General features: G+C 46.6%; 1 protein-coding gene across 3 annotated transcripts; it reads left to right on the forward strand.

Moving 5' to 3' along the window:
* The first annotated feature begins 32,816 nt into the window (after positions 1 to 32,816).
* On the forward strand, positions 32,817 to 80,739 carry Rgs8 (regulator of G protein signaling 8). 3 transcript variants are annotated; one of them, XM_045142454.1, is made up of 8 exons: positions 32,817 to 32,991; positions 34,359 to 34,507; positions 47,019 to 47,092; positions 49,020 to 49,148; positions 51,690 to 51,791; positions 52,676 to 52,740; positions 74,512 to 74,678; positions 75,974 to 80,739. In XM_045142454.1, exons 4-8 carry the CDS (start codon positions 49,123 to 49,125, stop codon positions 76,154 to 76,156), a joined length of 543 nt encoding a protein of 180 aa, XP_044998389.1. In that variant the 5' UTR covers positions 32,817 to 32,991; positions 34,359 to 34,507; positions 47,019 to 47,092; positions 49,020 to 49,122; the 3' UTR covers positions 76,157 to 80,739. The 3 variants fall into 3 exon arrangements, with proteins under 3 accessions (XP_044998389.1, XP_044998390.1, XP_044998388.1); XM_045142455.1 differs by lacking the exon at positions 34,359 to 34,507; XM_045142453.1 differs by lacking the exons at positions 32,817 to 32,991; positions 34,359 to 34,507 and adding an exon at positions 46,399 to 46,641.
* Positions 80,740 to 128,002: the final 47,263 nt, after the last annotated feature.

Genomic DNA, 128,002 nt, shown 5'->3' on the forward strand with positions numbered 1-128,002 from the left:
GAGCCCCTTGCAGCAGCTGTCTTTGGCAGTATTTCTGGGCTTCTTGCACTGTGCTCTATGCCTTAGAGATGCCTCCGGCTTCCTGACGTCTGTTGCTGTGCACCACCATGAAGACGGCAGGGGAAGGCTGCAGGGCAGGGGACGGGGTGTAGAAACTCGGTAAACACAGGAGGTGCTATAGTAGAGGCATCTTTTCAGAGACTTCAGATTTCTATGGCAGTGTAGAAATAATCCTACTATTAAATAACACTTCTTTTTGAGGCAGGGTCTCACTCTATCCCAGGCTTACCAGGAATTCCCTATGTAGCCTAGGGTGGCATGAAACTCAGGGAAACCTTACTTCAGAGTGCTGGGATTATAGACACCATGCATGACTTCTATCTACCGTTTATTTTTAAGTCCCCCCCCCCTCAAAAATAAAGATTCTAATCACAAATGCCACTTTTAGATAGGTCTAGTGGTTTAGGTCTGCAATCCCAGCACTTTGGAGGCAGAGGCAGGAAGACTGAATGTTTAAGGTCAGTCTGGGCTATACAACGAGACCCTATCTTAAAAAAATGAAGAGTAACTTTCTATTTCTGAGGCCCTCTGGGAAGCATGTCCCACGATGCGTTGGAGACTGGCTGTGTTGGCTTGTCCTTTGTTCCTTCTGATCATCTGGTAAGACCAATTTATTTTCCTTTAGGGGTCTTCAGATCTCTCAGCACATGTAATTCTTTGGTGTGTGTGGGGGGATACTTTTATTTCACTCAATTGATGAGAGAGCAATCCCTTTTTATGGCTTGGGATAGCTAGCCGGACCCTGACACCTGACTTAGGAGAGATGAAATTGCCAATATTTTATTAGTCACCCTCACCCATATATTTACAGCTTAGGGCCATGGGGGATGGGTGGGAGGGAGCTGCATTGGGGAATAACGTGAACACACAGAGTTTGCTGGAGCCCCTGTCACATGAGGATGTGATTGGGTTATGTGAATTACGTCACAGGCCATCAGGGAATGGGAACACGCCCGGGTAAGCAGGATTGTACTTCTTCACTTGATGAGAAGGGGTATTTACAGGAGCTTGGGCAGTGGTGAGAAGTCAAGGTTAGGTCATTTGAGAACTTTTTTTTTGTTTTTTTGAGGTAGGGTTTCACTTTAGTCCAGGCTGACCTGGAATTCACTCTGTAACCTCAGGGGGGCCTCGAACTCATGGTGATCCTCCTACCTCTGCCTCCAGAGTGCTGGGATTAAAGGAATGCGCCAGTATGCTGGGCCATTTGGGACCTTTTAAAAATTTATTTATTTATTTATTTGAGAGTGAGAACAAGGCAGAAAATGAGAGTGAGAGCGAGACAGTAAGAAAGCAAGAGAGGGAAAGAGAGAGAGAGAGAGAGAGGGAGGGAGGGAGAGGGCTGGAGAGATGACTTAGTGGTTAAGTGCTTGCCTATGAAGCCTAAGGACCCTGGTTCGAGGCTCAATTCCCCAGGACCCACGTTAGCCAGATGTGCACAAGGGGGCGCACGCGTCTGGAGTTTGTTTGCAGTGGCACACCCATTCTCTCTTTCTCATCCTCTTTTTCTCTCTGTCTGTCACTCTCAAATAAATAAATAAATAATAAACAAAAGAATTAAAGAGAGAGAGAGAGAGAGAGGATGGGCACACCATGGCCTCTAGACACTGCAAATGAACGTGAGTACTGGGAAATCCAACCTGGGTTCTTTAGCTTTGCAGGCAAGCATCTTAAGCCATCTCTCTAGCCGGAGACATTTTTTTTTTTCTTAGATGTCAAGTCACAGATAATATTGGGCTGTTGCAGTCAGGTTTGCATTGCTGGTAGAAATTACCCAACCAAGAGCATCTTGTGGGGGAAAAAAGAAGTTTATTTTGGCTTACAGGCTCAAAGGGGAAGCTCCATGATGGCAGTGGAAAATGATGAGCAGAGGGTGGATGTCACCTCCTGGCCAACATCAGGTAGACAACCGCAACAGGAGAATGTGCCAAACCCTGGCAAGGGGACACTGGCTCTAACACCCATAAACCAGCCCCCAACAACACACTGCCTCCAAGAGGCGTTGATAACCAAATCTCCATCAGCTGGGAACCTAGCATTCAGAACATCTAAGTTTATGGGGGACACCTGAATCAAACCACCACATGGGCCTTATTTTTAGTCCCTCTCTTATAATGTGGTTGAAAGTTCTGTGTCCCCCACAGATAAAGAAGTTCTATGCTAAATAAGCCAGGCGTGGTGGCGCATGCCTTTAATCCCAGCACTCGGGAGGCAGAGGTAGGAGGATCTCCGAGAGTTCGAGGCCACCCTGAGACTACATAGTGAATTCCAGGTCACCCTGAGCCAGAGTGAGACCCTACCTCGAAAAACCAAAAAAAAAAAAAAAAGAAGTTCTATGCTAAACCAACCAAACTGTCTTCTCTTGGAAATAAGAAACTTAAGTAAAACAAGGACAGGAAAACAACTGGAATCTATTCATCTTGACAAGTCTGCCCTGAAGAAACTGTCCATTCCTGTGACCCAGAATCTTGGTCCTTCCCTTTTCTGGGGCCTGGTCACTCACGTTTTTTTCGCTTGGATGTGAGAACTGTCTCCTTGGTTAAGTTGACTAGAGTTGGATTCTGTTTCTTGCAGCAGAAAATGAATGGCTGCAAATTTATTTGATGTGATGACTAATTCTAGATAATTTTTGTGTGTATATGTACAATGTGTGTGGGTTCATATGTGTGCCACTGTGTGTGTGGGAAAAAGACAACTTTTTTTTCAGGCAGGGTCTTTTGTTTACTGTTTCATTTTTGGGCTATCTGGTTCTTGAACTTCTAGAAAATTCTCCCATTTTCATCTCCCATCTCATCATAGATGTGCTGCCATAGCTTCCAGCTTTTATGGGTCAAGGGATCCAAGCTCAACATTCACACAGCAAGTGCTTTATCCAGGGAGTCCTGAGATAGTAATTTTAATTATTCCTATAAGGAACAACATAATAGTCATATAATAACGAGGTGAGGAAGCTTAGACAAAAAGATGCCAATGCTGTACAAGTTCACAAAACAAGTGAGTAACAACAGAGGGAGCTGAAAATAAGAGTCAGCTTTATAATAGTTTATGACTTTGCATCTTGCTCTTAAAGTCAGGATGTGGAGATAATTTGTGAGAATTCTGAATGCCACTGAGACAGAGGACTAGCACTGAGATAAATTGTCATCAGTTGGTAATACTTGGTTTGCCCTTCAGTCATCTGTGGCCCTATGGAGTCACTTAAACTTCACCGAGAGCTAAGGTCCAGAGTTCTCTATTTTTATTTTTATTTTTATTTATTTATTGTTTTTTGAGGTGGGGTCTCACTATAGCCCAGACTGACCCAGAATTTACTCTGTATGCTCAGGGTGGTCTTGAACTCACTGCGATCCTCCTACCTCTGTCTCCTGAGTGCTGGGATTAAAGGCATGTGCCACCATGCCCCCACACCCAGCATTTTTTTTTATTTGAGAGAGAGAGAGGATGGGTGCACCTGGGCCTCTAGCCACTGCAAACAGACTCCAGATGCATGTGTCACCTTGTGCATCTGGCTTACATGGGACCTGGAGAATCAAACCTGGGTCCTTAGGCTTTGCAGGCAAGAGCCTTAACCACTAAGTCTTCTCTCCTGCCCAGGCCCAGATTATTTGGCCTGAGGGATCATATTGATGTGGAGGCCAGAACTAGAGCAAGGAGCATTGTCTTCATTGGCTGTGGTGAGTTTGAGGAGGAATATTCTGGTCTGGGTGGGAAGGGTGTATGTGTATATTCAGAGTTTAGATTCTTGAATTTTCCCTGTCAGGAATCACATAGGCCTGGACTTGGGTGAACAGACAGCAGGACTGATGAGAGCAAAAGGGGTGAGAGTGGATAGGTTTTGAGAAAGTGAGAGAAAGGTAGATAATGACCCAAAGAAGTATTGGAAAAAAAATCTCTCCACACTTAAATAAAAGTACAGCTATAGAAGGAAGAAAAAAAAAATTTAGGAAACAGAAGAGCCACTAAAACCAAAGAAGGAAGTGAAGACAAAAAGGTGTGAGGTGTCTGGAGTGGTGGCGCATGTCTTTAATCCCAGCAGAGGTAGGAGGATCACTGTGAGTTCGAGGCCACCCTGAGGCTCCATAGTGAATTCCAGGTCAGCCTGGGTGAGAGTGAGACACTATCTCAAAAACAAAACAAAGCAAAACAAAACAACAACAAAAAGATGTGAGAAGACAGAAAAGGCACTTTGGTGACGTGCCTTCTGCAGGTCCAAGGGTGCCATCCCTAGGCATTACACACAGAACATCCACTGTCTTTCCCTGTTTTGTGCCTGATCCGAGCTCAGAGCTCCTCTGGGACAGAACGTCACTGAGCAGATATTAGAACCAGCTGTCTTTTCAGATGCTCAGGAGTCACTAGCTCATGTCACTTCCCTGCATCATGGGGCAGGAGCTGGTGGCAGCCTTGAGACCTGTTTCCCAGGAGGCCCAAACTCATTCTCTGAATTGCAAAAGTCTGTGGCCCTTGGCAGGGTCTAAGAACTTCAACATAGAGAGGGACATAATTGGCTTCTATCTGGGAGCTGGCCTGGCGGCAGAAGAGAGATGGAGTTGTGCTAAGACACGTAGATGGAAAATTATTCTGCTCTTATTTCCGCAGCTGATAGACACACTGTGGAAGTCAGGGGCATTATGATGTCAGCATACTGACGGCCTCAAACCCCTTGTCAAAACCATTATTTCGTCTTCTGGGTGGCCAGAACCCAGACACGCCTCTGCAGAGGAGCAGCATTGCAAGCACAGGGCTTGAAAGTGGCTGCGAGCCAGGTCGTCTGTCCTTCATGCATCTCCTTCAAGGACACCATGGGGCCCAGGCTAGTTTCTTTCCCATGGCTGTCTCAGAGGCAGCAGGGAGGAAAATGCTTGTGTCAGATCACATTTTCAGAGACGAGGTCGAGCGGAAGCTGCAGAGGGAAGCAGATGTTTTCCCGCTGCCTGGCCAGCTTTTCCATGGGTCACTACTGCCTGGTCTATTGGTTAAGAGCCCAGACTGCCCTGGTTAAATTCCAGCAGACTATTTCAAGCCATGTGGTTATGCCCATTATTTAACTTCTTTGTGCCTTATTTTATCATCCACATAATGATGAACTTAGCTCAGGGAGTTGTAATAATTGGGAAATATAATACAGGCTGGAGAGATGGCTCCACAGTTAAGGCTTTTTGTCTGCAAAGCCTAAGACCCCAGTTTGATTCCCCAGTACCCATGTAAAGCCAGATACACAAGGAGGCACATGCATCTGGAGTTCATTTGCAGTGGCTAGAGGCCCTGGTGTGCCCATTCTCAATCTCTCTCTCTCTCACACACACACTATCTTCCTCTCTGCCTCCTCTCACAAATAAAATAAAATAAAATAAAAATATAAAAAAGAGAAATATAATATGTGAAAAAGGCCAAGCACCACATGGCCATATGGAAACAACCTAATACATGTCATTTATTTTTTATTTTTTTAAAATATATTTCATTTATTTGGGAGAGAGAAAGAGACAAAGAGAGAGAGAAAGAGGCAAAGAGAGAGAGAGGAAAGAGAGGGAGGGGGAGAATGGGCGTGCCAGGGCCTCCAGCCACTGCAAATGAACTCCAGACGCATGCGCCCCCTAGTGCATCTGGCTTACGTGGGTCCTGGAGAGTCGAACAGGGATCCTCTGGCTTTGCAGCAAACGCCTTAATGACTCAGCCATCTCTCCAGCTCCTACATGTCATTTCTTGATCATGTTAACTAAATGGATTTCATTGCCTTTGCCCATGAACTTTTCTTGGTCACTCCATAGAAATCATTTGGCCTCTTGTTAGGAGATGGGAATAATTCTTCAGTGGTGCCAGGGTTGTGGGAGGGCAGGAGAAACGACTCGGATGGCCTGACAACTGTGAGCATAAAACCTTGACTCCGCGGGCACACTCTACCCTGCTTTGTACTTGGATTATATTCAAAGCCAAGTTCAAATGGCCAGTGTTCTTAGAAAGCTGGCTCTAACCACAGTTGGCTCCAACTTTGCCAGTGGGCAAGAGGCCACAGTCCTCAGCTGGGTCTATCTTTGAGCAAAGCAGAGTCACAAAGGCTGTCTTTGCCCCTCCAGCTGCCTTCCTCAAGCCCCCTGGATAATCATGGCACCCTTTCACCTCTCAGTGTGTCTTGTCCTTACCAATATCTCGCTCTAGAACAGGATCTGAAGGGCTAAGCAGATGGCTCAGTCGGTCAAGTGTTTGCCTCCTAAGCACAACTTGAGTTTGATTCCCAGGATGCATGTTAACGTTCTGGAGTGGTCACACTTGTAGTTACTGCACTGGTGAGGTGTGGTCAGCTGGCGCTGAGAGGTGTAGTCAGGGGAAGCTCTGGAGTTCAGTAGCTAGCCAGGGTAGCCTCATTAGTGAGCTCCAAGCCAATGAGAGACCCTATTAAAAAAAAAAAAAAAAAAAAAAAAAAAGGTAGACATGGGCTGGAGAGATTACTCAGTGGCTAAAGGAGCTTGCTTTCAAAATCCCTGTGGCCAGGGTTCAATAATTCCCCAGTACTCACATTAGGCCAGATGCACAAAGTGGCACATGCAGCTAGGGTTTCTTTGCAGTGGCAAGAGACCCTGGTGTATCCATTCGCTCTCTCTCTCTCTCTCTCTTACTCCTTGTTTCTTTCAAGTAAATCAATAAATAAAGTATTTTGATAAGGGGCTGCAATGATGGCTGTGGGTAGGCGTATTTGCAGGCATGCAAACCCGAGTTTGATTCCCAGAACGCACATCTAAAGCTAATCTGGAGGAGGGGCACAGACAGGACAATCTCTGGGCTAGCTGGCCAACCCGTCTGGCTGAAGGTGGCAGCCCCAGGTTCAGTGAGAAACAAAGTGGAAGAGTGATAGAGGTGGACGCCTGTCATTCAAGCCCTCCGGCCTCCACACGTGTGCACAGTGGCACACACACACACACACACACACACACACACACACACACACACCCCATTCCTTAGGAGTGATACCTGAGGGTGTCCACATACATTGGGAAAGAAAAGAATCTGAAATGAGTTCATCCTAAGATGCAAACCTCGGGCTGGAGAGGTGGCTTAGCGGTTAAGCGCTTGCCTGTGAAGCCTAAGGACCCTGGTTCGAGGCTCGGTTCCCCAGGTCCCATGTTAGCCAGATGCACAAGGGGGCGCACGCGTCTGGAGTTCGTTTGCAGAGGCTGGAAGCCCTGGCGCGCCCATTCTCTCTCTCTCCTTCTATCTGTCTTTCTCTCTGTGTCTGTCGCTCTCAAATAAATAAATTAATTAATTAAAAAAAAAAAAAAGATGCAAACCTCTGGTGACCGGAAGTGCTACCTCTTCTGGGGAATTTAGATTTTGCCATAATCTAATAGACTCCCACATGAATTGTCTGGGTTATCCCTGGGTGGGAAAGGTATTCTTGGTTGATTGGGAATTCTAGGGTTCCCTACTTAGGTGGCTAATTATCTGCTGTATTCTGGTCTTCAAATCTCTCCTCTGTGGCTCACACCTAGCTCTAGCTAATGGCACCAGTTGAATAAGACAGTTAATTATTATCTAGATTTGTGACATATCTCCAAAAACCTTCTCAAGGATATTGGGGAACTGAATCTGGCACTAAGGAGAGGCCCTGTTTCCTGTGTCTTTCTACCTCATTCTCTACTTATTCCCTATACAGGAAGCTACTGGAATAGGAGGCTGCTGGTTCCCTTGCTGAGTTGGGGAGGTGACAGGCATGTGAAACCCACTATAAGAAGGGTCTTGGGCTAGAGAGATGGCTTAGCGGTTAAGCGCTTGCCTGTGAAGCCTAAGGACCCCGGTTCGAGGCTCAGTTCCCCAGGCCCCACGTTAGCCAGATGCACAAGGGGGCACACGCGTCTGGAGTTCGTTTGCAGAGGCTGGAAGCCCTGGCGTGCCCATTCTCTCTCTCTCCCTCTACCTGTCTTTCTCTCTGTGTCTGTCGCTCTCAAATAAATAAATAAAAAATTTTTTTTAAAAAAGAAGGGTCTTGCAGTTCTTCTGTACACAGCCTTCTTTCAAAAGGAACTTTCCAGGCTGGAGGGATGGCTTAGTGCTTAAGGTGTTTGCCTGCAAAGCTAAAGGACCCAGGTTCAATTCCCCAGGACCCACATCAGCCAGATGCACAAGGGGGCACACGTGTCTGGAGTTCATTTGCAATGGCTAGAGTCCCTGGCACGCCCATTCTCTCTCTCTCTCTCCTTTTTTTCTCTGTCAAATAAATAAATAAATAAAAGTAAAATATTAAAAAATAAATAAATAAAAGGAACTTCCTCCTACATAGTTCATTGCCTTTTTGATCTATGTGGTGATTTGCCAACATGCACTGTAAATATTTTCTCTTATCTTACAGTTGATTCAGTGACTATTATGGGATCACCCCTAAGGCTTCCCATTTCATGCTCATCCACTTCAATGCTGTATGTTCTAGAAAAAGTAGCTTTTGCTTTAATAAAAACAAACAAACAAAAACAGTTAAAACGGTTGATTTTCTTGTCAATTTAGCTGGGCTAAGGAATATCCAGGTACTCTGTATCGGTTAATTTTTTTGTTTCTGTGAGCAAACACCCGACACGAATCAAGTTAGGGAGGAAAGATTTATTCTGATTCACAGTTTGAGGGTACCAGCCGTCATGGTGGGCAGGCATGGCAGCAGAAGTGCCTGGGGCTGTGGTGGTAGAAGTTTTCTTACATATGAATGAATTAGGAGCAGGGAATGGGCAGGAAGCAGGGCCTGGCTATAAACTTCCAATGCTGTCTCCCAGTGAACCACTTCCTCTAGCTACAGGCCATTCCTTCTAAAGATTTCACAGCCTTCCTAAACAGTGTTACTGGCTAGAGACCAAAGGTTCAAACACATGAGCCTCTGGTGGGGATTTAATATTCAGACCATAGCAGGTAATGATGTTCTAGATGAGATTAAGATGTGGACTGGGAGACTGAGGAGAGATAGCCCTCATTGTATCTGTCCATCTATCTGTCTATCATATGTTTGTTATCTATCATCTGAGATAGGGTTTCACTCTCTAGCTCAGGCTGGCCTCAAACTCACAGTGATTTTCCTGCCTGAGCCTCCCCAGCGCTGGGATTACAGATGTGAGCCACTGTATCTGGCTTTAGCATGCTGTCATGTGGGTGGACAGCATCCGATTTGTGGAGAGCCTGCATAGAACAAAAGGACAGAGGAAGGACAACTTTTTTTCTTGTTGCTAGGGCTGAGATGTCCCTTTTCTGACTTCTAACAGAAATGCTCCTGGTTCTCAGGCCTTTGGATAGGATCACAGCTCTCATTCACCATGGGGTTCTTTGGTCCTCAGAGTTTCAGGTTTGGATTGAAACTACACCATTGACTTTCTTGGGACACTAACTTGCAGACAGAAGATTTTGAGCTTTGAATGAGTGAATGATGTGACATCTATCTATCTGTCTTTCTTCTAAAAATATTTTTTTTTAGCTGGGCATGGTGGTTGGTGCACACTTTTAATCCCAGCACTCGGAAGGCAGAGATAAGAGGACTGCCCTGAGTTTGAGGCCATCCTGAGACTACATAGTAAATTCCAGGTCAGCCTGGACCAGAGTGAGACCCTACCTCGAAACCCCCCATCCCTGCCCAATTTTTTTTTTTTTTTTAAGCTGGACGTGGTGGTGCACGCCTTCAATCCCAGCCCTTGGGAGACAGAGGTAGGAGGATTGCCGTGAGTTTGAGGCCACCCTGAGACTACGTAGTGAATTCCAGGTCAGCCTGGGCTAGACCAAAGCTTTTCCTTGAAAAAAAATTATTCATTAATTTGTAAGCAGAGAGAGAGGTAGAGAGATAGAATGGGCACTCCAGTCTCTGCAAACAAACTCCAGATGCATATGTCACTTTGTACATCTGACTTGTCTATCTTGATAGTTTTGTTGCTCTGGGTAACTCTAAGAGTGTCCATACTGCATACATTGTGTTCACAGCCATGGTCACCCTTTCTATATGGCAAAAGTGCTATTGCTATTGGCTTCTGAAACTGATTCCATAGCTCTCCACCTGCAGTCAGGAGGATGTCTTAGTTCCGACTTGGTCATGCCATGAGTTAGGGAGTGAGGGTAGGTCTGGGGTTCACACTTGGCAAGTGGCAGATAGATAACAGAAAAGGCCAGTTCCTCTTTTTCTCAGTGGAAATGTCAGAGAGAAGAGGAGAATCTGTTTGAGACAAGATAGTCTGGGTGAAGGGTCAGGACTGGGCAGTCTCAGTCTCACTCTGGGGTTTGGCCCAAATTGGCTCTGCTCCTGCACCTGTTTTCTTTCTCCAAGTTGGCATATTTTTCTTCTGTGGGAGACTGCACTGGGGGTGCTTCTTTCCCATGGGCTTATGGAATGCAGGTGCCAGGCATGAAGGTAACCAAAGGAAAGACTAGAGGGCTTGCCTGAGGCTGACTAACAAAGGACTTGTGAGATAACCACTGCTGATTACCCCGATTAACCCCATCACGCATTCAGAATGCCACCTCAAAGGGAGATTCCTTCCAGTGCATTACTAATGCTCTCATAGCCTGGCAATTCATTCTTCTGTTATATGTACGCAGAGAAACTTCTATTTTAATTCAGCAGAAAAGCACAGAAAATTATAGTTTTGATGCCACAGTTTTAGGACAAAAGTCCTGGTTTAGAAAGCCCCAACATACTAAGTCTGGTCACCTATTCAAACTTGCTAAGGAAACAAGTGACTAAGGGTCCAAGGCAGTGACAGGAGATGTGATCAACCTGGCCATCCTGGGAGGAGGATGAGATAAGGAGATTTGGTGACTGCAAGTCTATCTTCAGGGCACTAACACGAGTTTTCTGTTAAACTAGAGGAAGCACTGGGACAGGGCAAGAGGTTGCAGAATTAAGCAGTCCTGGTCAAGTGGAGGTGTGGCCTGGCTGATTGTTATCTCAGTTCTGGTTCTGCCAGGTGGCTCGAAGTTGTCCTTGTCATCATTTGTGGGGAGCAATCTGGGGCACCAACTCACCATCATAGAGAATTGTTCTCATCCAGTGGGTTGGGGGTTGGGGCTCTGTTTGATCACCAGTGACCGCGGTACTTTCATCCCCTCTTCATAAAGATCTTTATCCATTTTTCTTGTTGTTTCAGAAATCCATGGTGATAGCTTGGAAAGGTGACAGTAAACTGTCTATAGGAGGCAGAGATACCAAATATTTTCAGTTACCTTGAGGACGGGGGTGGGGGGAGGGGATGCTGGACAAGTGAGTCAGAAGCAGTTTGTTTTCTCTCTTCATTTTTCACTGTCTCTTTTTCCTCCTTCTCTATCCTTTCTTCTTTTTAAAATATCTTATTTATTTACTTACTTGAAAGAAAGAGAAAGAAAGGGGGAGATAGACAGAGAATGGGTGTACCAGGGCCTCTAGTCTCTCTAAACGAACTCCAGATGCATGCACTACCTTGTGCATCTGGGTTATGTGGGTACTGGAGAATCAAACCTTCGTTTTTAGGCTTCACAGCAAATGCCCTAACCATTAAGCCATCTCTACAGCCCCCTTTCTTCTTGAGAGTGTCTCAAATAGGCCAGGCTGGTCTGGAACATACTATGTAGCCAAGGCTGGCCTGGAATACCTAATCCTCCTCTCTCCATCTCCCAAGTGCTAGGATTACAGGCAAACATTACCATGCCTGGTGGCAAAAGTGGTCTCTGAATACATGTTACTGTTATTGGAAGAATGGGTCCCATGAAATCAGAAACTGTAACAGGGTGCTCAGGGTTCGGGAAAGTCCCTGAACCCAATCCTAAATTCGTTTCTAATTTTAATCAAAGAGTTGAATAAAAAAGACTGAGAAGGGTAATTAATAAGTGATTAGATAGATAGATATAGATATAGTTTTTTTTTTTTTTTTTTTTTTGGTTTTTTGAGGTAGGGTCTCACTCTGGCCCAGGCTGACCTGGAATTCACTGTGTAGTCTCAAGGTGGCCTTGAACTCATGGTGATCCTCCTACCTCTGCCTCCCAAGTGCTGGGATTAAAGGCGTGTGCACCACCACGCCCGGCTTAATAAATGATTATACTTATTGAGGGAAGTTCAGAGCTAAGAAAAGGCACCCATGTGGCTAGAGAACCCACGTGGAGGGCTTGGGAAAACTGTGGAAAGAAAAGAGAGGGGAAAAAAAGAAAGGTCAAGGAGCTCCTTCCATGTGCGGAGCCAGAGGAGATAAAGAGCCCATGTGTAGACTGAGGGTTAGCCCAGATGGGCCAGCCCAGGGGATCAGCTGGAAGTTCCCAAGTGGTCCGGCAGCTCATTGAGCATGCCCTCCCCTTGCAGGATATTGATAGTCTTATGGCCGTGGGCCTTGCCTCCAGCTCAGGTGAACCGGAGGGACCGCTGCTTGGTTGGGCTAGGGGCTGTCTCAGGAGGAGGCTAGCCCTGCCTTCAAGTTCTGGTGAGGGGGCTGAGCTTGACCAGCCACAATGTTTCCTAGGAAAGACCTCTCTCCCAGGAGGAGGCACAGGTTGAGGAAAAACAGGTCCAGGCAAGAGATAAGGTGTCTGATCATCTTTGATTTCTGCCAGGTGCAGACTTCCCTGCCTTTTTTACTTTCAGGGGCCCCGTCACCCTAACTGCCTACTCTCTCTCCAAACCGCCCAGATCCTGGGGTGTTTGGGTTACACAGTGCTACTGTGGCACCTAGTTCAAGTGATTGTGAAGCTCCAATTGTATAAAGATCAAGGCTGGATACTCTCCTCCTAAGAAGATGGAAAGATCCTTCATGTAAAGTCAGTCTCACTCCTGTTGATATCTCCTGCGAAACCAAGGGCCTTTCCATTTGTTGATGTTCAATAAATATTTGTTAAGTGATGATTCAATTTGTGGTTTAACTCCTACAAAGTTTGATTTCAAACCAGCCTTTCTCAACACTGAGCCCACTCGACATTACCCTCCCTGACTCTCTAGTCAGTGGCGCAGAGTACAAACACAAAGTTAATTAGGAAGGCGAGTCGTCTTTGAAATGCACTCACATAAACAGATGTAGGCCAAAGGCAAATTTAAATGATTCTCAGAATTGTCTGAGGTTATTATCCATGACCCTATGCTGGCCCAATTTTTTCAGATAATCAGGTTATAGTTGATATTGGTTTTGTATTTCTATTTTAGAACACAGGGGAGCAGTGGGAGATATTGGGAACATGGAGCAGGAGAAAGTATAGTCATAAAGACCCAGAGATTATAGCGAGTTGACACCAAAACAAAGGGATCTGATTTTTTTTAATTAATTAATTTATTTATTTGAGAGCGACAGACACACAGAGAAAGACAGATAGAGGAAGAGAGAGAGAATGGGCGCGCCAGGGCTTCCAGCCTCTGCAAACGAACTCCAGACGCGTGTGCCCCCTTGTGCATCTGGCTAACGTGGGGCCTGGGGAACTGAGCCTCGAACCGGGGTCCTTAGGCTTCACAGGCAAGTGTTTTAACCGCTAAGCCATCTCTCCAGCCCGGGATCTGATTTTTGTTGGCTGTAGTCTGTGCAAAGACACTTGCAGCCCTCCCTCCAGAACAGAGCAGAGTTAGCTAGGAGCAAGCAGTTCTGTTTGCTATCTCATGGGGTGAGCTCAGACGGGTTTGTCATGAGTGTGGACTATTGGTGGGATTTGTGGGACCCCAGCAGTTTGTTCTTTAGAGTAGTGAAATCTTCTGTTGAGATGATTTTGTTTTTCCATGGTCCCCTGCCTGCCCCCTAGTCTCCCCCGCCCCCAGGGAAGGTTCTGGTTTACAGCTTTTGTTACTAAACAAGCATCTTGCCCATATTTGTGTTGTAGGGAAAATGTTTCTTTCCCTTCAGAGGGAATTTGAAGAGGATAAGGGGTCTTTGCACAATTTAAGTTAGGACACAGGTCAGATTCACATTACCAGTCTGGGCCGTTCAGAACATCCCTGTCTTGCCCAGGTGCCAGGAAGTACCACGCAGACAGGAATTGAAAGGGTCAAAGGTAACTCGTTGGAGGTATAAGTGAATACATAGGTGAGTGCATGAAGCAAAGTACTCCTGCCCTTCTGTCAGTTCTCGCATATTCCAATGACCTATTGTACTCCCATTCACAGGCAGTGGCTCACTGGGCCTTTTGTCTGTGGTAAGGTGGTCTGTAAAGAAAGTATAGGAGGTGGGTACTTATTTGATCTAAGTCAAAGAGCCAAAGTTTTATTTATTTACTTATTGTTTTTCGAGGCAGGGTCTCACTCTAGTCCAGGCTGACCTGGAATTCACTATGTAGTCTCAGGGTGGCCTCGAACTCACAGTGATCCTCCTACCTCTGCCTCTTGAGTGCTGGGATTAAAGGCGTGTGCCACCACAATCTGTTAAATCGTGAGCTTCCAAGGTTTAAATCTTATTTTTAAAATTTATTTATTTGAGAGAGAGGTGGGGGGGTAGAGAATGGGCACACCAGGACCTCCAGCTGCTGCAAATGAACTCCAGCTGCATGTGCCACTTTGTGCATCTGGTTTACGTGGGTCCTGGGGAACTGAACAGTGGTTCATTGGCTTTGCAGGCAAGCACCTTAAACGCAAAGTCATTTCTCCAGATCGTGAAGTTTTAATCTTTTAACATGTTGAATTATCTCTCAGTGACCTATAGCTTTGGTTTGCATTGAAATTCCCACCATTATTATCACTTGGAGGTTAAACACACAGAACTGAATGTTTGAAGCCAGTCGCCTTTAATCCCAGCATTCAGGAGGCGGAGGTAGGAGGATCACTGTAAGTTTGAGGGCACCCTGAGACTACCTAGTGAATTCCAGGTCAGCTTGAGCTACAGTGAGACCCTACCTCGAAAAAAAAAAAAAAGAGGGGCTGGAGGGGTGGCTTAGTGGTTAAGGCACTTGCCTGCAAAGCCAAAGGACCAGGTTTAATTCCTCAGGACCCACGTAAGCCAGATGCACAAGGTGGCACATGAATCTGGAGTTTGTTTGCAATGGGACTGTAGGACCTGGCACACCCACTCTCTTTCCCTGCCTCTTTCTGTCAAATAGATAAAAATAAAATATTTTTTAAAAGAAGAATGGAATGTTTTGGCCCATTGAAGTGGTAAATGTCTGATATCCCAACACGTGAGAGAGTGAGGCAGGAGGATCACAGTTCAAGTTCATCCTGGGCTACAGGATAAGTTTAAGGCTAACCTGGGCTATATGAGGGCTTGTCTCAAAAACAAAACAAAACAAAACAAAACAAAACAAAACAAAAACAGAATTCCTTTAGGAAGTTTTGCGTAAATGTATTTATTTAGGAAATCACAAAAATTATAAATATTTTACTTAAGATTGTATCGTTAACAAGTTCCTGTTAGCTTGTCAGTTTAGCTGGTTGGTCCCATCGTCCTTTAAGATACTAAGACAATTATTTTTCTTTTTAGCAAGAACCCCAAAGAGAAGGAGGGAAGGTCTGAGGTAGATGACAACTCAAGCATTTCAGCTCAAGACTGTTTAGACTCTTTTTTTTTTTTTTTTTTTCTGAGGTAGGGTCTCACTCTAGCCCAGGCTGACCTGGAATTCACTATGGAGTCTCAGGGTGGCCTTGAACTTACAGTGATCCTCCTACCTCTGCCTCCCGAATGCTGGGATTAAAGGCGTACGCTACCACGGCTGGCCAGTTTAGACTCTTTAAGGCCGGCTCCTCTTGCCTGTCTGTGCATCTGTGCAGCCTGTTACCTTTTGTGCGTGTCTGTCTCACGTGGTACATTCTGCAACGCTAGAAAAGATAAAGGCTTTCTGGATGGTTCCAGCTGACTGAGTTTACCATCTCAAGCCCAGTGCCTTGACCTAACCCTTGCAAAGACCCCGTTACCTCTGCCTATTTATTTATTTGTTTATTCATTTGTTTACATACTAACCCAGACTGTCCTGGAACTCACTCTGTAGCCCCAGGCTGGCCTTGAACTCAAGGCGATCCTCCTACCTTAGCCTCTCAAGTGCTGGGATTAGAAACATGCACCACCTACCCTACTTCCCCACCTCACTCAAGCCTGCTCAACCCTGTCATCTTGACTGCTCCCAGCAGTGGCTCCCTTTGTGTAAGCACTGTAGGAACTTCCTTTGTGGTAGAGGGTTCACTTTAAGTGATTAAAAAGATGCATTTGGGCTGGGGAGGTGGCTCAGTGGTTAAAGGCACTTACTTGCAAAGCCTGCTAAGCCCTGGTTCAGTTACACAATATCCATGTAAAGCCAGATGCATAAAGTGGCACATGAGTCTGGAGTTTATTTGCAGTGGCAAGAAGCCCTGGTGCACTCATTCTCTTTCTATTTCTCTGCTTGCAACAAACAAATGAAAGCTGCATTTGTCTTAAAGAAACTGAACTGGACATGGACACGAATCAGTGAGTCAGTAACTCCTCTGTATCGGATGCTTTGTTGCCCAATGAGGTTTCTTTTTTTTTTTTTTGTATATATAATTTAAATTTTTTAAAAATTTATTTGCAAGGAGAGAGAAAAAAAATGCACATGCCAAGGCCTGTAGCTACTGCAAACTCCAGATGCATGTGCTTCTTGTGCAACCAGCTTATGTGGGTCCTAGGGAATTGAACCTAGGTCTTTTGGCTTTGCAGGCAAATGCCTTTACCATTAAGCCATCTCTCCAGCCCCCAATAAAGTTTCTTAAAATGCTTTTGATGTGATGTCCATGATTCCGTTCGAAGATAAATAATGCTTGTCTCTTGTCCATCAGTTCAATTCTCATTGTTTGACCTTTTGTTGCCTCATTTGGACAAGGCTACATGCAGGTGAAGAGGACTTACATGCCACATGTGAGACATTGAGCTTCTTCCCAAGAAAACATGGCCAACACATCAGGTAAACTTATATGATGGCTCTGTTTCCATGATTTACAATTCATTCGTCAGAATTGAGGAGTTAGAGCTGCCACAAGTTCAAGGCCATCCTGGGCCATATAGTGAATTCCAGCCCAGACTGAGCTACAGTGTGACTGTCTCAACAAAGAAATCAACAACTGTTTCAAATTTTGAAAATTGAGAATCTTGCAAAGAATATTGGCCTTCAGTCTGGAAAGCTTGAGCCTGAATCCCACTTGCATATTATTCAGTATAAGCTAACTTAGGTGATTTTTTTTTTCCCTGGTGTTTCAAGTTTCCCCAGTCAGTAGTTGGCTGGTAGTTGTGATGATCAAATTAGGTAAGTGTGAAACAGTCCTTTTGAATGCAACATGTGAAATTCAGATCGCTTCAAGCACAACATTTCACCTGGTAATAACAAACACGAGGGACGGCATCAGTTTTTGAGCACAGCATTTCAGTTTTGTGCGTTTGCTAAAATGTGAAATCAGTGTCCGCTCATTCCAAAAGGACTTGGGCACCTCTATTTCACGAAGGCTCTGGAGATCAGAAGGTGGGTGACCCATCCTGCACCTCCTGCGGCCAGGGTCTCTTCTGGAGCCCAGCCCGGCCCACGCCCCACGCCACCCCATTGCCTTGAGCCAAGAAGAACGTTCTTCGTTTCATTTAGGGCAGGGATATTTAGGCCCCAGGGATTGTTGTACTCATTGAAACATACTAGGACAAAGTAACCCACTCAGCTGAAGGGGGTAAGGGGAGGGTTGTTGGGGGACCGTCAGGTTGGAGTGAATAGTCACACCTGCTTCCTTCCATTTTTCAGGCTTCAGCTGCCACCCAGCAACAGCCGTTTCATAAAAGCCTTTGAAAATGTGTCAGCCAATGGCCTGGCGGGGCGGCCAAACAGCTGAGGGCCCCTCCCCCTCGCTGGAGCGGGGGAGCCGGGGAGGAGCAGATGGAGGTCTTCCCCCTCGGCCTGCGGGCTCCCAGGGCCACGTGCGGTGCCCGGGGGACCCAGGAGCTGGGGCAGGCAGACCTGTCCCAGGTTTTGCCCTTGCCGGGGATCTCTCGAAGGAGCCTCCTTTGCAATCTCCTTGGTGGGGGTGTGAACCACCGGATTGCATTCAGGGCAGACAGGCTTGAATGCTGCATGTGCCCAGAGTCTTCTCCTGTGTCATTAATCAAACAGCTGAACCAAGCTGGCACCGCGGGAGCACCGCATTCGTTATCGTCCCCAAGGGACCCCTGTTCTTTCGCTCTCAGAACTTTCGGCTCCAGGGATGGAGATACCCGTCCTGCCAGGAAGGCCGAGGGGCTTGTGCCGCGCTGTGGGCCCCTCGTGGGCTTCCCCTGCTGCGATCCGAAACCTGAAAGCCCCCCTTTGCAATTCCCGAGGGGTGGGGGTTGGCCCCGAAGCGACCAAGCGGGCTTTGGGGGGCCGCGGCGCGGGGGTCTGCGCGGGAGGGTCTGGGGACGCCGCCATATGGCGCGTGTCTAGACTGCTGCGTCAAACGTTCCCCACTTTCCCTCCGACAAGTGCCGCTCCCCGCGGGCAGGGAGGAGGGTCCTCGGGCCGGCTTCCCTGGGCTTTCCGCCACCGAGGCCACGGGCCGATCTCGGCTCCCGGGAAGGAAGGGGGAGCTGTCTATTTGCGGAAGCGCACGTTCTCGCCCCGCCTCGCCCCCTTCCCGCACAGGCGGTGAGAGCGCGGTCCCTGGATCCCGCATACAGAGCCCTGCTGAGCAAAGCAAAGCCGGTCCTCCCCGCAGCCCCGATGAAGCGCACGAAGGCCTCAGCCACAAGACAGGCGGCCTCGGAACCCAAAGATGGATCAAAACGCGCACGTTACAACCCCTCTGTCATATCCTGTCTTCTGCCTTAACCTTTTCAAAAAAATTTTGTTTTAAAGCCTAATTTTTTTCAAACCATTTCTTATCTTTTCTGGGGCTCTGCTTTTCAGACATACAGTAAGTCTGAGCACTTGCCAGACATTTGAATATATGTAACTATTCGTTACAAGGAAATGTGCATGGCTATGCACGCATTGCTGTAATTCATCCATGACCCCTGCTTTACGCATGCAAAAAGTGAGGCACAACAGCATTAAATCACTTGCCTAAAGTCATACAATTTTATTTTAATTGTTTTTTGTTTTTTTTTTTTCGAGGTAGGATCTCACTCTAGCTCAGGCTGACCTGGAATTCATTATGTAGTCTCAGGGTGGCCTTGAACTCATGGCGATGACGCTCCTACTTCTGCCTCCCAAATGTGGGGATTAAAGGCATGCACCACCATGCCCTGCTGTTTTGTGGGTTTTTTTTTGGGGGGGGGCGGGTGTTTTATATAGCATGGGCTAGCCTCTAACTTGATAGGTAACTGAGGATGACCTTGAACTTCCCATTCTTCTGTACCTTCTTAGAGCTACTGCTTTTAAAGGATGGCGCTGGGATTCACATCAAGACAGTCTGAGTTCAGAGTTAACTTTTATGCAAACCATACAACTGCCAAACCAAGAAACAAGCCAGATGATGTCAGATCATGCCAGCTCCTCTTGTGTTGTTTGGTTTTTGAGACAGGCTCTCTCCCTCTGTAGCCCAGGCTGGCCTGGAACTCACAATGATCCTTCTGTCTCAGCCTCCTGAGTGATGGAATTCCAAGTGTGAGCCACCACACCTCATGCCCACTCATCGTTCAAAGGCTGCCAATCACCTTGTGGGTTTTGTATGATTCTGGCTTCTCTCTTCTTGGTTTTATAATTTTCCTCTATCCTGTTTGCCAGTTGCACTTGTGACAGATAGCAGGGGAGGCAGAGACAGGACTCAAATCTATTAAATGAGTCTCCGCCATCCTAGTAAATGTCAAGTGGGGACAATGACCGGTCATCTGTTTCATCCTTCCTGGGGTTGCCAGTGTGTCACCTCTGGGCCTCTGGATCAGTGACAGTAGCACACCAAAGCCCCGAGAAGCTCAGTTCTCCTGGCCTCACTTTTCCCTACTTCCGTTTGGATCATTCTAATAAGCACTCAATTGATATTTGGCAATAAAGAGAGGTGGCTCACTTCAGTTACAATGCTCTGACATTTGAGGGATGAAATATGTTTTTAATATAGCTTTAACTTCTAGGGGCGTCACCAACCTTACCATGTTATAGGTGCAAAAAGACTGTAAGACACGTTGGCTATATAAATGTTAGAATGTGTGTCGGGGGAGTGTTTCAGGATTGACAGGACACAGTATTTTATTTCTGTTATTCCACAAGGATGGAACCTTGTTTCAGAAGCACTTTGTAATGTAGGGACTCTTCTTATGTGGTCTGCCCTCCCTGGGTATTGGAATTTTGATTACACTTGTCAGCTGGAGTTCAGCCTGGTTCAGATATCTATTTTTAATAATAGCTGAAGGGGATCTATCTTTGCAAGACTAGAGAGATTATTTAGTGAGGAAACTGGCTCCTGGATAGGCTCTAAAATTCCTTCTTGAAAGACAGGGCTGGCTTAGAGGACTGCCCCCTAACAGGCTAAAAATTGAGTAGAGAGTCTTACCTGGTGGAAAAGTCGGAGTAGAGTCAGGTTTGACACCACCTGGGAGAGCTGAAAGATTCAAGATTCTAGAAATAAATTCAAGATTATGGTAGTGAGGTACTGATCTATGGGGGACATAGACTCAGGTGTTTTATTAAAGCTTATAACTTGGGCCTAAAACCCCCTGGCTGGGAGAGTAGAATCACTGGGAGTGGATCTGGAGGTCAGATCTGATTCCCAGCCTAAAGGTATGTGGGAGTGCTTGAGCTCTGCCTGGGTTCCCTGCTGTTTGGCTGCCCATTTGTGTGCTAGAGTGTGGAGCTGGCTGTCTGGTGGTGTCTCTCTGCTTGGATCTGTGAAAGGAAGCCAGCTTCTTCCACCATTAGTGGAAATTCCTCTGGATCTGCAAGCTTCAAATAAATTCCTTCCTCCCATAAATAAACTGTGTCTGGTTTGAAAGTTCATCCCAGCAGTGTGGAGCTGACTACAACAGATGGGTTCTGACAGAGAGACAGAAATAAGGTTGGGCAAATGAGAACCAGAGAAGGAACCAACTTCATTCATGGACGTTGTCCTAGCAATGGCTTCCTTAGCACAATGCCTGGCTCATACTAGGTGCTAAATAAACACAAGCTTATTAAATAAATTCTCTCCTAAGATGAAGGTTAGTCATTTATCCGCTCTTTTTTTATTTTTATTTTTCCGAGGTAAGGTATCACTCTAGCCCAGGCTGGCCTGGAATTCACTATGTAGTATCAGGATGGTCTTGAACTCCCGGCCATCCTCCTACCTCTGTCTCCCAAGTGCTGGGATTAAAGACGTGTGCCACATGGCCGGCTCATCCATTCTTCTAACACATGTTTTTATTGAGCAATATATTTTGGTACTGATGTTTGTAAGCCAGTAGACATAAGTGCAGGATTCTGTGATAGTTTTGAAATTCCACATGTACCAGACTTACCATTTACATAACTAAATGTTTATCTCAGGGATGTGTTTCAACCCTTGTGTATTCTGACATCTACACCTGGTCCCTGCTATCCAGAACAGTGAATGAGCCACCTGCTATGGACTAGAAAATGTCTCTTTTGGGCTGGAGAGATGGCTTAGGGGTTAAGGGGTTAAGGTGTTTGCCTGTGAAGCCAAAGGACCTTGGTTCAATTCCCTAGGACCCACGTAAGCCAGATACACAAGGGGGGACATGCGTCTGGAATTCATTTGCAGTGGCTATAGGCCCTGGTGTGCCCATTTTCCCTCTCTCTCTCTCTCTGCCTCTTTCTTTCTCTCTCAAATAAAAATAAATAAATAAAGTTAAAAAAAAAAGAAAATGTCTCTTTTGTTCTGAAAGGCAAGTTCTTTTTCTTTTTTTTTCTGCCTTATCTGTGGACCGCTTCTGCATCCCAGGTCATTCCTATTTGATATTAGTCTGGGTTGGTGGAAATGTTCTTGTAAGTGAGTGATTCTTGATTTTAGACTTCACAACTGTATCCTCTTCCATGGCATTCCTGAACTGTAATAGCTGCCCAGTTTTCAGTGTGCTCAATGGAGGCCAGGCATGGTGGCACACACCTGTGATCCCAGCTCTTGGGATTAAAAAAGCAAACCCCGTCAATAGATGGATGATTAGGTGATGAGAAACGCATTGCCCTGCCCAACCCCCAAACAAGCTGACACAAGATCAGCAAGAGCCTAAGGGAGCCTGAGCTACAGAGAGAGACCCTGCCTCAAAGAAACAAAACACAAGAAAGAAAACAATAATGGAGGAGGGTCATTGTCCTTCAGAGTGCTCCGCTTTTGTGGCTCTTTCATTCAACATGTCTACTTTTTGCAGTGCTGCAAATTTCATTCACCATTTACCTGTTGTGGTGGTTTGATTCAGGTGTCCCCCATAAACTTAGGTGTTGCGAATGTAGCCTAGCTGGAGGGGTGGAATTGGAATGCCAGAGACTTGTTGCTGGTTAGAATTATCGGACTTGGAGATTTGTCACTGGCTAGAGTTGCTGGACTTGAAGCTACAGAGTTTGATATTTTCCCTGGTTGTTTTAAATCTTGTATTGGATGAATGTTTCTTTGCTATGCCCAGTGCCATCTTTTGCACTGAGAATATTTATTCTGTGCCATTATGGGTCTTTTGAGGTTATTTTTTTGGTATTATGGCTCAGTTAAAAGATCTTGGACTATGGAGATGTATGAACATCATTGAAATTGATAAAAACTATGGGACTTTCAATGATAGGTGAATGCATTACATTTTACATCATGTATGGTTATCAGTTTATGGGGGCCAGGTGCAGAATGTGGTGGTTTGAGTCAGGTGTCCCCCATAAACTTAGGTGTTGCGAATGCTTGGTCCCCAGCTGATGGATATTTGGGAATTAATGCCTCCTGGAGGGAGTGTATTGTTGGGGGCGGGCTTATGGGTATTATAACCAGTTTCCCCATGCCAGTGTTTGGCACACCCTCCTGTTGCTGTGGTCCACCTTATGTTGGCCAGGGGGTGATGTCCACCCTCTGCTCATGCCATCGTTTTCCCCTGCCATCGTGGAGCTTCCCCTCAAGCCTGTAAGCCAAAATAAATCTCTTTTTCCCAGAAACTGCTCTTGGCTGGGTGATTTCTACCAGCAATGAGAACCGGGCTGCAACACCTGTGAAGCTCAAAGCTTGCTCCACTGTGTATTTCCAGAGATAACAAAGACTATGAGTGCTGCTGGGCATGGTGGCTTATGCCTGTAATCCCCGCACTTGGGAAGCTGAGGCGGGTGAATCATCATGAGTTCAAGGTCAGCCTAGACTATTACAAAGTGAGGACAAGACAGCCTGGGGGTCATGAAACTGTTTCAACCAAACAAAGCCGGGTGTGGTAGTGCACACCTTTAATCCCAGCCCTTAGGAGGCAGAGGTAGGAGCATCACCATGAGTTCAAGGCTGAGAATACATACATAGTGAATCCCAGGTCAGCCTGGGCGAGGGCGAGACCCTACCTCCAACCAAACAATCAAGCCAAACCAAAGAATGTGAATGCTAAGCTGCTCCTTAAGATGTTCTTTTTTTTTTTTTTAAATTATACATATATATTTACATATTTTATTTAATTGAGAGAGAGAGAGAGAAAGAGATAATGGGCATGCCAGGGCCTCTAGCCTCTGTAAATGAACTCCAGACACATACACCCTCTTGTGCATCTGGTTTACGTGGTCCTGGGGAACCGAACCGGGGTCCTTACGCTTCACAGGCAAATGCCTTAACTGCTAGGCCATTTCCCCAGCCCCTTAGATATTCTTATCAATACAATTTTTGATTGTGGTCCTTTGGCATTGTGTGTAATTATTTCACATATGCAATGATGTGGGTAAGGTTGTCACTGACCACAGAAAAACGAGAGGAAGAAATACACACCCCACTGCAGTGTACGGTCTCATCAGTAGAAAGAAGGATACTATAGCTAATGGTCAAAGGAACAATAACAACAAGGAAAAGCTGCCGAAGTCCATGGTATGGATCGATTTATGTACAATGGAATGTTTCCTTTCTTAGTGACCATTAGTGACCATTGCTCCTTTGTGCTGTTTCTGTGCACATATGTTCCAAGACTAGGAGAGAGGGGTCATCCAGCCTGGACTGGTTTTAGGTACATGAATGGTGAGGCACACTGCGTCCTCTGAATAAACTTTTAGGGGAAAATCCCCTATTTACTTTCTTATGCCTATGCATGAATTGGGCATATATGTATGAAGAAAATCAGGTGCAACATGGGAAGGGACATGTGCAGCAGAGATAAAGTGATATAACCCTAATTTGTCAAATGGGAGAACCACCCTAACTCTGCCCCTAGCAACCAGCTTCTTCCCCGGAAGCCCCTAAAGACAAGACCCAAGCGACACCCTGTGGCTCTCGAGGGCTTTCTCGCGTAGGTGACCTGCTGCCCCTCTTGGCAGGGTCTTCACACTTGCACTATCACTTTGCTCTTAATAAAGTCTCTGGTTGCTTTCCCTTTTGTGTGTGTCTTTTCTAGTTCATTTGAAAAGTATTTTAGTTATTTATTTCCAGGGAGAAAGAGCGAGAGACAGAGAATGGGTAAGCCAAGGGCTTCCACTGCAAATGAACTCCAGATGCACTCTCCACTTTGTGCATTTGGCTTTATGTGGGTGCTGGAGAACTGAATCCAGGTCATTAGGCTCTTAGGCAAGCCCGTTAACCACTGAGCCATCTCTCCAGCCCCTTTTCTAGTTCTTTGAATAAGACAACAAGAACCTAAAATGCCCAGACACAGATCACTGAGAACACTGGCAAAGAACGTGGCCTCCTCTCTACTTTTCTCCTCTTAATCCTTAACCGTTGATTATGTTCCCTATCACAGACAATATTATGAGGGAGAGCAAACCATCCCTGAGAGTGACTAACCAATCAGAGAGAGAAAGAGAAAAAGAGCGCCTTTTTTTTTGGCTGGAAGAAAGATCTACATGGGAAAGGAAAGGAGCCTAACACATTATTTAAGACTGAGCTCAGACCCTTACGTTTGAGTGTATGTGTGAGTATGAGAGAGTCTATGAGTATGGGTGTTGGGGGATTAAACCTTACTCAGGAGCAGAGGCCATTAAATTTCCGGATCTCTACATTGCCAATACTCATTATCTTTTGCTTTTTGTTCCTGTCTAAACACGGGAATGCTTTTACTACATTCAAGAACAGCTCCAGTGTATTAGTTTACTATAGCTGCCATAACAAATTGCTACACGCGTAGTGATTCATGTAGTTCAGACTTGCTGTCTTACAGTCTGTGAGCTGCAAATCTCACTGTGTCACTGGAGCTCACACGAAGGGCTGGCTTCTTTCTGAAGGTGGCAGGAGAGCTTGGTTCCCTGCCCTTTTGGCTCCTCTCCTGGGGTGCATTCAACTCCTGTGATTGCAGGACTGACACCCTGTGTCCCTAATGGCTGTTGGCTGAGGGGATTCTCCATCTTCTAGTGGTAACCGCACTCCTTGGCTACAGCCTTCTTCCTCCACGCCAAAGCCAGTGAGTCCAGATCAAGTCCTGGTCCTGCTTTGAATCTCCCCCACTCCTATCTTGTCTCTACCCTCTTGTCTGTCCTCCTCTTCCACTTTTTTTTTTTAAATTTATTTATTTATTTATTTGAGAGCGACAGACACAGAGAGAAAGACAGATAGAGGGGGAGAGAGAGAATGGGCGCGCCAGGGCTTCCAGCCTCTGCAAACGAACTCCAGACGTGTGCGCCCCCTTGTGCATCTGGCTAACGTGGGACCTGGGGAACCGAGCCTCGAACCGGGGTCCTTAGGCTTCACAGGCAAGCGCTTAACTGCTAAGCCATCTCTCCAGCCCCCTCTTCCACTTTTAAGGACACATGCTATTATAATGGGCCTGGTCAGACAACCCAGGCCAGTCTTCCTATCTCAAGGTTTTTTCACCTTAAACAAACCTGCAGTGTCTTTTGCCATATTAGGTATGACATTCACAGTCTCAGGGGCCATCTTTTGTTTACTGCACCAGCTAAGTATGTGCTCTCTTGTTTTCCCCAGTCTTTTTATATCTTGCTTTGACCTTGTCCTCTGCCTTTCTTGCTCTTTCTTTCTTCCTCAAAAATAAAGATTTCTTTTTGATTTTTTTGAGATAGAGTCTCATTCTAGTCCAGGCTGACCTGGGATTCACTATGTAGTCTCAGGTGGCCTTGAATTCACGGCCATCCTCTTACCGCTGCCCAAGTGCTGGGATTAAAAGCGTGCGCCGCTATGCTCGGCTCCTCAAAAATAAAGATTTCTTTTGGGAGGACCACTTGCTATCTGACAAGCACGGCTGTAGACATTAGGGATAAAAAGAGCTACGGCTTCTGCTCAAATAGCTCTCAATTGAATGGGAGAATTCACTTCATTTAAAAGAAGAAAACAAGTAGGGTATTTAGTGTAAGTTTCTCATGGCTCCAGTCTTTTTTAAAGTTAATTAATAATTTATTTGAGGGCTACAGAGAGAGAAAGAGGCAGACAGAAAGAAAGAATGGGTGTTCCAGGGCCTCTAGCCACTGCAAATGAACTCCAGATGCATGTGCCACCTTATGCATTTGGCTTATGTGGGTCCTGGGGTTGCTTGGCTTTGCAGGCAAGTGCCTTAACCACTAAACCATCTCTCCAGCCCATGGCCCCAATCTTTATTGGTCCGTTTATTCTTTTTGAGACAGGGCCTCACTAAATAGCTGTGGCATGTCTGGAACTCACTATGTAGATCAGCCCTCAAACTTGCAATTCTCCTGCTTCTGCCTCTTGAGTGTTAGGATGTGCACAAGTCTGTGCCAACAGGCCTGGCTATCTCTCCCTTGTCACACCTAAATTCTCCAATCCTAAAAAGGAACATTTTTTTAAATTACTTAGAAATTCGTCAGGCATGGTGGCGCACATCTTTAATCCCAGCACTTGTAAGGCTGAGGTAGAAGGATCACCATGAATTCAAGGCCACCCTGAGACTACATAGTGAATTCCAGGTCAGCCTGGGCTAGAGTGAGACCCTACTTTAAAAGAATATATATGTGTACATTTTTGGGTCTCGAACTCACAATGAATGAGTACCATATGCTGCAGTGTGGTCTGCTTTTTTTTTTTTTTTTTTTTTAAACTCCCTCTTCACCAAGAAGGTGGAGAATTTCTTGACCAAAGATAAGTAAAGAAATGTTTATGCAGTCTCAAACCCAAATTCTTCTCTTCTGGAAACACTGACATTTTTGTAGTTTCTGCAGGCAACAATTTCTTCTCCTTCACTGTTCAAAAACCACTTCAGGCTAGAGAGATGACTTAGCAGCTAAGGTCTTTGCCTGCGAAGCCTAAGGACCCAGGTTCAATTTCCTAGTATCCACATAAGGCAGATGCACAAGGTGGAGCATGCATCTGGAAAATTGTTTGCAGCAGCTAGAGGCCCTGGCACATCCATTCTCTCTTTTTTTCTGTCTCTCTCTAATAAATAAATAAATGTATCTCAAAAAAAAAATTACAAAAGAAAAAACCCAACATCTAAGCCCTTTTCCTTCCCAGACCAAGTTATCCATTCAGTTCATTCTGATAAACAGAACCCTTCTTTGTGCTAGGTCCTTACTTGGTGCTGGAGATACAAAATGAAGGATAGTTTCTATTCTTTTTTTTTTTTTTTTTTTGATTTTTCGAGGGAGGGTCTTACTCTTGCCCAGGCTGACCTGAAATTCACTATGTAGTCTCAGGGTGGCCTAGAACTCACGGTGATCCTCCTACTTCTGCATCTCGAGTGCTGGGATTAAAGGTGTGCGCCACCACTCCCGGCTTCAGTTTCTACTCTTTAATGCAAGATTCATTTTTGTGGCTTTGAAAGCCTGATCACATTTTGCTGTTTGACTCTGTTTTTCATTTCATTCCTTTGAGCCAAACCTTCCCAACGCAGGAACTTAGCATCCCCTTCCATATACTGTGGTATTCCTTCCCTCAGTCTTGGGGAAGCCTGGCGGGGCCCTGGGTTTCATTTACTCTATTGTCCCTTACAAAAGCAATATTCTTTTGTGAGCGTGTGAAGATCCAAGATGTGATACTCTCCTCTTGATCTGAACCAAACGGCTGAGAAGTGACCAAGATGTAAATACCCTAATCCTGCCAGCCCTATGTGCAACCCGAGACCAGCGACATGAACATCCCTGTGACTCTGTTGGCGATGCAAATTCTTAGACTCTGTCCTCCACCTGAAGTGGAAATGCTGGGGAGTGGGATCCCAAAATTAGCATTAAAAATATTTCTATTTACTTATTTGCAAGGAGAGAGAGACAGAAGAGAGACGGAGAAAATGGGGGCGCACCAGGGCTTCCAGCTTCTGCCAATGAACTCCAGATGCATGTGTCACCTTGTGCATCTGGATTTATGTGGGACCTGGGGAATTGAACCTGGGTTGTTAGGCTTTCCAGGCAAGCGTCTTAACCACTTAGCCATCTCTCCAGGCTCCAAAATAGTATTTTAATAAGCTTTCTAGAGGACAGACCATATCTGTATTAAGCTTGAGACCCACTACTGTTAAGCTGTGTTCCAGTGCTCACCAGAGAATGAAATCCAAGGCTGCCATCTTCCTCTGTGCCTTCACACACACCATCTTCTCTGTAGTTTTTGACTCTTCTCAGAAGCTCACCTTTCCTAAGTTCCACGCCACTTCATTCCTGTGGTTCTCCTACTCTCCATCACCAGACAAGTGTCCTTCCTCCCTCCCTCCCTTCCTTCCTTCCGTTAGGTCAAGATGGGCTCCCCAAAATGGAGTCACCAAAGGCAGCAGAATGGCAACAAACACAAGGAAGTGGGCCATCCACATTCTTCAAGGAGCCAGTTGTGGTGGCGCAGGCCGGTAGGGTATTGCTGAGGAGGCAGAGGCAGGAGGGTCAGGAGTTCAAGGCCAGCCATATTCTTCAAGGAACCACCAGCCATTATCCCTTCCTTGCCTAATACTGCCCCCCAGGTCATGATTTCCTGCCCTCTTATCTTGTAAGTCACCTGATCACTGTTCTGGTGTCACACCCTGGCTATCTTCGATCTCCCCTAAAGAAACCTTTTTAAAAAAATTTTCCCTGCCTCACCTTCCCCCAACTGAAGAGCTCTATACAGCCCACTGTCTGGACTCTCAGGGTGACTGTGCCCTGCTCTTGAGAGTCAGTCCTGGCAGCCTTTGCTTTTCCTGAATAAAAGCTTCCATCTTTGCCTCAGAGTGGTCTCTGTGGTCTTGGTCACTCCCGAACTTTACACCTTCCTTCCTTCTTTTCTTCCTTCCTTCTCTCCCTTCCCTTCCTCCTTCCCTCCCTCCCTTTTTCCTTCCTCTTCCTCCCTCCCTCCCTCCCTCTCTTCCTTCTTTCCTTCCTTCTTTCCTTCCTTCCTTCCCTCCTTTCTTCCTCTCTTTCTTTCTTTCGACTTTGTTTGGCTCTTCTTTCCTTTAAATGTAGTCACTTCTTCAGGACCTGCCCCAGGACCATTTCTTCTCTCACTCTCCTTGAGTGGTTCCTTCTACTACCACCATCTCTTGGCTTCTTTCTTTCTTTTTGCATGAGTGTTAGATATTTTTAGCATTTTTTAAAAAATTGACAACTTCCATACTTACAGAAAATAAGCCATGATAATTCCCTCCCCTCCCCCACTTTCCCCTTCACACAACTCCACTCTCCATCATGTCCCCTCCCTCTTTCCGTTAGTCTCTCTTTTATTTTTTTTAAAATATTTTTTGTTCAGTTTTTATTTATTTATTTGAGAGCGACAGACACAGGGAGAAAGACGGATAGAGGGAGAGAGAGAGGATGGGCGCGCCAGGGCTTCCAGCCTCTGCAAACGAACTCCAGACGCGTGCGCCCCCTTGTGCATCTGGCTAACGTGGGACCTGGGGAACCGAGCCTCGAACCGGGGTCCTTAGGCTTCACAGGCAAGCGCTTAACTGCTAAGCCATCTCTCCAGCCCTCTCTTTTATTTTGATGTCATCATCTTTTCCTCCTATTATGAGGGTCTTGTGTAGGTGGTGCTAGGCACTGTGAGGTCATGGTTATCCAGGCAAGAGAAACCTGTATTTGTATCTCCTCTTCATTCTGTCCTGGGCTAGCAACAGAGCCCAAACCAAGAACACTGCAGGCTTTACCAGGCCAAAGCTGCTCTTCCTCCTAAGTGTGTGCTTATTCACCACTGGTGCTCACAGGACAGGCTAGTCTCAACGCCTCCCCCTGCGCGCTCCTCCCGGCCTTCCTACCAAGTCAAGGCCTTTCCAAGTCTCTGCACTTTGTCCCTTCCTCTCACGTCCATTGTCTTAGTTTGGCTCTCATCCTCTTTCACCTTGGAATTTGTCATGATTTTTTTTTGTTTTTATTTTTTTTAAATTTTTTAATTTTTATTTGCATTTTCCATGATTATAAAAAAAAATCCCATGGTAATTCCCTCCCTCCCCACCCCCTACACTTTCCCCTTTGAAATTCCATTCTCCATCATATTACCTCCCCATCACAATCATTGTACTTACATATATACAATATCAACCTATTAAGTACCCTCCTCCCTTCCTTTCTCTTCCCTTTATGTCTACTTTTTAACTTACTGGCCTCTGCTACTAAGTATTTTCATTCTCACGCAGAAGCCCAGTCATCTGTAGCTAGGATCCACATATGAGAGAGAACATGTGGTGCTTGGCTTTCTGGGCCTGGGTTACCTCACTTAGTATAATCCTTCCCAGGTCCATCCATTTTTCTGCAAATTTCATAACTTCATTTTTCTTTACCGCTGAGTAGAACTCCATTGTATAAATGTGCCACATCTTCATTATCCACTCATCAGTTGAGGGACATTTAGGCTGGCTCCATTTCCGGAATTTGTCATGATTTTTGATCAGCTTCACTTTCCTCCTCCAACTCTTCCCTATGCAATGTCTTCTAAAAACATAGATCTGAGGCTGAAAATGATCTCAGCAACACTGAATCCTCCACCATGGCCTCTTGCCATACTCAACTTTCTATTCCAGCTGCCCTAGGAAGATATCCCTCCATACCCCAGACACCTCTGGGCTCTGTATTTTGTACAGGCTGTTTCCTTAGCCATGAGTTTTCCATCTTGGTCAGTGTTGTTTGTCAAAACCCACCTGCAGCTGATAGTGTGCGGGGCAGGTGTTTTTTTTTTTTTTTTTTTTGGTGGGGGGGGGTGTCTTTTTTTGGTGTTTCGAGGTAGGATCTTGCTGTAGCCCAGGCTGACCTGGAATTTACTATGTAGTCTCAGGATGGCCTTGAACTCACAACAATCCTCCTACCTCTGCCTCTTGAGTGCTGGGATTAAAGACATGCACCACCATGCCCAGCCCTCCCCTTGTTTTTGAATACTTAGCTTGTTTATGCGTGTGTTCAGTCAGCTGCTTGAATGTCTTTTGTTAAAGCTATCCATTTGCACACTTGTCTACATGTGTGTAATTCTGGGTGTGTCAGAGTCTCTTGCTGCTATAAACAAACTCCACACGCATGTGCCATGCCACTTTGTGTTGGGCTTGACTTGGGTGCTGGGGAATCAAAATCTGTCTAAGGCTTTGCAAGCAAGTACCTTTAACCACGGAGCCATCTCCCCAGCCCCAGCTACCTGAATCTCTGTCCCTTCCTCTGGATCGTCTGGTATGACAAGGATGTCTGTCACCTGGCATCCCTTACAGGGCACAGTAGGCTTTCAACAGTGGTTTGCTACAGTGACCTGATTGTGTCAAACTGGAGCAGCAAAATGGTGACATGAACATCTACAGAGGCAGAGTGACCTCCTCCCCCCCCCCCCACAGTTGTGGGAGCATCCATTCCTTGAAGGCTCATCTCTGGGGTCTGCTGCACCAGTTCTAGTGAAAGAGGCTGGGCCAGTACAGCCAGCTTGTAGTGGGGAAGGACCATTCCCTGGAATTTTGCCCATCAGGCTCACTCTTTACCCTGGACACACTGTTGTCTCCCTTCTAAGACAGCTCTCCTTTGGGATCTCCTTTCCCTTCATTAGCTGTGCTTGATGAGCGGGGCTGCAGCTTCCTTCCGACTTTTCTGGCTTCCACTGTTTGTTTATTTTTCTGTCAGCCTCTCTCTTGCTGTGGATGTAAACAGTGCCGGTAACTGCCAGCCCCCGGGGCCCTGCGCAATGAACCCGCCACATGTACGCTCTAGACTTGATGCGAAGGGCCTTCCCTGGTGCTCAAAAGCAGTCTGGGCACTGGCCCAAGCTGGCCAGAAGGTTTTGCTTCTGACCATCCAAATGGAACCTCACTGACAGAAACGTCACATGGCACACTCTCTCCACCCCCTCCTGAGCCTCTGGCCTGTTCCTGATCGGCCTTTGCCGCTGACCCCTGGTCATGGCTTGGGCGCGCTGCAGAGTCAGTCTTGCTGCCACACAGAGCGACAAAGGACGCGGAATATTTGCTGCTTAATACTCACTCATGTGTAATATTTTTCCCCTCTTTGCAAAAAGTTGAAAGCGGAGCTTGCCTACATTGCCTGGCTAGTCCAAATCCTAAACCCCAATGGCTCTGTTGATTATGGAAAGTGAGAGAGACCACCTTGAATTCAGCCAGGCCTGCGGGCTTGGGGTGAGGTGGGGTGATCCTTCCCCCTTTTCCCCAGCTTTCCTTCTTCCCCAATTCATGCAACCAAGGTTCCTGCTCTGGTGTGTGATATTCTGGGACAAAAGCAGGTCACCTCCTTGTGCCTAGTTGATCTCTTCTGTCCCCTCTCTGGTGATCCCTTTGCCCTCGCTCTTCTTCCCGAACTCCAAAGAGCCACCAGCAGCTGTGGGCAGGAGAGCCACACAGGCGGTGCCATCCTGCTGGAGCCCGGCGGTCCTCCCCCGGCTGCGTGGCAGCGCATCATCTGTCAGAGTGCCCCTCTCCCCTCCCTCCGCCTCCCGCCCCCTCCCCTCCCTCCCCTCCCCGCGCTCTTTCAGCTCGTTCCCTTTTCATGAGATGCAAAGCCCGGCGAGGAAGCAGACGCTTTTCTAGGGTGGGGGGCTCGGGGTGAGGCGGCCACCCTCGCCCATGTGCCAGGAGGTGGCTGACTGTCGCTCGGGGCCTCACCGAGCCATGCTCAGCTGGGGCCCACACCAGCCACATCTTGCCAGCTGCGCTGCCCACCACCAGACAGGTAAGGGAAAGCGGCTGCTCCCAGCGGGGCCTGCAGGGTCCCTGGACCAGCTGAGCCAAGAGTGTTGGGAGGTGCGGGGCACCTCCGGGCACATAGGGCACCTGTGCTCCTGTCAAATTCCCTACTTATCCTCTGCCAGAGCTCCTTGGAGCCGGGAAGGCTTCTGCCACCCTGGTTCAGAGCAAGGGTGCAGGAATACTCAGTCTGTTGCTCCTAGTTGGAGCGGAGCTGCGAATGCCCTTTTTTTGTTTGATTTTTTTTTTGTTTTCTATCTTCCTCAACCTCAACACCTCAAATCCCCCGAAGTCTGTTTGCTGGTGGAAAAGGACCCTGTTTCTACCTCCTAAGGGGCTCTGAAAAATATGGCCAGTTGAGAGCTATCTGCAGGACACCACAGGCTCCTTATTTTTAGTTCCATTCATGGCTCCATTCAGCTGTTATTTGAACTGTGCGGCTGCACACAGCATCTGTCTTGTTTCCAGCCAGCAAGCGCGCAGGTCTCCCAGTGCTGCTGGCTGCCAGTGAGGAAAAGCCGTGACACATTCCAATGCAGAAGGACTCACAATGACAATGAGTTAGTTGGAGGGAGATTAAAATGCACTGGAAGTCACCAATTTCTAAGGGCAAATTGAGAGCACAGATGCCACCTACAGGAGGTGATAACACCCCCCCCCCATTGTCTGATTAGTGACTTTTTGGAGGGTGTGGGGAGAGAGTAAGGGAGGTGGGTCCTCTTTCTGTGTTAGAGCTATTTGACTTTAATCTATTGTTTGACCATGTACTGAAAACTTGGCTTTAAGGTCCTGGTAAATTTGGGCTTTGGAATTCCATTTAATTAAAATAAAAAATATTTAACTTATCTTGTAAGTTAGGTTAATTTTGCCCACTTGTTCTTACACATTGAGAAAAGTTAAAACTTTAGAGGTGGTTTTTTTTTTTTTTTTTGAGGATGAAGGACTTGTAGAAACAGGGACAATTATATTTGTGGGATCTTATTAATGCTTGGGAAAAGTGAAAACGCTCAATAAGTGACATGGCATCATGCTGCCCTTGGTTGTCATTCTTCGTTAAAAAAATGATAGCCGTGTGGCTGGAGAGCTGGCTTAACGGTTAAGGCGTTTGCCTGTGAGTCCTAAGGACCCAGGTTCAATTCTCCAGGACCCACGTAAGCCAGATGCACGAAGGGGGGGGGCACATGCATCTGGAGTTCATCTGCAGTGGCTCTGGCAGCCCATTCTCTCTCAAATAAATAAATAAATAAAATATATTTTAAAAAATGACAGCTGTGTGAACAGTCTGTCCAGCAATCTCATCTTTATTAACTGTTTGCTCTCTGCTTATTTTCTTCTTATTATTTTTGTTTTGAGAGAGCTAGAGAGAAGGAGAGAATGGGCATGCCAGGACCATCGGCCTGCTGGGAATGAACTCCAGAAGCAGGCGCCCCCTTGTGTGCACGTGCAACACTGTGTGCTTGTGTCGCTGTGAGCCTGGTTACCTGGGACCTGGAGATTTGAACGTGAGTTCTTAGGCTTCACAAACAAGTGCCTTAACTGCTAAGCTATCTTTGCAGCCTGTCTCTGCTTATTTTTACAGTAGGTTTTCTGGCAGAAGTGTGAGTGTCTGGGTTGGAAGGCCAGTGAGAGTGGATGACTGGGGAGGAGAGCGTGTCAGGGCCCACATCTCACATGGCCAGGTCAAGGTGAGCAGCCCCTGACTATCGGAGTTTTGGCTTGATGTTATTATTTTTTTTTTAAAGTTCTCACAGGGCCTGTTAGTCACTTTTCTTATCACTATGATGAAACACCAGACAAAAGCAATTGAAGGAAGGAAGGGTTGATTTAGGCTCGTGGTTTGAGGGTGTAGTCCATCATAGCAGGGAAACCTGGTAACAGGAGGACAAAGCAGCTGGTTACGTTCAGTCCATAGTGAGGAAGCAGACAGGAAGATGAATGCTCGTGCTCAGCTCACTTTTTCTTTTTTATTCAGTCCAGGGCCTCTGCCCGTGGAAGGGCCCTGTCCACTTTTAGGGTGGGTTTTCCCATATCAACCCAATCTAGAAACTTCCTCACAGACCCAACGGATTGTCTTCTAGGTGATTCTAGATCCAATCAAGCTGACAACCAGTATTAACCATCACAGTGACTAAAGAGAAGAACTTGCAAACTTGCTCACACCCCGTACCTAATTGGATTAAACTTGATAATGGCATCAAGGTCTTTCTCCCATAAGTCAATGAACTGTGGTCTGGAGGACTTGGGTCCTTAGCCACAGTAGCTAGCCGTCCGAGAGAATGTGGCTGGCTGGCTGAGCAGAACATATTCTACTTGCCTTAAGAACTCCCTTCCTCTCCCAAATGTGGATCTTGGTGGATGAGACTATGAGGAAACCTCACTTAGCACCACTGGGCAACTGCACTTTAGTAATCTGGAAGATGGAAGCTCGAAAGTCTACACTTATATTCAAAGGTATTTGTGAGGGTTAACTTAAAGGAGTAAGATAGACTGCTGTGGCCAACACATGCCGAGAAACTTCGCCAGGCGCTTTTCCTTTGGTATATGGTTTAATCTCCTAACTTCTCAGGATACACTGAGGCTCAAGGCGGTAAAAACCTACAATCTAGTTCAGCTTGAGAAGTGAAAAACCTTTATGCATTGTGACTGGGACATACACATGGAAATTTGCTATATGTAATCACTTCATGGTTTGGAGCATTTTCCTGTCAATCCTATCCCAGACTCTGTGTTTTATACTTTCTCGTTCTTTCTTCATCTCCTCACTCGCTCACATCTTCAGACATGTTAACAAGGCTCCCTTGCTTTCTCCCCATTACTTGTGGGTTAGGGTATTTTTCACTGTCTAGAAATATCAGTATTCTCTTCAGGACCTTTGTTCGTGTTCTCTGGATGCAGTTTCCAAGAAGCTTTTTGAATTTTTTAATAAATCGTCGTCCTAGGAGGAAGAATATCTCAGAAAATCTGAGTGGCTTAAGGTAGATTCCTTACCAGGGCCTTGTCTGTCAAAGAAAAGTGTCAGGGAGAATTCGCTCAGCCTCTCTGTGCATCATCAGAGCGCACCCACACGGCCCTCATCCCTCCCACCCTCAGCGCAGACATTAACGTGCACCCGGCACATGCCCAGAAGCAAGGCGTCTCAGGGAGAGCTCTCGTTTCCCAAAGGACTCTCAATTTAGGAGCGACAGTTCCCAGAGTCCCAGGCTGAGCGGCATTATCTCCTGTTGCTGTGGCTAACCCCCATCCCTGGGCCTGATGCTGTGGATTCCCCTGATTCAGGTGGCTGGCTAGAAGGAAAAGCCACTGTCTGAAGTCACTTAAAAAAAATGGCAGATTAGTAAAAGCTTCTTTTATATTCAGAGGAGGGGGAGCATGCTGAAGCTGCTTTTTGCCCACAGCTGTGGACCCTGATGGCAAATGGTGGAGCTTTTGTCACTACAAAGAGGAAGAGATGGATAACCTAGCACTGTGACAGCGCCCTCTGCTTCCATCTCCTCCCCCAGGCCTCAAACGCTTAGTCCCTCTGTTTTCTTCCTCTCTGGCCCCAGTCGCACTTCCCACAGCTGCAGCCTTCACCTCTGTCCCCATCTGGTGTTGGGCCACTGTTGTGTCTGACTCTGTTGCTCTCCATGGCACTTCGTGGGATTCTGAGGATGAATAATTCACAGCCCGTATTTGCTCCTATTGTCTCCGTGAATTCTTGCACAGTGACCCAGGAAGTTGGTCTTGCCTTAGTGATTTTGATTTCAGAGAATAAAAAAGAAAACAAGGTCCCAGGCTGAAGAGGATGACTTAGCAATTAAGGCATTTGCCTGCAAAACCTAAGGACCCAGATTCAATTCCCTGTACACACATAAGCAAGATGCACATGGTGGTGCATGCGTCTGGAGTTCCTCTGCAGTGGCTACAGGCCCTGGTGCAACCATTCTCTCTCTCTCTCTCTCTCCCTCTATATCTGCCACTCTCTCTCAAATAAATAAATAAATAAATAAATAAATAAATAAATAAATAAATAAGAAAGATATATTTTTAAAAAGAGCAAGGTCCCCAGCCAAGGTGAGCCTGACATGAATTGACAGAATTGGAATGTGAACCCTTATCACTGACCCCAGAGAGCCTAAGCCATTCCTATGGCTAGGATCCTGCTCCAACCCCAAGCTTGATCTCCTTACCCTACTGCTGGCTTATTCCGATTGATTCAACCAACATTTATAGAGCATCTTCTTAGTGTCTTGGAGATGTAGAGCTGGAAAATGCATTCTTTGCCTATCTAATACACCTAGGAGATATAATGTACCCATGTCTGACACATTATTTGGCTCACAAAAATTCTTAAATGATGGTTGAATGAATAAATAAGTGAATAAATATGCTTCTGTTCCCTTGATGAAGTTAGGGTTCAGTAAGGCAAAGAGAGTTGCAGACACCTCCCTGTAGCATTCAGGGGGTACACAGGGTGAACAGTGGGGATGGGGCTTCTTGAAGGAAATAATCCTGAAGTGTAGAATGAGGAGACTGTATTCAGGTCAAGGGCATTCTAGGCAGACAGAATGGAATAATGGAGGCTCAGAGACACAAAACCCTGTATTATGTGCTCAAGATGGTGAGTGTAATGGGGGTGCTAGAGTCTGAAATTCAAGACGGGCGTGGTGGACAACTTTCAAGGGAGGTGAGACCCAAGCCTTAGGCAGTTTATATATGAGGATTTTGTTTTTGCTTTTGAGGTAGGGTTTCACTCTAGCTCAGGCTGACCTGGAATTCATTATGAAGTCTCAGGGTGGCCTCGAACTTATGGTGATCCTCCTACCTCTGCCTTCTGAATGCTGGGACTAAAAGCATGCTCCACCATGCCTGGCTATATCAGGATTTCAATATATTGAAATATATATATAAAAAATATATATATATATTGAAATATATAAAAATATATATTGAAATATATTTTACATATATATGTGTATATATATATATATATATATATATATATATGTTTTATTTGAGAGAGAAAGAGGCAGAGACAGAAGAGAGAGAACAAACTCCAGACACAAGCATTACCTTGTGCATCTGGCTTTCGTGGGTCCTGGGTAATTGAAACTGGGTCCTTTGGCTTTGCAGGCAAGTGCCTTAACCACTAAGCAATCTCTCCAGCCCCCTTAAAAAATACATTATTTAGAAAGAGGGGGTGGGGAGAGAGAGAGAATGAGAATGGGCGTGCCAGGGCCTCCAGCCACTGCAAATGAACTCCAGATGAGTGTGCCCCATGGTGCATCTGGCTTACGTGGGTCCTGGAGAATCAAACTGGGATCCTTTGGCTTGGCAGGCAAATGCCTTAACCACTAAGCCATCTCTCCAGCCCTATGTCAGGATTTTCATGAGCTTGAACTTCCTAGTTAGGCCAGGGGGACTTGTAAGGTGTGAAGAGAGGGAGCTGAATGCCTATGACTGAGAGGTGATTATGGCTGCAGAGAAGAGCTGAGCTTAAGGCCATAGCCTGGGTTGCAGGGATCAGAAGCCAGGGGGACATTAACTACTACCATGAGGTCATGAGCTAGGATTGTGGTTTAGGGATGGAGAGGAGGAGATAGATTTTAAAACTCTGAGAGAAATCCAATCAGTGTGATTTGATAATTGGTTGAAAATCAGAGGTGAGAGAAAAGGAGTTACCTCTAATTGCTTCTCTATTTTTGGCTTGAGTTATTCAGTGGATGGTGGTGTCTTAAACTGATAGCAGTGTTAGAGGGAGCCAAGGTCTGTGTGGGCGTGTGGGTGGAAGATGGAGTGGGGACGGAGGATAAAATGAGTCAGGAAAAGGAGACATGTTATGCTTTGTTTGTTGGGAAGACATGATCAGTGTACTCAATGTAGTTAGGATTCTGGGCAAGGGTGACTGCCAGGCAGCTTGCAAGGGCACAAGGACAGGAAGCCATGGTTAAAGAGGAAGAGAGATGCCAGCATTTATAGGGTGGGCAAAGGAAGAGGAGCCAGCCAAGGGGAAGGGTCATTGTAGGATTTTAAAGTATCCAATCATGGCTAGAGAGATGGCTTAATGGTTAAGGCGCTTGCCTGTAAAACCTAAGGACCCAGGTTCGATTCCCCAGTACCCATGTAAAGCCAGATGCAATGTGGCACATGTGTTTGGAGTTCATTTGCAGTGGCTAGTCCCCTGGTGTGTCCATTCTCTCTCTGTTTCTATCTGCCTCATTCTCTCTCTCAAATAAATAAGTAAAATATATTTTTTAAAGTTTTAAAATATCCAATCAATATTCAGAATTTCCCACATGTCTCATCAAATTTTTTAACCTTTAATTCGAATCAAGACCCCAAGTAAGATCCATATATTGTATTTGTTTGATAAAAAACAAACAAACCTGATAGTCACTGTCCAAGAGATAGTATGGTATAATCCTATGTTTCCCAATTTTGTATCATTTTTCTCAGTGTTGCTATACCATTCCATTTTAGGAGCCTGAAGAAAAAATTGCAAGTTTAGGTACCAAATCATGCACGGTTTTCAATTCCTTCTAAGCACAGTTAGCAAGGGGAGCGCAAAGCTAAGTGAATAAAGAATGAGAGCTTGCAGAAAGGGGCAGAGAGACTAATGAAGGCCCTGGAGGAACAAGGACCAGCCAGGAAGGCAACAGAGGCGGGACACTGTAAAATCTTACAAATGCGTCAGATTTAAAATCTTCTACATTTTTGTATTACCTCCATGAATAGATGGTAAGAGACAAATCTTTCAATAATAACATTCTATTTATATAGCACTTTCCCCCAAATAGCTTCTCAAGAGCTGAGCAGATACCATGTAGGTAATTCCTCTTTGTCAGGTAAGGAAGTGGTAGGAATCTAAATCCATTTTACAGAGGATGAACCATTGTTGATGAGGCCAAACATCTCAGAAAAGTGGTTCTGAGTTAGGACTCACTTGCCTCTTGTCAAGCATTGTGGCAAACTACCCTATGGCAGCATCTCATTGAATCCTTGTAACAAGCCAAGGACATTGACACAGTAATTATCTTCATTTTCCCCATGATAAAGGTGATGCACAGAGGAAGAACTTGCCCGCAGTCTGGAAAGTTGTAATACTTAGATTGAAACCTGGGCCTGTTACACTCACTGGACTGTTCCCTAGTTCTAACTACTCACTAAATCAGCACTTTTTTTTTTTTTTTTTGGATTTTTGAGGTAGGGTATCCACTCTAGACCAGGCTGACCTGGAATTCATTATGAAGTCTCAGGGCGGCCTGGAACTCATGTGATCCTCCTACCTCTGCCTCCCTTGTGCTGGGATTAAAGGCATGTGCCATAATGCCTGGCTCTTAAATCGGCAATCTTTAAAAAAAAAATGTGTGTGTTTTTTGCATGCTCTTATGAAATAGCAAATTTTATTTAATGGGGAGCTAAGATTATCTCCAAATATAATAATAGTGGGCAGTGTGCTGGAATCTACAAAGCATCCATCATTCCTCATTTTTTTAAAAAATTTTTTTTTTGGTTTATTTTTATTTATTTATTTGAGAGCAACAGACAGAGAAGGAGGCAGAGAGAGAGAGAGAGAGAGAGAATGGGCGCGCCAGGGCTACCAGCCACTGCAAACGAACTCCAGACACGTGCGCCCCCTTGTGCATCTGGCTAATGTGGGACCTGGGGAACCGAGCCTCGAACCGGGGTCCTTAGGCTTCACAGGCAAGCGCTTAACCGCTAAGCCATCTCTCCAGCCCTCCTCATTTCTTTTTTATATTCATCCTAGAAAGTAGACATGGCAAGTATATCAGTTTGAAATTTACAGATGAGATTTTTTTTTTTTTTTTTTGGTCTGTTTGTTTTAGGGAGGGGAAATTTGAGACAAGGCCTTATGTACCTAGGCTGGCCTTGGATTCCCTATGTAGCCAAAGATGGCCCTGAAGTCCCAACCCTCCTGCCTCTCCTTCCCTAACACTGGCGTTACAGATTTGTACTACCATACCTGGCTCAGCAAGGGAAAACTAAAGCCCCAGGTCTCTCGATCTTGTTAGTTGGTGACCACAGAGCTCATACGGGTAGTTAGTGCCACAGAGCTAGTTAAAGAGAGTTATAGCCAATGTCCCCTTGTTCTATGCTTCTCCTGTTTTCTTGGCAAACCTCATGGGCTCTCAGCTTGAGCTGGTGACCCCTGGCCCTGCCCCCTCTGATGTCCCTTAAGAGGAGTCCCGGACAACAATTACAAATTAAATATCTGAGCACTTAACTGATGATCAGGAAATGGGGCTGCTAATGCTCAGAGGAATGAAAGTGAGATGCATTTTTTTTTTAAAGTAGAATTTTGGGCCAAGTGGCCTCTTTCTGTCCTGCCCTTCCCTGTGTCCTTCCAGTCTCCATGGAAACCCCAAATCAATGCTGCATATGTTGATTCATGTCTCTACTGTTCCTAGGAAGCTGCAAAGTGGAAATTGCTTTTAGAAGATTTGGGGAAGAGCCTCAGCATGCTGACCAGAATTCAAAATCTAACATCCAAATGACTTTTATTAAAGGCTTTTAATGTGCTACTATCTTTGGTGGCATGTTGATTAAATAAACACACAGGGGGCATTTAGTAATAAACCTCCTCTTCGGCAATCATGGCTTTAAAAATAAAATAGTGCAGATTTTAATGCCTTTAATCTTCAATTTCATTTCATTACCGTGGCCTATGTGGCAATGCCAGGTGACCCCTTTTGCTCTTGATTAATCTACCCTGTCTGGAGCAGGCTGTTGGGGTAGTTTATAAAAGCCTCTCTACCTGTGCTGTTGTTCCCTGAAAGCCATTAGCATCCTGTCATTCAGTCCTGGCTAGCAGACTGCAGAAGTCTTAACATGTTTCTGCCATTAGGAAGGCTTGGTGATGTTTCAGAAAAAAAAAAATTTTTTTTCATGAACTCAAAATCAAATTTAGCAGGCTTATTAAACACCTGCTCCACATGAGGCGATGAGGATTGGGAGCAAGGGGAGTGCATCCTAGAGGCTGTCTTTTAGGAGTGGACAGTTTGGGAGGATTGGAAACCAGAAACCAAAAGGATGAACCACGACTGGGATGTGTCTATCAGAATCAGACAGCGAGCTGATGTGCAAGTGTGGGATAGAGGGCTCCCCTGATTGAAGGTCTTCTGAAAGAGATATAAGGAGAATTTTTAGCTTGGAGGTAATGGGATTGGACAAGCAACTAGGAGTTAACAGGCAGATGCAGGCAGGGACATCCTGAGCAGAGGAATCAAGTGTGTGGGTGTGCATGTGTGTGGTTAAGGGAGCAATGGGCTGTAAAACTAGATAGGGAAACGGGACCAGTTTACTGTCAGGTGAGGAGGGAAGCCGCAGAGGAGCCCATTGACAATTATCGTACAGATGATCTGCTGTAAAGCAACTGTTTAGTGAGCAACTGAGGGCTGGGCCACGTGTGAGGTTTGCAAGTGGGCAGGAAAGACTGGGGCAAGGAGACCCATTGTGGGTGGGTGTGCACTATGCTCCAACAAGCAGCACCAATGTTTGGAAGGAGAGGAAACTAAGGAATAGCTCAGAGATATATCTGAAGCACCAATTGAGCAAGAAGACTGAGCAAAAGATGCCAGAAATATCTGCATTTGTTGCCCTGAGGGACTAGGATGAAGTGATGCCCTGAGCAAACAGAGGGAAGGAGGGCAGGATGGGGAGAGAAGGCGGGGGTGGGGTGGACAGGGGTGACAGTGGAGCCTGTGGGGGTCAGAGGTGTGTGGAGCTGTCCAGCAGAAGAGCGGCCTGGGGCTCTCTGGAGAAGCAAGACTGTGGTCTGCACCTGCTCCTAAGAGAAGGGCTGCAAAAGCTGGGGAAAATGGAGGGGTGCTTGATCCACAGTGGGGCTGGTCATCAAAGCCTTTCTGGGATAAAACCAGGCGTGGGAAGCTGTCCTGAGCCCGCTCTCCATCCTGAAAGTCGGGAGCAGTTGCTGTGAAAGCTGGAGGCTCCTGGCCGCAGGCTTGTAAACCTGGGCAGCGCAGAGGCCACGTGGATGAGTTCTGGCCTCGCGGGACTCAAACTCTCTTGTCCTCTCCTGTTTCTTTCAGGAAAGAAGGTCTTGCTAGAATGCTTTGATTTTTACTCTGAAGGGGTTGTCGGGTTTTTTTTTTTTTTTTTGTGGTTGTTTGTTTGTTTTGTTTTTTGAGGTAGGGTCTTACTCTAACTCAGGCTGACCTGGAATTCACTGTGTAGTCTGGGATTAAAGGCGTGTGCCACTGTTTTGAGACTGGCCTTGAATTTGTAATCCTCTTGTCTCGAGCACCATCACACCCCACACCCCTACCTGGACATCTTTGTGCACCTGTCTCTTTGAAAGCTTGCATTTAGAGTTCTTCCTCAGCCGGGTGTGGTGGCACACACCTTTAATCCCAGCACTCGGGAGGCATAGGTAGGAGGATCACTGTGAGTTCGAGGCCAGCCTGAGACTACAGAGTGAGTTCTGGCTCAGCCTGGGCTAAAGTGAGACCTTAACACAAAAAAACTACCATACAATAGAGTTCTTCCTCAAACAGGACCTGCATTAGGTCTTTTACTTCTCAGACTGGACTGTTGTGCGGTTCTATGTGACTGCTTAGGAATGTTTTTGTAGAAACTTTTAAATTATCTCCTTTCCTTCATGCTCTATATGCCCATGCATTCTTGCCATTCTCTTTATTTTGAAACGTTATTAATTACTATGTCTTTCCTTAAACATGTGATGTATTGACTTCCCATGACTATATTATCTCTCTGAAGGCTAATTGAAGGCTCTGATGCCTGTTTCATATTGATCGGCTCCCACCTGAGCCCTGGGCTCATTTGCATCCCCACACTCTTTCCCAAATGTCTTTCCATCCCGGGTATCAGACAGCAAGAGGCTCCGAGAGTCTGTGTCCCACCATGTGAGCTCTGGTGGAAAGGAATCCGCTAGTGACACCACCTTTATGTTAGAGTGAGGGGCACCAAGGCTCTGAGTTTGATATCCGACACTCGCTCTGCTTACAAATGACTCGGCTCTGCTTTTTCCACCTGATCAAAGTGCTGACTTTGTAAATTGGTTGTGAGGATTAAATAACTCAAGTGCAATGTCAAGCACAGTGTCTGGCATAGACTAAACGCTCATTGAACATTAGCTGTGTGGAGCCGCCTTTGGGTATAAACATATTTTGGATAGGAGAAGTATCTGTTGGGGGGCTTTTGTTTCATATGGCACAGTGTGCCAGGAAAACTTCCAGAAAGTGAAAGATTCTCTTTTGGCTTCAACTCCAAATTCTAGCTAGCATCACATTTTCAAGACATCTTATTTGCTAGTAAGAAGTTTCCTTTGCTTGAGAGAAGGGCGCTGTGGACAATACCAGAGAGATGATGAGTCACTTTGGAGGTAGCATTAGGATTTCTGTTTTATCCCATCATCAAGCAATAGCTACAGCAGATTAATTTCATTGTCAGAGTACAGGTTATGCACCAGTAGATCTGCTCAGAAAGGCTGGGTCCGGGTGTGACCTACTAGAAAAAGCTTTCCTGTTAGAGTCACAAGACCAAATTCTGGTCCTTATTCTGCCTCTTGTGTGCAGTGCCGCCTTAGAAAAGACACTTTATCATATCTAGCCTCAATTTTATTGTCTTTAATACGAGTTTAATAGTCTCGTTGTGGTATGGGATTGTTGAGTGACAATACGTGAAAATTGGTTAGACTTGTGTTTTGGGAGTGGGGATTGAGACGGGATCTTGCTATGTAGACCAGGCTGGCCGTGAACTCCTGATCCTACTGCCTTAGCCTCTCAAGTGCTGGGATTACAGGCCTGGGCCACCAGGCTTGGCTTGGCTTTATACATTTTAGAATGTATAATGTACTGTGCTTGGTGGCACAAGCCTTTAATTCTAGCTACTCAGGAGGCTGTCACAGATGGACAGCAAGTTTAAAGCTTGCCTGGCCTACAGAGTGAGTTTGAAAAGCTGGGTGTGGTGGCGCACGCCTTAACTCCCAGCACTCGAGAGGCAGAGGTAGAAGGATCAACCTGAGTTCGAGGCCAGCCTGAGACTATATAGTGAATTCCATGTTGGCCTGGGCTAGGGTAAGACCCTACCATAAAAAAGAAAACAAAAACAACAACAACAACAACAACAAAACAACCCAAAACCAAAACAAAACAAAACAAAAAAACAAACAAAAAACCCAGGGGAATAAGAGAGCTGGGGAATATTATAGCTCTGGTGGTAGAGCACTCACCTAGCATGCGTGAGGCCCTGGGGTCAATTTATAATACTCTCCCACCCCCCCAAAAAAGTAAAATGAAAAGAATATATTACCTTTATTATAAAGCTACGACATTAGGGCTTAGCGGTTAAGCGCTTGCCTGTGAAGCCTAAGGACCCTGGTTCGAGGCTCGGTTCCCCAGGTCCCACGTTAGCCAGATGCACAAGGGGGCGCACGCATCTGGAGTTCGCTTGCAGTGGCTGGAAGCCCTGGCGCGCCCATTCTCTCTCTCTCCCTCTACCTGTCTTTCTCTCTGTGTCTGTCGCTCTCAAATAAATAAATAAAAAATTTTAAAAAAAATAAATAAAGCTACGACATTCTAGGGAGATTTCTGCTACCTTCTGGGGTTCTGAAACAACGTGATGCAAATTAAAATGTATTTGAAGCTGGTTTCCAAGCCTAAATGGAGACAGCCCTGCAGATTCCCAGTGTCATGAAGAGAAGACACGCTTTAATCCCAGAACCATTTGCAAACTTTAGCACGTGTTAGAATGACCTGGAAGGCCAGGCCCCACCTGCAGAGTTCCTGCTGCTGTAGGTTAGTGTGGGACCCAATCCAGTCCCGGGTGATGGTAAGGCTGCTGGTCCCAGCACCACTTTTGGAGAACTAGGACAAAGAGGGGGGAAAAAAATCTTCCTTCTAGAACAGAGCAGGCAGTGTGAAGATCTATGCAGGTAAAGAGGTTTGGAGATAAAACAGCAAGAGGCAGAAACATAGAGACGACAAGGCAGAACAAAGGGAAAAGTCTCACTCCATCACAAATGCAAGTAGGGGGAAGTTGCTAGGTGATAGATGAGGGAGAGAGGTGAGTTTCTACTGTAGGAAAAACCAGGTGAGGCAGGAGGAGCACAGGGTTGGAAACCTGCATGTTTGGGGAGGTGGAGGAGGAGGTGGAAATTTCTTATTAAGAAGTGGGGAACAGTGTGGTTGGCCCTGGTGAGGATGGGGATAGAAATGGGCTGGGAATGGAATTGAAGCCTCTACTGAGTGAGGGGATAGCAGCAGTGAGGGGTAATTTCAGGGCTGTGTGCTTTGGCTTGGGAGTGCAGTGCAATAGAATTGGGAGAAAGGGGGTGGAATTTAGATGTGCGACCTGCCCCGTAGCTTTCTCATTCTCTGCATTTATCACATCACATCACACCCAGCAAGACAGCCCCCCTCCTCCTGGCTCATTAGGAGATTTGATTCGGCTCCTGCTGTCAGCAGCTGTCTGGGGCAAGATCTTTATGCTTCCTGTTCTCCGTGTAGCCACTAGCCAGCCAGCCGAGCTCATTAGAAGAGCCCCCTCCACCCCAATTTTCAGCTCAATGGTGGCCTGAAAGAGTTAATATCTACTCTTCTTGGCTGTGGGCTGTAGGGGACTTCTCCCCGAGCTGTAGCCAAAGGAGCTGCTGCAGGTTAGTGAGGCCGAGGAGGAAGGTGTGGGCAGCGTGCCAGGTCAGCTCTGCTGGGGGGGCGGGGGGGCTAGCATCTCCTGTGTCCTGCCAATGAGGATGGGTGTGCAGACTGTGCCCGGGAGGGGAGCTGAGCCGCTGCCTGCTGGGTGTAGGCTGTTTCAGAATTTACTGGATGTGACAAGCAGAGAGAAGAGCTTTCAGTGGAGCGGCTTGCTGCCTGGCTCAAGTGGTGGGAGGTGTGTTGTGCATGCATGCTTGTGTATATATATATATATATATATATGTGTGTGTGTGTGTGAGAGCCCGCGTGTTCATGCACACATGCCCTTCTCTGCCAGCGATTTCACTGCTAAAAGCGAGATGTACTCTTTCCTCAGAGCTCCGTAAGGCGCAGCCTCTCTGACCATCGGGTTGGCAAAGACCTGCAGACCATGAGGACTGGTCAACGGCAGTGAGTAGTAGAGCTTTTGCTTTTCTCCTTCCTCGCCAGGGTGTCCGCGCGCCGATTGCATGATCCCTATTTAATTAACCTACCTCCTCATGCATACTGATTGCTTTCTCCCCGCTGAGGATCTTCACTTCTCTCCTCTTCTTTAAAAATCTTTGCTTTTATCTCTTAACCATTTTTGCCCCTTGAGTATGATCTTTATTCCCCTGGTGTCCCGTCGTGTCTGCCCCCAGAGTCAACTGACTTAGTGCTTACTTCCATGGGTACATGAACTGTGGGTACAGTCACACCTACCGTTCTCAGGCTGGGTAACCCCTTACTCATAAGTCAGTCTAAGGCCAAATGGGGTAAGAGCCCCGGAGTCCAGGGATCCTGGAATGGGCAAGGCAGCTGGGCCTGAGTGTCTAGCTGGTTCCCATCTAGTGGAGTCCAGGACTGAACTCATCAAAGGGGAAACTTGGGCAGATCTGGATTTGTAGGCGAGAGAGAAGGGAGGTATCTGCGTAGTACTGGCAACCTAGTACAGGCTGGCAGCAGGAAGGGGACCTCTGTCCTTGCTGAGTGGTCCCCTACCCTAAATGACCTTGCTTGCAGTGTATGTGGGTGGCACTTTCGGCTTCATTCAGCTCGAGGGAAATGAAGCCCTTTCCCCTCAGGGTCTTCTCTCTCCCCCTGGGGACATATTCCACAAGCAAGAGGAAATGAGGCATAGGAGCCTCAGACATGGTTTCCTGGGACCCTTATAGTGGTCAAGGGCTTTTATTTCTAAACTTCTGGCAAGCAGGCGCAAACCCAGTTAGGAAAATAATTGGGGAAATGCCCCTGTTGTCAGAGAACCCAATGTACTACAGTGAGCCTTTATGCAAAATCTGTTTTTTAAAAAATTTTTTCTTTAGTTTTAACAACAAAATAACCTTTGATTTAATTAGTGACAGTAGTCTTCGGGAAACAATTTTTTAAAGTATTTGGGAAATGTTCAGGGTAATAGCAAAATCATTTAAATGGCATGGCTCACGCAGGATTGGTATCTATCTAAATTAGGTTTCCTTTAAAATGGATTCTATGTTTGGTGTCAGGGTTCCCCTGGGGAACCCTTTATGCATAGACAGGCTGCTGTCTGCACATGCTTCTTCCTATCAGTTCTTTTCTGTGGGAACAATGAGTCTGAAGCACTTAGAATGGCACCCTTGGTGGGGGGAGACTAAGCCAATCAGCCTTCAACCTCTATGTCCCCTTCCCCCACCCCCACATCTTCCCTGCTTAGGGTCAAGAATAGGCCAGTCCCTAGGCTGAAAAAGGTCAACCTCCCCCATATGGGTAAGAAAGAGTGGGAGAAAGAGTGGCTTGTGTATTCATTTCTTCATCCTGTGTTTGTGAGCCCTGCCAGGGAGCACATCCAGCGAGGATGGTGTTTGGTGGGCTCTCTCGAAGTTCCTCCAACCTCCTGCCCACTCATACCTTTCCTGGTCTGCTTACCCTCCTACCTGGGACAGATGCCCTTGGAAGGAGGCAAGAACCAGAGCAGCATCCAAATTATGTTGGAGCAAGTGCTGGCCTCCCTGTTCCCCCCCCCCCCCCCCCCGGGCTCTCTCCGCCTCCCTCACTGGTCACTTGAGCCTCACTCTAGTAAAAGAAAGAGAACAGTAATTTTTGGTTTGTCAAGCCCATGCCTCCCTAGGGGGCACATGTCCCAATTTTGGTTGATGGCCAGTGGTTGGGGAAGTAGGAAGTCCTCATCAACAGTATGAAGCCACCCAACAATTTGTCCCTGTGCAGCTCTGATTGACTACCCTTGCTAAGGACAGGCTGATGTTTGTGGGGGCTGCGGTACTTGTGTGGGGGGCGGTATTCTGTTGACGGAGGGTCATCAGAGGGCATATCATGTAGTCAGAGCGGCTGGCCCCTCTTACAGCAGATTCTTTGATTTTAGGTGAAAGGACGTGAGAGGGTAAATCCCTGAGCCCTGCAGTTTTATTTCCTGCCCTGACGTCCCTGCAAACCAGCCCAAGGGGTAACTGTGAGCGGATGCCTGTATGGCTGCCTTACTGATGCCACGCAGGTAATGGATGGATGACCTCTCTTTTTGTCCCTGTCCCTCTTCTCTTCTCCACCTTCCCATGTCTGCTGCTGCTTGAGTCTGGCCCAAGCCTTTAAGCCCTGGATGGTCCCCCTAGGTTCCCAGTGTGTACTGTACTGTTCTTGCCTTTGTGCTTGTTGCAAAGTTGTGGCCTTGAAAGCAAGACCTGCCTCAGCTCCCAAGCCCTGCAGTTGACTTGGTAGGACCTCCTGGTGGTGACTTCTAGGGTGGGATAAGGAGCTGGGCAGGAGCTCGTGTGAAACCATTTAGGGTTTCTGTGAGTTACTGGGACAAGGGACTGCAGAGAAATGCAGATGAGGAAACTCTTCCTTTCTTCCCTTCCTGCCTTCTTTCTCCCTTTTCTTTCCCTTTTATTTTTTTTAAAAAAGAAAATATTTGTATTTATTTTTTTGTAAGGGGAGAGAAAGAGAGAAAAAGAGAGAGAGATAGAGAGAGAAGAAGGGGTGTGTCAGGGCCTCCTGCCACTATAAATGAACTCCAGGTGCCGGCACAACGGGCTTGGCATGGGCCCTGGGGAATGGAACTCCGGCCTTTAGGCTTTGTCAGCAATCCCCTCAACCACTGAGCCGTCTCCCCAGCCCCTTCCTTTCCCTCTTATTGCTCTCATTATTTGAGACCTAACCAAGAAGATTATAATTCAAATCTCAGCTTGAAAGATTGGAAAATAAAAACCATTTTGTCCCAAAGCAAATTTGTTGATGGCTTTTGCCCGCTGTTTGAGAGGCTCATGGCATTTGGGTCTCTTCACTCAGGCTCTGCCCAACCCCGGTTTACAAATGAGCTGTGTGCATGCTTTACTTGCTGAGAGCGGTCTTAGTCGCTCTTTGGAGGCAGTGGCCTGTCTGTTTTCTGACCGATGATCTGAAGACACTAGGAGATGAATCAGCTCACTGGAGGTTGGGGCCTGGCCTGTGGTACAGCCTGGGCAGGACCTTTGCTTGAATTCACCCTATGTGGTGACTCAAGGACCTTTAATCAGTTGCTCTCATGGCCTACTGTGAGGCATCCTCTGACTTGTAAGAGTGAGGGGACACAGGACAGTAAATAGCTGCCTCAAATGTTTCAAAATGTTCCCAAATACATGGCTTCATAGTGCAGTCTGGGTGAGAGGAGAGGAGAGGTAGGAGCAGAGAGACCTGCTGGGCCAATTTTCTGCAGGAGAGGATATTTCTGGAAACTTGGATGCTCTAGCTCTACCAGGCTCTGTGGAGGTATGCTGTAGAATACAAATGGTGTCCATGACTGCCAAACACAATGGCATCCCGGTAGGCGTTTGTTGGAGAAGATTTCTGTGGACAAAGGCAATGAGCCGGTCCGGGATGGAAATCCATTTGAAGTACAAGGAGGTGATTGAATTGGATGGCACCTCAGCTCCTGCCCAGCCCCAGAATTTGTGGAGGAAAAAGAAGGCAAAGAAAGTCAGGCCAGCAGAAGTTGCTTTCAACACAAAGATCAGCACCTCCTAGGACTGTTTTCATGGCCAATGTCTACCAGGGTGTGTGTGGCAGTCCCTTTTCTAAATCAGAATGAAGTCCTGGTCTGATTGTAATGAACCTTTTCCACTTACCTTTACTCTCAACATGAGGAATCACCGTAGTTCAAGGTCAAGGGGTGGGGTCAGCAGCTTACACTGTCAAGAAGCAGAGAGCAACTATTTTCAGTTTTGAGGGCCATAGGCACCATGGTGCAATGACTTACCTTTGCCCTTGGCATGGGAGGCATCTTTAGACAGTATGTGAACAAATGGGGTTGATGTGTTCCAGTGAAATCTTATGTACCTAGGCACTTTGTAGGGCTGTGGTCTGCCAACCCCTGGTCAACAGTAAATAGGGCCATTTAAGCCGGTGTGAGGCCTGGAAAGGGGGTGCTGGCTCTCGACTGGGGATGTGTCTAGCATTCTTCTCACCTGCAGGTTTCGCTCCTCATGGGTCTGTAGCCATTTGTGTATAAAAACCCAGTTGGTGGGATGAATGGAGAGAAGCTGACTGATAACTGGCTTGCCTTGAAGCCCCGCCCTTAGTCTGAGCTCTGACTCTCTGTTGTGCATTGTAGGAGCACCCCACTTCTCTTGGTAACTGCTTCTGTGGCTTTGTGATCAGGAGCCCCCCTCCCACACACACCAGTTATATATTTCCCGAGTGGGAAAGCCAAATGTGGACTGTTACCTTATCATGCTGGGTTTTCTTTCCCTACAGAGAATCTTGTTAGAAATCCTTCCAAGCTAATGATCTTCATCAACTTGCCATCAACTTGTCATGTCAGCTTTCTAAAGCCTTTAGCCTGTAGGGGTGAGGTAGGGCACCCATCACTACCCCACTGGTCAAGGTAGGGAGTGAGCCCAGCCCTGCCTCTCTGGGTGTTCTCTTCTTGCTCATCACATCTTCAGGGGTCACTTGGTCATGGGACACTGCTGGCTCCTGTCCCGGAGTTCCAGGGGCCCTTTATAGATCTGGCAGCTGAGATTGTGACCGTCTCCTTCCTTCTGCCCTGTGTTTCCTGCAGGAACAAAGGGATGAGAACTCGGCTGGGATGCCTGTCACACAAGTCAGATTCGTGTAGCGATTTCACAGCTATTCTTCCCGACAAACCAAACCGTGCCCTCAAGTGAGTACTATGCCCACATAGCATTCCTGGGGTACCCACACTGCGGGAGGCTGATGGGACATTTTTTTTCTCTAGTGAGTTGCTGACCACATAAGCCATAGAGCAATCCATTCTTGCCTCTGAGCAGCCCCTGTCCTATCCCTGGAGACATAGCTGAGTGATGTCAGGATGGGAACCCCCACTTTTCTTCCTAAGAAAGCTGCTTGATCCCTCATGCCTGGAGCTGTGGGTGGGGAAGGATACTTCTCGGTTCTACTTAGTTGTCAATCTGTGCTCTCGATTTGGAAATAAACACTCAAACTTACTCTAAAAATATGCGATTCACATGATCTGGAATCAGCACCTATTCTGTGCAGGCACTATTCAGTGATGTCACAGACCTTACCTCGATTCACCTTCACCTGCTTCTGTAAGGGACATTGCTGTCTCTGCTTTGGGGTGAAGAAATCAAGGTGACAGAAATGATGTCATGAGCTGAGCCTGTCTCCTCTATCTCCAAGATCAGTTTTTTCCACTTACCTCGAGATCTTGAAATCATGTGGAACAAAGAGAAAGGCTTGCAATTCTCTGAATTTCCACCCAGAGGTTTTTGCAGAACTGGGACTCAAACCCAGGATGTTGTACATGCCAGACAAGTTCTTTACCACTGAGCTATAGCCTCACACCCTACCCAGAGGTGTTTCCCCAACCATTACTTAAGAATGTACAAATTGACAGCAATCGAATTGCAGGAATCCAGTCTGTATTTGCTTCCCTTTGTTCCAGTTTGTTCTCCTGGGAAAGCCTGAGCAAGGTTGGGAGAGAGGATACCGTTTTTTTGTTTTGTTTTGTTTTGTTTTTTTTGTTTTTAAGAGATACTCAAGAGAGCTCTCATTCCTTCCTAGGAGATTATCCACAGAAGAAGCGACGAGGTGGGCAGATTCCTTTGATGTGCTTCTCTCTCACAAGTGTAAGTAGAATTCAGGTTGCATCATGTAAAAACACATTCCAAATGCCCCCCAGGCTCTGTACTGTGCTACGAGTCCCAGCCCCCCAAGTCCTGCTTACACAGAGCCTCCTGCGTAGAGAAGCGAGAGTAGGAAGACAGATGCTATGTGAGTGAAATGGAATAATGAATGGTTTTCTTTCCCATGTTCTGAATTCAAAGTATGGTCCTAGGAAGCCTTCAGGTTCATGTCAGTTGTTTTTTTTTTTTTGGTTTATTTTTATTTATTTATTTGAGAGCAACAGGCAGAGAGAGAAAGAGGCAGAGAAAGAGAGAGAGAGAGAGAATGGGTGCGCCAGGGCTTCCAGCTACTGCAAACGAACTCCAGATGCGTGCGCCCCCTTGTTCATCTGGCTAACGTGGGTCCTGGGGAATCGAGCCTCGAACCGGGGTCCTTAGGCTTCACAGGCAAGCGCTTAACTGCTAAGCCATCTCTTCAGCCCCCGTTTTTTTTTAAATTAAAAAATTAAATATTTTATTTATCTATTTTATTTATTTGAGACAGAGAGAGGGAGAGAGAGATAGAAAGAGAGTGAGAATGGGCACACCAGGGCCTCCAGCCACTGCAAACAAACTCCAGATGCGTGTGCCACCTTGTGCATCTGGCTTACGGGGGACGTGGAGAATTGAACCTGGGTCCGTAGGCTTCTCAGGCATGTGCCTTAACTGCTAAGCCATCTCTCCAGCCCAGGTTCCTGTCAGTTTTATTTGAATGAACTAAATTTGTTTTTTGAGACAAGCCCAGGCTGGCCTCGAACCACAGATCCTCTTGCCTCTGCCTCCTGAACACTGCGATTGCAGGCATATCTAACCTCTCGGCACTTTTAGCTAGAGGGAGACTATAGTTTAGAAAATTGGAGTGATGGCTCAACTGGAAATGAGAGGATTTAGATTCGGGCCAGATCTTGTTTATAAAACTAGATGACCTCCCTGCAAGTTGTTGGAGAGTCTAAAGTTTAGTTAAATGAATATTCTGTGCATTTTAGCATTCTCTCAAGTTGACAGAGTTTTGAATTCTCTTGTTGCTTTTTGTCTGGAAGGATGACTGTCTCAGCTGCGTTGTGTCCCCCCCTCCCCCCCCCCCCGCACACTGGCTCGACCACCACTCTGCACCCCACTTCTCTTCTATTCTCTCTGTCCTCAGCTGTTGAGTCTTTTGTTTCCTACAAAGGCAGGAAGAGCTGTGCATATTGCAGTGTGCGGAGGGCAATTTATCACTCGTCAAACTTTTCAGCTCTTCACTTTTTTCTCATCATGAGCAAGTCCGAATCTGTTGGTCTTTGAAATCCCCATGGCATTCGATACAGAGAAGTGTCGGAGCAGGGGCGGGAAGGAGGGAGGGGCTGCGCGAGGAGACTTCAGACAGACATTCGGTGTTCCTTCTAAATGCGTCATGTCAGTATTAGATCTGGGAGCAAGAAGGCTGCTTGCAAATTATGATGTTGACCCCAGTTAATCGTGGAAGGCTCTGGTGGGATTCAGAGCTGTGCTTGCAACGCTGACTTTGCCCGGTTGGAGAGTGGCGTGAGCTCGATGAAGTCCCTTGGTCTTCGTCTTCCCGACTTTGCTTTTGAGGCTGTGGACTTAGCTCAGTGGCTGAGCTGTTATCTAGCATGTTGAAGCCCTGCAAAAAAAAAAAAAAAAAAAAAAAAAGTAAAGACATTATTTTGCTTTAATTTGATAGACAGTTCCTTTTGACTCTGTCCCCTGACTCTTGATAAATGAATTAAATGCTATTTTTTTTTATTAGATTTTGAAATAAGCCACAAAAATCCAAGAATAAGCACAGATTAAAATAAATTCATGAAGCAATAGTGATTTTAATGTCCTTTAGGAAAATAAAGCAACATGGAGACCCCACATAACATATGGCCATACTGCAAACCACAGATGCAATGTGATGAATTTTCCAAAGTCATGGCATAGGTATGATAATATTTAGAATTAGACAGTAATGCTTTTTGTTGGGGGGGTTAGGGTCTCACTTTAGCCCAGGTGACCTGGAACTCACTCTGTAGTCCCAAGCTGGCCTTGAAGTCACAGTGACCTTCCTACCCTCACCTTCCTAGTGCTGGATTAAAGGCGTGTGCCATCATGCCTGGCAGTAATGCTTTAAAAAAATTAGGTTATTCTCATTATTTTTCTGGCATCACATTCAGCTACACAAGTGTCACTATCACTTCGCAACTTTTCTTCTAGCTGGATTTGATTCAAGGTCATCTTCAAGTTGATTTCTATTTCAGCCTCACATTGATTCACTTAGTTCAAATCCCTCAGGCTGTTTCCTCATTCGAAAATGGGGTTAGAAATGCCTGTCTGCTACTTGTCACCTGTGGGGAGGAACATAGTAAGTGAACATCGACAGAGAATTCCAGGCTCTCTATTCAAAGCCGTGTTGTAAGGAGATGGTGATATTTAAAAAAAATGATATTTTTATTTAAGTGCGAAATAAATATGACTTGAGAAGAAGGTTGTGAATTTTGTAGCCATCTATTAATTTTAAGCCACCATGGACATTTATGGAGGTGAAATTAGTGGTCAGAAGCTTAAGGGATATTTGTATTGCTATAGTAGTAAGACCTGGAGATTGAGGAGTCTTAGTTTCTTTTCTTAATTCAATGAATCTTAGATCTGTAGACACTTGGCTCTGCCTCTGCCAAAAAAGCTTTTGGTTTCCAGGAATGCAGTAACACTTTCCTAAGATGGGAATTCTGCTGAAGGGTTATAAGCTGACACCAGTTTGCTTCCTTGTCAAGTCATACAAAAATAGGCTGTTTGAACTTCAAAGTTCCATGATCCTTCTTGGAGTCTGAGGCTCTGTGAGGGCTTTGGAAAAGAAAAGGGCCTCTATTTAGGGCTTGCTGGTAGAACTTCAAGCTTGTAGAATTTTTTAAAACTTATTTTCTTTTTAAATTTTTATCAGAGAGAGAGAGAGGAGATAGACACAGAGAGAATGGGCATGCCAGGGCCTCCAGCCACTGCAAATGAACTCCAGATGCATGCGCCCCCTTGTGCATCTGGCTTATGTGGATATTGGGGAATGGAACCTGGGTCCTTTGGCTTTGCAGCAAGTGCCTTAACCATTAAGCAATCTTTCCAGCCCTGGAAATTTTTTTTATTAAATATTTTTATTTATTTCTTTGAGAGAGAGAGAGAGTGAGACTGGGCACACCAGGGCCTCCTGTTTCTGCAAACAAACTCCAGATGCATGTGCCACCTTGTACATTTGGCTTTACATGTTTATCGGGGAATTGAACCTCAGACTTTGCAAGCAAGAGCCTTTAGCCTCTGAGTCATCTCTCCAGCCCACTTCTAGAATGTTTGTTACTCTGTGAAGGTGCAGGTGTGGAAGAGTCAGAGCCTAGGTGACCTTAAAAAAAATGTTGACCATTTTCTCTGTGCAAGCACCTTAACTGCTCAGCCATTTCTCCAGCCCTTATTATTACTTCTTTTTTTAAAATTAATTATTTATTTATTTGAGACGACAGACACAGAGAGAAAGACAGATAGAGGAGGAGAGAGAGAATGGGCGCGCCAGGGCTTCCAGCCTCTGCAAACGAACTCCAGACGCGTGTGCCCCCTTGTGCATCTGGCTAACGTGGGACCTGAGGAACCGAGCCTCGAACCAGAGTCCTTAGGCTTCACAGGCAAGCGCTTAACTGCTAAGCCATCTCTCCAGCCCTATTACTTCTTTTTTGAGACATAGTCTCTCACTGGAACTCCCCAATGAAGCTAGGCTAGCTAGCAGGCAAGTCTTTGGGCTCCTCTTGCCTCTAATGATTTTTACATGGGTGTGAGGGATCCAACTTCACGTCCTCAAGCTTATGCAGCAAGAACTTTACCAAGACATTTCTGTAGTCCCGAAAGATGTTGGCAATTTTCTTTAAAAAAAACACAAACCACTTACACAAACTTATTGTGCTGGAGAGATGGCTTAGCGGTTAAGCGCTTGCCTGTGAAGCCTAAGGACCCCAGTTCAAGGCTCCATTCCCCAGGACCCACGTTAGCTAGATGGTGTCTGGAGTTCATTTGCAGTGGCTGGAGGCCCTGGTGTGCCCATTCTCTCTCTCTCTGGCTCCTTCTCTGTCTGTCGCTCTCAAATAAATAAAAATAATAAACAAAAAAATTAAAAAGCCTTATTTATTTTGATAATTTTATACATGCATATAATGTCTTTTGGTCAATTTCACCACCATCCCCAAGTACCTTCTCTTGTCTTTCTCACTCCCACAAACCCTTTCTTCTTCCAAAATAGTCCCCTTTCTATCTTAATGGCTTTTTTTTTTTTGAGGTAGGGTCTTGCTGTAGCCCAGGCTGACCTGGAATTCACTATGTAGCTCAGGGTAGCCTCAAACTCATGATGATCTTCCGACCTCAGCCTCCTGAGTGCTGGGATTAAAGGCTGTGCACGCCCAGCTATCTTTATGTTTTTTGTTTGTGTTTTTGGTGACCTGCTGATTTTAATTAAGGTTGTTTGCAGGAGCATAGAGGGGGAGTTAGCTACCAGAGCATGAGTAACTTACCAGTGGCTAAACCACTGAGGAAAATGAAGATGTTGACAACTTTCTAAAAATCTAATTAAGTTGGGTTGGTATTATGACTCAATCAGGGCTGATTAAACCTTTCCAAAGGGATTGTATGTGTGCCTGTCCCCCAGGAGGGACAGTGTTGATGAGAGTCGCAGGGAGCTTTCAGTTGGAACAACAAGATATCCTATGAAGTCAGGAAAAGGGAATTCCTGAATGACTAGGACCCAGAAAATATGTGTTAGACTGGAACCCACTCCCTCTCTATACTTACGTTTTCTATTTGCTAAAATCCAGGTAACTGTTTTTGTCCCGTCCTCAATCTATAGGGCATCTTTCCTATCCTTGGTCCCTTGGTGGTTTTGAACACTAATTTATTTGGGAAAAAGATGTGCAGCTGGGAGGTCATAAGGAGGAACAGGATGGATGGAGAACGTAGTCCTGTGAGCAGACAGGCGTGCACATATGTAGTGCAAGGAAAAACACAGCGTGCTAGCGACACACCCAGCGGCTTCAGGATTGCAAACAGAACCTAAGCATCTAGCGTTACTCTTACCTTCTGTCTTGGAAGACTTACTGATCCGGGAGCAGAAGGGCTGCTTTTAGTGTCGAGAATGGTTTCCATTTCATTGGGTGGCTGGGTGGCGGGGTGGGGGCTGTGCTTTTGGAATGTCAGGTGAAGAGCATTGGTTGGTGGTCAGATCTATGTTCCAGATTCTGTCTCCTTATGTATTTCTGGTTAGCCTGGTGACTTTGGTGGAGTCCTGCCTGATGCAGTCCCTCTGTTTTGTCACCTGTCTAAGCAAGAAACTGAAGTAGGTCCTGTCAGAGGTTGGATGCAGTTCTACGCTGGGGTCTTAGGGTATTCTCTGGAGCAGATATGCACGTTGGGTGATAGATAACCAATCACCTGCAGCAGGTGATTTGACTCAGTGTTGCCTGGCTGGTTATGTAAAAAGGGCTTCCTAGCTGAAATGGCTCCAGCAACCAGAAGGGGGAACAAGGTGCCCATGTTCTAAGTCTCTTTGGTAGGTCTCTGCTCAGTGAGCACTGATTGGACTAAAATCGCAGGCATACTTTGCTATCTGTAAACCTTGGGAAAAAATTGCTATCTTTAAACCTTTAAAAAAAATCTGAAAGGAAAGCTGGGCATGGTGGCGCATGCCTTTAATTCCAGCGCCCAGGAGATGGAGGTAGGATTACCAGGATTTCGCTTCGAGGCCACCCTGAGTGAATTCCCGGTCAGCTTGGAATGAGTGAGATCCTACCTCGAAAAACAAAATAAAACAACAACAACAACAAAAATATCGGAGAGGCAAATATTTGTAGTAGTTTTATTTCCAATCATATTTGTTTACAAATTCAGTCCAGAGAGGAAACATACTCACGGAGGCCTGAAGTAACTCTTGTTAAGTGCTCTCTGTCTCTCTCTTTTTTTTTTTTTTTTTAACTAACACATGCAGCCACATGAAGCTGAAATTGAAAATGTTGATGGCTTTATTAACTAGAACGATTTCTAGTGTGTCTTAATTTGGAATCTTTTTCCTGTTCATCCAGAAACAATTAGACTTGATGTCTGACTTGTGTACACAGTGTGTCTGCCCCAAAGGGAGCTGTGCTCTGCAGCGCACCCCACGAGAACACGGGGTGCTGGTTGGTGGAACACATATTCTGACAGGCTGCTGGAAGGCAGAAAAGCAACTGTATTGATCTTCTGCCTTTATTCTCTATGAGGTTCAGACATGAGCTTGTGATTTGTCCTGCTTATAGAGGGATAGTCAGTCCTGAACTCTGAATAAATAGCCTCATTGACCCCTCTTCTCCTGCATTCTTTCTTTGCTTCCTTTTTGCCTCCCTATCTTCCTCTCTGCCTCCCTACCTCTCTCCCTTTTTTCCTTTCTTCTTTTCTTCTAACTTCAACATCCCTCCTTTCTTTGCATTTTTTTTTTAGACCTACAAGTTGGAGTCATACCAATTAGTTATAGCCTGCATTTCCATTTCTTCCCTTTCTCTTTTCTTTCGTTTTCTTTATTTCTTTACTTCTTCTTCTTCTTCTTTTTTTTTTTTTTTTTTTTTAATATTTTGAGGTAAGGTCTCACTCTAGCTCAGGCTGACCTGGAACACACACTGCAGTTTCAGGCTGGCCTTGGATTTTCAGTAATCCTCCTACCTCTGCCTCCCGAGAGCTGGGATTAAAGGCGTGCGCCGCCACGCCCAGCTCTTACCTCTTTCTCTCACTTCTTATGCCTTGCCCCTACAAGTGGATGGCCCAGCACCTCGTTCTGGCTGTTGATTTGAAAGATACCTTTGTTTGATGTTTTTCATAGAGCATAGAGGGTCTCTGCTGACGGGACCCCACTGGGAATGTTAAATTAGTGGAATAGGACTTCTGAAAGCTTTACAACCTATCTCTGTGAAAATAAGACAAATAAAAAAGGTTTTAGTTTATAAAAATTCGCCCCTTTGAGAAAATGGCTGAGATATAAAAACATATAAGAAGTTATACACATATACACATACACGCACACGCATGCACGCACGCACACAGCAGAAAAATCCAAAACAAACTATCAAATAACGACTAAATTATCAGCTCATGACATTCTTTAAAATATTCACCTAAGTAGCCTTTAGCTCTAGAGCACGGAGTTAGGCTTAGATTTACCATACAACCTGCACAACCTTCCCCATACCTCTCTAGAACTGTTCTTCAAGGAAAGCTGTACAGCCCCTGCTGGAACATGTAAAAAATAAAAAATATATTTTTTAACTGGGCGTGGTGGCACATGTCTTTAATCCCAGTGCTTGGAGAGGCAGAGGTAGGAGGATCGCTGTGAGTTCGAGGCCACCCTGAGACTACACAGTGAATTCCAGGTCAGCCTGGGCTACAGCAAGACGCTACCTCAAAAAACAAAAACAAACAAACAACAACAAAAACCACACACACACACACACACACACATACACACACACACATACATTTTTGGGTCCTGCCCCAGACCTGTAGACTAAGAATCCCTAGGGTGGAACCTTGGGCATGTTTACCCACAATCCCTTTGGGGATGGCTAAAGCTCTGGAAGCTTGAGAAGTTCTGCTTTCAAAGGGCAAGTCAGCCAAACCGGAAATGAGAGCATTCTGATGGGCTGGGCCACCCTGGCTTTCCAAGAAGCCCAGACATCCTGCATTGCCCTTCTCTGAGGTCCTTTAGGCACATTGTACATTAGGAGCACATGACGATCACAGGTTCCATATATGTGGTATGAAGGACCCCAGACTTGACAAATACGGTGGGTGTGCTTTCTGGAGAAACAGGCTCAGTATTAGAAATAGATATACAAAGGGGAGATGGGTAGAAAAGAAACTCCCTTGCTTCCTTTCATCATCTCTATTCTGTCCATTTTGCTTGTGCTCAGGAATGTAGGTGCATTTAGCCCGATAGAAGGAGGGCTTGGACTACATTAGGCAGCTATTACAAGGTTGAATGGGGGCTGGAGAGATGGCTTAGCAGTTAAGGCACTTGCCTGTGAAGCCTAAGGACTCATGTTCAACTCTCCAGGTCCTACATAAGCCAGATGCACAGTGACGTAAGTGTGCAAGGTTGCACATGCGCACAAAGGGGCGCATGTATTTGGAGTTTGATTGCAGTGGCTGAAAGCCCTGGTGCACCAAATCTCTCCCTCCCCAGTCCCCACTTAAGAAAAGGCCAGTCTGCTGGGCTTGTCTCAAAAAAAAAAAAACAACTTTTTTTTTTTTAAAGGTTGCATGGAAGCAAGTCTGCAAGTTTCCAACATGTATTCTGTCATCAGCTATGTGACCTTGTGCTAATCACTTCATCTCTATAGACTCAGTTTTCTCATCTGTGTAGGGGGAGTGATGAGTTACCTTGTACAACATGAGAGTTCAATACAGCTGCTGTTATGAAATGCTTAAATGTGATGACTTGTACATCTGGGTGAAGGTAGCTGCTTTTATTATTTGGATTAGTGCCTTTTTGTGTTTTGGCCTTTTGAGCTAGGGTCTCGCTCAGTCCAGGCTGACCTGGAATTGACTATGTAGTCTCATCTCAGGGTGGCCTTGAACTTATGACGATTCTCCTATCTCTGCCTCCCTAGTGCTGGGATTAAAGGTGTGGGCCACCACGTCTGGCTGGGCTGTTGCACATTATGTATCCTAACCTGCCTGAGAAGTGTGAGTTTATTGATCCACAGACAGTCTGAGGCAGTGGATTAGGAGAAGAATTAGATTCTTGACTTACTCATGTTCCATATTACTCACTCCTTTTTTTTTCTCAGATTCCTATCCCCCCCAGCCCCCACCAGTGTATGTGGAAGAATCCTATTGGGGGTATAGGGCTTTTTTTTTGCATGTGTATGTGGTGTGCATGCATGTGTGTTTGTATGTATATGTATATGTATATGCATATGTGTTTGCATGTTTGTGGAGGACAGAGGACAACCTTGAGTGTCATCCTCTGGCACACTGTCGTCCTCCTTTGAAATAGGGTCTCATTGGTCTATAACTCATTGATTAGGTTAGACTAGCTTGCCAGTAAACTCCAGGGGTTTGTCTGTCTCTGCCTCCCCAGAACTGGGATTATAGACATGTACTATCATAGCCAGCTTCTATATGGGCTCAGGGGATCAAACATGGCTCCTGACATTTACAAGGAAAACTTTTTACTGACTGCACATCTCTCTCTCCATTTCCTGAGGATGTAGTTTCTAAAAGCCCAGTATGTTAATTGGGTATCTTCCCTCTTTTGAGAGTTCCTTCACTATTCTGGCAAAATGACTTAAGAAATACTCCTGCATACTTGATTTTTAAAATCCTTTGGCTATAGATTAGTGTACATGAATAGAACTTCTTTATGAAAATCATTTATGAATGCTGAACTTTCATTCTATTAGGGGCATATCTCCTTTGTCTCACCCCCTCCCTTTTTTTGTTGGCTTTCTTGCTTATTTGGTGCTGGGAATTGAACTCAGGACCTTGTGTTTGCTAAGCAAGCACTCTACCACAGAGCCACATTCCTATCCCCTTTGTCTTTCTTTTAAAAGTCGTTGCTAGCCAGGCATGGTAGCACACTCTTTTAATCCCAGCACTCTGGAGGAAGAGGCCACCCTGAGACTCCATACTGAATTCCAGGTCAGCCTGGCTAGAGTGAGAACTCACCTCAACAAAACAAAACAAAACAAAACAAAACAAAACAAAACAAAACAAAACAAAAAGTCTTTGCTTATTTTTTGTAATAGTTGCAGATATAGACTCTAGTTTGTATACTTTTCTGATCAAGTGGCTCAGCTTCTGCTTAATGGCCTAGGAGAGAACAATGGAATCTCTGTTGCAAGGCCCAGGATCTTTTTCCTTTTGCTTCCACATCCTAAGAATAAGAAACCATGTCACCTCAGAATATCACTGTTTCTTTGTGTCCAGTGTGGGGCATGATATCTCAAGTCCTTTCCGACACAAAGACTCACAGCCTTCAAGTACTATTGTAATATGACATCCATCTCTCCCTATCCATATCATCTATCTATCTATCAATCTATCAATCAATCAATCTATCTATCTATCTATCTATCATCTATCTACCTGTCCATAGCATGCATCCATCTATCTATCTATCTATCTATCTATCTATCTATCTATCTATCTTCTATCATCTATTGATCTGGCATCTATCTATCTGGCATCTATCTATCTATTATCTATCACTTATCTATCTATATATCAATCATCTCTCATCTATCTATCCATCCATCTATTATGTACCTATCTTCATAAAGTGGAGACACTGAAGAAGATTACACTAATTACAAGACTGGTATAAAATTAACATCCCAACTGCTTGCTAACAAATATCATAAACAGCAGTAGTTTGTTCTAGAAGTAATATGATTACCTATATCTTGATTAGCTCCAGCAATTTGTTTAGAACCTTCATTTCATAGACAATGGAAAGTGAAGGCTGATCCATTCTTACACAAATGTCATTCTTACACAAATTTCACATCCTTGGCTTGGTTCCAAATCAAAGAGGATTAACTTCCCCAGTGAACCTTGGATTTTATAAAAGCATTTTCTGTGCCTATCCCCTGCCTGACCTTGGATCCTATTCACTGGGCTATTTTCTCCAGTTGATGGGGAGTGCAAGAGATGCTCCTACATGGTAAACACGAAGCTTAATTTTTTTTAACTTTTTTTTTTTTTTTTTTGCTTGGCGTTTTATGTTTTTCCAAGCCTGGGATTGAGCTAGGCTCAAGTCCACCCCTGATGCTAGCTAAATGAGGGGTGCTGGACCTCGAACTGTTACCTAAGACACCCTCCCTGTTGTACCAGCTGCACCGCTCATTCATAGTGACCCAGTTTCTCCCCTTATGTAAGCTTCCTGCATCACAGAGCCAGAGGGAGAAAGCCGGCAGCTGGCAGCATGTGCGGCCACAGGGTGTTCTTGGAGAGCCTGCGGCCGCTCAAGAGGATTCCAATATCCTGACCACTGGTCCAGGAATCCTGGACATGAGCCTGTCCCTTCCTGCTACTGGGTAGTTACCAACCTCCCGAATTTGGTGCTATCTTCACAGCCCTGACCTCTTAGCAGGTGGCACAGAGAAAAATCCAAGGACAGTGAAAATGAAAGGACTAAAAGGCAGAGAAGCTCTGTGCTTCCCTCCCATTTTCTTGAGCTGCCCATCACTCCCCACCCTTCCTTAAGCCGCAAGGATTGCATTGAGAATTCTTGAGTTCTGACTCCACGGAAGCATAGGAAAGCGGTCACTGAATGGACACTTGGCTCTGTATCTACGTCAAGCTCGGCACGTTAAGTACATGCATGAACTCAACCAGCCCCCAAAGCCCGCACAGAAGGTGCAGTTGGTGTCTCGGTTTATACCTGTGAGAGCCGAAAGGCCGAGAAACCCAGGCTCCCCTCGCTCCCACTAGCTGCCGGGCGCGTCCGAGCCGGGACGTCGTTCCAAGCAAACGAGCGCAGGGCTCACAGGGGAGCTGCTCTTGGCAGCTGTCTGCGGTGTGCGGGAGCCCCAGCACGGGGCGCCAGCCCTCGGAGTCTCGGGGTGCAGGGGTCTGGCACCGGAAGCACGGCTGGTGCAAGCGCGGCCGCGCCCCGAGCTGGCAGCAGATGTCGAGGAGCGGAGATAAACCAGCGTCTGCGTTTGGAAGCAACTGCCTGTTTGAGCCCAAACAGAAAGCGGGGAGCGTGTCCTGGCGGAGGGGAAAGGATTGGCGGAAGGAGGGGGGGCGGGCAGAAGAATGGCAGGGCACGGAAGAAAAGAGAGAGGGCCAGGAAAAGATGTCCAGGAGCAGATGCAGAGCTTGCTGGGGGAGGGGAGTGCGGGGGGAGGGGAGATGGGAGAAGAGGTGCAGATAGGCAGGAAAGAAAAGCTGCTCTGGCCCTGGCCCCCCTGCAATTCGCTTGCTAGGTCACATCAGGCGAGGTGGGCCAGGTCAGGGACAAGTGGGTCTGCTGCCATCTGCTTCCGGTGGGAAGGAGGGGTTCCCTCCTATTGTTCCTGGGTCGCGCTTCTTTCTCTTAGCCGAGTGACCCTCCATGGCCTGCCGTACTCAGGGCTCACCCATCTCCCGCCCTGGGAATGAAAAGTCGGGGTGGGGGGAGTCTGGTGCTGGGGGAGGCCAGGTCACGTGTAGTCTGCACCGGCTTTTGTGGTCTTTGTTGAAATCTCTTTGCCAATATCTTTTCTCTGCTGTTTCTAGGCTCAGACCCCTGGAGGGGGCCGTGGACGCAGGGTCATTCTCTTCTCTTTCCCTGTCTCTTAAGCAACTTTCGAGTGCTGTATTTTGCTTGGGCTCTTTTTACTCTCTTGGAGTCCACCTGGCACTGCAGGCCAATTGGTTTGAGGCCTGGAAGAGCATGACCACTTATAAAGACGCTCGTGGTTTCCGGAAAGATACCTGAATGGCTGGGAAAGTACCACATTGGCTGTTTGGGAAGGACACCCTGGCTCTTTTTTTTTTTTTTTCTTTTTTTCGAGGTAGGGTCTCACTCTGGCCCAGGATGACCTGGAATTCACTATGGAGTCTCAGGGTGGCCTCGAACTCTCAGAGATCCTCCTACCTTTGCCTCCTGAGTGCTAGGATTAAAGGCGTGTGCCACCACGCCCGGCCGTCTTTCTAAATGAAAGAAGAATGGTAGTAAGTTCATTATAGCGCTGTAGGTTGGAAAAGAGTTTAGGCAGATTCCAGACTCTTTGGGGGGCAGCTAATGGCCTTGGTTCTTAACACAGAGAAGGTGATGGCCGGGTGTCCTTCCCAGCTCTGTGAGCCGCATGCACTTTCCTAAGGCTGCGGTATACTTAGGTTCAACAGGCTTACCTGCAGTTGCTAACCATTTTCGCTGAGGGAAGTAATTATTGCAGGCCATACAACCATAACCCAAGGAGATGCAGGCAGAGGAGATAGACCCTGAGGCTGCCCAGATGAGTACGCAGGTCCAGTTCTCTCCTCTTACTGGCCTGGTGCCTGGAGACAGTACAAGTCTGCATGTCTCCCAATCAACTTTGTGAAACAGTCTGCCTTTGGAGCCGGTATGCATTGCTCATTCCTACTGAGTATGAGGCACTTCCACGTGGATTGCTTCCTTTGATCCTGGTCATGATCCAATGTAGCATGTCCCGGAGTTATTTCCACTTTACAAATGATCTTTTCATCTGGGGCTTAGAGATGTTAGGGCACCTTTCCGAGGTCACTTGGGATTCAAACCCAGGCTGGTTGCCTTCAGACCCTCTGCCTTTTTAATAGTGTTGATATAAAGATGAAGTGGGTTGATGTAAGTAAAATGAACGTGGCCTGGAGTAATTCCTCAGTGTGTGGCGGTGCTGGGATGATGGGGGCCGGGGCTGGCGTGGGGAGGAGAGCTGGCTAAGTGCCCTGTCTGACGTGGGTAGGTCTGAACTGAGATGGTGCCCAGAGTAGACTTTACGTGGGTCAGCTTAACAAACCAGCCTCTCTTTCTACAGCGGGGAAGCTGAGACCCGGTGAAGTAGGTTGTATGGTTCAAGGTCATCTCAGCTAATTATGGCCTGGCGCTGATCAGAAGTGGTGCTCCGCACTGAGACCTGTCTTGCTTCCACTCCAGGTGGGCCTGCCAGGTTTTGGCAAGCTGCCCCTGAAGCCGAAGCCATCGGACACTGCTGAGCGGCCTGTGGGTTTGCCACACGTCCCTTCAACTCTCCGCCTGGCAGAGTCACGGCTGTCACTTACAGTGCCTCTCAACCTCTTGTCTGTGCCTGTGCTTGTCCCCATGTTGTTCTTTGACATTTAGGTTCTCTTCTACCTTCCTAAGTGACTTTTTCTTTTTCTCTCCTCTGTTCCTGTGGCCATCATTGGCAGAAATGTTGCCATTCATATCCTTACGGCTTCTGGTTTTTTTTTTTTTTCTTTTTTTGCCTTGCACGTGGGGTTCCTATCCCCCCGCCTCAGCAGCTCGTGTGCATCACCATCACACGGGTCTGCAGGTGGGACCACCAACTCAGCACTTCTGGCTTTGTAGTTTGGAATTCTTGCCACGAATTAACCATATGACCTTGGCGAGTCATCTTGCTTTTCTAAGCTTCGTTTTTCTTTCCTTTCAAATGGAGGAAAACGCCAGGACCCGCACTATGGATTTACCATGAGTAACGAGTGCCGTAGGTTCCTAAAGTGCTTGGTGAGGTACCCAAGTTGGTGTTCGACCCATGCAGCTGTGGTTGTTTTCAAATGCCTTCTTTCAACTTTAAAATAATAATAGTAATATTTAAAAACTCTTGCTATTCTTCTACTCTTCTTCATTCTAATGTCTAGCTCCAAAATCCTTGCTGCTCTCCAAGGTTATTTCATTCACTATCCTGGGCCAGGTCTTTGAATGATGGATGCACCTTAAAATTAAAAGTTATTCCTTGGACTGGAGATATGGCTTAGTGGTTAAAGCACTTGCCTTCAAAGCCTAAGGACCCAAATTCGATTCTCCAGGAACCATGTAAAGCCAGATGCATAAGGTGGCACATGCATCTGGAGTTTGTTTGCAGTGACCAGAGGCCCTGGTGTACCCATTCTCTCTCTCTCTCTCTCTCTCTCTCTCTCTGCCTCATTCTCTTTCTCACACCCTCTCTCTTTAATAAATAAATAAATAAAAGGTTTTTTTCTTTTAAATGTTATACCTAGCTGGGCATGGTGGTGCATGCTTTTAATCCAAGCACTCAGGAGGCAGCAGTAGGAAGATCATCGTGAATTTGAGGCCACCCTGAAACTATATATTGCACTAATTCCAGGTCAGCCTGGGCCTGAGCGAGATCCTACCGTGACAACCCCCCCCCCCCCACACACACATACAAAGTTATTCCTCCCTTCTGGGTACTTGGAAACCCTCTCCAGGAACCAAAGTCTAGGGCTTCACAATTGTTTTCTGTTTCCTATCACATTTGTGTTCATTTTTCCAAGGTAGCTCTTGATCCTCCCTGCTTAGTTATCTCCACTACATCACGCACTACAGTTAGTGGATTAACGGATTGTTTTAAATTGATTCTGTAGTGCCTGCTACATTAGCCTGGCTAGAAAGTTCTATAAAGCTATATCATTATATGATTTGCTTTTGTCACAAGTTAAAGCTTACCACATAAGTGCACTGTACCTTCCCAGCAAATTCACTCCAAATTAACAAAGATTTGATACATTTCCACTATGTCTTGCCCTTGACCATTTCTCCTCATCTTCATCTACTCTTTTGTTGCTAAGGAAGGCGTGGTCCCATTTCTTTCTCAGTCCCTCTCTGAAAGCTGCCTTCTTCTTTTGTTCTTTGTCCTCTCTCTTCTCCTGCCCTTTCCTGTGTTTGCAAGTTCATCTGGATAGAACTTGCTCTGGAGTCATGTGGCCCTGGTTAGGCGTCAGGATTCTGCTTTGGCCAGTTATTCCACTTCCCTAAGCTTTGCTTCTTCCTTTGGAGAAGGAGTGATGCTATCTCTGGTTTGGTGTCCCGTGAAAATAAATGGAGCTAGGGTATTGTACAATCCTGAACAAAAAGCATGGATTATAGTAAATAAACTCTCTATCTCAACCCCTAAATAAATAAGTAAAAAAGCAAACAAAACACAACCCTGCTTTCCATAGATCTACCACTTCCCCCAGCTAGCATCAGACCACAAAACCTTCAGCTTTACACCCCGAAGTAGGAGCTTCCCAGTTCACATATGGCCTTTTCTCTTGTTCACCACCGTAATTCTGCACCTGGACTAATTTTTTTTCTGCTTTCCTAGGGACAGAATTTTTTTTTTTTAAGCCAACTTCTTTCTTTAACTGTTCTTGTTCAGCAAATCTTTTCTGAGCATGTCAGCATCTAAATATACCCAAAGCTACCTTGAAAAGCCAGCAGAAACACTCTTTTCTAGCATTATGGTTCCTTCTAGCAATGCTATGTAATATCCATTTCCTTTGCTGACAAATTTCTTGCCAGCAACATCAGAATGAACTTTTTCAACTTTCTCTCCTCCCATTCAGCGCCACACCCACCACAGCATGGCCAGGGCCCGTCACATCGCTGACACCGCTCAGCCGATGGTTGCTGTGTCCAGTGGCCCTTCTCAGTCCTCTTGAAGCTTATCCCCTGAAGCCTTCCATATGCTGGCCATTTCCTCCTGCTTGCAGAGAGCTTCTCTGGCCTTTTGTAGAGCTGTGCAATCCTTCCTTCTCTCTGGTACTTTCCTAAGCTTCGTTGTGTGTGCCTGTCCTCAAAGTAGGCCCAATAAACGTTAGCTATTTTATTTTATTATTCAACACCAGTCTTTCTAAACGATTTCATATTATTCAACTAAGCTTTCTTGATTCTAGTCTTTGTGCTCGTGGGTCCCTCTTCTTGAGCTTCTCTTCTCCATCCTCCCCTTTCTTTCTCTTTGTTTCCTTCTCCTCAACTTCCCATCTCACCTTAGAAGCCTCTTCCTCCTGCACGTCTTTCTTCTCTCCTCTTTGCTGGCTCAGGGGTCCCTCTGGGGTCCTTTCATACCATCCTGCATTTTTCCTATCGCATAACTTGTCCACTGCATTGTCATTGTCATAATTACGTTCTCTTGGCTCAAATTTCCCTTTTGTGGTATCTCAGCCACTTTTCTTATTGCTGTGACAAAATACCTGACAAAAACCATTCAAGCAATTTGGTTCATGGTTTGAGGGTTTTGTCATCTGGCCACAGAAGTTCAAGACAGCTGCTCCCATTGCATCCACAGTCAGGAAGCAGAGAGTGACAAATGCTGGCGCTCAGTTCACTTGCTCTTTTTTGTCTTCTTTTGTCATTCTGGGACACCAGTCCATGAAATGGTGCTGCCCATATGCGGGGTGGGTCTTGCCTCCTTCTTTAAACTTCTCTGGAAACAATGTTACAGACATGCCCAGAAGAGCATCTCTTAGGCGATTTCAAATCCGTTCAAGTTGACAAGAAAGATTAACCATCACAGATGGCAAGTACTAGGTATGATAGATACCACCTTGTGTCTGCTTTCTGCATTTGACCTGGGACACCCAATGGAGTGGGTGAATGAATCATGAATGTCATGAATACTGACATTGTTACGACATTGGACTGGGAGTTGCTAACCCTTATCCTAAGCTTTATTGCTGCATGCTATTAGCTGTGCGAGAGCAGGCAAGTTACTCCTCACCTCCACTCCTTCCTGTCTAAACTTGGAAGCAGGACGGGCTCCTTGGGGAGCACGTTGCAGACGTTAGCTCTTTTAATCTCCACAAGGACCCACCCACGCCGGGCCCTATCTTAAGAGATAGGGCACAAGCCTCATCTAGCCTGGGGCCAGGCAGAGTTTCCTTAACAAGGTTGCCTTTACCAGTCTGCTGGAGGAAGGCAGAAATATAATTTTCTTTATCTATAACTGCATTTAGCTTGCTCTCTAGCATCTGTTTTTGTTCAGTGGAAAAGAAAACAAAATCTGATACAGTGAACTTGAACTCTCCCACTCAAGGAATTTAGTCTCTTCTGGCTTAAAAATAGTAATAGGATCTTCTGAGTCACTTCCCGGTTCTTCTTCCAGCCATATACACACTCGGAGGCTTCGTCTGGACCTTGTTTGTTTGTTTGTTTGGTTTTTCCCTTGGTTTTTCGAGGTAGGGTCTTGTTCTAGCTCAGGTTGACCTGGAGTTCACTATGTAGTCTCAGGGTGGCCTTGAACTCACGGCGCTCCTCCTACCTCCACCTCCCGAGTGCTGGGATTAAAGGTGTGCACCACCACCACTCCCGGCTCTTGCCTACCTTTCGACCTCACTCCCTGACCACAGTGAAAGTGTGTGAGGATGAGGCAAGTACCACTTGATCTTGCTCACTGGTTGCATTGAAGAGCAGATCTCATTGAGGTCAAGAGGCAGGTGGGGGCAACCAGAGGCTGGTGAGAGCACGGGCTGGGGTCTGGAAGGGTTGATATCAAAGTACCAGTCTGAGGTACAGGTAGAAACAGTCTGAGGTACAGGTAGAAAGGATCAAGACGGTTGGGGTGATGGCTCAGCAGGTAAAGTGCTTGCCACACAAGCATGAGTTCAGATCCCCAGATCACATACAATAATCACCAATAATCTCAGCATTGGGGAGGTAGATAGAGCTAAGGAATTTGTGGGGCTCACTGGCTAGCTAGTCTAGCAGAATCAGTGAGTTACACGTTCAATAAGAACATGTCTCAAAGAGTAAGGCAGAGGATGATTGAGGAAGATACCCAGCCTTGACCTCTGGCCTTCATACACACGCACACACATATGCATGCACCCCCGCCCAACACATAGGAACACACATACATGCCCATATGCACCATGCACACACATACAAAAGAAAAGCGCAAGAAATTCTGAGGTGCGATTGCACAATGGAGGACTATGGACAACAATAATAGACATTTTTTTTTTTTTTTTTTGGTTTTTCGAGTTAGGGTCTCACTCTGGCTCAGGCTGACCTGGAATTCACTATGTAGTCTCAGGGTGGCCTTGAACTCTCAGCGATCCTCCTACCTCTGCCTCCCAAGTGCTGGGATTAAAGGCGTGCACCACCACGCCCGGCTAATAATATACATTTTAAAAATGTTAGAAGAAGCTGGGTGTAGAGGCATGCGCTGGGGAGGCAGAAGTAGGAGCATCACCGTGAGGTCGAGGCCAGCCTGAGATTGCATAGTGAATTCCAGGTTATCCTGGGCTAGTGTGGGACACAACCTCAAAAAAAAAAAAAAAAAAAGAAGGATGTTGAAACAAATGATAAGTGTAAGAGGAGTTTTTTTTTAAAATTTTTTTGTTTTATTTTTACTTATTTATTTGAGAGTGACAGACAGAGAGAAAGGGGGGGGGAGAGAGAGAGAGAGAGAGAGAGGGAGAGAAGGAGAGAGGGAGAGAGAGAGGAAGAGAATGGACGCATCAGAGCCTCCAGCCACTGCAAACGAACTCCAGATGCATGCACCACCTTGTGCTTCTGGCTAACGTGGGTCCTGGGGAATCAAGCCTCGAACTGTAGCCCTTGGGCTTCACAGGCAAGTGCTTAACCACTAAGCCATCTCTCCAGCCCATATGAGGAGTTTTAATTTAAATGTTACACAATATATACATGTATTGAATATATATTTTTCCATTAATATGTACAATTTCAATGTTTTAGTATATCATTAAAATAAATTTACTTAAAAAATAACCTCTGGGGTGGGAAAAAAGACAGGCAAATGGGAAGACCTCTCACCTGGGGGCCTTGGGTCCTCCCTATGTCCATTACTGGTCAGCACAGAGTACTCCTTTACTGGACCAGTCCCTCCTGGGTCACCACTGCTTTCCATCTAACTTCTGCCAGAGGCCCCTGGGCAAGCAGCAGCAATTTCCTGGTGCACGTGCTCACTCAAGTTTACCCTAGAACCTGTGGAAGCCTCTGGATCTCCTTCATGGAGAGACAGCAAAGACAACATTCACAGGGGACTTAATGAACAGTAATTTTATGATTTGAACACCAGTAGTTCAGAAACCACAATTGAACTGAATAACTGTTTCTCAGACCATCTCTGTTGAAACATCGCTGCTTCACTGTTTTGTGCTCAACTTGGATTCCCGATTTACTGCAGATTTCTACTGCCTTTTCCTAAGGGCTTGATCCCTGCATAAGAATGGGGGTAGAAGGTGACCTGAGCAGACCTCTCTTTTGAGTCTAAACTATGTTGTTCTCCTCTTCCTCCCTGGGCACAGGAATACTTTTATTTCCATTCAGCCTTCTGTGATACTCTGCCTTCTCCATACTCAATGACAAAAGGTTAGGCAATCATGTGTCCTGAGTGTTACCTGTGGTGGTTATGACTTAAGACAATCATTTCTGCAGTTAACAGAAACATCCTTGCTTGGATGATAAATTATACAACCACCTGCTTTAAAAAAATTAATTAATTTGAGAGAGAGAGAGAAGAGAGAAAGAGGAAGCTAGAATGGGCACACCAGGGCCTCCAGCTTGTGTAAATGAATTCCAGACGTATGTGTCACCTTGTGTATCTGGCTTATGCGGGTCATGGGGAATTGAACCTGGGTCCTTTTGCTTTGCAGGCAAATGCCTTAACCACTGAGCCATCTCTCTAACACCCACCCTACTTTTTAAAAAACACTTGAAGGCATACCTTCTAACTTAAATCTCTTTGTGATTTCAAGCTCAGCTTTAGGAGCACTGTGAAAAGCCTTTCTTTCTCAAATCCCTGGCTCTTGCAATACAAAGTTGTTGCTTTTATAATTATTGTTCTAGCATTAAATTATCTCCTTTAAGTGGGATATGGTGATACCTGCCTGTATTCCCAGCACTCAGTAGGCTGAATCAGGAGGATGGTAAGTTCAAGACCAGCTTGGCCCATGTAGTGAGTCCCTGCCTAGATAGATGATAGATAGATAGGTAGATAGATGATATATAGATAGATGATAAATCAATATTGAAAGACAAAGCAGTCAGTGTCTCATTGCCAGCAGAAAACACCCGACCAAGAGCAGCCGTGGGAAAAGAAAGGTTTATTTTGACTTACAGAGTCGAGGGGGAAGCTCCATGATGGCAGGGGAAAATGATGGAGTGAGCAGAGGGTGGACATTACCTCAGGAAGACGAGATAGGTCGATCACCGTGAATTCAAGGCCAGCCTGGGCTACACAATAATGACCCTGTCTCAAAATAAATAAATAAATACATTAACTGGAAGCGAAGGCTATAAATAAATGTTATTGTTTTTCCCTTCTGACCTGATGTGGTAATCTTCCTTATCTTGTGCTAACTGGAAACTCTGCTTGGCAATACACATGACATTGATTAGTAAGGAGGAAAGGGTGTATTAGCCATTAGATTACTTGGCAGAAAAGTTATAGTCAGCCTCAATTAAAACATATAATCTGCTAGGCAAATCTCAAGGTAAAGTATGTGTGGATAAAACATCAAAATACAGAGCCTCAAGGGTTTTTTTTTTTTTTTCTTTTTAAAAAGAGGCAGGAAATTCCATCAACACAATGTAATGGCATTACTGACTGAATTGTTATAACTTCTAGATGATTTTCTGGTACTGTAAAAGGTTGGCCCTGATACATATTCCCCTCGACTTTGTCATACAACAGATGGCGAGTCTTTCCCAAATGTGGGCTTTGATCGGGATGGAGACTACATAGCATGTGTTACCTTGGTCTAATGAGCAGCATGTTCAGCCAACTCTGCATTAGCGTGGAAAGGCAGTAAGCTCTGAAGGCTTTTTAGAAGTGACCAGACCTACCCCTAATTTTCTTTCTTTCAAAACTTTTACATTTTTTTGTTTATTTTTATTTATTTATTTGAGAGCAGCAGACAGAAAGAGAAAGAGGCAGAGAGAGAGAGGGAGAGAGAATGAGCGCACCAGGGCCTCCAGCCACTGCAAATGAACTCCAGATGCATGCGCCCCCTTGTGCATCTGGCTAACGTGGGTCCTGGGGAATCGAGCCTCAAACCGGGGTCCTTAGGCTTCACAGGCAAGCGCTTAACCGCTACACCAGCCCTACTGCTGCTTTTTAAATATTTCTTGCGTCTATCACTGTGGTCCCGAACCGCCTGTGTCCTTAAGGGGGTGTGGCAGAGCAGCCGCCTTGGACAGCGAGGCCCCTTCACATTAGTACTACCCTTCCCCTTCATCTGCAGTTGTTCCGTTTGATTAAGCTTCTTCCTGTCTACCTCCCGCTCCACCTCCTTCCACATGTGTAGACGGGGTGGCTGCCTTCCGCGCCTTCCTCAAGACGGAGTTCAGCGAGGAGAACCTGGAGTTCTGGCTGGCCTGTGAGGAGTTCAAGAAGACCAGGTCAACTGCAAAGCTGGTCTCCAAGGCCCACAGGATCTTTGAGGAGTTTGTAGATGTGCAGGCTCCACGGGAGGTATGTTTGTCAAGACAAGTGTCTTGTCATGCTTTGGAAGGATTTTGAGCTGGGCTTGAGGACTCTCCCCTACTGAGCTGGGCCTTGCCACTCTGGCAGCTCCTGATGGAAGAGGGATCAGTTTTTAAGGGTGGAAGCCCAGGGATTCTATCAGAAGAGTTGCAGTCGGCCTGTTTTAGCTGTCTGTCCAATGTGGGCTGGCAGGAACTCTATTGCAACAGGGATTTTGCAAGAGTTGATGCCACTGAGTACACATTTATTTTTCTATTAAAAGGCCTCCTAGATTTATGGAACAAATATCTACTTTGTCCCTAACCAGCTGTGTTATCTTTGGTCAAGTTATTTAACTTGAGTCTCATTCGCCCCCCCCACCCCCCGTAAAAGGGAATAATGTCACTTGCTTCTCAGACTGTTCTATTAGAGATGAATCACCTGCTCAGCCTTTGCCACCGCTCATTAATGACCATTTATAGTCATTTTTGTTTGATTAATCATGTATTTCTGTTCAGTGTTTCAATCCAGCATTTCACTTGGGAGGGTTTAATTGAAGAACAGTATTTTCTGTGAGTTGAGGTGCACTATGACTTGGGCAATATGAGGTCGTTATCATGTAGATAGAAAGCTGTAAGCCCCTAATGATGACATGGGAATAGAAACGTACATATTGCCGGGCCTTCCACATGGTGGCGCACACCTTCGATCCCAGCACTCGGAGGCAGAGGTAGAAGGATCCTTGTGAGTTCGAGGCCACCCTGAGACTACATAGTGAATTCCGGGTCAGCCTGGGCTAGAGCGAGGCCCGACCTTGAAAGACCGCAAGAGAAAGATCAAAAGCAAGGGGAAAGAAAAAAAGAAAGAAACGTACATGCTTACCAGATTCTCTGTCTGTGTGGGGCCCCTGTGCCTTTGTAGTTAAGAGAGTATAAGAGGGGAAGCTTAGGGGAACTTGTGCCAACGTATGACTTGAGTCTAACCTTTGCCTGCTGTGATGAGAAGATCATTGAATTAGGAGTCCATTGATTTTTTTTTGGCCATGTTACTGGCTTTCTGCACTATTTTAGGACAAACTTTATAGTCTCTTTTCTTCAACAGTCCTAGTTACAAAGTGAAACTAAGACTATCTTTCTGGTCTTCATACCTCACAGCATTCTTTCCAGAATCCCCAGAGATGAGCTCCATGAAAGCAATTTGAAGAGCATAGGCTACACTCATGCAAGATGTTGTTAATGGTGTGGGCCAGGTGCGGGTGCCCTGGCCTGTGATGTCTGTGATCTTGCTCTGTTTTGTGTCTTCAGGTAAACATCGACTTCCAGACCCGAGAAGCCACAAGGAAGAACATGGAGGAGCCGTCCCTGACTTGCTTTGACCAAGCTCAGGGCAAAGTACACAGCCTCATGGAGAAAGACTCTTACCCCAGGTTCCTAAGGTCCAAAATGTACTTAGATTTGCTGTCCCAGAGCCAGAGGAGGCTCAGTTAGAGCTCGGACGGGGACTCTCGGAAACCACTGGCTTCCCCCTCCCCTTGCTGCCAAGTCCATATTCTAATGTGAAATGTCGTAGGTGTTCACTGTGGTGGGGTTTGGGGGGGTGAGGAGGGCATGAAGGGCTGTTCCAAAGTATGACCTAGCTGCCAGAGCTTGGACTCTTCCATTTATCCTTGTTTGTGTTTCAGTTAGTGGTAGCTCTGCTGCTGTCACCCTTCTTGGAGAGGGCTACCTATTGGCCCCCCAAAATGCCTTGGGTCATCTTCACTAAGAAGGCAGACTGTCTGTACTGGCTAATCTGTAAATAATGCAATGCCGTTTCCAACCCCCTCAGCGGCTTCCTCAGTGAGGATTCCTGACTCTCATCTTGTCCTTTACCTGCCGGGGGAGTAGCTGGAAGACCCCGGTTCTCACGCATGAGTGATTCACAGTCACAGTGCCGTGGCTAGCCCTGGGTACTGGGACTTCATGGCTCAGGAGAGAAGTGTCTCTGGAATCCCAGGTTTCTCGTCCCATGGATAGGTAACCTCTGTGAGAGGGCGACTCCCTGGACTTGGCTGTGTCTTCCATTTCCACTGGACCAGTGTGAGAGTCTGCAGTCACTACCCATCTCACATCCTAGAAAAATCAATAGAATTTCCTTAATGCTTACAATTCCAGAAAGGGTCTTGGGAGATTTCTTTCATGACTTCTGAGTGGAGTTGTCATTATGAAAGATACAGCTTGCAATCTTCCTCGACTCTACCAAGAACTTTTCCAGAAGTTGAATGACCAAGGAATGTAGCGCCAGAAGATGTGTGTGCAATGGGACTCCATTTAACCCATCTGTTGCCTAAATGTTCTCTCCGTCCTTGCCTCCCTGTGACATCATGCACCACCGATTTCGTAGGAGGAAAGACAGCTTGGCAAAGGAAGGCAAATTCCCGTAGCACGAGTGCCTGATTAACTTTCCCTGTCTCTCCACCTCCCCTTCCATGCGGGCCATGCAGCCATGATGGGGGAGAACGGGAACACAGGCGGAAACTTTTGAGCTTGCTTCATGGAAGCCTGCTTTCTTAGAAAGGCCCCGTTCTTGGCTGTTGAGAAACAGCTGCCTTCTTGGTCTCTGACCATTGAACACGAACTGGGAAGATTACTGTGAACATGAGCCTGTGGAAACCTTCCTAAAATGCTTGCATGGGACCCTGGGGCTGCTCTCAGGAACGTGTCACGCTACTCTGGCTTGGAGGATGCATGGACAGCAATGGAAACTACAGCTGCTACCGGGGGAAAAAAGCTGATTGCCATAGGGCAATGACAATGGAGAGGTGGGAACGTGGGAGAAGAGCCTGGAAGCTGATGGCCTCGCAGGGAACGTGGTGGCACCACTCCTGGGCTAATTCAGATCCCAACAGAATTAAGCTGAAGAGCTGCAGACTTGGCTTGATGGCTCGAGCATCCTATGGTCAGGCTGCCCTGCCGTACTCTCCTCTTGTGGGGTTCTGGCCTTGTAGATTATCCGGGTGTTCCAGGCTTTGCACTCCTGTCCGGTAACTTGGAGAATCAGCTCCTTCCTTCGCTACCGGAAGACAAGGCTCTTAAGTCCCAGAGTGTGTGTGTGCCCACTGTCCTCTGTGGCACATTGTCAGTCATCTGTGAGTGGGTGTTGGTGTATGGGAATGAATCTCAAGGAGAGAGACACACACACCTGCTTCTTAGGCCTTACACTGGAAAGACCTGTGCAAGTTCACATTTAAGAACGCGGAAGCCTCAAATGGTGTTCCTAGTTAGATTCCCCCACCATGGCATCAAAATATTCTTAGCTAAAGCTGCCAGATTAATGCAAGGATTAAATTCTCTCTAACAGGGTATTTTAAACATTGTTTACATATGAAATGTGCATCTGCTGCCAACTCTACTGTTGAATATGGGGTGCATGTAAATTGGAACACCAGTTAGGGAGTGTCCTACCCCGGGCCTTAGCACCACTTCTGCTATCCCAGGGAGAGAAAGAAGGCTGCCTGAGAATATTGTGTGGTGACCTCATTTGAGGTCTGCAGGTGGACTGAAGGCTGCAGATGGTGGTGTCATGGCACCCTAGCGACTCCCTCCTCCATGGGAGGTGTCAAGGACGAAGCTTGACTATCTTGAATTTTATAGCTAGACCAGGTCACGTAAGTTTGTATGTACAGAGGAAGAGGCAGTTCTGTTGATGGTACTCCGTGAGGCATCTCTGAGTCTGTATGGGTGTGTGTGTGTGTGTGTATGTGTGTGTAAAGTGAGTCTTGGATAGTCCCCGCAGCTCTGACCTTCCTGTGGGGAGCCTTCCTCACACCCTGTATAGCATGTAGCCCTGCTTCCTACACAAGGCACAGAGCTCCCTGCTCTGACGCCTGCTTTTAGGCACGTTGGTCATGCCAACCCAGATTTTGGTCTGTGATGAAACAAAGAAATGTTTACAACATCCAGAAGCAATATCCAAGCATACCTCATCCCTGACCTTTCATGTCTCCCAGGCCCACCCCTCCCCACTTCCTCCTCCACAAATGTCTTCCACTTCGCCAGGTCTGCATCGCAGATGCCACTTCCATTTAACGTCTTCCTTTGCTCCGGTCATCCAGGCTATAAGGCAAGTCCCGGCAGCAGGCCAGCAGGGTGGCTCTCTATCTCTGAGTCACTTTTTGGTCCCACTAGAGTGCTCACCTTTTTGGGGGTTGATTTGCTGTGGTTCTTGGTAGACTAAGTAAAATAGTCACTGGCAACTTCGGACAGCCCCAGGCGCCTCTGCAGTGAGTAGGGAGCTATCCTCCAAGGAGGCATTTCTTATTCAACTTGAGCGCACACAGGGATCACCTTGAAAGCCCATTATACATGCTAATTCCCAGGTTGTACACCCAGAGATGCTGAGCCAATAGACCTAGGGAGGAACCCAGAAAGCTGTGTTATTTCCCCCCCCCCAGAAACTACTGGATGTGTAATGGCTGTGGATGTTGAACAAAGATGACCTAAGACAATGGCTCTCAACCTTGGCTGCTCCTTAAGGTTATTTGGGGAGCGTCAAAGACCTGGTTGTCCAGGCCCCGCCCCAGAACAGCTAACCGAGTGCTTTGCAGGGACCAAGGTGGCGGCAGTTTGTTCGGCGAGGTCAGGAAGTGCTGGCCTAGGGAGTGAGGAGGGCCATTGTTGAGGGGAAGACGCAAAAAGCACAATACTGGGACAGCTGCTCACTGTGGAGCTGGACTCTCTGGGTAGCTCCTTGAACCCTCTGGGTCTGACTTCTCCTTTGAGAGCAGTGTTTGAGCCCAAGCTACATGCACTGGTTTGGTCAGCAGGGGTGCTGAGGGTGGGGAGCGTGAGGGAGTACTGGATTCAGAGATGCACTGCCAGGCTTGGCCAGCCACCTTCATGGCATTTTTCTCCAGGCTTGTCTCATGGGCTGGGTCCCTGTTTGTGTTCATACCCTCTTAGGTTTGGCCATTTCGTGCCAAGCTGGGCCTCTGTGGCCAAGGCCATGCATTGAGGTAGTTGGGATTCAGGTAGTGGGTGGAGTGTCTTGGCAGTTCTAATGGTAGTAACATAACTTCTGAATTTCTCAGAGGAGGGTGTTCCGCTCAGGGGGAAGGATCAAATCTGGGAGGCTGTTCCAAGACCAGGAGTGTTTGGTCCCTGTGTCAAGCCCTTCCTGTTGCTTTGATCTCACGTTGGACGGGCAGCGGAGAAGCTGTCCCTGGCTTTACCTTCTGGTGCTCCCTCCCCCCACCCCCCCAGAATTTGCTGCTCTGATAAACCAAAGCTGTGAAAAGGTGAACAGTTCTGCCCAGGTTGTTTGTTCCGGGCAGGGCGCTGTGTCCCGGTGCCCCAGGCCCTGGACATTGGGGAGGCCCTCTCTGCTGTGAGGGGAAGGTGTGGGTCTACGGTGGTGAGAGCTGGGAAAGGTGGGCATGGGGAAGCCTGAGGGGGAAGGAGTCTGGTAGGAGAGACCACCAGAACTCGGCTGACCTTGTCCGTGCCCACCTTTGTGCCACGCAGAGGAACTGTGGTTTTCCGTCCTCGCCTTCCATCTTCCAAGCATCACCTCTCTTTACGTCTGCATCTCTCCAGGCTAACACAAGAGAGGTGGCACTGTCTCTCCTGGCACCAAGAGCCTGTGCTACCATGTCACTTGGCGTGAAACTGAGGAGGGCGAAGCCAAGGGCAGAGATGGCTTTCTGTTCCAGTGACTTCTCAGGACTCCACAAGATGCTGTGGGCCACGATGGGGGACTTGGGGATGGGGGGGCCACAGGCCTTCCCAGGTTTGGGGGTCCGTGCCCTCTCAATCAACTGTTCCTTTCTCGATTCTTACTCTCTCCCCATCCTCCGCTCCCTCCCCTGCGCCAGGTGCAGGCAAAGGGGGCTGGGGTCCGTGTGCCATCCGCGGTCCCCTTACCTGAGTCCCTCGCCAGCACCACAGTCTTGCAGCGGCTCACCCACCGCGCTCGCCGCCTGGCTGATGGAGTCCTCATTGAGGTGTCTCATTACCATGTAGAGCGGAATAATGTCATTCACCTTTACTATCCACAGGCTGTGAGAACATAATAAACAGAACCTGAACAAGCTGCCCTTCGCTCTCTGCCCACATTTCTGGCCGGCTGACTCTTTATGAGGAAACTCTTCCCGGGACACGTGGCCTCTCCAGGGGCACCATGCGGCCTCACCCCGCGGAGGCTGGCACGGGGCTGGCCACCAGGAGAAGCAAGGGCGTGGGCGGAGATTGGTCTGGAGATGAGCGTGGGGGTGGAGAATGGCTTTGGGTGATGAGAGTGGCTTTGAAGCTGTAAAGGGCTATACAAATGCCAGGTGGTATTTTTATTTGTACCACCTGCTGCTTGAGAACGCAGGGAGAGAAAAGGCTGGCATTGGTCTGCGTTATTTGTTCACCTGCAGCAAACTGAAAACGCAGTGGGTTGGTGATCTTGCTTATGGCTATAGCTTGCTTCATGCAATCGGCGTGGGTCCCTGAAAGGTGTGCGTTAGTCATCAGCTCTTTGTCTCTGGTGCTCCGGTCCTATGCAGAGGAAGAAGGAGAATAAGGGGCTGAATCTGCTGGCAAAAGTTCAGTCTTCAGACGGGGTGGAAATTGGGGGGTACATAAGTTTCTTTTTCCCTTTGATTTTTTTTTTGAGGTAGGGTCTCACTCTAGCCCAGGCTGACTTGGAATTCACTATGTAGTCTCAGGTGGCCTCAAACTCATGACAGTTCTCCTACCTCTGCCTCCTGAGTCCTGGGATTAAAGGTGTGTGCCACCATGCCCTGCTCAAGATACATAAGGTTTTAATAATGCATCAGAGAAGGGTTGTCTTTAATGAATAGCTGACTTTTTGTCCAAGGTGAATCCTTCAAGTTAAGTTTAAAATCTTTTTTAAAAATTTTATTTATTTATGTGTGTGAGTGAGAGACAGGGCAGGAGGGAGAAAGAATATGGGTGCAACACAGCCTCTTACCAGTGTAAATGAGCTCCAGACCCACGTACCACTGTACGTCTGACTTATGTGGGTACTGGGGAATCGAACCCAGGTCTCAAGCCCGAGGATTTGGCCTCTCACCTCCAAAAGAGAGTAGAGGGGGGCAAGAGAAGGGGTAAAGGTCACACCTGGAGGTATCTGGATGCCGTCTGAGATAGGCCATGGGTTCTGGGTCTGGGAGGACTCTGATGGGACCTTTCTAGTTCACTGGGAAACTTGTCTCTCAGGACCCCCCCCCCCCCCTTGTGTCTGCTCCTTCCTGGACTGAGGCCAGCAACCTGTAGTTGAAGTTTGGTTGCTCCTTGATCTATCCTCTTGCCAGGTCCCCGGAGGACCTGGGCTGGTCTTCTCTCACAGACCCACAGCTGGCCCACCAGGAGCACTTGGGCTTCACTTGCCCTGGAATTGTAAGGCAGCAGCATGTGAGCCCCTTTGGTTGGCAGTATGGGTTCCCAACAGCCCGTTGCTCATGCCAGTTTTCAGGTGGAAATCAAACACTCACCTGCTAGGTCTCCAGCAGACCATGGAGCCTGGTATCTTTGGGAGTGAAGTGAAAGACAGGCACCCCTCTCTTCCTTTTCCTTTCTCCTTCCGAGGGTGGGTTTGTAGCTCACAGCTCTCTCCCCAAACCTTCACAGATTCTCCTTTTTGGTCTTTTCCTCTGCGGGGTGAATTCTCAGTGCCCTCTCACTGGTACCCCACTTCCTCCAGGACAGATTGCTTGGTCTGGGACTGGCTTCTGTATCTGAGCGCTCTCTCATGAATTCATGGGGGAGTGGGGAGCTCTTGCATATGTAAGGTACTGAAGCCTATGCTAATACACAGTACATGTGGGGAAAACGAGTCCTGCATCAACTAAGTGAAAGCCATTGCCAGAGGCAAAAGAGGCCACTGAGGTCACTGGGGGAACCTTTCCTAGCTGGGCCTGACTTCATCCACAAAGCTGCTGTCATAAAGACCAAGCTGTTTCTTATTTATTTATCTAAGAGTGACAGACAGAGAAAGAGGCAGAGAGAGAGAGAGAAAGAGAAAGAGAGGGAGAGAGAATGGGCGCGCCAGGGCCTCCAGCCACTGCAAATGAACTCTAGACATGTGTCCCCTTGTGCATCTGGCTAAGGTGGGACCTGGGGAATCAAGCCTTGAACAGGGGTCCTTAGGCTTCACAGGCAAGCGCTTAACCGCTAAGCCATCTCTCCAGCCCCTGAGTTGTTTCTTAACAGCAGACCTACTACTTCATATGGCCAAGTTCTAGGGTCACTTCTGGGTTGCAGCCTGCTCCCGTCTCACTGTACCTCATGGTAGAAGGAGAGCAAGCTAGCTTTCTGTCCTCTTATGAAAGGCACGAGCTCCATTCATGAAGGTTCCATTTGTCCATAATGGATTTACTCTATAGCATAGAGGGGAATCTAAGCTCACTCTCTTCCCCCAACACCCTATACCCCAGCTCACAGTGTCTAGATGCCCAGCCAAGGGAATAGACAAGCCACAGCCTGAGAGATTGCCTCTGGCTAGGGTTACGTCATCCTGGCACTTTGGTCTTTGGTACCAAGCCTATCCGGGTTGGGATCCCAGCTTTAAGTCTCACAAGTGTGTGAGTCTGTGAAAGTCACTTCCCTGTGGCTCCATGTCCTCTTCTGTAAAACTACAATAATAACAGGTTCAGTGCCGTGGGATGGGGTGGATGTGGTTATATAGGTACATAGGAACCAGTGGGAGAATTCAGGGTGCTGGGATAAGCTGCTCACAAGATAGGAAGGATGAGTATAGACCAGTAGAAGCCAGCTAGGGCTAAGGGTAGAAGTAGAGATGGTGTGTGTGTGGGGGGTCACTACGAAGCATGAGAAAAGTGTGGCACACGGTGCATACACTGTGTTCGGCCACAGAGTCGTCTCTCAAATTGGAATCACTGAGGACCTCAAGGCAGCCTGACCCCTTTCCCCCCATTCATAGCTCACTTGCTTCTTAGGTGAGTGTAAGAGGAAACTATGGAAAGCCAGTGAAACTACAAAGCCAACGTCTCATCCCTTCCCTGCTACACTGTAACTCCCGAGAGAACAGAGGCCGTGCCTTCCCTTTTTACACTGCTCTACTCCCAAAATACTCAGACTATTGCATCCACAAGGGTTGGAGAAGCACCTCTCGCAGATTAGACTCTAGCATAGTTTGGGGATGGAGGCAAGAAAACTAAAACCCGCGCCCTCGATGAACTTACTTATAGACACTTTCCACTTTGGGGCTGGAGAGATGGATCAGCAGTTAGAGGCGCTTGCTTGCAAAGCCTAACAGCCCCAGTTTGACTCCCCAAGAACCCACATAAAGCCAGATGTACAAAGTGGCCACATGTGCTTGGAGTTCATTTGCAGTGGCAGGAGGCCCTGCTGGGCCCATTCTCTCTCTCCTTACAAATAAATAAAAATAAAAATAAAAATTAGAAGACCTTCTATTTTACAAGCATGGACACCAAATAAGTGATACAAAAAGCAGGTGGCCGCACACTCACAGCCAAGAAGACTAAGTGGAAATATTTGGGAGCCAGGAAGTTAGCTGAGTAATTCAGATTCTTTATCTAGCTACATCCTGACAACAATTCTGTGAGGTGGTGCTTTAGTTTTCTGGGGTTGTCAAAGCAAAATACCACAGGCTGGATGGCCAAGACCACAGAACTTTATTGGCTCACAGCTCTGGAGCTGCGAGTTCCAGATCACCATGCTGGTGGGGCTGGTTTCTTCGGAGGCCTCTAGGCTTGCAGATGGTCACCTGCTAGTTGTCCCCTCACCTGGTCTTTCTCCTGGAGTCTCTTCCTCCTCTTACAAGGACACGAGTCCTATGGGATTAAAGCTTTGCCTCACTTTGACTTCACCATCTCTTTTAAGAGTCCTGTCCTTAAAACCTGAGGTACCAGGTTTTAGGCTACAACATAGCGATTTTAGGAAAAAAGCGATTCAGCCCACCACAGGTGGTACTGTTATGATCCTCAATGATAAGAGCAAATGGAAGCACAGAGAAGTCACATGATACCCCCAAAGTCACACAGGGCACGGCTGGCAGAACTGGGCTTCAGAATACCCTGTCACTAGAACCACAGGGCTGGCCCCCTAACATCCACGGTGCTGTGGGATGAGGTGGAAGAGATGCAGGTGTTTAGAGGCTAGTGGGAGAGTTGAGGGGGCTGGAGCTCATGGGATAGGAGGGATGAGTGTATACCAGTATACGCCAGCTTAGGGGTGAGTTTATAGCAGTGTAAACCAGCTAAGGGCAAGAGCAAAAGCAGAGACAGGGCCACCTTTCTGTTGTTTGCTCCCTTAGAACTCTAGCCTCCTGGAAGTTGGTGAAAAATGACTGTGGTTGAAAGACATGCTGCAAAGCTTGCTTAAAGTTGGATCAGTAGATTATGTGCCAAGGTTTTCCCTGGCAGTGAGTGTAGACACAGTCACTGACTTTGATTTGTCTGTCCTGTCCTTTGTACTGTGTCCATTAGCACGATCAGTCTGTCGCTGTCTCCCACGGCACAGGAGGGCAACATCCTTGGGCACATAAATCTTCCTGGGGAGGCTGAATCACAGCTCTGCCCACAACCTGGGGACAAGTGTGGCTCCATCTCACTCATGTGCTGTGGGAAGGCAGATCCCTGAGGGTACAGGCTTCGGTGCTCCCCTACTCAAGCAGGGAGACCTAGTCAGGTTCCTTCAGGTATTAAGCTTCACCTTGCAAGCACTCACAGGTTCTGGGCTCTCTCTAGCTGCAGAGGGTGGGAGAGCAAAGGGGAATTGGATCCAGGCAGGCTCGAGACGGAATGCTGACACTGTTTGGAGCCCTGGCTGGCACTTAGCCTCTCCTGCTCTCACTTTTCTTTTTTTTTTTTTTAAATTTTTTATTTATTTATTTGAGAGCGACAGACACAGAGAAAGACAGATAGAGGGAGAGAGAGAGAATGGGCGCGCCAGGGCTTCCAGCCTCTGCAAATGAACTTCTGACGCATGCGCCCCCTTGTGCATCTGGCTAACGTGGGACCTGGGGAACCGAGCCTCGAACCGGGGTCCTTAGGCTTCACAGGCAAGTGCTTAACTGCTAAGCCATCTCTCCAGCCCCACTTTTCTTCTTGGCAAAAGGGGGTGGTAATCCATTTCCAGGTGGACTGGCTTTAAGGACTAGACACTCTTTGTTTGAAAGTATCAGGGCTGGATCTGGTACTAAGGAGGTGCTTAAAAAAGTGCAGCTGGAGCCAGGTGTGGTGGCGCACGCATTTAATCCCAGCACTCAGGAGGCAGAGCTAGGAGGATCACCGTGAGTTAGAGGCCACCCTGAGACTCCATAGTGAATTCCAGGTCAGCCTGGGCTAGAGTGAGACCCTACCTCAAAAAAACAAACAAAAGAAAATGTAACTGGGAGCTGGAGAGTTTGTTTAGTGGTTAAGTCACTTGCCTGCAGAGCCTGATGACCTGGGTTCGAATCCCAGGTACCTACATAAAGCTAGATGCAAAAAGAGGTACATGCATCTGGGGTTCGTTTGCAACAGCCCTGGTGCACCCATTATCTCCCCCCTCATTTCTCTCTTCTGTCTCTCTCTGCTGGCAAAAATAAATTGTACCTGTAAGCGTCAGAGGTCCCAAAGGGTGTGCAGATGTCACCATACTTGGTCTCTTGACCTTTCCTGGGATCAGAGCCTGTCCTGGGGCAGTTGGCGATAGAAGTCAACTGAGGTAGGTGAATGTAAGCTGGACCTGCAGACAAACAGGACCTCTGTCAGTGCAAACCAAGAATCAGGGCTGTCACGTGCTATTCCTTAGGTGTGTTACCAGCTACACTATACGAGGGACCACTCACTTGTCAGGCAGTCCTTCCATGCTGAGCCCAAAATGCAAACAGATTAACTGGATGTTTGGGTTGACGGAGTTAAGAAAATAGCATCCTTGAGCCCAATCAGCTGACCAGGCACTTACAGTGTGCTCTGATCCAACAGCCAGGCAGGAGCAGAGTCACACTGTGTGTGTGTGTGTGTGTGTGTGTGTGTGTGTGTGTGTGCGTGCACATGTGTGCATGTGGAGGTCAGAGGTTGATGTTGAATGTCTTCCACCTGGTTACTAGTTTTTATTTATTTGCAAGCAGAGAGAGACAGAGAATGGGAACATCAGAGCCTTTCGCCATTACAGATGAACTCCAGATGCATGCTCAACTTTGTACATCTGGCTTTATGTGAGTGCCGGGAAATTGAACCCCAGCTAGGAGGCTTTGCAAACAAGTGCTTTAACCACATAGCCACCTCCCACCTTACTTTTTATTTTTATTTTTTGGTTTTTTGAGGTAGGGTCTCACTCTAGCCCAGACTGACCTATATTCATGATGTAGTCTCAGGCTGGCCTCAAACTCAGTGATCCTCTGCTTCCCAAGTGCTGGGATTAAAGGTATGCACCACCATGCCCAGCTTCATTGAACAAGAGAAAGAGGCAGAGAGGAGAGAGAGACAGACACACAGAAAGAAAGAACATGGATATACCAGGACATGTATCCACTGCAAATGAACATGTGACACTTTGTGTATCTGGCTTTACATGGGTACTGGGAAATTGAACTCAGGTTGTTAGGTTTTCCAGGCAGGTGCCTTAACCACTGAGCCATTTCTCCAGCCCCACGTTATATATATTATTTTTTTTTGTTGGTTTTTTTGTTTGTTTGTTTGTTTTTGGTTTTTCAAGGTAGGGTCTCACTCTGGTCCAGGCTGACCTGGAATTAACTCTGTCATCTCAGGGTGGCCTCGAACTCACGGTGATCCTCCTACCTCTGCTTCCCGAGTGCTGGGATTAAAGGCGTGCGCCACCACACCCGGCTTTTTTGTTGGTTTTTTTTTTTAAATATATATTTTTTAAATTTATTTATTTGAGAGCGACAGACACAGAGAGAAAGACAGGTAGAGGGAGAGAGAGAGAATGGGCGCACCAGGGCTTCCAGCCTCTGCAAATGAACTCCAGACGCGTGTGCCCCCTTGTGCATCTGGCTAACGTGGGACCTGGGGAACCGAGCCTCGAACCGGGGTCCTTAGGCTTCACAGGCAAGCGCTTAACCACTACGCAATCTCTCCAGCCCTTTTTTGTTGGTTTTTTGAGGTAGAGTCTCACAATAGCCCAGGCTGACCTGGAGTTCACTATGTCGTCTCAGGGTGCCCTTGAACTCACAGCAATCCTCCTACCTCTGCCTCACAAGTGCTAGGATTAAAGGTGTGCACCACGACGCCCAGCCCACCTTATATTTTTTTGAGACAGGTTCTGTCACTGAACCTAAAACTAATCTGGCTAGACTAGGTAGCCAGCAAGTCCCAGGTATCATGCTGCCTCCTCAGATTTGAGATTATAGGGCATGCCATCATGCCCAGCTTCTCTGTGAGAGGGAATCTGAGCTCAGGTCCTCATGTTGGCATGGCAAGCAGTTTACCCACTGAGCCATCTTCCTAGCTCCAGGGTTACACTTCTGAAGTGAGTGCGTGTACATATTCACATGTGCGTGTACATATTCACATGTGCGTGTGCATATTCACATGTGCGTGTACATATTCACATTGCAGAACGCATAGACTGCTCCAGTATCAGTGGAAATGGAGCTACCTCGGCACCAGAGTAGCTGTGTGTAGCTTTACTGGGATGTTAAAGGAAATGATTTTCATCACATCTGTTTTCTTGAGGCAAGCCCAATAGACTGGCCTTTTTTTTTTTTTTAAGTGAGAGATTGAGAGAGCGAGAGCGAGAGAACGAGAGCGAGAGCAAGAGCGAGAGAGAGACAGGGCCTCCAGCCACTGTGATCGAACTCCAGACATGTGCACCATCTTGTGTGTATATGTGACCTTGCCGGTTTATGTCACCTTATATGTTTGGCTTACCTGGGACCTGGAGAGTTGAACCTGGGTCCTTAAGCTTCACAGGTAAGTGCATTAACCACCAAGTCATTTCTACAACTCCATATATATATATAGTTTCTTTGATTGTTTTTGTTTGTTTGTTTTGTTTTTCGAGGTACGGTCTCACTCTGGCCCAGGCTATGCAGTCTCAGGGTGGCCTTGAACTCACAGTAATCCTGCTACCTCAGCCTCCCGAGTGCAGGGATTAAAGGTGTGCGCCACCATGCCTGGCTCATTTTTCATATATATATATATATATATATATATATATATATATATATGTGTGTGTGTGTGTATACATAATTCTATTTTTAATTATTTTAATGTTTAATTTTTAATTTTTATAGTTGACAACTTCCATGATTATAAACATTATCCCATGGTAATTCCCTCCCTCCCCCCACTTTCCCCTTTGAAACTCCACTCTCCATCATATCCCCTCCCCCTCTCAATCAGTCTCTCTTTTATTTTTCATCATATTTATTATTATTTATTTATTTGACAGAGAGAGAGAGAGAGAGAGAGAGAGAATGGGCACGCCAGGGCCTCTGCAAAGGAACTCCAGACGCATGCGCCCCCATGTGCATCTGGCTAACGTGGGTCCTGGGGAATCGAACCTAGGTCCTTTGGCTTTGCAGGCAAACACCTTCACCACTAAGCCACCCCTTCAGCCCTCATTATATATATTTTTTTAAACAATGAACTTGTTAGGGACTTCCAGTTAGGGCTTTGTCAGGTCAGTTGTAACCAGTAAGCAAGAGCGATGTGACCCCCGCAGCTCCCCAGGGGTAACTTAGCAGCATCTCCCCGGAAATGGCAGAGCAGGGCAAGGACTCGGGGGTCGGAATCTTAAGCATGGCTGCTGGGAGCTTACGACTCACAATCACATGTCACCAACAGCAGCCGAGGAGATGGTGGCATCATGGAACACTGCCCCTGCAAGGTAGGGAGGATAGTCATGTTTCACTGGCGATGCCTCGGGGCAGTTAATCCCGTCATCTCACTGGTCACATTAGCCCCGGGGTGAGAGAACAGGGGAGGGGGGCTGGCTCGCGGTAAGACAACACCATGCGGGGGTTTGGAGGTATTGAGGCTTGTAGTTCCAACTGTGGGGTGGGGGTGGGAGTTCCATGGCTGAGATAAAGCAACCTGAAAGAAGAAGGGGAGAGAGAGTGTGTGCGTGGGTAAGGAGAGTCGGGGGGCCCTCCCCACTCTCACTGCCAAGGGGCCTTTTCAGGCAGCTCTGCAGACAGCCTGGCCTCGGATGGAGGAAAGCATCCGCCCCCCGGTGGGCAGCATCTGCCCGGCTGCGCAGCCACCGAGACAAGCTCATTTCGTAGGGGAGCAGCTGTGAGCCACTTGCGCCCCAGTCTTTGCTAATTCCTCTCTGGAGTAGGAGCAGGGGGCCCGGCTCCTAAAATAAACAGCTGAGGGACAGTGGAGAGACACCACGGCCTAGCTGGCACCTCCTGCATGGGCCATTAGCTTTTGGAGGTGAGCCCAGAGCGCCTGTCACATGGCCCCCTCCTCGCCTCACCTAAGTCCCAGGCCCGCCCCCCCTCCCGAACGGCCGGCCGCTTGGGGTGCTGGCAGCTGTCCATCCTGCTGGCCTTTCTGTCTCGCTCACACCTGTCTCTGCCCTTGTTCTCGGCAGTGTCTGCCCCAGGGCTACGGAGGCCAGTGAGTAGCCGGTTATGTAGGGCCCAGTGATGCCTGGTCACTTCGGAGGGACCCCGGGGCTCTAGTTTACTTCCCTTGCCCCTCTACTAGGACCCAAGTTCAATTCCCCAGGACCCACCTAAGCCAGATGCATAAGGTGGCACATGCGTCCGGGGTTCCTTTGCAGTGGCTGAAGGCTCTGGCATGCCCATTTTCTCGCTCTGTCTATCTTCTGCTATCTCTCTCTCCAATAAATTAAGTAAATAAACTAAAAGAAAAAGAAGTCAGATCATCCTCTGATCTCTAGCGAAGTGGAGATTGTGAAGGTAGACCTTCCTGCCTTTACCTTTGGGGCCCAGTCACCTCAAATTTCCTAACAAAGCTACTTGACTCCTTCTCAAGGTCACCGAACTGTCAATCACTCACCTGGTCAAGAGACCCTCACCCTGAAGACATGCCTAAGGAATGTGGCAGGAATAGTTATGCCCTCCATGAGGTCATGTACTATAACCCCAGCCCCTTTTCTTAATATATTTTATTTATTTGATAGAGAGAAAGAGGGAGAGAATGGACACGCCAGGGCCTCCAGCCACTGCAAACGAACTCCAAATGTGTGCACCCCCTTGTGCATCTGGCTAACGTGGTCCTGGAGAGTTGAACCGGGATCCTTTGGCTTTGCAGGCAAACGCCTTAACTGCTAAGCCCCTTCTTGGTTGCAGTGGTTCACACGTCTTCACCACTAGATCTGCTAACTCTGAAAGCACTAGCTTTTGTTTCCCTTTCTCTCTCCTTTGGATCCAGCTGAAATCCTAAGTATGCTTGCCCTGACACTTTCGGGCTTTTTCAGCGCGCTCTCTCTTTTCATTAAATTCTTTTGCTTAGCTTGGTGTGGTGGCACATGCCTTTAATCCCAGCACTTGGGAGGCAGAGGTAGGAGGATCTCCATGAGTTTGAGGCCACCCTGAAACTACCTAGCGAATTCCAGGTCAGCCTGAGCTACAGTGAGACCCTACCTCAAAAAACAAAAAACCAAACAAAACAAAATTCCTTTGCCTTACTCATGCTAGCCATCCCTGGGCCTCATTTTTCCTGATCCAGGGATAACTTGATATTCTGAAAATCTGAAACATAGGGATGGAGCCTTGCTATTTCTGCAGCACTGACCACATGCGTGTGTTTTATGAACATCATCTCATTTCACCTTCATTTCAGCAAGTGCTGTTATTCCCATATCATCGAAAAGGGAAGCGGAACCCTGAAGGATAAACTGATGCCCCAGGTGAGTGGCAGGTGGGATTGCAGACTATGGTGTCTCATAGAGCTCATAGACTTGCTTTGGTCACTGGCTCTGCCTAAGCTTTTCCCTCTTGAAGAGATGACCCCAGGTTTGTTGAATCACCTCTTTTGCAAATGAGCTCAGTCACCCATTGAAATCTTGAGCTGTTGTTTTTGAGTCTCAGAGGACACACTTCTGATACTTCCTGGCTGGCGGTCCTGCTGCCAGGGCCCTGGGAGTACAGGATTCCCACTGCGTGCCCGTGGTGATGCCAGGCGACCCTGGGCAACCCTTCTTGTGCAGAGATGAGACCCTTCCCCTCTACCTGTAGGGCTTCAACACTAAGTGACTTACCCGGTTGCAACCTGTGGTCTTTGCTCTAAGTTCCCTTTCAACCTCTAGCAAATTCCACTTCAAGACAAGGCTAGTGAGCTGGTAGCCTTGGGAAAGAGTGAGGTTCCTGTCGGCTCGTTGGAGGTCCTTTTGGGAGGGTGGGTGGTACAGGTCCTGCTAAGACTATGCTTAGATCCAGGAAGCCAGTCAACCCGGAGGACAGTAACAGCTGGTCTGCCAAGGGCGTATTTGCCTGGTAATTCCAATTTTTATTTGAATGCCCATCTGCCCATCGCTGACATCACGGTGCAGCTGTGGTCTTGTTTTCCCTTCCTGTTGCATGTGCCTCGGGCATGGCCTTGCACTCAGGGGTGGTTAAATGGCTCCGTGGGTGGCCTCACCCTGGTGAGCCTATGCATGGGTGGGGGTGGGGTAGGTGGGGTAGATGCACAAAGCAGGAACCCAGGGGGAGCAGGGCAGTGTGGGAGTAATTCTTTTGATGCAAAGGAGGGGGTGCCCTGAAGTCAAGTTCTATAGCAAAGCACTTAGCCCTGGGGATTAAAGGGCCACATGACTCTTTTTGTTAAAAAAAAATTATTTGTTTATGTATTTATTTGAGAGAGAAATAAAGAGAATATGGGCAAGCCAGGTCCTTCTGCTACTGCAAACAAACTCCCGACACACACACACACACACACACACACACACACACACACACACACACACACCACTTCATGGCTTTGGGTGGGTACTGGGAAATTGAACCCAGGCCTTCAGGTTTTACAAGCAAGTGCCTTTAATCACTGAGCCATCTCTCCAGCCCTGTCACTGTTAATACAGGACTCTAAACACAAGGTCCCTCAACCCTCCTTTCTTCCAGGCCCAGCAGAGGCCAAGGCACACAGAGCAAGAATATTAAGTGTTCAGGGCACTGGGGATGTGGCTCAGTTGGTAGAGTGTCTGCTTAGCATGCACAAAGCCCTAGGCTTACTACCCCACATGGAATAGACCAGGCATGGTGGCACATACCTACAGTCCCAGCAGTTGGGGGTAGAGACAGGAGGATCAGAAGTTCAAGTTCATTTTTAGCTACAGAGTGAGCTCTAGGCCAGCCTGGGATACAAGAGACCTGATCTCAAAAAATCAAATAAAATAAAATAGCAAGTGGTTTTCATTTCAGGATAAGACTGAGAAGTATAAAGGTTTCCCCTGGGCTGGGATTACCCCCTAGACCCCATGACCCCTACTTTTTTCTTTTCTTTCTTTTTTCTTTTTTTTAAAAATTATTTATTTATTTATTTGAGAGCGACAGACACAGAGAGAAAGACAGATAGAGGGAGAGAGAGAGAATGGGCGCGCCAGGGCTTCCAGCCTCTGCAAACGAACTCCAGACGCGTGCGCCCCCTTGTGCATCTGGCTAACGTGGGACCCGGGGAAATGAGCCTCGAACCGGGGTCCTTAGGTTTCACAGGCAAGTGCTTAACCACTAAGCATCTCTCCAGCCCTCTTTTTTATTTTTATTTGAGACAGAGAGAAAGGACAGAAAGAAAGAAAGAGAGAGAGAGAACCAGTGCACCAGGGCTTCCAGCCACTGCAAATAAACTCCACCTTGTGCATCTGGCTTGTGTGGGACCTGGAGAATCTAACCTGGGTCCTTAAACTTTGAAGCAAAGCTACTTAACTGCTAAGCCATGTCTCCAGCCTTTTTTCTTTTTAAAAATATTTTAATTTATTTATTTGCCTTTGTGTGCCTATGTGTGTGTGTACCAGGGTATCTTGCCACTACAAATGAATGCCAAGTGTTTGCCCCCCTTTTTGTTCTGGCTTTACATGGGTGCGGAGGCTTTGCAAGCAAGTGCCATTAATTACTGAGCCATCTCCCCTGCTTCCCCTCCTTTTGTTCATCTCTGTTCTCCATAGCAACTCTGAATTCAATTTTTCTTTCAAGGCAGGGTGTCACTCTAGCCTAGGCTGACCTAGAACTCACTCTGTAGTTACAAACTGGCCTTGAACTCACAGTGATCCTCCTGCCTCTGCTGGGGATTAAAGGTTTGTGCCACCATGCCTGGGTCTAAATTCAAATCCTGATTTGAATACTTCTGTGCTATGTAATTTTGAATGTTTCATGAACCTCTTCCAGCCTCCATTTCTTCATCTGGCAAATGGATGCAGAAACTCCATTTTGTTCATTTTTTTAAAAAAATATTTATTTGAGAGTGACAGAGAGAGAAAGAGACAGATGGAGAGAGAGAGTGAGTGAGAGAGAGAGAATGGGCGTGCCAGGGCCTCCAGCCACTGCAAAGAACTCCAGATGCATGTGCCCTCTTGTGCATCTGGCTAATGTGGGTCCTGGGGAATTGAGCCTCAAATCGGGGTCCTTAGGCTTCACAGGCAAGCGCTTAACTGCTAAGCCATCTCTCCAGCCCAGAAACTCCATTTTTACATATGTGAAACTCAGAAACATACATGTATACCACAAAACATGTATGAAGGTATTCTCAGAACACTGTTGGTAGTAACAAAAGACTAGACACTGATACAGGAATTTTGGGGTTCCTCTGCCAGTGCACCAATACATGCCAACACACCAATAATTTAGGGGTACCTCTGGATTCTTGTCTTGTGAATTCAAAGAATGAGTTTCACAGACCCGAGGATAAGGTTCAGAAAGATTTCATTATAGCTTATAGCTTTAGGACCAAGTGCTATTATAGCTTATAGCTTTAGGAGAGAGATCTTTAAGAGAAGGAGAGCTTAAAGGAAGGAAGGAAGACATAGAGAAGTCCAAAGCTTAACAGAAGGAAAGGGGTCTTGACCAGGGTGGCAAGAGGGGGTTTGAGAAGCCCACCTTGAGACTCAGGTTTGGAAATTTTGTGGGTTTTTGAGGTAGAGTCTCGCTTTAGTTCAGGCTTTTAGTCCCGTAGATGAGCAGCTGGTTTAGCCAGTCTGGTCTTGACATCAGGTGTCTGGGGTTACAATTTCTGGAAAAGGGCAATCTTCCCAGAACTCTTAATTATCCAGGAAGGGCTTTCTCCGGAGGGAGTGGAAGGACTCCCTAAGGGGGCAGAGATAAGGAAAGGATATTTCTGACCAACAGTAAAGTGTAATGCCCTTGATTTCCCCCATAGGTCCAAGGACAATTCCCGCATTTAGTAAGAAGGAAGCTATTCATTTTGGGTTCCTGTCACCCCCAAACTGCCTATCCAGTTTCTATCTCTTGTGCTACAACACTTTACCCAGGGCCCTAATAAGGACAATAGATAAATTGGACGTTGCGGCGCCTGCCTTTAATCCCAGCACTTCGGAGGCAGAGGTAGGAGGATCACTGTGAGTTGAGGTCACCCTAAGCCTACATAGTGAATTCCAGGTCAGCCTGGGCTAGAGTGAGACCCTACCTTGAAAAAACAAAATAAAACAGAAATAGCTATAAAAATGGAGGGATAGTGACACTGGATTTCTCTGTAGATGAATCTTGAGAAAATGTGCTAAAAAAGAAAGACCTTTGTTTTGAGAGTTAAATGCAATGAAATAACAACAAATAAACAATAATTTTAAAAGGGATGAAAAGATGGTTTAGCGGTTAAGGCATTTGCTGTGAAGCCAAAGGACCCAGGCTCAATTCCCCAGAACCCATGTCAACCAGATGCACAAGGTGGCTCATTTACAGTGACTGAAGGCTCTAACACTATTCTCTCTCTCCCTCAAATAAATAAATAAAATAAAAGAACTACATAGATACAATGAAACAACAATATATTTTTGTTTCTATATATGTGAGACTAAGGGCTCCAGAATCTTAGGGGCTCCGAAATGATGTGTATCCTAAAAGGGCAGAAGGACATTGAGTTGGCTGTCAGGTCCAGATCTCCTCTGGCATGGTTCACTGTTACCTGGGTCCATATCAGCCTGTTGGCATAGATCTCCCCATGTCCCACACCTGGACTGAGGTGGAGCATTGACCAAGGCGAAGCATCTAGTTGGAAGTCCGGAGATGGCCTGGGAACAGAGCCTGCACTCTTTGAAGACCAATCGAAGATTTTGAAAGTGATAAGGGCTTCCTGGGCCCCAATGGACTGGATTCAGAGGCTCAGATGCTCTAGTTTGTGTCCTACTCACAAGGGGGGGACCCCAAGAATGTGGACAAGGAGAGGTGGGCAAAAGTAGACTTTATTAAGGAATACACACACACACACACACACACACACACACACACATCTCCCAAGAGAATGGGAGGGATTCTCAAAAGAAAGAGAGTTGCTGGACTAGGCGCTGAGGATATAAAGGTGGAAAAGCCCCAAGGTGTCAGGCAAGCATGGTTAGGAATTCTGCCAGCATCCAAAGAAGGGAAAGAAAGGGAAAAATCAAAGTTACACTCTGAGTTAGAAGTGAGAAAAGTGGACAGGCCTCCCAGTGAGGGTTTGCAAGGAACTGCACTGACAGAGGGACTTCTTGGGGGTATAAACACGTATCTTATTAAAGGGATAACTATTCCTCCCCTTTTCAGAATGTCTGTGGGTGAGGGGTGGTCTCTGGACCAGGTGAGTGATTGACAGGTTCCCAGGACCACAGGACTTTGGTCCTTTGGTCAGGCCGAAGTACCTCTCCCCTCTCTAATGTTAGCAGGGAATCAGGAGATGGGTTCCTTCTTTCAATCACATCTAAGCCTAGTGTCTGCCTGCCTACAACATTCCCCCCTCAAGAGTTAAGGCTCTGGGCTGGAGAGATGGCTTAGCAGTTAAGGCACTTGCCTGCGAATCCTAAGGACCCGTGTTCAACTTTCCAGATCTCATGTAAGCCAGATGCACAAAGGTGAGGCAAGTGCAAGGTCTCACATGCCCACTAGGTGGGGCAAACATCTGGAGTTCCTTTTCAGTGGCTGAGGCCAGTGCATGCATGCTCTCTCTGTCTGTCTGTCTCTTAAAAAAGAAGAAAAAGCCGGTTGTGGTGGCGCATGCAGGTAGGATATTGCTGAAGAGGCGGAGGCAGGAGGATCAGGAGTTTGAAGCCAGCCTGGGCTACACATTTGTGGGGTGTGGTGGCTCACGCCTTTAATCCCAGCACTTGGGAGGCAGAGGTAGGAGGATCGCTGTGAGTTCGAGGCTATCCTGAGAATACAGAGTAAATTCCAGGTCAGCCTGGGCTAGAGGGAGACCCTACCTCGAAACCCCCCCCCCCCCAAAAAAAGAAAGAGTTAAGGCTCTAAAATCATTTAGGAGGTAGGAGGTAACTATAGAGAGGACTGTTCTTGCTGACTTTCTGGCTGTGGAGGAAGATCAAGGCCAGGCCCAGGTGGATGGAGTTAGATTGTTGTAGGACTCTCACAGGGTAGGTTGACTGCAAATGAGATGGAATAAAATGGCACAAGTAATAGGACAGGGCTGGAGAGATGGCTTAGCGGTTAAGCGCTTGCCTGTGAAGCCGAAGGACCCCGGTTCAAGGCTCGATTCCCCAGGACCCACGTTAGCCAGATGCACAGGGGGACGCATGCGTCTGGATGTCCTTTGCAGTGGCTAGAGGCCCTGGCATGCCCATTCTCTATCTGCCTCTTTCTCTCTCCGTCTGTCACTCTCAAATAAATAAATAAAAAACAAAAAAAATTAACAAAAAACGAGAGCAATAGGACAGTAATAGGAGAGGCACAAGAGCCTTTTTGCCCATGTTCTCCTGGGCGGTGTCTACAGATGGAGCCGACCATGCTCCTAATCTCCATCACAAGGATGAGGGAGGGAAGTCGGAGCGCCATTCCAAAATAAAAACCCACCCCCTTTTACAGTCAGTGGTAACAAGGTGGGGATCACTCCCTATTGCTCTCTCCCTTCCCTGAAGCTTTCCTATCAATAAACTAACTTCTGTCTTGCTATGCTTGTCTTCTAGGCCCTGCGTTCTCTGTCTGGTGGAGAAGAACCACCTGTTGTTACCCAGTATCCTACGTACAGTAAAACCCATGTGAGCATGATCGGAGTGGCATGGGTAATGGGAAGTGGGAGAAGGAGCAGATGCATAGAAGCAAGTTGTTCTTTTAAATATATATATTTATTTATTTGAGACAGAGAGAGAGGAAGAAAGAGAGAAAGAAAGAAAGAATGGGAGTGCCAGGGCCTCCAGCCACCACAAACAAACTCTAGACACATGTGTCACTTTGTGCATCTGGCATTATGTGGGTACTAGGGAATTGAAGCTGGGTCCTTAGGCTTTGCAGGCAAGCACCTTAACCACTAAGCCATCTTTCCAGCCCACTCTTTTTTTCTTTTTAATTTTTTATTTATTTATTTGAGAGTGACAGACACAGAAAGAAAGACAGATAGAGGAAGAGAGGGAGAATGGGCGCGCCAGGGCTTCCAGCCTCTGCAAACGAACTCCAGACGCGTGCGCCCCCTTTTGCATCTGGCTAACGTGGGACCTGGGGAACCGAGCCTTGAACTGGGGTCCTTAGGCTTCACAGGCAAGCGCTTAACCGCTAAGCCATCTCTCCAGCCCTCCAGCCCACTCTTAATGTTCTAATTCTTGAGTTGGCTGTAGGCTGAAGCCTGTTTACCACATCACTAAAAGAGGTGATTGAAAGGAAAGAATAAATAATGTAATGAAGATTTAGGTGTGAACCAATAAGGATAGTATAAATGGACCAAAGCTTATAAAGATTAATTCAATTTTATTCATTGAGATTTCCTTTTCAATCTCGATTTGGAAAAAAAAAAAAAAAGAGTTTAGCATTGGCACATTGGTGGGACAGGAAGGTGGCATTTGTTCTGGAACCAGAAGTAGTTCCCCAATTTCCACCCCAAATCCCTGAGTTTCAAGCAGGTTCGGGCAGATATGATAAGTCACACACACTGTGCCTCTTTTCTTAACCTTTGTGTTAGATGGAGCCAAGGGAGTGAGGCAGCCAGGGAAGAGAAGTCAATGGGCAGCACTGCTGAGAACTGCAGTAGTGATGGAAGCTGGAGGGAAGACTTGGGGTTTCTGGTGACCTTACAACCCATAAATCTTTTAAAAATCATTAGGGTTGGGCTGGAGAGATGATTAGTGGTTAAGGTACCTGCCTGCAAAGCCTAAGAACACGTTTGAATCTCTGAGTCCCTTGTAGCCAGACGCACAGTGACACAAGCATGCAGCGTCACACGCGTGCACAAGGGAGTGTACACACCCGGAGTTCTTTCACAACAGCTGAAAGGCCCCGGCATGCCCATTCTCTCTCTCTTTCTCTCTCTCTCTCAAAAATAAAATAATAAAGGAAACTTTAAAGAGATCGTTAGGGGCTGGAGAGATGGCTTAGCGGTTAAGCGCTCACCTGTGAAGCCTAAGGACCCTGGTTCGAGGCTCGGTTCCCCAGGTCCCACGTTAGCCAGATGCACAAGGGGGCGCACACGTCTGGAGTTCGTTTGCAGAGGCTGGAAGCCCTGGCGCGCCCATTCTCTCTCTCTCCCTCTATCTGTCTTTCTCTCTGTGTCTATCGCTCTCAAATAAATAAATAAAAAAAAATTAAAAAAAAAAAGAGATCGTTAGGGTTAAAGCTTGGTGTTGTAGTGCATCATAGCACTTGGAAGACTGAGGCAGGAGAATTGTGAGCTCCAGGTCAGCCTGGCCTCTATGATGAGACCCTGTCTGGATAACCAAAAGACAGAGACTAACCACAATAAAAACTGCTCATCTTGGCCTGAGAAAGCCTCCTTTTTCCTCAAAGAGTGACAGCCCTGGCCAGGTGTGGTAGTGCACAGCTCTATTTTCAGCACTTGAGAGGCAGAAGTAGGAGGATAGTCATGAGTTTAAGGCCACCCTGAGACTGTAGAGTGAGTTCCAGGTCAGTCTGGGCTACAGCAAGACTCTTCCTTGAAAAACCAAAAAAATAAAATAAAGTGGGGCTAGGGAAATGGCTTAACGGGTAAGGTGCTTACCTGTGAAGCCTAAGGATTCAAGTTTGATTCCCCAGAACCCATTTAAGCCAGATGCACAGATAAGAGATGCATGCGTCTATGTCATGCGTGGTGGCTCACATCTTTAATCCCAGCACTTGGGAGGCAGAGGTAGGAGGATCGCCATGAGTTCAAGGTCACCCTGAGACTACAGAGTAAATTCCTGGGCTAGAGTGACACCCTACCTTGAAAAACCAAAAAGAGAGAGAGAGAGAGAGATGCATGTATATGGAGTTTGTTTGCAGTGGCTAGAGGCCCTGGCACACCCATTCTCTCTCTCTCTCTTTCTCTCTCTCATAAATAAAAATTAACAAAATTAATTTAAACAAAGTGACAATGTGGCAGAGCAGTACTATTCAGTGTAGGTCTATGAGACAGACAGGAAGACTGAGATGAACTCAGCTAGTCTTATTATTATTATATTTTTATTATTTTATTATTTTTGTTATTATATTATATTTTTCTTTCTTTCTCAACAGAGAGAACATTGAACACCCATTGCACGCGGGGCATGAATGTAAGTCTCTAGATACTTTAAAAAAAAAAAAAAGGAAAAAAAAAGGAACAGCACACAAAAGATCCTCCATTATCTAACCATTGAATGTCTCCAAATGTTCATTTTCCAGACAAGATAGAGTTGCTACACTTTCTTAGGTCAGATGAAGCTACCTAGAGATAAATAGCGAAAATGTGGAGCAGAAACCGGGAGTGCCCTAGGGAAGCGGGAGGTTGCAGACAGGAAGTGTGGGTGTCCTGTGTCTCAGGTCATACTTGATGGTGTCACTCAGAGGTGGAGGTGGTGTCTGGAGTTTGACTGGGCCGCAGTGATGGGACCTGGGGTGGTCCCCGCCGTTACTGAACTTGTACTCCGCTGGCCCTATTGCTTGATGCAGGGGCAGGAGACTCATGCTAGCTTGCAGCCTGGCTGCAAAAAATGTGGATTTTTAGCCTGAGCTAGCATGAAACCCTACCCCAGAAAACCAAAAAGAAAAAAAAAAAAGGTTGATTTTTTTTAACCAAGATAAAAGCTTCCAAGGGATGGAGCTCAGTAAGATTTGAAGCATCATTTGGAATTTAGATAAGTGGAGGCTTGTGAAGGGCCCTTTGAATGCTCTGCTCAGCACTTCAGTGGGGCAGAATTTTATGGGAAATTTGAAATTCTGAGGTCATTTGCTTGAGTAGTAAAAGGCCTTTTACCTATAGGAATTTTTTTTTTTTCTTCTTAAGATGAGATATATGAAAGTGGATTATAAATAGTAAGGATTACGTAAGTGTGAGGTGATGCTTTTATTTCTACTTTCCATGGAGTGGCTGTAAGAGGTCTCTGATCTCCCTCCCTCTGGGAACCTGTCTCCCTTCATGGTGCCTGACCCAGTTCGGATGCCCAGAGCGACATCTTATGTAAGATTTGACTGACTTACCTACAGCTCTTCTCAGTCCATCCTTGGGTTTGACTTATTTCAGGGAAGTTTTTCTTGCTGTTTATTCTATGTACAGCCACTGTGTAGCTAGTGATATAAAGGACATAGCACATGCCAGGTTCCTATCTTCAAGGACTTCACAACGCAGTGAAGTATCTAAGAGTAGAAACCTTTCTGGTGAGTGAAAGTTTAGTTAAAACTTCAATACATAAGGTGAGGAAGATGTTGCTTTAATTGAGGTGAAGGTAGAGAGAGGGAGAGGCAGAGAAAGTGGGGAAGGAGCAGAAGTTGGCAGTCCATTTCTCTCCAAGGCTCTTCTAGGGTTTCTTAGCATCCAGTTCAAAAAAGCAGTTTGAGGACTGGAGAGATGGCTAAGTGGTTAAAGGCACTTGCTTGCAAAGTCTGATGGCTCTGGTTCGATTCCCAGTACCCACTCAAAATGGCATATGAGTCTGGAGTTTGTTTGTAGTGTCAGGCCCTGGCACACCCATTTTTTCCTTCTCTTTTTCTGTCTGCTTCTTTATCTCTCTCTCTCAAATAAATACATTAAATTAAATTTTAAAAAGTAATTTGAGCAGCCGGGCGTGGTGGCGCACGCCTTTAATCCCAGCACTCGGGAGGCAGAGGTAGGAGGATTGCCATGAGTTCAAGGCCACCCTGAGACTACAGAGTTAATTCCAGGTCAGCCTGGACCACAGCGAGACCCTACCTCGAGAAACAAAAAAAAAAAAAAAAAAAGTAATTATGAATTTTCATACAGCTTCTAAAAAGCCATGGGAAAATACTTTCATGGCTTGGGGATGGACAATTCTTATGACACAAAAAAACCCTAGGTATCAAAGAAAAAAACGATGTTAGACTATATAAGAACTTAAAATTTCTGCTCATTAAATGATAATAGTAAAATAAACAAAGAAGCCAGGTTGGTAAAATATTTTTGTAACACATATATCTTTTGTATTGAGAATGCCTATAACTCAATAGAAAAACAATTAAAAAACCAACATAAAACATTCATCGAGAGATCTGAACAGATACTTCATAACAAAATGGCCAATTAAACAAATTTAAAACTGATCATTAATCAAACATTCAGGAAATGAAGGTCAAATACTTTGCCATTAGTTTGTTTTATAAATAGTAGTGGCAGAATTTGAAATAGTCTTGTGCCTTTCAGGTCCATGGGCCTATGTATTAGTCAGCTTTTGGCTACTGTAATGAACTTCCTAAGGGATATTGCATACAGGGAAAGGGCAAATTTGGGCACATGGTTCCACACATTCCATTCTTTGGGCCTCTGGTGAAGGTGTAATGACATAGCAGGGGTGTATAGAGGATGAAACCCACTTATATCACAAGCCAGAAAGCAAAAACTAGAGAGTTCGAGGCCAGAATCCCTTTCAAGAACATGCCCTGCAGCGGTCAGGTTCGCATTGCTGGCAGAAATCACCTGACCAAGAGCAGTTTGTGGGAATAAAGGTTTATTTTGCCTTACAGACTCAAGGAGAGGCTCCATGATGGCAGGGGAAAATGATGGCATGAGCAGAGGGTGGATATCACCCCCTGGTCAACAAGGGGAAACTGGTCCTAATACCCATAAGCCTGCCCCCCAAAATACACTCCCTCCAGGAGGCATTAATTCCCAAATCTCCATCAGCTGGGAACCTAGCATTCAGAACACCTAAGTTTATGGGGGACACCTGAATCAAACCACAACATTCTGCCCCTGGCCCCCATAAGCTGATAACCATACATGATGTAAAATGCAGTGCATTCAGCCCAACTTTAAAAGTCTCCATAATTTTATCAATCCCAATGATGTTCAAACATCCCCATAATCCAAAATCTTTTAACTGAGCCATAATACCAAAAAAAAAAAGCTCCAAAAAAACCCATAATGGCACAGAATAAACATTCACATTGAAAAAGATGGCATTGGGTATAGCAAAGAAATATTCAACCAATACAAGATTTAAACCAATCAGGGCAAACATCAAACTCTGTAGCTCCAAGTCCAACAACTCTAGTCAATGACAAGTCTCCAAGTCTGATCATTCTAACCACTGACAAGTCTCTGGAGTTCCAATTCTGCCCCACCAGCTAGGCTACTCACAGTCCTGGAAAACTTCATCCAGGGCTTTCAGCTCTCCTTAGCAGCCATCTTGTGGTCCTGGCATCTCCACTGGGTCTTCACTGCAACCCATGGTTCATCCTCACAGCTCTATTGGGCCTCCATGCAGGCATTCAGCAGACCTGCTTCACACTGCCCATGGCCATTTCCAAAACAGAAGACCATGTTTCAAATTCAATGTCTCTCTCTTTCCTGCATTTATTATACTCCACAATACCAGGTAGGGTGCCAATTTGTTAATCCAGGGGAGAATAAAACAGAATTTGAAGAACAGGATACTCCTTGAGTATTCAGGTCCCTTCAAAAGAGTCTACATTCTTCCTGTTGCTCCAATGAAGGTCAGCTGGCCCAATATCAAAGCTTGTAATTGCTCATATAATTGCAGCTGAATGGACAGAAGTTTCATCCCAAAGATTTCATTCCTGTGCCATATCCCTCTGTTCAGTCTATTTCTACACAAAGCAACACTCCACAAGTTCTCAGGACATGGGTATAATAGCAAGCCTCTCACACAAACTACTTCTAGCCCATTCCAGACAGACAACCTCACAGTCCTTAGTTCTTACAGCATTCACGTCTTTCAACTCTGACCAGAATAATCCATCAAGCTATACTTCAGCATTGCAAAGTGTCTCTTAGTCCAAGGTTTCAAATTCTTCCACATTCCTCTTGCAAATTAGCTCCAAAAGGCCAAAGCCCCACAATCAGGTTTCAAGCAGAAATGACACCACTCCTCGGTACCAACTATACTGTTGCAGTCAGGTTTGCATTGCTGGCTGAAAACACCTGAGCAAGAGCAGCTTGTGGGGAAAAAAAAAAGTTTATTTTTGCCTTATAGACTCAAGGGGAAGCTCCATGATAACATGGGAAAGTGATTGCATGAGCAGAGAGTGGTCATCATCTCCTGGCCAACATCAGGTGGACAATAGGAACAGGAGAGTGTGCCAAACACTGGCAAGAGGAAGCTGGCTATAACATCCATAAGCCTGCCCCCAATAATACACTACCTCCAGGAGGCATTAATTCCTAAATCTCCATCATCTGGGAACCTAGCATTTGGAACACCTAAGTTTATGGGGGACACCACATACACCCCCTTCCCCCACTCAATGATCTAATGCCTACCATCTGGCCCCACCTCTCAGATGTCCCAAAGCCTCCCAATAGCATTATGCATGGAGGGACTAAGGCTTTAACACTTAGACCTTTCAGAGATATTCTACAAACCACAGCAATCCCTAAGTGCATTTTTTAAAAAAATATATTGTATTTATTTATTTGAGAAAGAGAAAGAGAGAGAGAAGAGAAGAGAAAGAATGAGAATCAGATTGAGAATGGGTGCACCAGAGCCTCTGGCCACTGCAAACAAACTCCAGACACATGCACTACCTTGTGAACCTGGCTTACATGGGTCCTGGGGAATCAAACCTGGGTCCTTAAGCTTCCCAGGCAAGTGCTTTAACTGCTAATCCATCTCTCCAATCCTTCTCTTTCTTTCAGTTAAACAAAAACCCTTTTTCTTATCTCCCTTCTCTTCTTCCAAATTATTTTTTTAGAGAAAGTGGGAGTAAGAGCAAGAGAGAGAGAGAGAGAGAGAGAGAGAGAGAGAGAGAGAGAACTGGTGCACCAGGGCCTCAGCCACTGAAATCAAACTCAAGACGCTTTCACCACCTAGTGGGCACATGTGACCTTGTGCTTGCCTCACCTTTGTGCATCTGGCTTATGTAGGATCTGGAGAGAGATTGAACTTGGTCCTAAGGCTTCATCTATTTGTCACATTCTTTCCATTTTCAAAGTTTCAAAGCATCTTAATTGCTAAGCCATCTCTCCAAGCCCCAAATTATTTTTATCTAAAGCACTAAAGCCACGAGTATTCAGCCAGAGTTCCATAGATGTCAATAGCTACATGTTTGTTTGTTTTGTTTAACTTATGGGCTTACACACCTCTTTTCTAAGTTTGCAAATGACATAGCACCAAAATGGTTCTCTCCAGACCGTAAACAGTTGCACTTGTGAAGTACAAATGACAACCAAAGAATGCCAAGAGGCCCTCTTCAGAGCCTTGATATGCTCTCCTAGCCACTAGGGAACATTTGGAATAGTTATGCCACCATCCGCACTGAGAAGGCACTAAACTCACTGGAATGTGCAAAATGACAATTCTGATTATAGCAAGGGTTGGGAGGACACGGTCTGCTTGGATTCCAATTCCGAGCTGGTGTGAATGTGAAATATACAAAGCACCTCGGAAAGCAGCTTGGCAGTTTCATATAAAGCTACATGTTGAGCGGGGCGTGGTGGTGCACACGTTTAACCCCAGCTCTTGGGGGGGAGAGGCAGGAGGATTGCTGCAAGTCTTACACTATGGCCCAGCCAAGCCACTCACAGGTATGAGAGCACACACCCACCAAAAGACAAGTGTGCAACGCGTGCTGCTGTGCTATTCACCATAGCCAGGACATGGAGCCAGCCTCGAGGCCTGCCAACAGATGAATGGATAAAGAAAACGTGGTGGGTTCATATCCACAATGGCGTTTTATTCACCATAACCAAAAGTGAAATTGTGTCATTTTCAGGAGAATAAATAACATATAAGAAAGTGGGAAGAGATACAAGAGAGCCTGGGGTCACAGGGGTGTTCTATGAATTATGGACGTGATGTAGATTAGTGCACTTATCAAAGGTCCTTGAACTAAAATTTAAGAACTGAGCATTTTCTTTTATTATTATTATTTTTTTTTTTGAGGTAGGGTTTCACTCTAGCTTAGGCTGACCTGGAATTCTCTATTAGTCTCAGGGTGGCCTTGAACTCATGGTGATCCTCCTACCTCTGCCTCCCGAGTGCTGGGTTTAAAGGTGTGCACCACCACACCCAGCACTATTATTAATTTTTTTAAGATTAATGGGCTGGAGAGATGGCTTAGCGGTTAAGCGCTTGCCTGTGAAGCCTAAGGACCCCGGTTCGAGGCTCGGTTCCCCAGGTCCCACGTTAGCCAGATGCACAAGGGGGCGCACATGTCTGGAGTTCGTTTGCAGAGGCTGGAAGCCCTGGTGCGCCCATTCTCTCTCTCCCCCTCTATCTGTCTTTCTCTCTGTGTCTGTCGCTCTCAAATAAATAAATATAAATATAAATAAGACAAAAATTTTTTGTTCATTATTTATTTATTTATTTGAGAGCGACAGACACAGAGAGAAAGAGGGGGGGGGAGAGAGAGAGAGGGAAGGAGAAAGAGAGAGAGAGAGATTGAGAGAGAATGGACTCATCAGGGCCTCCAGCCACTGCAAACGAACTCCAGATGCATGTGCTACCTTGTGTGTCTGGCTTACATGGATACCGGGGGAATTGAGCCTCGAACCAGGGTCCTTAGGCTTCACAGGCAAACACTTACCTGCTAAGCCATCTCTCCAGCCTCTTATTATTAATTTTTAAAAACATTTTATTTGAGAGAGAGAAAGAAAGAATGGATATGCCAGGGTTTCTAGCCACTGCAAATGAATTCCAGATGCATGTGCCACTCCATGCATCTGGCTTTACGTGGGTACTAGGCAATTGAACCTAGGTCCTTAGGCTTTGCAGGCAAGCCCCTTAACCAAGCCATATCTCTAGCCCTATTATTAATTTTTTGTTTTCGTTTTTCAAAGCAGGGTCTTGCTCTACGCCAGGCTGACCTGGAATTCACTATGTAGTCTCAGGGTGGCCTCAAACTCATAGCCATCCTCCTACCTCTGCCTCCCGAGTGCTGGGAAAAGGTGTACGCCACCACACCCAGCTTTTATTATTGATTCTTTAGCACACAAAGTCAGGGTTGCACCATGGCATCTTTGTATATCTACATAGATGTGGCATAGTTGTCCTTCACCTCTCTACCCCACTGCTCCCCTCTCTGTCCCCTTCCCCTTCCACTTGGTTCCCTTCCTCTCCCAAGTTAGTCAATCTTTTTGCTTTCTTATCACATTAATTCCATTATCCTATTTCCTACCTCCCTTAGGAGCTCTCCCTCCCCTCTCATGATCCCCTTTCTAGTTCATGATCTATATGCACACACACACACACACACACACACACACACACACATACACACACAAATTTTAAACCTAGGTTTTACATGTAAGAGAAAACATTCAGTATTTGCCTTCCTAAGTCTGGCTTAGTTCACTTAGCATAATGATTTCTAGTTGCGTCTATCTTCTTACAAATGCCATGATTTCATTTTTCTTTATGGTTGAAAAGAATTCCATTGTTTATATCAAGCTCATTTTCTTTATCCATTCCTCTGTTGAAGGACACCTAGGCTGGTTCCATGTCCTGGCTAGTGTGAATGGTGCAGCAATAAACATGGATGTGGGATTGGGAAAATGGCTCAGCCATGAACGGCACTTACCTTGCAAAGCTGCTGGCCCAGGGTTCAATTCCCCAATACCCATGTAAGGCCAGATGTGCAAAGTGGCTCATGTGTCCAGAGTTTGTTTTCAGTGGCAAGAGGTCTTGGCACATCCACCTATGCTTCTCTCTCCCTCTTTACAACTATATATATATTGTCTAATGAGAACATTGGCCCTGGTCTATGCATTTCATAGTCAGTAATCTTTCACTATTCAGTGATGACTGTAACCTTATTCAAACACACACACAGAATAGCTTTTTTTGTTGTTTTTTTGAGGTAGGGTCTTGCACTAGGCCAGGCTGACCTGGAAGTTATTCTGTAGTCTCATCCTGGCCTCGAACTCAGCAATCCTCCTACCTCTGCCTCTCAGAGTGCTGGGATTAAAGGCATGCACCACCATGCTTGGCCAGAATACCTTTTGGGTATTGCTCATTGATTTGATAATGATGAGTTCATTGGTGTCTAGGGTCACATTGCCTACTTAACCATGTACAGGTTATTGTATGCTGGTCATCCTTTAATAAAGCTATTTTAAAAATATGGACAGAAATGAATCATTTGCTTGGATTTCCCACAATAGTCATTTCTATTTTTTAAACTTGTATAGAACATCCATTTATAGGCTAGACATAGAGTGATGCACAGCCTGCCTTCGTGGGGATATGCTTAAAGAAGAGGACTTCAAAAAAGGAAGTCAAGAGAACAAACTTTTGCTGAGAATCTGTCACATTATCTTTTGTGGTGCTCAGCAAACCCTTTGTGACAGATATGACGATGATATCCCTTTTACTGGTAAGGAAATTCTTAGGCCAATAATAGTTACTGTCTGAAGGAACCAATAACCAACACCTCTTTTCCGCCCACTTCCTGACTTCTAAGCCTTTGGGTACAGGAGTCAGACATCTGATGATGAAAATGTCAGCTTTGTTACTAAGAAGATTTGGAGGACTTGGCTGAGAGCCAAAGGATGCCAACCGGTCAGCTAAGAGCCTCTTCTCTGGCCTGAAGTTGACTCAAATTGAAGCCTTCCTTACTGATCCTACTAATCCCAATGGAGGGGAAGGAGGAGCTGTGGGCTTCCTGGTACAGACCTGTCCTGAAATGCCATGTCACTTTTGCTACTTTCATGCATAGGACTGACTAAATTTGGTGAGCATGTTGGGGAGAGAGGCCATATGCATAACTTTAGGGGTTTCCTTTTATGAGAAAACAGAACACTCGGAAATAGATGTTCCTTCCAACCATCCCATGGGGTTTAGACCCAGGGTCACAGGCTGAAATATTCATTTGCTAGATCAGTATATTTCATGCTATTTCGTTGTTGCTGTTGTTTTGAGGTAGGCTCTAGCCCAGGCTGACCTGACCTGGAAGTAAATACATAGTGTCAGGCTGGGCCTTGAACTCACTATTCACCTCCTACCTCTGCCTCCCAAGTGCTGGGATTAAAAGTGTGCGCTGGGGGCTGGAGACATGGCTTAGTGGTTAAGCACTTGCCTGTGAAGCCTAAGGACCCCGGTTCGAGGCTTGGTTCCCCAGGTCCCACGTTAGCCAGATGCACAAGGGGCGCACGCGTCTGGAGTTCGTTTGCAGAGGTTGGAAGCCCTGGCGCGCCCATTCTCTCTCTCTCCCTCTACCTGTCTTTCTCTCTGTGTCTGTCACTCTCAAATAAATAAATAAATAAAAAAGTGTGCGCTGGGCTGGAGAGGTGGCTTAGCAGTTAAGGTGCTTGCCTGCAAAGCTAAGAGGACCTCGGTTCAATTCCCCAGGACCCACATAAGCCAGATGCACAAGGGGGCGCACGCGTCTGGAGTTTGTTTGCAGTGGCTGGAAGCCCTGGCATGCCTATTCTCTCTCTCTGTCCCTCTTTCTTTCTCTCAAGTAAATAAATAAAAATAAAATATATTTTTTTAAAAAGTGTGCACCCAGTTCATGGTTTGTACAAAACGATGTGTTAAATGTTGAGTCCTAAGCTAAGTGGATTAAGAATTGTTTGATTTGAAGGAACCCAGTGGAGAACTTTCGGTTGATGGGACAACTTTCTACACTTTTTCATTCATTCATTCATTCATTCATTCATTCATTCATTCACTCACTGAGATACTTTCACAGCATGGCTTTGCCTTAGGTTCTGAGGCCAGCACCACACAGGCTAGTATAGAGTTGTGGTCCTTGTCCTCAGAGGACTCAAGCCTCACCAGTTACACCTCTGTTAAAGTTCTAGCCTCAGTTTCTTTCTCAGTGTATCTTTCATTGTTGATCCCTTCAGCACTTCTTTGATCTACAAAGAGCACACTGACCTGTGGCCTCTACCCACACAGTCCTTCCTCTCATCCCGTGCCTTTATTTATGCTGTTGCCTGGGCTGGAACCCAATTCAATTCAGCAAAAATTCTTGTACATCTCTGTGTTAGGACTGACAGGTAGAACTATAGTGGAGAATAGAAGCTAACTGTTCAGTATTACAAAGCTTGGCCTTTATTTACTGTGTGTGTGTAATATGCAAATAGTATGTGATATGTGTGTGTAGTATGTGAATAGTATGTGGTGTGTGTGTGTGTGTGTCTGTAGTGTATGTGCCTATGTGCTTGTGGGTGCGTGGAAGCCAGAGGGACATATCAGGTGTCCTTCTTCTGTTTCTCATCTTTGTATAGCCTTAAGATGTCATCTCTCTGTCTAAATGTGGAGCCGCAGTTTTTGTGAGGCCCAGGGATTCTCTTGTCACTGCTCCCCGGAGGACTGGGATTACAGACATGTGTGGCCACACCCAGCTGTTTACATGGGTCCTGGGGAATCCAAACCAGGTGGTCTTGGATCCTCTCAGGCCCTCATGCTTGTGGCAAGCTCTCTTAACTGCTTCGCTATTTCCCCGACCCTTATTTACTTAGTTTACTTTGAGATCCCATCTTCCTGTGCAGCTCAGACTGGACTGGAACTCATGATCCTTTCACCTCAGCCGCTTGAGGGCTTGGATTTCAGGTAAGTACCGCTGTGGTCAGAAAAGCTTGTCCTTTCTGTGTCTAAACGCTGCCCATCTTTTAGGGTCCACTTCCTTTGTGAAGCCTTCTCAGCTTTCCCTGCAGAGTGGCCTCTGGTGTTTGCCAGGTGGAGAACTGGAATTGGAGCTCTGAGACCTTCAACCTCACCTATGGTGGTGGTTTGACTGTAAATGTATGTCTCCATAGCCTGAGGTACATAAAATTTGTTTTTATTTTTTTATATTCTTTTTATTTTTTTTTTTAAATTTTCAAATGGAGAGAGAATGGACATACCTGGGCTTCTAGCCATTGCAGACTCCAGATGCATGCACCACTTTGTGGATCTGGCTTTTACATGTGTACTAGGGAATTGAACTTAGGCCATTGGGTTTTGTAGACAAGCACCTTAACTGCTGAGCCATCTCTCCAGCCCCCCTGAGGTGTTTCTGATTACTCTTCCTATTTGGTCTCCTGTAAGTGCAGGCCTGCTGGAGTAGGTGTGTCACTGGGGGCAGATCTTTGTCAGTCCCAAGAGGGATGCTGGGAGCCAGCTTGAGCTCTGGCTGATTGTGCTTGCTGGCTGTTGGCTCCGCCTCTGGGCTGTGCATGCATGTTGAGGTGTGCGAGCTTCTTCCACCATCACGAAGCACCCCTGGGATTTGTAAGCCTGAAGTGAGCCCTTTCCTCCGATTAGCTGCTTCTGGTTGGGTGTTTACATTGCTGGCAATGCAAAGGTAACTGCAACACCCACCTACAGGAACACTGGGGAAAGACTCCATAATTACGTGTGCCACCTCCATAGCTGAGTTCCCAATGGGACAGTCCTTCATTCCTTCCCTTGTGATGCTTCTGTTTGTCCTTGTCTGTCCCTGCACCTTGTCTGGCTCCCTCCACCATCAGTTCACCTTGCTTCAGTGGCCAGAGAAGGCCTTTTGTTGCCATGGTTATTGGTCTTCCCCACCTTTTCCGGTCTCCTGCTGTAGCTCTCACACTTCTGCTTGCACGGAACCCAGCCACAGATGCCCTCTCGTGCCCTCCTATAGTCTAGGGCCTCTGCCACTCCTGACATCTTCTCATCTGTCCCCTAGTCAGAGCCCAACCCCAGCATGCTGAGGCCATTGTCGCTGGGATAGATTCCATTTTGAGGCAACCCTAGGGACTCGTTTGGGATTTTCCAGGCTCAGGCTTGCCAAAATGTCTCAGTGGATGGGGGAACGTGGTCAGAACAGAAGTGAGAAGTAGGGGAGGCAGCTTCTATTATTAAAGGAATTTTGGTCCGTACAGAAATTCAATTTAAACTATTATTAATAGGGGCTGGAGGGATGGCTTAGTGGTTAAGGTGTTTGCCTGCAAAGCCAAAGGGCCCAGGTTCAATTCCCCAGGACCCACATTAGCCAGATGCACAAGGGGGAATATGCATCTGGAGCTCATTTGCAGTGGCTGGAGGCCCTGGCACGTCCATTCTCTCTCTGTGTCAAATAAATAAATAAATAAAAATAAAAATGTTTAAACTAGTATTAATAGAAGAGGATTTTTGCCAGAATGTTAGACTATCCCATGGAAACCAGACAAGGATGCAGCCCAGCTGGAGTTGGAAAAAACTCAGCAGAGCCCTAGTGAACCCAGAAACCCTGCCTCTTCTGCCCCCCCAGGTTTCTCTCTGCTCATGCTATTTCCTCTCTATTTCTTTTTCTTTTTGAAAAATGTGTATTTATTTGCAAGGAGAAAGAGAGAGAGACAGAGAGAGAGAGAGAGAGAACGGGCTCATTAGGCTTCTTACCACTCCAAATAAACTCCAGCTGCATGTCCCACTTTGTGTCTCTGGTTTCCCATGGGTACTGGGGAATTGAAATCAGGCCGTCAGGCTTTGCAAGCAAGTGCCCTTAACTGCTGAGCCACCTCTCCAGCCCACACTCTTTCTATGTCATGCAGGCTATTTCTCTGTTTCCATTCATATGACAAGAATTGGCCAATAGCTCCCACATTTCTACATCGGTCCTAACATAGACATTGAGAGCAAGATCCTTCTGCATCTAAGTCTCAGGTCCCAAACTCCCCCAGCGGTGAGCACTGCAGTTTCATTGGGTGGTCCTCACTCTGCCAGAGAGGAGAGACCACATCATCACAGACACCAGCCTCTGGTGCAGGAGGGGAACGGGCACATTCTGAGAGACAGGGGCACCAAGGGCATAATCCAAGGGACAATGACCAAACCCTTTTAGAGAGGGTGCATATTCAAGTCACCCCTGCAAGGAAATGGACCTGTGTAGCCACCTCAACACCTAGGTTCTCTGCTATGCCCTTATGGCACTGAAACATGGCTCAGTGGCACTGCCATATTGCCAGCCTCTTGGATGTGTATGCCCCCATCGGACACCTCTCCTGGGCTTCCTGACCCCGTGCCGAGGGTGGTGGTTCTCTTGGCCTGCAGCCTCCTTTCCTTTGCTGAGGTCCTGAGAACTCCCTTCAGCTCATCTTCTCTCTTGTTTGTTGCCTCATTTCAACAGAACGTGTTTTCCCCTGTAGTTTTCTGAGAAGGAATGCACGAGAGATCATTGTCTTTGAGGCTTTTCTGACCAAAGACCTTTTATTTTCTGCTTACTTTGATTGTGGTGGTTGAAAATTTCAGGTTGAAAACAACTTCCACTAGAACTTTGGACACATTTGGAGGTATGTTATCTTCTACACATTTTTTTTTTATTTTAAAGTTTATTTATAAATTTTTTCATACACATATATATTGAGCACATTCCATCCCCTTAGCCCCCTAGCCCCCTTTTTCTTGCTCCTCCGTGTCCCCTTTGATCTAGTAGACAATTTTACTTTTACTTTCATATATGTGTGTGTATATATATATATACATACATATATATATGTGATTTTATGTATTGATACAAAAACTAAGTACGACTAATGAGACCACACACACTGTATTTGTCTTCTGAAAATGACTTAATTTGTTTACTATAATTATCTGAAGTTGCATCAACTTTCTTTTTTTTAAAAAAAATTTTTAAATTTATTATTATGATGATATCATTTATTTGAGAGCGACAGACACAGAGAGAAAGACAGATAGAGGGAGAGAGAGAGAATGGGCGCGCCAGGGCTTCCAGCCTCTGCAAACGAACTCCAGACGCGTGCGGCCCCTTGTGCATCTGGCTAACGTGGGACCTGGGGAACCGAGCCTCGAACCGGGGTCCTTAGGCTTCACAGGCAAGCGCTTAACTGCTAAGCCATCTCTCCATCCCTGAAGTTGCATCAACTTTCATGCAAATAATACCACTTTGTTCTCCTTTATGACTGAAAAAAATCATATACACATATATCACACATTTTATTTATCCATTCTTGTTGTTGTAAACCTAGGTTGGCTCCATAACTTAGCTGCTGTGAAGAAAACTGATGTGCAAGTATCTTTGTGCCCATGTTGACTTGGAGTCCTTCGGGTGAATACCTAGAGGTGGGAGGACTGGCTCATGTGTAGACTGAGTTTTAGCTTTTGAGAAACCTCCATACTATTTTTCCACAGAGGTGAGGCTAGTTTACATTCCACCGTCAGTGTATGGGCTCTCTCTTATCCACGCGCTCACCAGCATCTGGTTGTTTTCTCAATGGCTAACATTGTTACTAGAGTGAGATGGAATCTCAGTGTAGTTTTGATTTGCATTTTTCTCATGGCTGGTGGAGTTGAACATTTTTTTTCATATATTTATTAGCCATTTGTATTTCATCTTTTGAGAACTACTTATATCTTTACCATTTTCTTCCCTAGGTTGTTTAATGACTTGTTTAATTTTTGGCTTCTCTGTGTGTCCCAGATATTAATCTTCTAGCAAAGATATTTTTTCCAGTCCATGGGCTGGCTGCCTCTTAGCTGGATTAATAGGCTCCTTTGCTATACAGAAGCCTTTTAATTTTATGAAGTCCCATTTATTGATTGTTGGACTAAGCAACCAGAGTCCTATTCAGAAAGTTCTTCCTAGTACCTATATCTTAATTTTTTTCTCTCTATTTTTTCCTTTTAGGTCTTATATTAAAGTCTGTGTGGTCTCAGGCTGGCCTCGAACTCTCCTGTCTCAGCCCCCTCAGTGCTGGGAGTAAAGGGTTGCGCCACCACACAGAGCATGGCAAGAGACAGGGATCTAATTTTCTTCTTCCATACCTGGATGGTCAGTTTTCCCAGAACTACTGAAGAGGCTGTTTTATCTTTTTTTTAAATTTCTTTTAAAAAAATACTTTTATTTATTTGATGAGAGAGCATGCCAGAGCCTCTAGCCACTGCAAACAAACTCCATGCACATGCATCACCATGTGCATCTGGCTTACTTGAGTTCTGGGGAATCAACCCATGGTCCTTAGGCGTCACAGGCAAACACCTTAACTGCTAAGCCGTCTCTCCAGCCCCGTCTTGTCTTCTCTTTTAGTGTCACCACTGGGGAGACTGATGTCACGCCAACTTGTTTGCGACTTATTCCTCTCCTCCTAGTTTCCCTCTGGCCTCTAAGCTTTCAGGATCCCCTTTGCATCTCAGGGTTCTGAATATTTAATGACTTGGGATTTTTACGTTCAGAAGGAGTACTTAATAGACCTCGCCAGTCTGGAAACCCTGAAACTTGGGGACTTTGATTAGAAATGAGATTTTTCAGCTTTATTTCCTACTTTTCTTATTTAGTCTTACTTACTGTCTTTCCCCATATCTTTGGTTTTCAACTTCCTACAGGATCTTCTTAATATTACCTTTTAATACTTCTAGTTTTTTTTTTTGGTGCCACATTTTTTTTTTAAATTTTTTATTTATTTATTTGAGAGCGACAGACACAGAGAGAAAGACAGATAGAGGGAGAGAGAGAGAATAGGCGCGCCAGGGCCTCCAGCCTCTGCAAACGAACTCCAGACGTGTGCGCCCCCTTGTGCATCTGGCTAACGTGGGACCTGGGGAACCGAGCCTCGAACCGGGGTCCTTAGGCTTCACAGGCAAGCGCTTAACCGCTAAGCCATCTCTCCAGCCCCACATTTTTAATTCTGAAGTGCTTATAATTTTCTCTTCTTTTTCCTTAGAAAATAAATTATTGTTCTTGTTTCATGAATACAATATTTTATCCAATTTTTCAGAAGTTACTAAGGACGAGTTTTGTTTCAGTTTTATTTCTCTCTCTCTCTCTCTCTCTCTCTCTCTCGCTCTCTCTCTCTCTCTTGCTCTTTATTTTCATCTTTCTCTCTCTTTCCTTGTAGTGTTTGGGGTCTATCTCAGGGTCTTGGATGTATCAGGCACTCCATCCCTGAGCTACAGCCCAGCCTTGGATTTCTTTTTCAGTTGTTAGCTTTAGTGTCTTTCTTCCAAGTTTGAAGCTTTCCTCTGCAATCTGGTGATTTTTGATTTCACTCACATCTAAGAGATAGCGCCAGGGAAGTGACAAGGAGCTCTGTGCAAATGAGCAGGACTTGTAGACAGGCAGTTGATTTTTTTCCATTGGGAGCCCTACATGACTTCTCTGGAAGATTGTCCTGGGACTAGGACAAGAAGGGATAAACTGTTTCCAGGTGATTAAAGCAGAGGGGTCTGGGCCTGTTTCTGGGTATGCCCGAGGAATCAGCAATGCCTTACCTAGGGAAAGACGGTTAGGAGGGCAGAGACAGTTCTGCAAAGGGCTCCTACTGACCAAGAGCTGTAATGAAGCAGTAGAGAGCTGCTGGAGAGGAGGCAGTGATAGATGGATTCTGGCCATCTCAGCAGAAAACTGAGGAGATAGAAGACCAAAGGCTAGAAGAGCATGCCTGCTTGCCATCTGATGCCTCTGCTGTATTTGGCCTCCTGACCCTGGTGCCCTTTATGGAGAGGCATCATGGGAAGGTCTAATTTCTTGTTCTCTAGTAGTCGTTAGAATGGATATCCTGATTGACGGTCTGGAGAGATGGCTTAGCAGTTAAGCCACTTGCCTGCAAAGCCAAAGGACCCAGATTTGATTCCCCAGTACCCACATAAAGCCAAATGCACAATGTGGCACACGCATCTGGATTTCTTTTGTAGTAGCTAGAGGCCCTGGTGTGCCCGTTCTCTTTCTCTTTGTCTTTCTCTTCCCTTGCAAATAAATAAATCAATAAAACACACACACACACACACACACACACACATCCTGATTGAGAAATTAGTATGAACTAAGGAGAATAAAAAAAAATTGTGTGCTGAGACTTATAACGGACATATGCACATTTGCATATAAGCCAATGCTGTCTCCAATAATGCCATAAACAGAATTCCTAGGCCCCCCAGAAGGAGTTGTGGGAAGGCTTCTGTAGATCCTGTCTGCAGCCCCCTCATCCTTGGTCTAGCCTGACCCCATCCCCGGAGGAGGCTTCTCCTCAGTGGGTCTCACCAGTCCTCCCACGGGCAAGGTGGGCAAGTGCTGTGGGCACTGCTGACATTTCAAGAGAGAATCTCAGTAGTTCAGGTTAGGACTCATACGCGTGGGCACCCATGTACACAAGCATGCCCATGTATCCCAGGCTTCTAACTCAAGACGCATTAAGAGAGATACGGGCACCGAGCTCACTTCCAGTCTGGCCCCATAGCCAGAGCTGCCATCCCACTCTTGGGCAGGTGTCTGTTTACAAAGGCCACCGGAGAAGAGAAGGGGGGTGGCAGGGAGGCACAGGAAAGGATGGTGACAGGACTGGACACTGTCCTGCGTCCTGCTGGGAAGCAGCCTGCCTTCCCCTCCTCCGTCTCCCTCAGAGCCTCGTGCTGAGGCAATGTGTCACCATATTGTCAGCAACTCTGCTAAATTGTGTCTCAGAGAAGCGAAAGATAAACCTCCAGAGGTTGCCCTGTTTGATTCACACCTCACGCGGCTGCTGTCTGCTGCCTGGGGAAACAGCGCTGCGCACATTTCTAGCAGCACGCAAGGACGACTGTCTCCAGCCTTAGAGCCGTTTTGCTTGTTTTGCTCAGGCCTTGGAGGAAGTGTGAATAATGCGCTGTCACCCCTCCTTGCTAAGAGTGACTCAGGCACTGGCCCTTTGGGAAGGCAGAAAGCTAGCCCAGGGGAGGGCTCTCGGTAAGAAGTGGCGGTAACCTCTTCATCAGACTTCCCAGGCACATGCAGATCGCATTCCTAATAACACACGGGGTCACAGACAGAGCGCCTCACTCACGTCCTGAGACCACCTCAGGGAACATGCAAAAGAAGCTATGCTGCACTGTATTCCAAAGAGAGAGACCGAGTCCTGAGAGGTGGCTGGGTAGCCCATGATTAGCCAGTGATAGAAAGTCCCAGAAGTCACTATTCATTCTCATTGCTTTTCTTCTCTCTCCATTCACTGACCAAAATACCCAGTCTAAAATTCTGAGTTAGGGGCTGGAGAGATGGCTCAGCAGTTCAGGAGCTTGGCTTCAAAGCCTAAGGACCCAAGTTTGATTCCCCAGCATGGATATAAAGCCCAATGTACAAGGTGGCACATGAATCTAGACTTTGTTTGCAGTAGCTGGAGGCTCTGGTGTGCCCATTCATTCTCTTTCTCTCTCTCTCATAAATACATAAATTAATTAATTAAAATTCTGATTTATTACTAAATGGCTATGTACACATGCAACCTGATTAATAAAAACCAAGAAGAGCTGGGCATGGTGGTGCATGCCTTTAATCCCAGCACCCGGGAGGCAGAAGTAGGAGGATCACTGTGAGTTCAAGGCCACCCTGAGATGACATAGTGAATTCCAGGCCAGCCTGAACTAGAGTGAGACGCTACCTTGAAAAACAAACAACAACAAGAAAAAAAAACAAACAAAAAACCAAGAAGAAAAAACTCCAAGTCAGAGGGGCATGGCGGCACACGCCTTTAATCCCAGCAGTAAGGAGGCAGAGGTAGGAGGACTGCCGTGAGTTTGAGGCCAGCCTGAGACCACATAGTGAATTCCAGGTCAGCTTGAGCTAGAAAGAGACCCTACCTTTAAAAGAAAAGAAAAGAAAAGAAAAGAAAAGAAAAGAAAAGAAAAGAAAAGAAAAGAAAAGAAAAGAAAAGAAAAGAAAAGAAAAGAAATCCAAGTCACCATGGAAATGTTTTAGGGAAAGAACTTTCTTATCATTTCTTTTCACGTTCTGTGATTTCCCCTGGGAGTCCACTAATGGTGATCTTCTGTGGTCCGTTTAAATATTAACTTAGCTTATAGTATTTTGCTTGCTGAGGAGAGTAGTGAAGGGACAGAGCAACGAAATACCAAGCTGAAGTGCCCAGGGGTCATGATGTCCAGGAGAGCTGAGAAGAAGCCAGACGTGACAATGGTTTCTGTAAGCCTGTGAGTATACAGCCATTCCTAATGGTGCGGCTCTCACACGGTGTTGGGAATCACATGTGTTCAGTGTACATTGAGCCTTGCCTGGAGCAGTGTGAACCAGGAGTGTAGAATCCCAGAGAGCCTCTCCAGAGGCTTCGTGAGTGAATAGGGCTGCTGAGTCCTGGAGCCCACCTGTCTGGAGAGCTGGGCAGCTGCAGTAGTCAATGTTAGAGTTGACTGGCTGGGTGAAGGCTGTAGAGTCTAAATCCGGAGGAAGTGGACTATCCTTCCTTCCTCCTAAACATCATGGCCAGATTCTGAAGGACTCCAGGATCTATCATTTTTTTTCTTTCCTGTTAACCCCTTGGGAGAGAATACTCCCCAAAGCTGGGTTCAGATTTGGATTCTGTCACTTAATTCAGAGAGCCAATCCAAGGTTCCTAGTCTCCAGAAAGCCTTAGGTTCTGTATCTGAAATGGAGACAGTCAGTGACTGCTGTGTGTGTGTGTGTGTGTGTGTGTGTGTGTGTGTGTGTGTGTGTGTGTGCGCGCGCGCGCACGCGCTCTTACACATGGGGAGGAGGGAGACAGTCAAACACTTGCGAGAGACTTGCATCTAAGGGAGACTCAAAATTAGGTGTTTTTATTGGAAGAGAGGTTGACATTCAATCAGGGGGAAAGAGAGAGTCTGAATTCATCAAAATGGGCTGCATTCCTGAGAATGTTGAGGAGTGATTGCCCTTTAATAAAGAATGTTAAAAAAAAAAAAAAAAAGAATGAATGAGCAGGTGTGGTGGACCATGTCTGTAATCTAAGTATTTAGAAACCTCAAGCTGGAGGATCAAGATCAGCCTGGACTACGTAAAAAGTCCCTGCCTCAAATCAGTAAGAAGAGTGGGTGGCTTATCATCTCCTGCTGCCACTGCCACCCTGCCCCACACCCCAGTTAGCATGCCCAGAGGACTGGCACCAGCGCTGGCAGCTGCGCATCTGCCTAACGCAGCCTGGGCCTTTGCATCAGCAGCCAGGCTTCCCTGTTGGGCCTCAGTCAGGAGATGGTGACAAAGAGCCAGGCCGGTGGAGAACCTACGCTGGGGCCGAGGGTGACTGCTGCATCCGGTTTCTAGCGGCGCTGCCTGGGGAGTTCCGCTGGGCTGCGCATTTGCCGGGAGTGTCTAGCCAAGAGACCAAGCACCTGCTGAACGTCATCAAAGCGGTTTTGTGGAGAGGCTTGTGGCTGCCAAGCCTCCTTTTGTTCTGGTTTGCATTCTGAAAACTCTCTGAGAATTCCGTGAACCACCCCAAACTCCTTCCAACAAAATAGCTCCCCCCCACCACTTTTTTTTTTTAAATTTTTTAAATTTAAATTTTTTTTTTTTTTTTTTACCATTTGTGCTCTCACCCACAGTAATTTGATCAGTACCCTTCTTAATGTATCTGTTCAAAGCAGTTCACCTTCTTGCTTTCTAGTTGTTGATGGCATTAATTGCTCTTAGGAGTATTTTACCAATTTGGTTCTTGCTGTGTACTCCTCTCCTTTGTGGGGGGTGTTATTTGAACCCCAGCCCCTTGTCCATGCCCCTCCACTGACAGGGCCTGGAAGCTGCTTGCCATAGAGGATGTTAAACCCACAGTGGGATGGGGGTGGGGCTGCAGCCAGACAACTGGCTTTGGATCCTGGCTTTGCCACTGGGACACTGTGGACCTTCTGCCTCACCTTACCCATCAGTAAAGTGGGGACAGTAGCATTTCCTGTCCTCTGTACAGCTGTGAAAATCAAAGCAGTGAGGAGTGTCCTGCGTAGTGGATGGACAGCATAGGAGGAATTCAGATGAGAGTAACAGGATTTTAAGAGCTTTGTCCCTGGCTGTACCCCCCTTCTCCACCCCCTACCCCCGCCAGGCTTTGATAGTGAACCTTTCCCTAGGGTCAGGCTAAAATTTTGGTTTTCTAACTGGAATTTTGTATTTGTTGGTTCTAGTCCTCAAGGTGGTTTTCCACCTGCTCATAGCTTATCCACCCACGTATTATCACGTAAGCACTCCACATCTGGTCTCCAGGGCCTGAGAAGTCAAATTTCTCTGAAACCACTGAGTCACGGACATCCGCTGTCCAGGGCCTCTTGCTGTCTCCCCAGTCGGCCTGGGCCAGGGGGCCGCTGCTGCTTCCAGGAACTGTTGACCCTTGGGAGATCTGGGGCCCTGGAGACACAGGAACATGAGCACAGAGCATCTCACCCGGCAGGGCTGCAGACAGGCAGCCAACCCAAACACTGCGTTCCTGAGACAGCTCTTTCTGGAAGGCATGTGCTGCTTTTTCCATGGCCCGGCTCTCCGGCTCTTCCCGGCCAGAGGGCTGGGGCCACGTGAGCCCAGTGTGCATCCTGCGCAAGCAAGCAAGCCGGCTGACAGGCGCACCGGAGCCCCAGGGTTTGAAGCTGCGCTATTTTAAGATTCCCAGCCTTGTGTGGTTCCCAGCAGTTGTCACTTGGTCAAAGAAAAGGGAAAGTGGGGGATGGGAGACAAAGGGGCCCGAGCTACAGACATGCCCTACTTCTCCTTGGATGGAAATTCCCATTCTTCATAGAAGAAAGTGCACCAGCCCAAACACACATGTTGACTTGGAACCCTTCACGGATCGGGCCAAAGTCTTGTTCATTTTAACAATGAAATAAGGCGGGCATACACTGTGTGCAACACTGTCCAGTTCTCAGAGCACTTTCCACCACTTTCTCCCATTTGTTTGCAAGTGAGAAAACCCGAAGCACAGAGAGGCGAAAGATTGCTCATGGTCACACAGCTGGAAATCACCTCTTCTCACGTAGTCAACAGTAGTTTATTATCTGTCATGATGCTTCCCCGTGCCCAGGAGCATCTGTGTCACAGAGAAGGAAGCAACAAAGGGCCAGTATACGGTAATTCTGGAGGCATCTGGCTTATCAACCTCATGAGAGGCTGTTCATTTCTGCAAACCTGCATTTCCCAAGTGCCAACTATGTGCAACTTCTAAGTGCCTACTGTGTGCAGTTCCTGTGCCTTTACAGTCCGTGGGAGAGTTTATTTTTTCTTTCTTTTTTTTTCATGGGAGGGTTTCTAATCATTATGATGAAATGTGAAGAAGCTGTTGGTAAATAAAACATCAGGGGACCAGAGAAGGGTAAAGTGCATTGCCAGGAGGCAACGCGGGAGACTTCCTGCTAATTTTGTTTTGTTTTGTTTTTCAAGGTAGGGGTCTCACTCTAGCCCAGACTGACCTGGAATTCACTATGAAGTCTCGGGCTGGCCTCGAACTCACGGCGATCCTCCTACCTCTGCCTCCCGAGTGCTGAGATTAAAGGCGTGCTCCACCATGGCCGGCAAGTTTTGTATGACAAAAATTTCAAGCATACAGAAGAGCTGAGAGATGGTTGCAGTGATTGGCACCTACAGTGGCATTCGTTAGCATCTTGCATATTGGGTTTATTTCTCCTTAAATATAGAGAAGTAGAGATGGGCCTAGAGTTGTGCATATATATGTAAACATACAGCTGAGGCTTTTGAAAGGAAGGGGAGAATGTCATGAAATTTACCTCTAAGCATTTCAGCACACAACTTCTAACAACAAGGACATTCAAAAAGGTGGAAATTTTGGTTTGGGTCTTGTCAGATGAATGGGAGTCTATTGCAAGCCAGTGCCTTTAACCCCTGAGCCCCCTCTCCGGGCTCTTTAAGAGTCTATTGGACAGCAGTTTATGCAAAAGCAAATGAATGAACCATGTGGAGTGTTTAGGGGATACATGGGGAACAGCTGGAAGAGGAGGCAGGAGCAGTTGGATTGAATCCCACTGTGAAGGAATTGCTGTCCTGATGAGTTTTGGTGTGATCTCTGGAGGTAGGAGACACTGTGGACTTTGAAAGAAGGGGATGGCACGTTTTGGTTTATCTTTACATGGTTCTAGAATGGATTGGATGGGAAAGATGCCTCACCTTACCCATCATAGGCCTGGAGAAGGCGGGGACAGTGGCAGTATGGGTAAAGGGGAAAGTCCAGAGACTAGTCGACAAAACTTGGAGAGGTGGGGGGTGAGAAGGTGGGGGGGGGGAAGTGGCAGGTTTATTTCCTTTCCCTTCCTTCTTTCCTTTGCACATGTGTGACGTGCACATGTGTGCATGTATGGGTGGAGGCCGGAGGTTAGTGTATGGGAGGAGTCTTCCTCAGTCATTCTCAATTTTATTCTTTGAGACAGGGTCTCTTACTGAACCTAGAGCTCACCAGGTAGGCTAGACTAGCAAGCCAGTGGGCTGTAAGGATCCTCCTGTCTCTGCCTCCTCTGTACTGGGATTACGGTCCACCATTACTCCTGGCATTTTTTCCAATTTTTATTTATTTATTAATTTATTTGACAGAGAGAGTGAGGGAGAAAGAAAGAGAATGGGCTCACCAGGGCTCCAGCCACTGCAAACGCATTCCAGATGCGTGCGCCACCTAGTACATCTGGCTTACGTGATGTGGTGGTTTGATTCAGGTGTCTCCCATAAACTTAAGTGTTCTGAATGCTAGGTTCCCAGCTGATGGAGATTAGATAATTATGGTCTCCTGGAGAGAGTGTATTTTGGGGAGTGGGCTTATGGGTGTTATAGCCAGTTTCCCTTTGCCGTGTTTGGCACACTCTCCTGTTGCTGTTGTCCACCTTATGTTGGCCAGGGGGTGATGTCCACCCTCTGCTCATGTCATCATTTTCCCTGCCATCATGGAGCTTTATCCTCAAGCCTGTGAGCCAAAATAAATCTCTTTTACCCACAAGCTTCTCTTGGTTGGGTGATTTCTACCAGCAATGTGAACCTGACTGCAACAGTAAAGTGGTACTGGAGTGGGGTTGCTGCTAGACCCCTGACTGTGGGGCTTTGGCCTTTTGGAGCTGATTTTCAAGAGGAATGTGGAAGGATTTGAAACCTTGGCCTAAGAGACACCTTGTAGTGCTGTAAGTACAGTTTGATGGACTATTCTGGTCTGAGCTGCAAGACCTGAATGCAGTGAGAACTATGGACTGTGAGATTTGGCTTATGAGGGTGAGAAAGACCTTTGCTTGGACTGGGCTAGCAGTTTGTGTAAGAAGCTTGCTGTTATGCCCATGTCCTGAGAAGTTGTGCAGGACTGCTTTGTGTAGGAATGGGCTGATGTGAGCAGAGGGATATGACACAGAAAGGAAAATCTTTGGGTGAACTGCTGCCCTTTCAGTTGCAATTGAGAGAGTACAACCTTTTAGATTGGGCCATCTGACCTGCACTGGGGCAACAGGAAGACTCTTTTGAAGGGGCAAGAGGGCTCAAGGAGTGCCCTGTTCTTCAAAGTCTGTTTTATTCTCCCCTGGATTAACAAATTGACACCCTATCTGGTATTGTGGAGTATAAGAAATGCAGGAAATAGAGGGTCATTGAGTTTGCAACACAGTCTTGTGTTTTGGAAATGGCCAAGGGCAGTGTGAAGCAAGTTTCCTGGATGCCTGCATAGAGACCCCATGGGGCCATGAGGATGAACTGTGGGTTGCAGTGGAGATGCTGGGACTAAGAAATGGCTGCCAAGCCCTGATGAAGTTTTCTGGGACTGTGAATGGCCTAGCTGGAGGGGTGGAATTGGAATATCAGATACTTGTTGCTGGTTAGAATTGCCAGACATGGAGATTTTTCACTGACTAGAGTTGTTGGACTTGAAGCTACAGAGTTTGATGTTTTCCCTGGTTGTTTTAAATCTTGAATTGATTGAATATTCTTTGCTATGCCCGATGCCATCTTTTGCAGTGTGAATGTTTATTCTGTGCCACTACAGTTTTTTGGAATTATGGCTCAGTTAAAAGATCTTGGACTATGGGGGTGTATGAACATCATTGGAATTGATAAAAACTATGGGGAATTTTAAAGTTGGATGAATGAAATGCATTTTATATCACATATGGTTATCAGTTTATGGGGCCAGAGGCAGAATGTGGTGGTTTGAGTCAGGTGTCCCCCATAAACTTAGGTATTCTCCAGCTGATGGAGATTTGGTTATTAATGCCTCCTGGAGGGAGTATATTGTTGGGGGCAGGCGTATGGGTGTTATAGTCAGTTTTCCCTTGCTGTGTTTGGCACACTCTCCTGTTGCTGTTGTCCACCTTATATTGGCCAGGGGGTGATGTCCACCTTCTGCTCATGTCATCATTTTCCCTGCCATCATGGAACTTCCCCCTCAAGCCTGTGAGCCAAAATAAACCTCTTTTTCCCACAAGCTGCTCTTGGTTGGGTGATTTCTACCAGCAATGTGAACCTGACTGCAACACTTGGGTACTGGGGAATTGAGCCTCGAACTGGGGTCCTTAGGCTTCAAAGGCAAGCCCTTAACCACTAAGCCATCTCTCCAGCCCCTACTCCTGGCATTTTACATGGGTGCTGGAGATCAAACTCAGAGCCTCATACTTATATGCAGCAAGCACTTTACTTGCTGAACTAACTCCCCACCCTCCCTTTCTGTAGGATCCTCTGTAGCCTTGGCTGGTCTCAAACTAGCTATGTAGCCAAGGATGACTTTGAACTTCTGTTCCACCGGCCTCCATCGCCAGAGTACTTGGATTACAGACACGGGTCACCATGCCCTGGGTTTCTTTCAGAGCAGCTGAATAGATGCATGATGCCGTTAATGAAAGGCACTAATCCAGGGGAGGGCTGGTGGGTATAAGACACGGAATTAAGTGTGGGCAGTTTAAGCATGAAGACACATAATTTCCTGGTGGTGGAAATGTGCATCTGGAACTAGTAGAGTCGCCAAGGTAGGGTTGGGAGGCCGTTAGGATGTGCGCTGAGTTGAAGCAATAGCAACCAATTCTGGTGGAGACCAGAATATGGGCATAGATGAGGGTCCCAGCCCCAATCTTGGACAGCGTCCACACAGAGCACACAGGCGGGGGGCAAAGAGGACCAGCCAGGGTGGTCAGCCTTCATGGCAGGTTGTAGCGGCTATTAGATGAGCCTGTATGTGTATGACTCCGGGTTAGGGCTTCGACATGCTGGATTCCATGTGTAGAATGGACACGTGTCCTAGACGCTGGTGGCCCCAGGCTTCTGGGAGTGACAGGGTTGGGTCTCCAAGCACTGTACCTAGGAAGCTGAAAGTCCTTTCCTCTGTTCCCTCTGACCCTTCCCAAGAAGGGAAGACCGGTTAGAACTATGAGAGAAGGCACACATTTATTTCAGGAGTCCTCTTGGAGCTCAGGGCAGTAAAGAACTTTCTGGGACTCTGGGAGATGTTGTCTGTCTTCTCACAAGGGTTGCCCTCCACCCAGTGAATGGCTAGTGGCAAGGAAGCTGGAGTCACATGACCCTGGGGTCAGTCACAGCTCTGTCCTGTCTCTTCCTCATTAACCTCTCTGGGCCTCCGTTTTTCTGTCTGTAAATGACAGCCACGGTGTCGTCTTCAGAGGTTCGGGTGAGGATTAAATGAGATGAAGATTAAAGATAACCATATACGGAGAACACAGATACAGCCCTTACGAAACAATCATGACCAGTATTGCTATTATCACAGCCAGGCAGTTCCGGAAGCCTGAGGATTTGGATCCAGAAGGTTCCCTGGTGGCATTGGAGCAGCAGAGCCAGTTGCTGGTCGCCAGAGGCTCAGTCACATAGCTCCCCGCGTGTCTTGTCTCTGCTCAGATGTGTGGGGCCCATTAGGGAGAGCTCTTTTTTTTTTTTCTCTCCTCTGCAAAACATCACGCGCCCCCCGCTGTGCTCCTCCCTCTGTCCACCTGGGCCTGTTTCTAGGACAGCTGCTGTGTCAGGGGCGGATGGTCTGGGAGCTTGTGAAAGGACCACCTGTTCCCATTGCTCACTCCTGCCCTCCCCGCACCCCGCTGCCAGCCCCGGGGGCCCAGGCTCGCAGCTGCTCACACATCAAACCACGTTTCTCCTTGTGTTTAGGTGTTGTGGGCACATTATGAAAGGCACATTTCCTTACAACTTGTCACTGCATTCGTGCTTTGGGAGTCTTGCCTGCTTATGAAACCTGGGCCTCTGTACAGTCCCTCATGCCCATGCTCTCTTCATGGTCAAAGGGGCTTCTGGAGGGTGATTCAAAGATGGGGTATAGTGCCCAAGAGCAGATTCTAACTCCCGAGACGTGGCAAGGTCCTCTCGTGCCTCTGATGTGACATCCCTGCTTGTGCTGGTGACGTTCACATGCTGGGGTCCTCATGCATCAGCTGTGGTCAACATGAGTAAGTCCAGGTCCCCTAGGACAGTGTGGAGAAATGGCTAGAGTACCAGCCAGGACCTGGCTTGAGAGCTACTTGAGAGACCAGGGCATAGTGTGGAGTAACTCTGGGTTTGTCCCTTCTAGACAGGGCATCGTTTTGAGGAGCTCTGAGTTTGGTCCCATCTGGGTTCCTGTCTTGGCATCCATAATCTAAACATACCACTATGAGAAAGCCACTTACCACTGACATCTGTTTTCTCATCTGTAACAGGGATGTCTCTGAGGCATAGAGCTGGGCAGGGGGAGGTATGGCAGGTTCTGAAAATGGTAGTTTTCTTTGTGCCAAGATAGGGTCTGGAGTGGTGATGGGTGTGATCATGGTAAGGCCAGGTGAAACTTTCTTCCTACCAAGCTCTCCTTAACCAGCATCTCTGGACCACTGAGAGCAGAAAGCAGATGAGGTATGCTGGGAAATGTTTATACCGAGGGCCCTGAGGGGCAGGGAGAGTGCACCGGGTGGGGTGTGCTTGCTGCTGTGTTTCTAACTCCAGTCCTACTAGCGCCCTTCCTGACCCAGTCTTGACTTGGCTCAAGTCTGCTGTGCTGTGGGAGATTCCACAAGCCACAGGGACTGCACGGCTCTGAGTTTTCATTACATAATCCAGCCCATCTGGGACCAATTTCCAGAAAGTGGTCTAGTAGAAGTTCAGCTGGGAATGAGTGCTGTGTAAGGACCCCAGGGAGGCAGGGTTTATAGTGACTCTCCAAGTGTATATGCCACATTGGTTGGATTTGTTCCTTCATTGACTCAGTAACTAATGAGTATCTACATGGTGTCGGAGTTTGTGTGGGTCATTAAGATTTGGGTATGAGGGCTAGAGAGATGATGGCTTAGTGGTTAAGGCAC

This window comes from Jaculus jaculus, chromosome 1 (assembly GCF_020740685.1).
Source record: "Jaculus jaculus isolate mJacJac1 chromosome 1, mJacJac1.mat.Y.cur, whole genome shotgun sequence".
Classification (NCBI taxonomy): Eukaryota; Metazoa; Chordata; class Mammalia; order Rodentia; family Dipodidae; genus Jaculus; species Jaculus jaculus.

What these genes read in the sequence shown, in the direction of transcription:
- Rgs8 (XM_045142454.1), top strand. Translation starts at nt 49,123, where the DNA reads ATGGCTGCCTTACTGATGCCACGCAG. An exon ending in AAACCAAACCGTGCCCTCAA is followed by an intron (nt 51,792 to 52,675) that starts GTGAGTACTATG and finishes ATTCCTTCCTAG; the next exon opens with GAGATTATCCACAGAAGAAG. An exon ending in ATGTGCAGGCTCCACGGGAG is followed by an intron (nt 74,679 to 75,973) that starts GTATGTTTGTCA and finishes TTGTGTCTTCAG; the next exon opens with GTAAACATCGACTTCCAGAC.